Source organism: Lineus longissimus, chromosome 3 (assembly GCF_910592395.1).
Source record: "Lineus longissimus chromosome 3, tnLinLong1.2, whole genome shotgun sequence".
Taxonomy (NCBI): Eukaryota; Metazoa; Nemertea; class Pilidiophora; order Heteronemertea; family Lineidae; genus Lineus; species Lineus longissimus.
In genome coordinates, this window is record NC_088310.1 from 25,779,635 (window position 1) to 25,887,869 (window position 108,235).

General features: G+C 42.0%; 14 protein-coding genes across 21 annotated transcripts; 9 read left to right on the top strand and 5 right to left on the bottom strand.

Annotated features, from left to right (window-relative positions):
• The first annotated feature begins 7,539 nt into the window (after positions 1–7,539).
• Positions 7,540–11,927, top strand: LOC135484383 (tubulin beta-4B chain-like). The gene is made up of 3 exons (XM_064765784.1): positions 7,540–7,687; positions 9,504–9,968; positions 10,299–11,927. The coding sequence occupies exons 1-3, from the start codon at positions 7,631–7,633 to the stop codon at positions 11,115–11,117; spliced, it is 1,341 nt and encodes a 446-aa protein (XP_064621854.1). The 5' UTR covers positions 7,540–7,630; the 3' UTR covers positions 11,118–11,927.
• Positions 11,928–13,115: 1,188 nt separating this feature from the next.
• Positions 13,116–15,845, top strand: LOC135484384 (tubulin beta-4B chain-like). Its single transcript, XM_064765786.1, has 3 exons — positions 13,116–13,275; positions 13,867–14,331; positions 14,595–15,845. Exons 1-3 carry the CDS (start codon positions 13,219–13,221, stop codon positions 15,417–15,419), a joined length of 1,347 nt encoding a protein of 448 aa, XP_064621856.1. The 5' UTR covers positions 13,116–13,218; the 3' UTR covers positions 15,420–15,845.
• A 2,071-nt stretch (positions 15,846–17,916) lies between these two features.
• Positions 17,917–20,796, top strand: LOC135484385 (tubulin beta-4B chain-like). Its single transcript, XM_064765787.1, has 3 exons — positions 17,917–18,074; positions 18,776–19,240; positions 19,518–20,796. The coding sequence occupies exons 1-3, from the start codon at positions 18,018–18,020 to the stop codon at positions 20,343–20,345; spliced, it is 1,350 nt and encodes a 449-aa protein (XP_064621857.1). The 5' UTR covers positions 17,917–18,017; the 3' UTR covers positions 20,346–20,796.
• Positions 20,797–22,487: 1,691 nt separating this feature from the next.
• On the top strand, positions 22,488–25,105 carry LOC135484387 (tubulin beta-4B chain-like). Its single transcript, XM_064765791.1, has 3 exons — positions 22,488–22,648; positions 23,027–23,491; positions 23,789–25,105. Exons 1-3 carry the CDS (start codon positions 22,592–22,594, stop codon positions 24,611–24,613), a joined length of 1,347 nt encoding a protein of 448 aa, XP_064621861.1. The 5' UTR covers positions 22,488–22,591; the 3' UTR covers positions 24,614–25,105.
• Positions 25,106–25,239: 134 nt separating this feature from the next.
• On the top strand, positions 25,240–34,848 carry LOC135484386 (L-2-hydroxyglutarate dehydrogenase, mitochondrial-like). 3 transcript variants are annotated; one of them, XM_064765789.1, is made up of 10 exons: positions 30,739–31,058; positions 31,389–31,466; positions 31,844–31,974; positions 32,259–32,410; positions 32,594–32,725; positions 32,935–33,111; positions 33,325–33,492; positions 33,643–33,800; positions 33,922–34,053; positions 34,290–34,848. In XM_064765789.1, the coding sequence occupies exons 2-10, from the start codon at positions 31,414–31,416 to the stop codon at positions 34,483–34,485; spliced, it is 1,299 nt and encodes a 432-aa protein (XP_064621859.1). In that variant the 5' UTR covers positions 30,739–31,058; positions 31,389–31,413; the 3' UTR covers positions 34,486–34,848. The 3 variants fall into 3 exon arrangements, with proteins under 3 accessions (XP_064621860.1, XP_064621859.1, XP_064621858.1); XM_064765790.1 differs by lacking the exons at positions 30,739–31,058; positions 31,389–31,466 and adding an exon at positions 25,240–25,383; XM_064765788.1 differs by having other exon boundaries at positions 31,038–31,466.
• LOC135484388 (uncharacterized) lies at positions 28,129–30,720 on the bottom strand. The gene is made up of 3 exons (XM_064765792.1): positions 30,416–30,720; positions 29,333–29,561; positions 28,129–28,819 (listed from the first exon to the last, which is right to left on the bottom strand). Exons 1-3 carry the CDS (start codon positions 30,526–30,528, stop codon positions 28,652–28,654), a joined length of 510 nt encoding a protein of 169 aa, XP_064621862.1. The 5' UTR covers positions 30,529–30,720; the 3' UTR covers positions 28,129–28,651.
• A 1,823-nt stretch (positions 34,849–36,671) lies between the features above and the next one.
• LOC135485196 (eukaryotic initiation factor 4A-III) lies at positions 36,672–41,090 on the bottom strand. The gene is made up of 11 exons (XM_064767006.1): positions 40,920–41,090; positions 40,538–40,610; positions 40,276–40,405; positions 39,807–39,939; positions 39,491–39,571; positions 39,087–39,228; positions 38,828–38,966; positions 38,455–38,570; positions 38,118–38,225; positions 37,728–37,855; positions 36,672–37,450 (listed from the first exon to the last, which is right to left on the bottom strand). Exons 1-11 carry the CDS (start codon positions 41,053–41,055, stop codon positions 37,434–37,436), a joined length of 1,203 nt encoding a protein of 400 aa, XP_064623076.1. The 5' UTR covers positions 41,056–41,090; the 3' UTR covers positions 36,672–37,433.
• A 196-nt stretch (positions 41,091–41,286) lies between these two features.
• LOC135485197 (26S proteasome regulatory subunit 4) lies at positions 41,287–46,039 on the top strand. Its single transcript, XM_064767007.1, has 10 exons — positions 41,287–41,311; positions 42,338–42,488; positions 42,806–42,930; positions 43,207–43,392; positions 43,574–43,702; positions 43,917–44,013; positions 44,227–44,416; positions 44,734–44,830; positions 45,054–45,263; positions 45,504–46,039. Exons 1-10 carry the CDS (start codon positions 41,309–41,311, stop codon positions 45,636–45,638), a joined length of 1,323 nt encoding a protein of 440 aa, XP_064623077.1. The 5' UTR covers positions 41,287–41,308; the 3' UTR covers positions 45,639–46,039.
• A 2,025-nt stretch (positions 46,040–48,064) lies between these two features.
• On the bottom strand, positions 48,065–66,690 carry LOC135484876 (melanoma inhibitory activity protein 2-like). Its single transcript, XM_064766571.1, has 25 exons — positions 66,579–66,690; positions 65,768–65,907; positions 65,283–65,454; positions 64,768–64,916; positions 63,643–64,645; positions 63,086–63,220; positions 61,464–61,633; positions 60,940–61,134; positions 60,347–60,758; positions 60,044–60,181; positions 57,297–57,373; positions 56,986–57,108; positions 56,658–56,691; positions 56,378–56,544; positions 55,992–56,102; positions 55,670–55,741; positions 54,808–54,944; positions 54,490–54,580; positions 53,954–54,170; positions 53,583–53,721; positions 53,201–53,399; positions 52,958–53,025; positions 52,595–52,783; positions 51,927–52,375; positions 48,065–49,913 (listed from the first exon to the last, which is right to left on the bottom strand). The coding sequence occupies exons 1-25, from the start codon at positions 66,688–66,690 to the stop codon at positions 49,798–49,800; spliced, it is 4,815 nt and encodes a 1,604-aa protein (XP_064622641.1). The 3' UTR covers positions 48,065–49,797.
• A 74-nt stretch (positions 66,691–66,764) lies between these two features.
• Positions 66,765–71,398, top strand: LOC135485198 (E3 ubiquitin-protein ligase RNF8-like). Of its 2 annotated transcripts, none has more exons than XM_064767009.1 (7): positions 66,765–66,860; positions 67,502–67,624; positions 67,905–68,630; positions 68,818–69,234; positions 69,467–69,671; positions 70,232–70,705; positions 70,913–71,398. In XM_064767009.1, exons 1-7 carry the CDS (start codon positions 66,765–66,767, stop codon positions 70,951–70,953), a joined length of 2,082 nt encoding a protein of 693 aa, XP_064623079.1. In that variant the 3' UTR covers positions 70,954–71,398. The 2 variants fall into 2 exon arrangements, with proteins under 2 accessions (XP_064623079.1, XP_064623080.1); XM_064767010.1 differs by having other exon boundaries at positions 70,232–70,276.
• A 1,658-nt stretch (positions 71,399–73,056) lies between these two features.
• Positions 73,057–77,294, bottom strand: LOC135484391 (G patch domain-containing protein 2-like). The gene is made up of 6 exons (XM_064765793.1): positions 77,154–77,294; positions 76,220–76,973; positions 75,899–75,969; positions 75,464–75,672; positions 74,950–75,124; positions 73,057–74,709 (listed from the first exon to the last, which is right to left on the bottom strand). Exons 2-6 carry the CDS (start codon positions 76,969–76,971, stop codon positions 74,528–74,530), a joined length of 1,389 nt encoding a protein of 462 aa, XP_064621863.1. The 5' UTR covers positions 76,972–76,973; positions 77,154–77,294; the 3' UTR covers positions 73,057–74,527.
• A 240-nt stretch (positions 77,295–77,534) lies between these two features.
• Positions 77,535–79,430, top strand: LOC135484393 (testis-expressed protein 30-like). The gene is made up of 4 exons (XM_064765799.1): positions 77,535–77,595; positions 77,820–78,047; positions 78,327–78,372; positions 78,753–79,430. Exons 1-4 carry the CDS (start codon positions 77,581–77,583, stop codon positions 79,247–79,249), a joined length of 786 nt encoding a protein of 261 aa, XP_064621869.1. The 5' UTR covers positions 77,535–77,580; the 3' UTR covers positions 79,250–79,430.
• A 71-nt stretch (positions 79,431–79,501) lies between these two features.
• On the bottom strand, positions 79,502–90,498 carry LOC135484392 (presenilin-2-like). 4 transcript variants are annotated; one of them, XM_064765795.1, is made up of 12 exons: positions 90,469–90,498; positions 88,275–88,718; positions 87,966–88,019; positions 84,009–84,226; positions 83,643–83,784; positions 83,386–83,453; positions 82,913–83,133; positions 82,511–82,609; positions 82,156–82,260; positions 81,545–81,820; positions 81,144–81,256; positions 79,502–80,773 (listed from the first exon to the last, which is right to left on the bottom strand). In XM_064765795.1, exons 2-12 carry the CDS (start codon positions 88,527–88,529, stop codon positions 80,618–80,620), a joined length of 1,707 nt encoding a protein of 568 aa, XP_064621865.1. In that variant the 5' UTR covers positions 88,530–88,718; positions 90,469–90,498; the 3' UTR covers positions 79,502–80,617. The 4 variants fall into 4 exon arrangements, with proteins under 4 accessions (XP_064621865.1, XP_064621864.1, XP_064621866.1 ...); XM_064765794.1 differs by having other exon boundaries at positions 81,545–81,838; XM_064765796.1 differs by lacking the exon at positions 87,966–88,019 and having other exon boundaries at positions 81,545–81,838.
• A 229-nt stretch (positions 90,499–90,727) lies between these two features.
• LOC135485199 (nuclear pore complex protein Nup133-like) lies at positions 90,728–99,638 on the top strand. 2 transcript variants are annotated; one of them, XM_064767011.1, is made up of 25 exons: positions 90,728–90,875; positions 91,173–91,297; positions 91,529–91,632; positions 91,861–92,151; positions 92,393–92,503; positions 92,751–93,054; positions 93,334–93,413; positions 93,540–93,642; positions 93,728–93,872; positions 94,197–94,242; positions 94,541–94,645; positions 94,746–94,899; positions 95,137–95,246; positions 95,423–95,529; positions 95,783–96,005; positions 96,333–96,479; positions 96,565–96,775; positions 97,038–97,336; positions 97,563–97,622; positions 97,888–97,960; positions 98,265–98,326; positions 98,492–98,548; positions 98,747–98,889; positions 99,082–99,167; positions 99,331–99,638. In XM_064767011.1, the coding sequence occupies exons 1-25, from the start codon at positions 90,745–90,747 to the stop codon at positions 99,465–99,467; spliced, it is 3,414 nt and encodes a 1,137-aa protein (XP_064623081.1). In that variant the 5' UTR covers positions 90,728–90,744; the 3' UTR covers positions 99,468–99,638. The 2 variants fall into 2 exon arrangements, 1 of the variants encoding a protein (XP_064623081.1); XR_010446533.1 differs by lacking the exons at positions 98,747–98,889; positions 99,082–99,167; positions 99,331–99,638 and having other exon boundaries at positions 97,563–97,621; positions 97,886–97,960; positions 98,492–98,532.
• The last annotated feature ends 8,597 nt before the right edge of the window (positions 99,639–108,235 follow it).

The following is a 108,235-nucleotide window of genomic DNA, read 5'->3' on the forward strand; positions in this document are numbered from 1 at the left end:
GATCATATTGAAAAGTGTTGAGCGGATTCTACCGAAAAGCTCAGCATTGAGGTAATTGGGAGGTAACCGAGTCTGTCCCTGAATCTTTCAATTCTTGGCTCGGCCTCGACCACGGCGGTATTGGAAGTGCTTTTAATGAGATTAGACCTTGTTATAGGCCAGAGCAATATTTGTGAATTATGAAGTCAAAAGCCATGTCAGATAGGTAATATTTTCCTCAACAACTGCGCATAAGATGACGTCAGTGATTTTCTGGCCCTTAACTTTTGAAAACTAAATCCTGCTACTCATGGCAATGGTATAATCATTCAAACAAACACAGACACAATCATCATCGTTCATTTGCGGTCATTTGATCCGAGTAGCGGAACATGCCTTCCATCATTTGGCCGGGTGAGACGACTCATTAACCAATATATAATATACAGTTCCGTCTGTGTCTTGGAGCTATTTTGATCAACAGACAGGCGCTAACCAACCACTCAGAAAAACGGTGGCATCATGATGAAACACATTTATTTATTTGAAAGACTCTGCTATTACTGACCCTCAAACAAGATGGTCGACCTCTCATTGAGCTAGGGTCAGAATTGATGACCAATCCAGGGACTTGAAATAAAATCGCTCAGAAGTTCCATATATATATAGTGGTGTCCCTTGACCTGGGTGTACAGGGTTCGCATATCTTATTGACAGCTGCACAATCTATCGGAGGAATCGGAAGTAAAGATGATGGTATGATTCCAAGCATCCTTCGTGATTGCTTTTGTATGCCAAGGACCGAACTGTTTATCAGCTTTGATTCCTTGACAACTTAATGCAAATGAGGGAAGATAACAGTGATGACCTTCCATTAAGGTGACATGCAACCAAGATAGCCAGTTAGAAACACATACAAACTATATTCTCGTGACTTTCAAAATCTCTGCATGTCTGCCATGGTCCCTTCAATGCCAGAAACTTAGCAAGATAGGAAAACATGCTATGTCTATTCAACACAGGAAATGAGGTCGTGGAGAGGTGGTTTCATGGTTGGTGAACGATTATCAAAGCAATATTCTAGAAATTGCAGGGGCAAAGAAGGGAAACGTAGTCTATGGCATTCGGAGTTTAAATTGTTTTGCTATACTTCTTCAAGAAAACTGCTATCTTTTTAAGACAAGGTCGTAGATGGGGGTAGGGAACCATCCAGTAGGCCTCCATTGAAATCTGATCTTACCTAAAGCGAAAATCGATTGATTCGATACAGTTGTGAAAATATCTCTCCCAATCTACAACTGGTGACATGAAATGGTCACTGTACTTTGGCCGTGTGTCCAAAAACACCGGCGCTAAAGATCCCAGTGGAGGTATTAATGGCAGTCAACCTTTAATAATCAACACCAACGTCTTGCCTCGTGATTGCATTTCCTTTGTCCTCGTACCTGGGAGACACATCCATCACTACCTTAGGACAGGGGGACAGACCCTGGATTCGGCATGTTAAGACTGCGAGGGACGGTAAACGAGGAAATAAATGTGACGGGTTGTATTGACCTCTACGCATGGGAGTAAGACTGTGGTCATATGTGATAATTTATAACAATTGCCGAGTCAATATATGCCTGTCGGGTGCCGTGTCTAAAACGCATGAGAACATTGTTACTGACGGGTCTGGCAGGCGGGTACGTGACAAATACACCCAAGGGAATGATATTTGACAGGTCTGTACTTTTATTAACCTATAGCTATCAGAAATACGATCGTATACTAGATGAGACTACTAATGATGGAGGCATATACCCAGGCATGCCACTCCCCAAGAAATCAGAGTTCAATTATCGCTATACGATGTGGAAGGTATCGAAAAGGCATCGTGGTCGCGGCATCTCGAAAATAGGCATCTACAATCACTTCGTTTTGCTGTTCCGAGTGCAAGGCTTTTCAAACCAAGATAGTCAGCCCTTTTTAGTGTTGGTATACATGCTTTAAGGTAATCCATCTTTTAAAGAACGTTGCACTGTACGATTGATTTCTTTTAAATACGAAATCGAAAATGACTATTAATCTGACGAAACCGCAGGGACCAGATTTCGACATTGGTGCACCTCCTTGATATGTGTTACGAACTGATACCAATGAAAATCAATCAGCAAGTTAAATCTTAGATAAGGACCATTCATCAACCACTCCACAAAGGAGTGAGGAATTTCTTGGCTGAAATATTGCGATGAACAAGAGTAAATGTAATTTATTATTCTCTGGTCCATCCACCCGCCTGATGCCCCTGATAGACATGGCGAGAAAAATTGTATTGTGACAGCCGAACGTCACCTATGTACTGCCTGCTACCAGAAACACGATAGCGAGCGAGCCGAGACATCGCTGCAATGTCTTTTCAGCGTGCCATCTGCTTCTTTCAAAGCTTTAGCCGTTGGTCTCACCAGAGGACTCTGGTCTCACCAGGCATCAACAATCAGGCGAACAGACCATTACGAAACCAATTAACAATAGCATGTATCGAATCATCATTAGCAACACCTCATGCCATTTACGACATTTTACGTCATCACAAAGGCAAGTGAGAAATATGATTACCATAAATATTACCTAACGAGTAGTCAGTTACATGTAGCTACCGCATTAGTTTCAGAACGACCATGTGATCGCATTCTCCAAAGTACGCCAGCTTCAACATCGATTCAATCCTTCCCACATAACAATCCGCCATCAGATGATTCTTTCGCAAATCTTCCCAAGACAGAATGATGAGTTCGGTTCTTACAATACAACATAAGGCACATAAGAATGAAAGGCAAGAAGGAAATGACATGTGGCTCATACGCAGTTTCATTTTTTTAGCATCTTTGTTCGTTTATTTCTGTTTGATGGTAAACCAAATGAGTGTGACTGCAACCTCTGCTAGCAAAGAAGAGCAACAACATCAAGGTGCATATGGATTTATCATACCCTTAGAGAGGGAATGGAACCATTATGAACCAAGATGGAACAACTGTTTTTTATGAGCTGTTTCATTATATATATCGGTAGAACGGTATCCTCTGAATCTGCAGACGTAAGGACATCAAAGAGGGCATTGTACAGGTAACATCCAAGCCTGTTCGACAATGGTTTTCTCGCACAATGCGCTGTCTATTTCCGTAAAACCTCTTTGAACTAACTTGTTGACGCTGAAGACAAAGGTATTGGCCAATTGAGATTCATCGCACGTTTGATACAGAATCATGACATTTTGGCGTGTAAACCACATCTTAACATACAGCGATAACGAACACAGAGGAAAAGTGCAATGAAATGGGTTTGACTTCGATGGCTTAAAAATGGATGATTTCAAGCATCTGGCCTCGTCCTCTTGCCAATCACGCGGCTTAAAGTAAACGTCAAAATCAATGTTAGATGGCGACATGATCGAGGGTGGCAGTCTCTTGGCTGACGAGATATAAGATTACCCTTTGCAATGCTATTCGACACGCCATCGCACGGCTAGAAGGGTAGACATATTTGTTATGATGTCATGGTGATATCGCAACATAGTTTCCACAGAGGTTGTTCACCAGACCGTGAGGTTTGACGCCATTCCTATAATAAGAGAGTTAATATGATAATATGACCATGATAGTTTGCGTACTGATTTTGTATCATACTGAAGCAGCAGCCAGCTTGGTTTAATGGTTAGAATATGTTACACAAAGTTGTCGACAGGGTCATCTCCTATCTTACAGTACATCGAAAGTTTCTACGCTTGTATACGAGAAAGATATTTACCACTGAATCAACAAAGTCCCCTAATTATGCATATTAGTCACCTGTTTTACTTAACAACAACAACAACAATTGCTAAGAGGATCGGCCCAAATGATATAAAAAAAGGTCATAAGCTCGGCTACTTAATTGGTCTAATTGCTCTAGGTTCTTTTAAACTGATTTTCTCCGCCTAATGATATTTCATTTATCTTCTTGTGCGGGGCAGAGGTTACATGTACGTGCATTGGTTTCTTACTCGGGATGCCTAAAGAATGCCAAGTCTATATTAGGGCGTATACCCAGTAAACCAAGATCGGAATGTATAAATAGCAGAGATGTCCTGTTCTTTTCAAGTTTTATTGACAAGCTAACTTATCGCATTAATGGGCTAAATATCACAAAGGATGGTACGTGTATAGACCCGGCATTTCCTTCAAATTAAGCGATACACTTGAATGAATATCAAGTTTGCAGTCCGGTCGAAAAGGTATATATGATAGACCTTAACCAAAATGACATCATGCCTATCGTGACGAAGAAGTTCTTCTCTATTCATGTTTGTTTTCGGTTGCTAAGGTACTATTTTTCCGGCCACGCATGCAGCTGTCAAGTTATGCCATTCGTTGGGTCAGGAAAATCGAAAATGCAGTTTTACACAATGTCGTAGTGTAGTTATAATGCATGTGAGTTGCTAAACCTTGGTATATATAGTATTTGTATATCTATCAACACAACGGTAGTGTTGAAATTTATATTCAATAAGTATCTGCGCTATTGGAAATTTTCAAATTCAATTACAGTAGAACCCCGGTCGGCGACCACCCCGCTATGACGACCAAGAATCGCCAGTCCCGAATGGTTTCAACCCGGTCCATGAGTGGTCGTGTTACCGGGGTTCCACTGTATAAATTTCAAGTTTTTAACGGACGACGTCAGCATTTTGACACGACGCTGGAGATCAATTAAATCTGGTTTAAAACCGACAAAATCAATTCGCCACATGGAATCTACTCACCAAGCTTTGTGGAAGCAATACTGGTCGTGGAAATAGTCATGGACTGAGCCCTGCGCGTTGGTATTGTACATTGTGCAGCTGTGCTTTGGTAATGACAAGAAATTTTGGATTATTAACGCTGCATCTCTTTAAATATTGATGACCAATGTGATTAAAACGAAAGATAAATATTGACATTCGGTAGCCTGGTAACAATAGCTGTACGAATAAAATGAATTCTTGCCAGTGGACAGGGCCTTATCTATAACTTTTCTATCGAAGAGGAGGAGGCCAATAGAATCGTCTCGATGCCTTGCCTCCTTTTCTAGTTAGATATCCCCTGACGAAGATGACAAAACCTTCAAATATGGCTTATATCTTAACATGACCATCACCAAGCCGAAAATGACACCACTGGTGCTGATACTGAAAAACGTTTCTGTTGAGTCTATATGACCAGCTGCGATGGCCAGCGAGCATGAATATATCTTTACGAAGATTCACCTTCGGATATTTGAACGGGAGAGAAATCGTTAATCCTAAGCTGGATTGGGAACAAGAGAAAACAGAACAATGCATTGGTACACCTGATTACAATCATTAAACTGTGGGAATTCAATACGCTGCCCCGGGGAAGGCTGTAGAAGGAGTGCTCGTTGGCTGTCCTTCGGAGATAATGCCCGGGTGGTTTAAATTCGGAGACGACACAAAGACAGTCCATATCTCCCCTTCACACGCACACTGACACACACACTTGCGTAATGCTTTCACTGGTGTACATTTTACTAAGTTTAACGAAAAAAGCGTATTACATAATGTGTTGAATCTGAAAATAGCGGCAACACGAGTGTGACAAGTTGATTCAATTTGCATTTGCGTTACAGAGATTTTTAAATCGACCAATCAAAACCCAAGGTGGAGCAATAACCTGTTATTAATATCGCTGCACGGAACGTTATTTCATTCTTACTTCGAAATGGAGCTCATCCATCAAGAAACACGAGTGTCCTTCAAGCGGGGTCCAATGTCAGAAAACCATAAGCAACGGCATAAACAATTAATACGTGTGCGTGCATGATCAGCAATATTGGGATTGCCAGACTAATTACCACGATTATTTGATCGTTTGCTTTATCAATTAGTTAATGATGTCGTGTCTTTACTAGTAATAGGAATATGGTAACGAAACAGTGGAGCTCTTCGATCACCATCCGCGCCGTATAGCTATGCAATTTCTTACTCCCTTATCCATAGCCTTTTTTATTGGAATACTGAACAACCATCGAGCCTAGCTTTTCCCGAATTTTGCACTTGAACCCATGCGCAAAGTGGAACATCTGTACACATAACGCACTACACATTTGATCTTTATTCCAACCTTGGCACGGCTAATATTTTCATTATACTTCTGTCCCATCGGGCATGTTTGATATTCAGATCAGGACAACACTAAGATAACTATGAAATACAATCTCTCTTTCAGTACAGGCAAACAAGTCCGCATACTAATTTTTCCTCATGCAGGAACCTGCCGTAGCTAAATTTGACCTTTTTCTTACTCTGATACGTAGAAGAAAAACATATGGTATGTTCCTTTTTCGCCAACAGAGATAACATCATCCTGTCTTATGACAGCAATGGCCTTCAATTAGTTCCAATTCAACTTTATGCTAAAGGTTGCCATTCACAGCTCTCATGAGACAATGATTCCCATTTTTGTGTTTTATTAATGATATGTAGTTACAGGGTTCTTGCTCATTAATCAAAAACTTGCATTAGATGGGATCTTACATTAAATATTTAGCTGATAACCCCATAAAAGTATGTATGTTTTCTAGCGAAGCATCTGATAAAAGTGATGTTTTACCGAACGTGCTCAGCAAAGAACAAAACCTGTGGTATCTATCGCAAGGTTAGATATATAATGCAATTGCAACTGCAGCGGGGGTGTAATGATAAGGTTCAGTACAGGCAAACTGGAGATTACTTCTTGCCTGAAACCACCACTGCCATTTTGACGCTGTCAACCTGTTGCGAAGTTGATTCTCTGGAACCAATGCTCCCAAGGCATTCTATCTCACCCGCAATCTGTGGAACCAAAATTGCATCTTATCAAGTGCACGCTGAGATAGGTCCCAAGCTAAAGCATCATTAAGAATTGGACGACATGACCCAGATGAATAGCACCTGCAGAAGACATGATAAATGCTGATGAGGTATAGGTTGCTGGAATTAAAAGATGGATCATGTCCCGAGTCAATTAAAGGGCTCGCATATCCAAAGCAATGCACCTGGACCCGTCATTAATGAGAGGAAAGGAATTTGATGGAGCAAGAAGAGAAGGTCACGGGATGGTGTGCAGAACACGATGATGCCAATAATATCGCCCCAAGGGAAGCTGCCTTAAGAATGGCCATGAGAATATCGAGAGAGAAAAAATAGTCCAGGCTTATTGTTAGGTTCTTACTGACAATTGGTTGGTAACCGTTGCCCCCAAAACACAACCGCTATTCAACAACGCTCTCAGCTGGTTTAATCTTGAATTAGAGACAGTTTGTTTTAGCCTTGTCACCCAAATATCGTTGATTAATTCCGCACGGAACATAGTCCTAAAACAAAAGTTATGGTTAATCGAGGTTTTAGCGTTAGAGTTGATAATCGAATTCATGTGTGGTGGATCAGTGTACATGGAAAGCTGCAGCTCTGTCGTCTCTAGTGTTGGTTTTATTGATCCAGAGGAAAAGGATGACGCTGCGCCCACGAATACATTAGGCCGATGAGTCATAGCGGGAAATGTATTCAACCACTTCGTATATAGCAACCGTTTATTACAAACGCGGCAGACAGACCCAACTCCTTTTTGCTTAGGAAACCTCCAGGAAATAAAACAAAATGCGAGAGATTGTGCACATACAGGCCGGCCAGTGTGGTAACCAGATCGGTGCTAAGGTAGGTCTTATTCCTGCCACTTTCCCTCTAGAATCTTGCCTTCATCTTCATCGCGTTGGCGATGTAATGATGCTTTAGCGCTGGATCAATATGGCGGGATACATAGTTGTCAGACTACGTAGCATATAGCAGTGCAGTACATGCTGTTGCTAGTAAGCTAGACAGGATGGGGCAGTGGTATGGTATGGGGAAGTCATCGGTGTTTGCCGAATCCCTGCTCCGTCAGCCAACACCCTTACATGACACTCACTCAGTAATCGCTTCTTTAGAACCACTGGATCCAGTGAGAAGATAATGTCCTGGATTCCATCTGTCTCTCAAGAATAGCATGTTCTTCGCTATCTTGGCTCCATCCTTTCATCTCGTCCGTGTTGGTTTTATAAATGGCCGACGACGAGAGATGAGGGTTGTGCGCCGTGTCATTTTGGTTGTAAGGGACATTGGTTCGGTATTTTCAAATTGTTATATATATATTTAAACCTCGGACATTATGGAAAGGATTGCATACAAACAATACCCGGCTATATTACTATTACGAATACCTCATAGACATAGGTTACTATGATGATGGCCTCTCCCCGATATGGACCAGTATTGATTTTTAGGTTGCACTCGGCTGCTGGTCAGGGATAGCAATAACTGACTATTGTTAAAGCAGTCCGTGAGGGTGGGGGTTGGCAGTGCATCTGCGTGCATTACATTCATGAATCTCTTACCAGTGGATTAGTCATAATCGATTTATCTGTGAAACATATTCATGTTGTGTCAATGTACAGTTGAAGCAAATAATATACACAAAGTCATATAGTGTCTACTGCACTTGATGGTGACTAGGTGATACATAGATTTGGTCTTTATATATTCCTGATTCAATGAATTACAGATGCACACGCGTCAGTTCTGTATGCCCACGTGAGACATATTGATCTCATCTCGTCTGCATAGCACCAATCAATAAATCAATTGAAAATTGAAATTAATCTTCCAGGAGTTTTCATAGTCTCTGAGACCTAAAAAGAACTGCACAAATATCGTAGATAATCACCATTTGCAATGAATCTGAAACAAATCCCCAGAAACTTCACAAAATGTGAAACTATCAATTGCACATCATTCGCCCTCGGCTGATTTTTAGTGCGTTTGTGTATATTGGCATGGCGGCGTGGTATTGCTCTCTCTTTGCTCATGGTCCTGCTGAATAGCACACATCATCAACAGCGCTTGACTGAATTATGTTGGGAGAGAACCTTGGGGACAGTTTAATCTTCATTCACGGTATGCACTATCTGCTTTTGTGATATACCCCAGGGCAGCTGGTCGAAATAAATATCGCGAACGCAGTGGTGCTACAATAGGCTGGTGGAACTTGACTTGTTCAAGGGCGGTCGACGTTTTCAGTATTGAGAACTGAGAACAACCAAATAAGCCATTTCTTTGTAGTGAGCAGAGCGTCGGAGTGGACATTATTATCTCTATAAACAATATTCCATTTGTACTGTAAAGTACATGTACGAGAAAGCAGGAGATCCCGAAGGAAATTTATGCTCGATGAGAGTCGTCTCCTCTATCACGTGAATATCCGGGGCCAGTCGAGAATCGAAAGCGGGACTTTAGAGATGACAGGCGCTAAGGTTTCCGCTGCGCCACTCCGACAGTTGGAGAGCGAGGTCTGGTTTGGCCATAGATCGGGTAGGAAAAATACCACCTCGCAATAAAACTACTTGTGCCACACGATTTTCAGAAGATGCTTATAAATGCTCAACGTCAGCTTGACCAGGCCATACTTATATCAAGAGCCGTTTCTTTTTCGTTACAGTTCTGGGAGGTGATCTCTGACGAGCACGGCATTGACCCTACCGGCACATACCACGGTGACAGCGATCTTCAGCTTGAGCGAATCAACGTCTACTACAATGAGGCCACAGGGGGCAAATACGTTCCACGTGCTTGCCTTGTCGATCTTGAGCCAGGTACCATGGACTCTGTCAGGTCTGGACCATTCGGTCAGATCTTCAGACCTGATAACTTTGTCTTTGGACAAAGTGGTGCTGGCAACAATTGGGCCAAGGGTCACTACACAGAAGGTGCTGAACTCGTCGATTCCGTCCTCGACGTTGTCCGAAAGGAGGCTGAGAGCTGCGATTGCCTGCAGGGATTCCAGCTGACGCACTCTCTTGGAGGTGGAACCGGCTCTGGTATGGGAACCCTCATGATCAGCAAGATCCGTGAAGAGTACCCAGACAGGATCATGAACACATTCTCCGTTGTACCATCACCAAAGGTAAGTATGCTCCAGGCCTCAAATACTCGAGGCAAAATAATGAAATTGAACAGAATATAATGAAAAATATCGAGGAGTTTTTGTCCTCGATCCTTTGACAAAAGTATCACGACCTGTTGGCTCACTACTCTGAGAAACCTTGCTTGTTGTTAATTTTTTCTTACATGTCGAAGGTAGCATAAAATAAAAAAAACTTGAAAATCTAGTATTTTTGTATGTAGTTTTAGCTCAACTACAGCCAGTTCTGCATGGTTCTTTTAGATCATATTATGCATCATAACCAACACCACACCCAATCATATCAGTAGCCATTCCTACTCCTTGTTCCAGGTATCCGACACCGTTGTTGAGCCCTACAACGCCACCCTCTCAGTACATCAGCTTGTTGAGAACACAGACGAGACCTACTGTATCGACAACGAGGCCCTCTACGACATCTGCTTCCGAACCCTCAAGCTCACCACTCCAACGTATGGTGATCTCAACCATCTTGTCTCTGCCACCATGTCTGGAGTCACCACCTGTCTCAGATTCCCCGGTCAGTTGAACGCTGATCTCCGTAAATTGGCTGTCAACATGGTGCCCTTCCCACGTCTTCACTTCTTCATGCCAGGTTTCGCCCCACTCACTTCTCGAGGAAGCCAGCAGTACCGAGCCCTGACCGTGCCAGAGCTTACCCAGCAGATGTTTGATGCCAAGAACATGATGGCTGCTTGCGACCCTCGCCACGGTCGGTACCTGACCGTTGCTGCCATGTTCCGTGGCCGTATGTCCATGAAGGAGGTCGACGAACAGATGTTGAACGTCCAGAACAAGAACAGCAGCTACTTCGTTGAATGGATCCCCAACAACGTCAAGACAGCCGTTTGTGACATTCCACCACGTGGTCTGAAGATGTCTGCCACCTTCATCGGCAACAGCACGGCCATCCAGGAGCTGTTCAAACGTGTCTCTGAGCAGTTCACAGCCATGTTCCGGCGCAAGGCTTTCTTGCATTGGTACACTGGTGAGGGTATGGATGAGATGGAGTTCACAGAAGCCGAGTCTAACATGAACGACTTGGTGTCTGAGTACCAGCAGTACCAGGATGCCACGGCCGAGGAGGAGGGAGAGTTTGACGAGGAGGAGGGGGAGGAGGAGGCAGCTTAGATATACTAGTAATTGAACTTCATAAATATTCCTTACTGTAATTATTTTTTTACTTACTGGCTTTTTTTATGGATTCGAAACTAATTGCAAAAGTTTAAAACATTAGTTGCACAATTTTCTGAATATTTGGACAGCAAAGATGTTGCACACTTCCTCCTCTTCAATAAGAAATGTTCAGTCATGCAGTCGATGAAAGTATTTAATTGGCAGAAATCACAAAATTAAGAAAGACACGATAATTTCGCGGTTTACAAGTGCTTCTATACAACAAATATACCTGCCCCTTGATGAAGCTTCTCTTTATAATCCAGTGGGGCATTGGCACCGGTTATCAACTCTTCCTTCCCTTGTACATGTAGGAAAGCTGCAAATACGTAGGCTACTTTTGTAACACTCCTATTATACATGACTGTTGGTTTGGTGAAGAGTTTCAAAAACGTTGACAATGACCACACATCTGTAGCGGAAATATGCCATGATATCATCCTTGTTGTCTGCGTGTATGGCGGCCGTATCTTTTTGTATGAACTTGCAATATCATCATCTCTTTTCTCTGGGTTTATATCCAGCAATGATTTTTTAACGGGTGAGCTTTTGTAAGGCAATCAGACGAGACAATAAAGCAGATTTTTTTCTGTCTTATGATAGACCTTTTTGTAACGGGTAGCACTTGTTAAGCAATCAAAACAATTACCGGGTTTATCTGTCTAAAGGTGTCGAGTATGTACATTTTTTGTATTACAGAAACCTTGTTTAGTCATTTTGTTACCTCATCATGTCATAAAGAAATAAATTATTCTAACGTAAGAAGACTGGTGTTTGTGTGCGTTTTACTGTGTGCTTTGATGATACTGCCATCATAGACTTTGTATCCCCTATTCAGCAGTATATATGCTCGGTCTCCGACACCAAACTGAATATGGAAGGACGTTTCAGATGTTTCGCCTGGACCTTTTTGGTTTTAAAAGCCCTATAGCCTTTCCGCCCTAGCTTGTGAAAAGCCGAATGATTAAAGCTCCATACGAAACCGAACGATATTCGAGACGTGCCAGATGGTGACCATCGATCACGTCACGAAACTCGGCCTTTTTCCCATCTCCATAGACGCTACCAGAGAACTATGCTCCAATGTACACAATGACTTTCAGCTGCAATCATATGCCATCATTTGGTTCATCTGAGACACCGGTGGTATGATGAACCGATGTACACCACCTTCACACACGTGTCCATGAAAACAACAAATATCAACTGGCTCCGTTTCACATCCATATGGGTACGTTTCATAAATGAAAGGACAGTGAAATAAGCAGGAAACATCTGCATGAAATCCCAGAAGTCACATTTAGCTTCTTTCCTACGGTAAGCCCACTAGAAAAAAGGGTAATCTTGTATCAAGGGGCTAACTTGGGATTTTGCACTATTGTCTTTCATCATATCGCTGTGTCCATTCCATGCAGAAACCTGCGCTTTGGCCCACTTGTCAGAAATGCCATGTACAGTCTTGTACATTGTAGATGGTGATCCATTCAAACTGATGTGACTATCTTAGAGCGCGATGCGGACTTTCATATCAATGTTGGAACCAATGAGAATTTAACGCGTGACTTCTTCGGGTTCACACGGCTATTGAAAGGGTGACCCACTTGACACACACTGCGTGGGGAAGCGACACAATAGCTGCCCTATTCGAATGCCTTAGAGACCATCGTCAGGTAAACACACCACATCAATACACGGCGGTGATATTTCACCATATATCATCTGCTATGATCTGGAAACGGCGGAGCACACAAAATGTTACACATGTATTCTGCAGCAGTAGTAATAATTCTAAAGAGAATGCCTTAAAAATTTATCAGGAGATCAGATAAAAAACAGAAGAACCAAACAAATTGATGCCGACGGGATACTTAGAATGATTAATATTTAGCATCAATAATAAAACGCCAATATGTATATACTTACAATAACCCCGGCGGACTTATACACAACAGAGTCGCCTATAAAGTGGCGGGTTCGTAGCAACGGTCAGTCCAAATACAAGGCAGACGATAGATCGTGGCGTTCTTCTCCTTTAAGTCAAATTTACACATCAAACATGCGTGAAATCGTACATCTTCAAGCTGGTCAGTGCGGCAATCAAATTGGTGCTAAGGTAAGCTGATTTCATCTTTAAGTAGCAAGTCGCAGATATCGAAGATCCATTTTATTACGGTTCCGCTGTCCAGCTTCATCATGAATGCAGATGGAACTGGAGCAGATTTCTGACTCAATAGCAGTGTAGTGTTCTAAACAGACAGGCCCATTATTCATCAGATGTCAAACAGAAATTATTAGTCAGAATATCGTTCCGGTACTGTTTGATCAGAGAAAGCGTTGTGTCTTGAATAAAACCGGGTGAGGGCGAGGGTGAGGCTTGATGAGTACTGGAGAGATACTAAGGCCAATATGCTGTCAGGGCCAGTAATAGGCAACAGGACAAACATTGACACAATATATATGACATAAACAATATATGAGGGAGGAATTCGAATGAAAATTATTCGGTTATCAGAAGCCCTCCACCAGTGAAGGGGTACTAGAAATTGAACAAGGGTAGAGGGGTTTTTTCCTGAAAAGTGTATTTTTGAAAAGAATAAAAACTGCCGGACAACCTTAGGAGCCGCTATTGTATCAACATGACCTGCGTATCTGAATAAATATGCTTCTGTCACGTTTTCTAAATGCTATGTTCTGTTTCTTACAGTTCTGGGAGGTGATCTCTGACGAGCACGGCATTGACCCTACCGGCACATACCACGGTGACAGCGATCTTCAGCTTGAGCGAATCAACGTCTACTACAATGAGGCCACAGGAGGCAAATACGTTCCACGTGCTTGCCTTGTCGATCTTGAGCCAGGTACCATGGACTCTGTCAGGTCTGGACCATTCGGTCAGATCTTCAGACCTGATAACTTTGTCTTTGGACAAAGCGGTGCTGGCAACAACTGGGCAAAGGGTCACTACACAGAAGGTGCTGAACTCGTCGATTCCGTCCTCGACGTTGTCCGAAAGGAGGCTGAGAGCTGCGATTGCCTGCAGGGATTCCAGCTGACACACTCTCTCGGTGGTGGAACCGGCTCTGGTATGGGAACGCTCCTCATCAGCAAGATCCGTGAAGAGTACCCAGACAGGATCATGAACACATTCTCCGTTGTACCATCACCAAAGGTGTGTAAATTGTTTGGGTTTTCTTGTGCTTTTTATCAACAAATGATGCTGTCAGTGATGGGACATGTCCGTACAGGGGGGATCGTGTTCCACAAAAAGCCATTTCTCTCTTCATCCTGGGTTAAGTTTACTCAGTGCTATATCCAAGTGTCGCCCTCTGTGCACGCTGTGTGCATCTGCCAAAATCAAATTCTCTCAGAGAGATTCCTCCTAGCTATTTTTCTTTCAAGGAATAAATAAAACATAACTTTGTGTTCTTCCAGGTATCTGACACCGTTGTGGAGCCCTACAACGCCACCCTCTCCGTCCACCAGCTTGTTGAGAACACAGACGAGACTTACTGTATCGACAACGAGGCCCTCTACGACATTTGCTTCCGAACCCTCAAGCTCACCACACCGACATATGGTGATCTCAACCATCTCGTCTCTGCCACCATGTCTGGAGTCACCACCTGTCTCCGATTCCCCGGTCAGTTGAATGCTGATCTCCGAAAATTGGCTGTCAACATGGTGCCCTTCCCACGTCTTCACTTCTTCATGCCAGGTTTCGCCCCACTCACCTCCCGAGGCAGCCAGCAGTACCGAGCCCTGACCGTGCCAGAGCTCACCCAGCAGATGTTTGATGCCAAGAACATGATGGCTGCTTGCGACCCTCGTCACGGTCGGTACCTGACTGTTGCTGCCATATTCCGTGGCCGTATGTCGATGAAGGAGGTCGACGAACAGATGTTGAATGTCCAGAACAAGAACAGCAGCTACTTCGTCGAATGGATCCCCAACAACGTCAAGACTGCCGTATGTGACATTCCACCACGTGGTCTTAAGATGTCATCCACTTTCATCGGCAACAGCACGGCAATCCAGGAGCTGTTCAAACGTGTCTCTGAGCAGTTCACAGCCATGTTCCGGCGCAAGGCTTTCTTGCATTGGTACACTGGTGAGGGTATGGATGAGATGGAGTTCACTGAAGCCGAGTCTAACATGAACGACTTGGTGTCTGAGTACCAGCAGTACCAGGATGCCACGGCCGAGGAGGAGGGAGAGTTTGACGAGGAGGAGGAGGATGAGCAGCAGGAAGCTCAGTAAACACAGCAAGTTTGACGAGGGGGAGGCGTAATAATAAAACTTACTTTTCGGGGGGAGTTGGGGATAAAAAAGATCATAAGCAGGAGAAAGAACAAAAACTTCATGAACAAAATGGTCGAGAAAAACTTCGCACAATGCTGATTGTGTGACGAACTGCGTTCTTGCCAGAATCCATCTGATAGTGTTCACATCTATGACATAAACTACAACAACAATATGAGTCACAGAGTCACGGCTATCACTCAAAACACCCCGGATGTCAATGCCAAGGTCATCATGTTCGTGATGTAAAAGAAAATCAAAATGTTCAGGGAAGCGCCTTCTGTAAAATGTTCCTCAGAGTCCTAATGTTTTTGCTACCAAAACATTGTTCTGCATTTGAGCTCAAGAATAAAATTCTCAGTGACTTCAAAGTTTTTTATCTTATTTTCCAGCGTCTTCTTTCTGTAGTTTGAGATGAATTTACAGGGTGTCTCAAAATATCTTCACAGTTGAAATATTTTGATGAGAGCAGAGTGATGTCTCATTTTAGACACCGTTTTTGTATTCAGTGACCATACACACTGAGTTTTAATTATCACAAAGTTCTTACGGCAGAGTACTGGTGGTGTGTATAGTAGCCCTTACTAAAATCATTATTCACACCTGAAAAATCGAAAAGAAACGGACAACTTGCCAGAAGGTTTTACAACTTTGCGGTGGTTAAAACCCACATAATGTACATGCCGACGGTGTGAACACGATGGTAGTCTCCCAATCTTAAAAGCCTTACTCAATTGTTCATGGATTGTTTGGCGGTTAACAGCTGGAGCCACGTCAACTACACCTCACTGCACTCCGGATGCATTGGTACAGATCTCGTCCCCCCCCCGCAGCCCTGAGGAGGAGAGGACTGGGATGAATGGTCCGCCTCGGGAGGCTACCCTTCACTAGCAGATGTTATGACTCACTGCCAATCTGCATGACCCCCCCCCCCCCCCCCCAATAACTACCACGACGCCACCTTTTGTGCACTAGTGAAGCTTTTTTGCCTACATGTAGGGGCAGCTTGAGCGTATTGACTACAGATAGACGCCCCTCATCGTAATGGTCGTGTCATCAAACCCATGAGGTTGGAGTTGATTGTCCATGTCGTCGGCCCGAAAGACTTCATATACTCCCGAATCCCCACATTGCGATTCCACTGGATTCGCCTCACTGATATTGGTCCCAGCGCTAAGATTTATCTAGGTCAACAAATCTACGGATGTGGTGATGCGCTGACAGAGCTTAAGTAACCATTGAGTCCTGATCCTCATAAATTATCTTATATTGTATCATCTGTTCACCCACCATTCAGAACTGATCATATCGATCATATGGTCATATAATAACATTCTCGCTTGAGTACTCGATGTGACAATCCGCTATATGACGAGTCGCAGGTCATTTGACTGATCATAATGCACATCCATTTATCATCCTCAGCAAATGGCAAACTTTGCTCCACCAGGTTGTCAAGATGTCATCTTTGGCAAGATTAAGTTACACGAAATCGCCAATAGAGTCTCTCCTATACCTGCCATACCAGTCGCTACAAAGATGGAGAATGGGGTGGATTTCGGTTGAGGCTGGAACTAACAATTCGAGTACGCATCCCCGCATATTGTTGAAAAAAAATCATGTGACGTCCTTTCCCAGCCACCGTATCCAGCAGATACCCTAATCACCCATATTAATGCATGAGAGAAGTTTTTAGTGAGTCTTCTATATTTTGACAAAAGGCTTAAGCAGGCTCGATGTCACTATAAACGCTGTTGAAATAGTATGTCTGGTGTATTGTATCAAAGTCACTGGTAGCCGATGAACCGTGCAAAGCTAGCGAGACACGGCGCATCGAAACTCTATCAATGGGTGATTGTTAAAAGTCAACAAGCTATGTTAAGCAAATCGTCAAGGAGTTTTTTTTGTAGCCGATTTACCGTTAATACTTAGATGTGCCCGTCTGCCTTTTCCTATGTCAAAATTGAAAAAACTTACAGATACAGACGACAGACCCCCTTACCAAAACAGATTTTAGTGTTGGCTAGAATGTTGGCTATGTGTCATGAATTAATGGTGCAGGAAGTAACCAATAAGGTCGACTTGGTATTAGCACGCAAATACCAATAGTCTCAAAAATCATTTCATGGTTACAATGCGAAAAGATGACGATGATGATGACACTGGACCGGCAGCATCATAAGCCGTACCTCCAGCATCTATAGGCCTACCTCAGCTACTGCACCTGCACCATTTTAGACTGCACCCGCAGCATCTTAGACTGCACCTGCAGCTTATGAATCTGAAGCATCAGTAGGTCATTTGAAAATCTGGAGTACACACGAGTGAGCCCAATGATGCATGCAGTATCGTCTGCACAAACAAGGGATCATACAAAAAGCGTGAAAAGAAAGTAGCCCCGTTAGCCGATGTACTGATACATCATGGCACAACAGCAAATCCTCTCACCGCCTATAAATGCTTGATTATTATGACAACAGACTCACATTCGGCGATAGACAGCACGAAGTAAAATCAGTTCTACCCTTTTAAAACCTTTAGAGGCCCATTTTCATCATGAGGGAGATCGTTCATCTTCAAGCCGGCCAGTGCGGTAACCAGATCGGTGCCAAGGTAAGATAATGATCTGTTCAGGGTTCTTCGCATAATTATTGTCATCATCTTTGTTTGACCGTGTCTGACCCTTAAGTGCACTGCGCAGGCAGGCAAGAGGGCATGCTCTACCACATTCTTAAAAATAAGGCTTTTTAAGCTTACTGGTTTGTTATCACAATGTGCATGAGGTTTTTTAGAGGAATGAAAACCTCTTGAGGCATATTGACATGGAGTGATGAGTCAAAAGCTCGAGGTACAACTCTCGTGTTCTGCAGTATTTCCTGGGCTTTCAATCCTCAAAGCTTCTTAGAAAAGACATAATCCATACATGTACTTTGAACTTGTACACGCTTTGACCGAATTTGCGCTTTAATTTGGAGGCAATTTCACTGCCCTACTGCAGATCGGAGATCGACGTTCAAAGGTTCTGTGAAAGATGGAGTGTATGTTCGCACTATCAATTGAAAGTAATAGACATTTACCAGTCACAGTCCAGTGTGCACAGCGTGTGAACTCGTATTCGTGTTGAAATGATCGAGCCTCATGATTTTAGAAGTACATAATCAAGAAGACAGTCACAGCCAATGGCAGTACTTTCAAAAATCAGATTAGAATCAAAAGAATTCAGAAGCAGACCTACGGTATCAACCCATAATACAGCATCACTGATCATCCGCCTCCATTTTTTCTTGTCAACGGTCATCTCCTTTTCTTTACAGTTCTGGGAGGTGATCTCTGACGAGCACGGCATTGACCCTACCGGCACATACCACGGTGACAGCGATCTTCAGCTTGAGCGAATCAACGTCTACTACAATGAGGCCACAGGAGGCAAATACGTTCCACGTGCTTGCCTTGTCGATCTTGAGCCAGGTACCATGGACTCTGTCAGGTCTGGACCATTCGGTCAGATCTTCAGACCTGATAACTTTGTCTTTGGACAAAGTGGTGCTGGAAACAATTGGGCCAAGGGTCACTACACAGAAGGTGCTGAACTCGTCGATTCCGTCCTCGACGTTGTCCGAAAGGAGGCTGAGAGCTGCGATTGCCTGCAAGGATTCCAGCTGACACACTCCCTCGGTGGTGGGACTGGAGCAGGCATGGGAACCCTCATGATCAGCAAGATCCGTGAAGAGTACCCAGACAGGATCATGAACACATTCTCAATCGTGCCCTCACCGAAGGTACGCATATACTTACATTGAGGGTGCAATTTAAAGAGTTTCTCGGTGCATTTTTAAAACTCTTCAAAAATGTGAAACGTATAGAATGAAGGCACTCGTCTTGAAGCAAAAACCATCTTCAAAATTAAAGAATTCCTTTGTAAATGCTGTTTGAGCTCGGGCTCTACTCCTCAAGTCTTTTTGATGAATATTCCCCAAGGTAGGAGTACATTTTTGTTTTACCATATTTTGCGCTTTTGACTTATATGCAACAAACTAAACTGACGTATCACTTCAGGTATCTGATACCGTTGTTGAGCCCTACAACGCCACCCTCTCCGTCCACCAGCTTGTTGAGAACACAGACGAGACCTTCTGTATTGACAACGAGGCTCTCTACGACATCTGCTTCCGAACTCTCAAGCTTACCACACCAACATATGGAGATCTCAACCATCTTGTCTCTGCCACCATGTCTGGAGTCACCACCTGTCTCCGATTCCCCGGTCAGTTGAATGCTGATCTCCGTAAATTGGCTGTCAACATGGTGCCCTTCCCACGTCTTCACTTCTTCATGCCAGGTTTCGCCCCACTCACCTCCCGAGGAAGCCAGCAGTACCGAGCCCTGACCGTGCCAGAGCTTACCCAGCAGATGTTTGATGCCAAGAACATGATGGCTGCTTGCGACCCTCGTCACGGTCGGTACCTGACTGTTGCTGCCATATTCCGTGGCCGTATGTCGATGAAGGAGGTCGACGAACAGATGTTGAACGTCCAGAACAAGAACAGCAGCTACTTCGTCGAATGGATCCCCAACAACGTCAAGACTGCCGTATGTGACATTCCACCACGTGGTCTTAAGATGTCATCCACTTTCATCGGCAACAGCACGGCCATCCAGGAGCTGTTCAAACGTGTCTCTGAGCAGTTCACAGCCATGTTCCGGCGCAAGGCTTTCTTGCATTGGTACACTGGTGAGGGTATGGATGAGATGGAGTTCACTGAAGCCGAGTCTAACATGAACGACTTGGTGTCCGAGTACCAGCAGTACCAGGATGCCACGGCCGAGGAGGAGGGAGAGTTTGACGAGGAGGAGGGGGAGGATGAGCAGCAGGAAGCTCAGTAAAAACAGCAAGTTTGACGAGGGGGAGGCGTAATAATAAAACTTACTTTTCGGGGGGGGGGCAGAGTGGGGAATCATAAGCTGGAGAAAGAACAAAAACTTCATGAACAAAATGGTCGAGAAAAAATATCGCACATGATTGTATGACGAACAGCGTCGTTGCCAGAATTCGTCTGATAGTGTTCTCAACTATGACATAAACTTCACCAACAATATGAGTCACAAAGTCACGGCTAACTTGAGCGACTTGGTGTCTGAGTACCAGCAGTACCAGGATGCCACGGCCGAGATATTGCTTAAAATCTTCCCTTGTCCAGTTTGAGTTTTGCTGCCATTCCACAAATGGCATACTATCCATCCAAAGAGGCTCGGCAAGTTCTAGTGTTGCTTTTACAAAGTAACCTTTGCCGAAAGTGATGTTCTTCTTCAGAGAATAAATAATTGTTCAACAAAACAGGTATTTAGTTAATTTGTTTTTTCGCAGCGAAATTGCAGTTGCAGTGAAGAGTGTTCACTCAAGGAATCGAAAATGCATAAGCCGGCTTTATACTGCCAGCACACTGCGTTGCTTTTTTGCCTGATGGAACTGTTTTGAAAATGTTTCATCATAGATTATGTTGATATTCAAGATAAATGTAGAGAAAAAAGCTTCAGGCATTCGATCGAAGTCAGCGGCCTAAACAGACAGGAAGAAATTGATGCCGGAGACGAAGCTTGTTCAAAGCAGAGTCTCTGTTGTCATTGCATGATGAAGTCTGATATAGAATGCTGTTGCCAAAAACTTTGTGGCCGAAAATAGTGACAAACACAGTCAGTAGATGGCGAAAGCTCGGCCCCTCCAGTCCCCTCAATGGCTCCCATATTTGATTTCAGCAGAGTAGATCTAGTCTTATATGTGGAAGGGATTCCCTTTAAACTTTCAAATCATATGGACTCCACAAAGACGTATCAAAGTATGTCGTATCCAAAACAAACACATGGTTGCCCTGGTGCCTTGTCCTGTAGTTCCTTCATTGGCGCAGTAATGCATTTGATTGCTGACTGAATGACTTGCCTATAAGATGAATAACGGGCGAACGATAACTTTGAAATAATCTTGATATCAATGGATACGATATGTCAAATAGAACAAAGGTCTGTGTGTTGAATACTGTAAAGGCTTTGTCGGGAGGAATCATTCGACTGCAATGAGTCCGGTTCACAGACAGTACAACGCGATCTCATCTCATGCCTGATCCATTGTTACCCCCATTGAAGCAGATCAACTGTCTGCTCATAAATGTATACATAAATGCATAGGTGTTCCTTAGACTTCAAGGGCTTCACTATATACTAACTTGAATGAAAAATGAGACATGTATATGTATATACTTTATGGGTTAATGTTGGGTTACCAGAGTACTTATTTATTTACTGTTGAGTCGCCGCTGAAGTCACAACCAGACCCAAGTAACATCATTCATGCTAAACAAAAACTTAATCTCAACCATCCCGGAGTATTTTGAGAGTCATTAGTTTTTCTTTTAATTTTATTCGTATTATAGTTGATAAGGTATGAATTATAACAAAATACAATATGGTAGCACAGTATAAAGAATCAGCATACATTGTATATCCATATTTTCTCTTGGGGTCAACAATCACCAAAGTATGATTTAAATGAAAAGACGTCATACATTCCATTTGTGTTTAATCAAGCTCTTTGATAACCATCCATGAAAAGAAATATTTCTATGTCAAATTCTATTCCCAAATGGCAGTTTTGTGACGAGTCGGTCGAATGGATTGCTATTCACGCTCATGCGATAGAAAAGGCAATTGTTAAGAAACAGCAGCAATCTCAACGCTGGTGTGAGAAGACACAATTATATATAGCACGATCACTGAACATCTATGGGTGGCTTTGACCGCACCACACCTCACCGGACAGCATCGTAAATCTCTGTCGCGAAACTAGTTCTCTGAGAATCGCTCTTAAAATAAGAAATTTTGGATAAAGCGTGTTGGAGTTCTTTGAAAATGTAAACAATACTTGCTGGATCCTCAAAATATCAATCTTACTCCAAATCTGTAATGGCAGTTCCGCAACTAAACGTTGCATAACTCAGCGTAGGAATTTCCCACCATTCCTAGGCCTATCAACAGGTATAAATGTGTCTGGCTATTTTGACAACCGCTCATTTTCAAACACAGGCTGCACAAGGCAACAGTATCCTCACTCCAACTACACTAAGTCACCAACTGTCATCATGAGGGAAATCGTCCATCTCCAAGCCGGCCAGTGCGGGAACCAGATTGGTGCCAAGGTAAGGAAAAGACATATTTTTCATCATCATCATTTTATTGATCCATGGTGATTTCTCCCGGCGTTGGAAATACTTGTGTCAATTTGGAGAAAATGTCCTCAAAAGAAATTGGGTTTCCGCAGCTCGACGCCAAAATTCTAGCTCGAAAACTCATTGGACGTTTTCAGCTAATTGGTATCGAAAAGATAATGTCTAAAACAACAAGAACAAAACCTCTTCGATGTGTTCCTGATCTACGCCCGGGTCAATTTTATATGTCGATACATCCGCTAATGGGATTTGCGGATGACTGTCTTGAAATGACAGCCCCTGTGTTGGTCCTAAAGAACCAACATATTCTGTGATACTCTAACTAAAACAATCGAACCTTCGTTATAGTTCTGGGAGGTGATCTCTGACGAGCACGGCATTGACCCTACCGGCACATACCACGGTGACAGCGATCTTCAGCTTGAGCGAATCAACGTCTACTACAATGAGGCCACAGGAGGCAAATACGTTCCACGTGCTTGCCTTGTCGATCTTGAGCCAGGTACCATGGACTCTGTCAGGTCTGGACCATTCGGTCAGATCTTCAGACCTGACAACTTTGTCTTTGGACAAAGTGGTGCTGGCAACAACTGGGCCAAGGGTCACTACACAGAAGGTGCTGAACTCGTCGATTCCGTCCTCGACGTCGTCCGTAAGGAGGCTGAGAGCTGCGATTGCCTGCAGGGATTCCAGCTGACCCACTCCCTCGGTGGTGGAACCGGCTCTGGTATGGGAACACTCCTGATCAGCAAGATCCGTGAAGAGTACCCAGACAGGATCATGAACACATTCTCCGTTGTACCATCACCAAAGGTTAGAAGCGCTCCACCTCACATTCTTAGATCTCATGTGGATTTTCAAAATAAACCAAACACACCCCATCCCCAGCCTTCTCAACCTAACACTTACTTGAGCAATTTGCACACATGATATAGTTGGCGAAGAAATATTGTGCAAATAAAATTCTGGTGCAGCAAGTAAATGTGCTTCTCTTAAACAAATCGATGAAGTAGCTGTCTGCTTCGGTGAGTGCAAAACACATAATTTCTTAGACGTAACGTTGCTCTAATGTAGGTCACTCTCTAAAATCTGAACTTTGTCTTCTTTCAGGTATCTGATACCGTTGTGGAGCCCTACAACGCCACCCTCTCAGTCCATCAGCTTGTTGAGAACACAGACGAGACCTACTGTATCGACAACGAGGCTCTCTACGACATCTGCTTCCGTACCCTCAAGCTCACCACTCCAACGTATGGTGATCTCAACCATCTTGTCTCTGCCACCATGTCTGGAGTCACCACCTGTCTCCGATTCCCTGGTCAGTTGAATGCTGATCTCCGTAAATTGGCTGTCAACATGGTGCCCTTCCCACGTCTTCACTTCTTCATGCCAGGTTTCGCCCCACTCACCTCCCGAGGAAGTCAGCAGTACCGAGCCCTGACCGTACCAGAGCTTACCCAGCAGATGTTTGATGCCAAGAACATGATGGCTGCTTGCGACCCTCGCCACGGTCGGTACCTGACTGTTGCTGCCATGTTCCGTGGCCGTATGTCGATGAAGGAGGTCGACGAACAGATGTTGAACGTCCAGAACAAGAACAGCAGCTACTTCGTCGAATGGATCCCCAACAACGTCAAGACTGCCGTCTGTGACATTCCACCACGTGGTCTTAAGATGTCGTCCACCTTCATTGGCAACAGCACGGCCATCCAGGAGCTGTTCAAACGTGTCTCTGAGCAGTTCACAGCCATGTTCCGGCGCAAGGCTTTCTTGCATTGGTACACAGGTGAGGGCATGGACGAGATGGAGTTCACTGAAGCCGAGTCTAACATGAACGACTTGGTGTCTGAGTACCAGCAGTACCAGGATGCCACGGCCGAGGAGGAGGGAGAGTTTGACGAGGAGGAGGAGGATGAGCAGCAGGAAGCTCAGTAAACACAGCAAGTCGCCAAAACAACCAAAAGTTACAAAGTCGTTTCAGAACTGAAATGTCCAAGCAAAAACAATTACGGAACCGTTGAGAACCAAGAGCTGAAGTCCCATTGAGATCATGTTCATATTTTTTTCAGATGGCTCGACAGTACATTGAAATTTAGTACTTGTCAAGAGTCAAATACAATGACATTAATCAACCATGTTATAATCAAATCGATGTTTTCACCATAAACCTCCAATCATCTATTTCACGCAAAGTTATATGAGATTCGTGATTAGGAAGCAAAATCCATGTTGTGATCATTCCAAACAATTTGACCAGGATGTTTGACTCTTCTGCAACTTTTTCGAGCTTTTTCCATGATTAAGCTAGAGAAGGGTTCAATACCATATAAACCTTTCCTTCACAGAGTAACCCAGGCTGTAACCTTTTTCAACATCCTCTGTTCTTGTTCGGACACCTTATGAATAAACGGTTCAGTTTGCAAGAAACACATCTTCTGTTCATTCTTTTTGATTCTGGACACGTGGAGGTCAGCAGGATGCGGAATACCTTAACACACAAGTGTCGAACTTGCCGTTATTTTGTGGCTGCGTTGCCCTCCCGATATATCCTGCATCAGCTTCAGTGTTCCCTTGACAGGCCAGTGGAGGTTTCTAGCTGGGCCTCAATCCAACCCGTGCCTTTAATGCTACTTAAGAGACCAATGACGCAACATTTTAGTGAATGATTGAATACCGAAGTTGGCAGATGTTGGGCGATTTCTCTGGTAGGTTGGTTAAATTATTAATTCTGAACAAATACATGTGGCGGCCGTTCGCGTGTATCTGTAGACAAATAGTTCTAAACACATATTGGTAATAAATCTGAACAATGCAATGTTTTGCCTTTTAACATCAAAATACGCCGTCTCCTGGCACATCGTTTCATGGATGTGATTCTGACATGGCTTTTTGTTATTGGCTTATAGAAGAATAATTTTCTCCATTTTCTCTGTTTACTCCTGGTACTCCAACTCTTGCCCTTGGTTTCCATTGGGAAAGCAATAACCGTAACAGGGTGGGAGCAGGTGTGGGGGGCAACCCTGGTGTATATTCGAGGATCTTGGCTCGGTCGCAGCACCCGGTTTCTTCTGGTCGAGTATGGATTTATTTATACTTGACATTAGCAAACTAAACTAACGCCATCTGTGTACAACAGGGCTTTACCGCTTACATGGCGAGGTCAGCCACTGTCTGCCCACCAGTATTAACCGCCAAAAGCACCATGAAATCCTTGCTTCATGGTACAAGAATGCTTTTTATAGGAGGTCATGAGAGACAAATGATGGCGGTATGATCGTTTCTCATCCTGGCACGGTCAGACAGCGGGGAAATTGGTTACGGTGCACGAGTGTTCAATGCGACGCCGAACCCGCCGCACCGGCAATTGCCTCATCAGCTCCTCAGCGCTATTTCCCGCTCCTCTCTATAGTAACCAATTATTGCACGGCCTTCCATGGAGAGGAAATCATTCAGAAAGCTTCCGTTCTCATTCTCGTGCAAATTACTATCATTTTCAAACTATGACAAGAATGACTATCGTGTTTGTTTTATTTCTAACCCAACCACCTCTTAAAAATGTTGGAAACGGAAGGCCGCTTCTACCAAGAAATGACTAAATAAAACTCCCCGACATATATTGCACTAATTGACATTGGTTTAACATCTTCCAAGAAAGTGCTATATCTTCCACCCACACAAGCCATTTGTATCGCGCAACATCGGATGCAGCACAGGCCCAAATTGGCCTGGAATTTTTTGAAGTTATTGGAAGGGCAAAAATGTGACTATAGACAACGGTCCGATGCTTTCTGACATTTTATCGACGAATAGCCAGTAATCGCATCTCAGCGTATCAAAATTTAAAAATGTCCTATTTAGGGTACATATAGTCAATATACCAACAATATGTGTCCAGAATCGTCGGCGCGATCGCCATGATCGCCCTGTGTTGAATTCGACGTAACGGAGACACGGACGAAGAGAGTTTTGAGTGCACATGTTTTGTGCCGACAAGTGCGTCGATTGCGTTATGTTGACGAACAGGCTCCCCCTTTAATCTAATATCTCCAGTTAATGTTGCAGAATGCAATGTACGCACACGTATGTGTGTATAAGTTACAACCTTGCGTATAAGAGTAGTATATGCCTCTCTATCAATTTGAAAATGTTTTTAATAGACCTTCACTAAACATTTTGGCTTGTTATGTTGACTTATCTTGATTTCTCGAATTGCGGCATGTTCACCAGATGTGAGAATTGAAGAATACTTACCGAAGCCGTATGAATTCCGTCAGTTTCGGCTCTACTTTACAAAGCCAGTCCAAATAGGCTGTTCAACTCCTCAAAGAATTCATCTGGAAGCGGATCAAACAGCAAATGTTCCTGTTGAAGCGGATCACCATAAATCACCCACTGAATCATGCTAATCCAGCAATAATTCAGTCATCGCAGCAGATACTCATTTCTGATATGAATCAATGTACCACACAACAGAGACCTCATTGATTTCTCAAGCTAAGTTTCCTAGCGGGCGGCGGTGTGTTGTCATTTTTCGATACATCAAGATACGCAGGTGGACTCCTGCTGTGTCACGCTTGTCCAATGTACAGACGATAGTGTATAGCTGTATGGTGACTTTTCATGATGTGCAATGTTCATCCCGTATTTACCTGTTCAGATCGTACTCCAAGAAAAGTTAGCTTGTGTAACCTAAGATCATATCGTACAAAGATTTTGGCAGATCCAATTAGGATGACGCAATGGACTGCCCCAGGGCCGAGTTGTTCAAAACCATGTTAGCTTTAACGGAGACGTTAAGTCTTAACGTTAACATTTTAATGGGTTTAACTGAAAGAGATAACGTCCTCAAGGATACGGTACTTAACGTAACCGTTAAGGATAACGTGACTTTTGTGCTTTTGAACAACCGGGCCCAGGAGTCTAATTCAACCCTAGACTGACCACAAATTGCGCGCCCTTCTCACAACCGCAACTACCTTTTTGTAAAATAATGACAACGCTGGCCTATTTCAGCACCGATGCCGAATCAAACGCTGCATCTCTGATTTCCTTTGTAATGAAGAATTGGAAAAAAAAATTAATGGACTTCGATACCCCAAATCCGTGGCATTTGCAAACTGGATGATTGGTGGAGATCACGTGGCAAACGAGTGCTACAAACCTGACGTCGTCTCATCCGAAGGCCGCCTTCGCACTGAGTTGTTGCTGGTCAACTCAAGTATTACATGTGTAAATCACTGGGAATAAAATAGTGACAGCTCGTAAATAGGATAGGACCAGTCCTTGCAAGACTGATCACGAATGCTTTCACTGCGGCACCAGTCCAGCGCACAGATGAATGGACAGACGAAATACTCCACAAGACAAGACAATACTAGTGCTAATATATGATGTACAATGTATTTCGTATTTTGTTGTCTACAAAGAATAAGGAGATGTAGCTCCTCATTTTCTAAACTTTTATAGTCGTTCTCGGACCTTCAGTAGTCCAGAACACACGGATTTGGAATGATTGCATTATTTATTAATACAGATACCCACGCCAGATACATACCTTAACTAATATTGTCCTAAGCGGATTAATATTGATAATAAACTGTCATTGGCGCGGTTCCGTGGTTGTATAAACCACGCCCAAAGCGTCCCACGATATAGGGCAGTTGGAAGTCTAGTCGTCACCGTACTGTGTACGCAGAAGGATACGGCATTGCGTAACGGCGAACTTCATACGGTGTGTGAAGAGGTTAAAAACCACAGTATCTATCATTACCTCTTCATCATGAAATGGCGTCATTTGGCAATTTAAAGTTACGCGTAGCGTGCTGTAAAATTAAACTATACCATCGAAGAAGTCATATCTATCCACCAATGATTACGCCCTCGGGTTAAGCGAAAAGTACAAAAGTAAAACTGGTCCAGTCAATCAGTTGGCAACGGTTACGAATGGCGAGACTTTGAGAGTCGTTTAATAGTTTATGCCGTGAAATTTTCATCGTCGATCTCTTCACCTTCCTTGACGTCAGTAGAGCCCATCATGGCGTCACAGATGCCTCGTATTAAGATTGCCCACGCCTCTTCCGTCAAACTGTCCATTTTTCCCAGCGACTCATTCCAACAGTCCACGATAACTGACTGGATGTTCTGGAAAGATCAAACGAATATTATTGATAAATGACAGCTTTTTATTTTCAGACGAAATAAAATAAAACATTCACCAAAAACCTACACAAGCCAATCCCCTGAGATACAGATTATTTATCTTTTGGAAACATTGGTAGGCTATAATTTGCTCAATTGCAAGCCCTCACCTCTGGGGTAACACTTCAACGGCGGAACCTGCTACATAATGTGGGTGTTTTCTGCATTGGAAACATTCGCGTAATTATCTCTCAGTTGTTGTATAAGATACCTGTCAACAATGATGTCTATACTCTGACCCTGAGATTCAGGTTTTTTTCACTCATTCGTCGTTACAAAATATCGAAGACGCGGAGTATATTGAAAACCACTGGTTATGCCAGGATGAAACCCTTGAAATTGGCATTCACTTTATTTTGAAGGAGTTCAACTTCTCGACACAATGGTGGTGCCTATGGTCAACCCAAAAGACGCAGGTCCAACTGACAAACAAATTACAGGGAAATCGACACCTACGCTGAATTCAATATCCATTGGCACAGCAGATGACGACCTTGCCAGGTCGGTGAAGTATTTTTTGAAGGCTGCTGGGTTATTCATATTCTTGACGGCAAAATTGAGGGCATTCATTGTGGGGAGGGTGTGGAGGAGGACATCTTGGTAGCAAGTTGTGATCAGCTCTTCTATGTTCTTGCCCTGGAACTCATCGAACAGATCTTGGTAGATGGGATTCCGCTGGAATGTTCTGAAAGTGAACAAAATAATGAATTGTTCATAACTGTATTTCAGAGTCGTCTTGCAACTGTGGGACAGTAGTGAACAATTATTACGAGATTCTACGAGACTGCCGTCGAACAGCGCAGTTTACCCGGGACACTGGCGAAACGTTGGCTTTGCCCTTATTGATTCATAACCTATTGAATCATATTATGTGCATTCACTTGAATTGATCAACAATTGAAACCATCGAAATCCCTCTGTCATTGTAGTTCACAATGGTAAAACAGCTTATCATTGTTAAGTTGTTTAGCGTTCAACTTAACTTATAAGATTAAACTTTACGGGCGTTAAAAAGAAATACATGGGGAGCAGCGCCATGGACACATTGAATTTTCCGAAGTTGATCCCCAAAGAATGTGTGAAGGCCTAAGGTCAAGCCATGTATATGCCTACATGAGGATTCCGGCCACAGAGGCCATTTGCTCAAACGGGTTTATACTGTCAACAATCGTACGAATGTTGAACAATTTCATTTTCATTTCATATTTACCTTCTGAGATTGATCAGGCTATCCCAAAGTAGGCCTGCATTTAACTTGTTAAAAATGGCATGTCAGGATACATTGCATTCAAACATACAAAGGGGCGGATCTGACCGTCTCATTGACCCGGGAAGCTCATCATTACCTTATCACACAACCCTTCTTGTGTTCTAAACCTTGTTTTCCCAATCTCTCCGATAACTCATTCTTTTGCTGAAGGAACACCTTACCATGTCACACTGTAATGACGGTTTACCCAAGGGTTGGTCGAGTTACCGCTGGTATCATCGGCTTATTATTCAACTCCACAACACGTTCCAATTCTCAGCCTCTCTTACCTTAACTTTAACAACATTCCATGCTTCTCGGCATCAAGCTTTCCCCAGCTCTTCCGTACGGCAGTCTTATGAGACGTGGTAAGATCGACCACGGCCATCGTGCAACAGTTCATTCAGAGGCGGTATGAGTTCGTGATACAATCCTCACTGAGAGTGACCTTTCACGCACCAGTATCCTGACAAAGGCTCATCTTTCTAAGCCATTGGTCTTCAGAGGTGTAAGATGTTCCTTGTTGCTAACATTAGTAATGACGAGTACATGTACATGTAATGGCCCTGGTAGGCTACGTATTGAAAATAAGTTTCCTTAACCATCCAAGCAAGACAGTTCCTCAGATGAAAGCACTTTTATATTGACGACCTATAATTATCTCGCCAAAAGATATGAATACAACTTCCATGACTATGAACCGTTAAGGCCATTGTCCACTGCTAAGCTATATTGGTAGCAATGCTATAGCTTTGCCGATCTTTTAGCCCTTGTGAATGCCAAGTTGGTCTTGGCACAACCTTGTGGGTCGTCCCATTTATGAATTTCACTTACATGTAGGACTATTTTACCGTTCAGTGCATGGTTTTGTCATGATATCTTGGGCAAATATTGACAGGAGGACTACAGGAATGCCAAATAGTAATTCTAAAGGTGCCCCGGATTTCCTTAATATCACTACCACTACCAGCCAATGAAATATCACATTTTGAATTAGATGTAGAACCATTATTGCATTAAACAATCCGTCAGCAGAATGAAACAAAAGCCGGACAGTTTTTCCAGGGAATATTTTCTCCTTCTACAACTGGTCCTTGATTGCTTGATTGATTGTTTATAGTCTGCAACAAAAACAACGAATGGAACATATTAGCAGACGAATTTAAGCCCAGTGGTGCAACCTGGTCTGCAAGTAAAAACTAACAATATGGTGGCAAAGGTCTCCTTGGGGAAAATGTCTCCAGTTTTTGCAAATTTTCGTAGGTTTGATCGAGTGATACCATGTGCCATGTCATCACGATGGAAGCTTGGAACAGTTCAATGTCGATATCAGTCTTCGAGGTTCGTTTATGTGTTAAAAGGCAATGTCGATTGATGTTTGTGACCCTTTATTCTGCCAAATGACAAATGTGAAATGACGTCCGCAGACCATTAATGTTGGTTGGATGATTCCTCTAGGCTACCAATGGCTTACTCTCGAGCTAGAGTGGAGGTACTATAGTTTACCAGTTGATATGAGAAGGCAGGTTCTAGCATAGGTTCAAGACATCAAATGAAACCATTCCTAGAGACAACCATCTCCAAAAGCCGTGAGGATAGTCTCCTCCAAGTGGACACCATATAGTGACCATTCGTATAGAGACAACCACCTCCAAAAGCTGTGATGACAGTCTAATGGCTGCGTTTGTTTATTATTCGCATCAATATTTCAATTCCAGTGTTCAAGGCAACAAGACTTATGATATGGTCATAGTTGGTGGAGGCATTGTTGGTTTAGCAACTGCAAGGGAGCTCACCTTACGTCATCCAACTTTGAGATTAGCAGTGGTCGAGAAAGAAAATAAAGTTGGTAAGTTGATGACATATACTTATCATAGACATGAAGTTTGGACCTAGCATGTATCTTCCCTACCAGGTGCAACTAGTAGTGGCTCTACAAATCTGCTAGATAGTGCAGTCACTCATCTTTTCAGGGGGTTGGCTTTTACACCAGAAGTTGCATCATAATCAACGACAGACAGCACAATGGCATCTTGAAAACCTTTAGACACAAATTGCTGCACCATCTACAGGAATTTATTGATCTAATCTGAACGCCCAAACACACTTCTGTGACTTGTTTCCATATTTCAGCTGCCCACCAGAGTGGTAAGAATAGTGGTGTGATACATGCTGGTATCTACTATACTCCAGGCTCCCTCAAGGCTAAACTCTGTGTTGAAGGTCTAGAGCTTGCATACAAATACTGTGATGAGAACAAAGTGCCATATAAAAAGTGTGGAAAGGTAAATAAACTGTGTGCTATTTTCAATTTTATCATAGTTGGTAAAGAAGAATATATCAAAAGCATTGCACAAGACTTAGAAAATAACCAATACATAACATATTGAACTTAATGTCATCACCATTACTATGAATATACATGTAATAATGAGTATGGTAACTTATTTTGTCATGGATTCTTTCAGCTCATTGTTGCAGTTGACCATGAAGAAGTTCCAAGATTAGACGTGTTATATGACAGAGGACTAAAGAACAATGTGAGAGACCTGCGGGTGGTCGGACCGGATGAGATCAGGGAAATTGAACCCAACTGTAGGGTGAGTCTGTGTCTGTGTCAGCTTTTGAAACATTTTGTGTATGACGTACAAAGCGTCTTGTATTTGAAGTAACTGTTGTGTTAGTTGATTGACTGAAATCAACTGAAAATGTTTATCATAAATGTATTTAAATTTTTAGTTTTTGTGGTGATAACTGAAATTGTGCTGGTCACACTCTCACCAACAACCTATTACATGTACCATTGCAGGGTTTAAAGGCTTTACACTCACCGCACACTGGTATTGTAGACTGGGGAGAAGTGACCAAATCCTATGGCAGGAACTTCCAAGCAGCTGGTGGAGACATCCATCTCAATTACAATGTGAAAGAATTCAGAACAACAAGTGATCCAGATTACCCAGTTGATATCATTAGTAATAAGCCGGTAAGCGTAAAGTGCCACCCCAATGAGGGATTTGAATCAAAAGGATCTCTCATCTACAGAGAAAACCGGTAAATGTCGGGTTTTGTATTGATTGCTGGTTGCTGCGATTCGTGTACGGACGTCCAACTGCCTTGAGTACACAAGATACGTGTAAGATTGGGGGTTGGGCAACTGATTCTCCAAGGTGTGTATTGTCCTTTGTTTTGATTTCAGGACCAGACAATCAGATGTAAGCATGTGTTGACATGTGGTGGCTTGTATGCTGACAGACTGGCCGAGAAGTCTGGGTGCAATCCAGAGCCAAGGATTGTGCCATTCAGGGGAGAATATCTACTGCTCAAACCAGAGAAGTGTAATCTAGTCAATGGAAATATATACCCCGTAAGTAAAAAGTCTTAAGATTGCTCTCTTGATCATTTAAGGGCTTATGTCTCATTCAGCTATCAGAATCAGCGGAAAGTTTACAGGACCTGTGGAGGAATTCAGTACTAGCTCACTCGTTATGTCCATCTTCCTTTACTTCTTCCCTAGGTTCCAGATCCTCAATTTCCCTTCCTCGGAGTGCACTTTACTCCCAGGATGGATGGAAATGTATGGCTTGGTCCCAATGCCGTCCTGGCCTTCAGAAGAGAAGGCTACCACATGACAGACTTTAAATTAGGAGAATTTATAGATGCAATAAGTTTTAGGTAAGTGTCTTGTAACAGAAATGAAAAGGAACGGGAGCCTCTCACTTTGCACTTCCGCACAGTACTTTCAACTTATTGGTATATCTCACTTTGTAACTTCTTGCATGCGTGTATCTTTCAGAGGTCTTCGAAAGCTGGCATTCAAGCATCTTGCCTTTGGTATGAGTGAGATGTACAGGAGTTTAGCTATGTCAGCTCAAGTCAAATTACTTCAGAGATTTGTTCCTTCCCTGAGTCCAGCAGATGTGACAAGGTAAATAATGTTCCTACGTTTTGTTTGGATTTAACCTAATAAGCAACTGGCATCGCTCGCCTAATACAAGTTGGTTTTCCACTCGTTTGGACACCAAGTAAACCTGTGCACCTTTTGCGCCTCATAGTAGATCTCAGAGACACAAGGTCCTGCTTTTCTTAAGCATTCATATCTGTCAGCTTCAGCATCTCTTGTATGTTCAATTTGTAATCTAATTTTGTTGGCGCCCATTTCAGAGGACCTGCTGGTGTCCGAGCCCAGGCATTAGACAGAGAGGGAAACCTTGTGGATGACTTTATCTTCGACGGAGGAGTTGGGAGTCTTGGAAGCCGGATGCTGCACGTCAGGAATGCCCCATCACCTGCTGCTACGTCATCACTAGCTATAGCGAAGATGGTGGCAGATGAGGCCAAGAAACGATTTGACTTATGAGCATGTTTTCCATTTTTGATTTGCTTTCTTGTCAGTAGTGGAAAATATGTAGCCTTATCTCTGGAAACATTAATGCCTGTCACCTTTGAGGTCCTGGTTTCAATTCATGGCAGGTCCTTGAACACTCATGTGATAGAGAGGACAACTCTCTTCAACAGTGTAGGTTCCCTTCAGGGTTTCTGGTGTCATGCTACTTAACATTACAACTGCCCAATATTGTTTAAAGGGCTAACTATGTCCCAGTTGAGGACGAGCTCTCACTTTTTAAAGAGTTCTCTAAAGTGTTGAATATGATTTCACATTTCATGGTGCTTCACTTTCTTGGTGTATTATGATGTGCAAATAAATTTACAATTATTAGGATATCAAGTGTATTTTTGTTCTTAGTCCCAGACACAAACACATAAATCATCGATACAATCTCCGTGCTGAAGTCATTTTCTGGCAAAGACCTTACATCTCCTCGCTGGCTGTGGCAGATTAAGGAGCCTTAAAGCATTGTGGTTAACACTGTTGCCCTTCACTACGTAATAGGGCCAGGTTTGACTCCGGGGACAACACAGGACTGTGTGTCTCTAGATGAACTGGCTTTCAAGCTCTTTCAATTATCTATACCACAGTGCCTATGCCGCAAAGGGGATATGTGTATCCTGATGAGGACTAAATCCTCCAAATATGGCAAAGATCCGAAATTGGACTATGAAGCCAGTATGATGATCAGTAAATTGTGTGTCCAAGGCACCCTACCCTGGCCACCAGCCTATTGATCACAACCTGGTTGGAAGGATATTGTTCTCGAACAGCTGGTTGTGACAGATCACCACTGCCTGGCGCGCAAAGACCTAGCATTCTGCAATGTGACCAGTTTTGACAAGTTGTCCCTATCAGGCACAGACAGCGTTCGGTCATAGCTAACAGCTTATCCCTGGCTGGAAAGACAGTGTCCTCAAATGGCTGGTTGTGACAGATTACCTCTGCCTGGCAATGAACATATCCTGCCATGACTAATTCTAAAAAATTGTCACTGGCTGGCAATGATCTTGTCAAGTCCTGACTAGTTGTGACAGACTGCAAACAGGTGAGCGCTGAACTGACAGCACCCAGTTGCTACCTCAGAGTGTCTCTGTGGAGACCTATGACAGTGACAGGTATTGTGAAGCCGTTTGATACAGACCCTGGTCAGTGGAAGTCCAATGTAAAGACTTAGTGTCCTAAAACAGCTGGTCGATGACATCTCACCCTGCCATGACTGGTTATGACAAACTGTCCCTTGCTGGTACAGACAATGTCAATCCAGTCAAGGTTGGTAGAGAGAGATACCTGGTTAGAAAGATATAGCGTCCTTAAAAGGATGATTGTGACAGATTATCGCTGTCTGACAAAGATCTTGCGACCTAACCTGCCCTGCCTGGTTATAGTTGTCCCTGGCTGGCAAAGACCTTGTCTCAGTCATAACTGTCTGTGGCAGACTGCGACTTGCTGGAAAATGGAGTGCCATGTCCTATTCTAAATCCAAGGGGCTTTGCTGGTTGCTGCTATGTCCTTCACAGGTTGAGCTCAGGTGAGCACGGACATGATGGCTGCTGTTTTATACCTTGGAATGCCTCTCTGGAGACCTCTAATAGTGACAAGTGTTGTGAAGCACTTTGATACAGACCCTAGTCAGTGGAAGCCCCCATGTAAAGACCACCATTATGAAGACATAACATCCTAAAACGGCTGGTTTTGAGAGATCATCACTGCCTGCCATATGACTCACACTGGCAAAGACTGTGCTCAGTCACTGCTGGTATGAACAGATTGCCCCTGCCTGACAAGACAAAGCTGGCTGTGACCGATTGGCTGTAGCTGAAATATCAGGTGGGTAAAGACAACAAGTCTCCTGCACATTTCATTGGTTGGTTGATCTGCAATCATTGGCTGGTTGATATGCAATCAAGTTTTTGGCATAGCCCGATCCTTGCAATGGCTTGTTGCAACAGACTTCCCCAGGCTGGTAGACACTACATCTTGCACATGTCCATGATAATCTACTGGTTATGACGAAAGTATGTATTCAGTAGTGTGACCCATCACCCCTGTCCCTAGAAGTGGAACATTTCTGTCAAAGGAAAATATGGTGATGATCATTGATTATCGCACCTACAATTACTGCAACATTGGAAAAAACAACAAGACTGTTTATAATAAAAGTTGTCTTTATTACCATTTTTTGAAACATGTACATGTACATAGTGATGCTATGAAAAGTTTTCAAAAAAAGTTACTGAGGTACATTGAAAAAATAAATATTGTCAGGCCAAAGATTCCTTGAAATGTTCAAAGATGCTTCAAAATTTTGAAAAAACAAACTGCCCTCAAATTACTAGTTTTACTATGCACATGTGCCTATATGTTCCAACTCCTACTGTTTATACTCAAGTGAAATGCAAAGAATGTACATGTGCGTGCATACACAGTAGGTACATGTACATGTTGAACACTGTTAGATGCCGGTACACGTCATTGCGTTACATGAAATAGTCTGAAGAACCACAAACGTTAGATCAATGAAACAGCACAGATAGTACACATGTTGGACACCACGATGCAAGGGTGAAACAGACCTGCCATCACTGTATTGATATTTTTCATGTGAAACATAAAAATGAGGAGTAATGGAAAATGTTTGACGATAACCTAGGTCTGAAAAGCAGATATTGAACCAATCTTCTCATAGCTCTGGGTACAAGACCAAACCAGGCTATAAGTCCTGGACGAAGATTCAAGCAGTGCCCCTCGTAGCAGCAAGCACATTCTCAAGCTACTGCAACAGGGATGAAAGCAACACAAATATCCACTTGGAGCGGCAGTCAACAAAATAGTTCATGATTTAAACACCGATCAGTATCCTGAAGCCTTATTTGACTTCCGTCAAGGGTTGATTTTTCTTTCTCCATTCTTCAAATTTAGATGAGATCAGCAACTGAAACGAAATAGCAACAAATGTTTTAAAGTTTGTTGTTCACTGCTGGTGCAGAAATGCAAGGTAATATGAGCATCTTCCATTCTTCATACATTGTCAAAGAGACCAATTTAGAGAGGCCATAGAAAATGATTTTTACGAAAGTGACCAACCAACAGGGGACGAGCTGGCACCTCAACTCCCATTTCCATCCTTCACATATCGAGTCAACACCTCAAAACCTTCATGCCCTGATATCTTCATTGATATCACTTTCAAGACCTGCAACTAAACTTACCATTCATTGGCATTTCATCAATCTGCGTGGAGTAGTACTGCTCAATATCTCGTAAAATTCTGATGTCATCGCTCTTTACAAAGTTGATGGCGACACCCTTGCGACCAAATCGACCTGATCGACCAATTCTGTTAATAATAAACAAAGCGTCGTGAAAACTGGCACCATGACTGACTAACCTCAACATCACATTTGAACACGGCACACGCCAAAACATATAAGCCTTCTAGAAACCTGCTCCGACACTTACATGGACGTAAAATGTACGCTGTGTCCTTGGGAATGTGATGCCACAGGGTGCAGTGCTGTCAACGCTTTGCCATCAAGACATCTGCAAGTTGATATCACGGAGGATTGGGATACCATTTCAAAAGAAACAGTTCTGCTTACCTGTGTATGTACAACTCACGATTGTTGGGCAGATCATAGTTGATTACTAGCGATACTTGTTGCACATCAATACCTCGTGCCCACACATCAGTTGTAATCAAGACTCGACTAAAAAGCAAAAAATCATCCTGTAGATCAAATTACACAAGAAGTAATGGACAGACAGACTCTCTCATTGCAATGAAATTGCTGAGCTTAAAAGTTAAATATGCCAAAATACTCCAAAGATATCCTTAGCTAATATTTTTCCAGCTCATCACCTGATTAAAATTCAGACTTTTCAATTATGCAGGACAATCTAATAAATTCAGACCAAACCATCTCTAGAACCACTCACCTTGCGCCCGATCTGAAATCTTTCATAATAGCATCTCTTTCCTTCTGTGGCATGTCACCATGCATTGACGACACCGTGAAGTTGGCCTCTCTCATTTTGTCTGTCAACCAGTCAACCTAAAGTCAGAAATGAAGAGATTTAATAGGACAATTTTCATTTACATCTCATCCAAACAACAATGGAGCAGTTTGAACTTTTCTAATTTGTAAAATGCGAACGCAAGGCAGAAATCTTGTGCAGTCTCTTCATCAATCAGGATGATCCAACAACTGATAAGTGATCAGGTGGATTGTTTCTTCAGAGTGATATAACCCTCTTGCATCACTGCAGTCTTAACAAGGATGAATCAATTGGACAAAACCACAACACTCACCTTTCTCTTTGTGTTACAGAAGATGACTGCCTGTGTAATGGTCAGCGTGTCATATAAGTCGCACAGCGTGTCAAACTTCCATTCCTCTCTCTCTACGGCAACGAAGAATTGCTTCAGACCCTCAAGTGTCAACTCATCACTGGAAGGAAAACATAAAAATGTGCAGGTTGGGTCTCACAGTCACCAAGAAAAAATTATGCGCTTGATACTGGTGTTATGATGTGGATAAGCTAACTATCCTTAATGAACTCTAACTCACCGTTTTACCAATATTCTGATTGGGTCTGTCATAAACTTGCTGGTCATCTCTAAGATTTCATGGGGCAATGTGGCAGAGATGAGGCACACCTGTGTTGCTGGGGGAAGGTATCGGTACACATCATAAATCTGTTCCTTGAAACCTGCAAGTAAATGTTCAAACTGAGAACGATACGGAAACACAACTAAGTGACTTGCTGGCGTTGACTAAAGAATAATCCACCTGAACTTTCCAATAAAGTCCTTCATCCAGAAGGTATGCAAAGTGAAGCAGACAAATCCAATAGTGATGATGAATTTGGGAAGCCCATTTGCCTTTCTTTAAAGGACCAATGAGACTTGTAAAGGCATTATTACCAAGGTGTTGGCTCGGGGCCCAACAAGTGGTTCAATTGGGTTCCTTACCTTTATTCATCATTTCATCTGCCTCGTCAAGGATCAGCATCTTTATTGATCTCGTCCGCAAGTTTCTTCTTCTGATCATGTCTGAAGATGGGAAAATAAGATGACGATTACTATGACAATGTTAATGCTGACATTTGTTGCACCTAAATGTATAAGGAAATCAGCCCATTTTTTATTGCAATTATAGTCCTTTAACAATAATACCAGTTACACTAGGAATCTGGTCTGAAAAGGAGAGGCATTCTGTGTGAAGTCGCCAAAATTCAAGTGCGCTTTTTGGACAATATCTTGTTCTGTAATCAAAGAAGACACTTACCAAACACTCGCCCAGGTGTACCAGATACTACGTGTTGCCCATAATCTAACTTTCTGATATCTTCTCCAACGTTGGTCCCTCCAATACATGCATGGCACTGGACACTCATGTAGTCTCCAAGTGCAAGCAGTACCTAGTAAAGGAAAAATACTTTTATACTTGTCACCTCGTAGACAATATGCATCAAGTGGCTTCCTACTAAATCAACCCAGTGTTGTCCAGATCATGCCACAAACAGCTACCTTGCCGACAAGGTCAAGGAAGGACTAGGCCATCCAAAAACAATGAAAATATTTTATTTCAGCAGAAATCTGACAGATTCAGAGAGTTTTAGATACTCTGCTCCACATGTCTTGATTCTGATGATTGTTCTTTTCTCAGGATGAATTGATTCTGATGATGAAGATCTTGATAGAAAGAAATTAAAACAACCAGCTGTGAGCCAAAAGCCAACTGATATAGTACAAACCTTCTGGATCTGCACAGCCAGTTCCCTTGTGGGTGAGAGCACCAAGGCTTGTGTTTCTCGGATCTGTGTATCTAGACACTGTAGGATCGAAATAGAGAATGTGGCTGTTTTACCAGTTCCTGACTGGGCCCTGCAAAGAAGAGGTTGCAAAGTCAATAAAAAAAGATGATTATATATTTATAATATCAATAAATATCTTGACTTATCAAATAGAACTTTTATAACCTATGAAATTTCTGATAGCAACTAAATCATTACTTACTGCGCAATAACATCCCTTCCTTTTACTATAGGTCTGATGGCTCTCTGTTGGATTGCAGAAGGTTTCTCAAAACCTGGAATTGGGAACAAAATTGCTTAGAAGATAATGAGCAAATTGATTACGTGCAAAATCTGACATAAACTGAAGGGAACGTCAGGCTTTCACATTTAAAAGTTGCAGGAGACAGTTATTCACACTCCTGAGAGACTGCAGGCAGTGCAGCATGTACACTTGTAGTTGTACACGTAGAGTGCACACCGCTGTGTAGGCCTACATGCAATCATTGTGTAAGTGCCAGTGCATTGTTTTGCCATTTTTCCTGCGCAAATTTTCGACCCGAAAAAGTGAGAAATTCGAACAGATCACGGTTCACAACACATACCATACGCGTAGATCCCCCTCAGAAGATCTTCACGGATCCCCATATTATCGAAAGTTGGGACAACTTCAACATCTTCACTGGTTTCGAACTCGATATTTTTCAAATCATCGGGCATCACACGCCGCGAGGAAGCCATTTTTGCGTCGTACTGGAAGATACACTGAAGGTGTAACCTTTTATAAAAAAATCATCTCATCGTGTCGTAAAGTCATCAATTTTTAGTAAATACTTTCAAAATTAATTCATTTTTGCGATTCCATTTGAAAACAAAAGGCTATAAGTATTTTTGACTAATTTGCCAATACCAGAACATCGGGTGGTCTCAAATAGTGAACATAGGCCAGTTTACATCAGTGTCGCGCCTGCGCAAAGAGAAACCGGCTTCCGTCATGGTAACTTTTACCCGATTTTGGGCTTTTTAGATCGTCAAATTTACCATTAAAAATTTAATAAATTGTAAATTTGGTTGTACTGTTTTGTATGTTAGTAATATCCCGACGCCTGAGTGACCATTTTATAATATTTAACCGCCACATATATGTTTTATTTGCCAAAAGAAATTGTCCAAAATTGAAAAAAGCAGCACCTCCAGTCCAAAATAGCTGAATCACTCTGCAGCAGTATGTAGAAATGTACATGAAATTAGAAGAAATTTGGACTGTTATGATTATTGATACAGTTGGTTCTAAAAAGACATGACTGAATGATATCAGGAGGCATTCACAAAAACCAAACCACTCAATACGACAATCAAGATGTACAGACCGGGGGAGCTGGCTGTACGTACCCATAAGTCTTTGCGGTAGTCTCGCGCGTACCGGATATAACCTTTCAAGCTTTTCTCCTTCAGAGAAATACTGCGTTGCGCTCAACTGCCAATTATGCATTAGTCTGGTGGACACGAGGTTGGCCTTAAACTTGCTTGAAATCGAAAATTTGGACAACACACGTGTACTACAGCGCAAACGGCAGCATTCTGACATATAGAAACATGTGGTCTGATTCTATTTTTACTTGTCATTTAGTGATCACGCGTCCAACCTCGTATGCAGGGTAATGTGGCTTTCTCATTGGTCGAACGTTAATTTTGTTCACAGCCTTATAAGGCACTTGAGCGCAACGCAGTATTTCTCTGAAGGAGAAAAGCTTGATGGGTTATATCCGGTACGCGCGAGACTACCGCAAAGACTTATGGGTACGTACAGCCAGCTCCCCCGGTCTGTACATCTTGATTGTAGTATGAATGAAGACAAGAGAGATTTACAAAGCAAGGCAACCAGATCCAGTCTCTCAAGTCTCCAGAACCAGAGAGGCAGAGCACAAAAAACTCTGTAAGTGTCATACATGTCGGATGGCATAAGCCAACTTTGAACAGAGCCATGATAAGTCGGTTTACATTTATACCTTTTATACTCCAGGGGCAAAATCAATCTGGTTCTGGTGGAGGTCAGGGAGACAAGAAAGATGATAAAGATAAGAAGAGAAAATATGAACCACCAGTACCCACCCGGGTAGGCAAGAAAAAGAGGAAGTCCAAGGGACCAGATGCTGCTAATAAATTACCACAAGGTAAGAAAAATATTGGTTCCTGGACCTTTGCATAACAGTTTAATGAAATGAAATGAAATGGGCATGATGATGAATGCACCAAGATTTGTGCCCTATCGGATTGATAGTTTTGTCTTAGTGAGTAAATGATGAATGTCAGATTCTCTGCCCTTGCTGACCCTTGAATTGAAGCAAGCCATCAAGGCACTAAATTAGTACGACAACCTAACTGACATGACTGAGACATTTGTACTGTCAAACAAAGCCTAGAGATACAGTGATGTGTCCTGTTAAACATTGATTTTCTTTTGGTGACCTTTGTCTTTGCTTATTTTCAGTCACACCACACACAAGATGTCGGTTAAAGTTACTGAAGATGGAGAGGATCAAAGATTTCTTGTTGATGGAAGAAGAGTTTATCAAAAATCAGGAAAGGCTGAAGCCACAAGAGGAGAAAAATGAGGTGAGGCCAATGACTGAATTTAAATTTGTATGAGACTTGAGGAGATCTCTTGGGGTTGCTTGTATCCCCACTAAGTGAAAATGCAAAGAATGCCTCTTAGTTGAACATTCCATCTTGTGTCACTGGAGAGAATGTATGGGTGATCTAGTGTGATGTCACTGGTTGTGGCAGCAAAGTTAAATTTAATTACCTTTCTATGTTTTCATCACCATTTAAGTTAGGTTCTCAATCCTGTTTTAAGCAAATGTCATGTGTCAATATTCATTGTGATTTTAGGAAGAAAGGTCAAAGGTTGATGATCTGCGAGGAACACCGATGTCTGTTGGTAATCTGGAGGAGATCATTGATGATAACCATGCTATTGTGTCAACATCTGTTGGCAGTGAACACTATGTTAGCATCCTGTCCTTTGTAGACAAGGATGCCCTGGAACCGGGATGTTCAGTTCTCCTCAATCACAAGGTGAGTCGTTGAGACACTGCCCTCATGTCAATTTGATTCATAATGATTTGGATGTGTAAGTGTCAACTAAGGACGTCATTTTCTCAAAACCCAATGGGTTTCTGCTAGGGTGGATCATTTGCATGAAATTTTCTGGTGTGTTTTGAAACTTATGAGATATAAGATCCATCTTCCTTCCCAGGTCCATGCAGTTGTTGGTGTGTTAGGTGATGACACAGACCCCATGGTGACTGTGATGAAGTTAGACAAGGCTCCACAAGAAACTTATGCTGATATCGGTGGTTTAGACACACAGATTCAAGAAATTAAGGTTTGTATTTTCCTCTGGCCTTGCTATCTTGCGGGTGGCACTGACTGTTTTCTCTCAGTCTCACTCTTGCTCTCTTGGAAATATTGAATGCTTTTGGTAGAGTTTTGTTAATATTACCATTCTATTGTCCGAACAGTAGGAGCAAACTTGGTATTGTACACCATTTCCTTAAGTTTTTAACACTGACATCTGATCTTTCCCATGTGACTTTCAGGAATCTGTGGAGCTTCCTTTGACTCATCCAGAATATTATGAAGAAATGGGTATCAAGCCACCAAAAGGAGTCATTTTATATGGCCCACCGGGGACAGGTAAGAACTGTCTTGACAGAAGTGAATGGAAACTTTCCTGAACCTATTTAGTCCTGGACTGGGAATTCTTGAGACTGTGAGACAAGTGTTCAAATTGAATTTTCTGGGAATTTCATGTTGAGTTTCATTTTCTCATATGCAATCTATGGTGGTGTGTTCGGACAAACAAAGTGTTTTTCTAACTTATGATGAAAATGTCTCTCTTTTTTCTAGGTAAAACTTTACTAGCCAAGGCTGTGGCCAATCAGACATCGGCAACATTCTTGAGGGTCGTCGGCTCAGAACTCATTCAAAAATACCTTGGAGACGGTCCAAAACTGGTCAGAGAGTTGTTCAGAGTAGCTGAGGAACATGCTCCTTCGATTGTATTTATTGATGAAATTGATGCCATTGGTACAAAAAGGTGGGTCATATTCATCATCATCATTCTTGATTTTTTTTTTCTTCAAATTGTTGCTGATCATGTCCTTGGAGTACTTGGATGTTTTAGGTTCAAAGCAGAGAATTAGCAGGCTGGTACACTCTCATCAAAGAGTCCAAATGGGATGCTGTACCAAGATCCAGACAGTGATTTTAAGAGCAAGCCCAATGAGTCTTGATTGGTGGTAGCGCTAGCAGGTGTTATAGCAGCTTGTGATTTGTAAGGATGTATGGGGTGTTATAACTACAGGTATTGAATCCTGTGTCTGATGACCTGCTGACTGTATATATGTTCTTCAGATATGAATCTAATTCTGGTGGTGAGAGAGAGATCCAGAGGACCATGTTGGAGTTACTCAACCAGTTGGATGGCTTTGATTCAAGAGGAGATGTCAAGGTAGGCAGATTCAGCCTGTTAATGAACTTAGTTGAATTTAGTTGCCCTAGTGATAACCCTGGTAGCTTGAAATATTGCTTGGATGGTTCCTGATTGCTCTGCATGCTCAACACTTGTGATCACCAGGCCTCATCAGATGATATATTTGCAGCTTAAATGAGATGACACTGGTACACAAATATGCAGCAGAATATATTTATGACACACAACTTATTTCTTTTAGGTTGTAATGGCCACCAACCGAATCGAAACATTAGACCCAGCTCTCATTCGGCCCGGTCGTATTGATAGGAAAATAGAGTTCCCTCTCCCAGATGAGAAGACCAAGAGACGAATCTTTAACATCCACACAAATAGGATGACCCTGGCTGAGGATGTCAACATTGATGATTATGTCATGGCAAAGGATGATCTGTCGGGAGCTGATATCAAGGTGAGAGAATGTTTCATTAACCTCAAGACCAGATGATGGAGACAAATCTTGTCCCATCAATAGACTTCATGAATTTAAGAAGAATTTACATCACAGTATTGCAGCAACCCTACAGTTGTTTTGTGTAAGGGCGTGTTCATTTTGTGCCACCTGTTGCCAACACTGGCTCTAGTAATGTTGGTTACTCATGGTAGCATCATGCAGTGCATTCTTAATACTGATTATCATCTCAATTTTCAGGCTATCTGTACAGAATCAGGTCTTCTTGCTCTGAGGGAACGAAGAATGAAGGTTACCAGCGAGGATTTCAAGAAAGCAAAGGAGACTGTGTTGTATAGAAAGAGTGAAGGGACACCAGAAGGACTCTATCTTTAAGAAAGGGACTGTTCGAAGTGGTGATGACAGTATTGTTATCAAATGATATTCTGTTGTGTGAATAATTCAGGCAGTCTTGTCACATTTGGGGATTCAGTAAGATCTTGATTCTCATGAAATGCACAGAGTTAAAGGCAACCTTGAATGGAGACAGGATGTGCTCATTCATGTCAGCCTCGGGGCAGGACAACTTGTAAGATAAGCTATTGAAGGCAATAGGTGGAATCCTCTGTCAAATAACAGGATTTATCATCGGATGACTTGACTAAGTCTACATGCAGTGATGAGGTTCAAGATTCAGATTTAATTGAATGAGGTTTCCTTCAAGTTTCTCATGAAAATGTAATCCTGGTTCCTTCTGCAGTTAGATTGTACCTTGAATAAAAGCTTATTGGTGTAAACCACCTTTGTAGTTAACTCTTTCTCCTGAGTCTATGGAGTATGTGTATCTGGCAACGATCCTTAGTGCTGGTGAACAGATGTATTCACAGGAACCTCAGTAGCTCTGACTCTCAAGACTTTTGATCTGAGCAAAGCTGGTCTTATCAGAAGATATAAATGCCCAAGTTCACATCTACTCTTAACAGATACTCTATCCTGCAGAGACATACATAATGATGTCTCAAATACCTCCCAGAGCAGGTTAGTGATCCTCTCACAGCACATTCAGATAGAGACTTGGATGTGGCTGTCTCAAATACCTCCCAGAGTTGGTTGGTGGTCCTCCCCCAGCACATTCAGATAGAGACTTGGATGTGGCTGTCTCAAGTACCTTCAGATAGAGACTTGGATGTGACTGTCTCAAATACCTCCCAGAGCTGGTTGGTGATCCGCCCCAGTACATTCAGATGGAGACTTGGATGTGGCTGTCTCAAGTACCTCCCAGAGGAGGTTGGTGATCCTCCCCAAGCACATTCAGATAGAGACTTGGATGTGGCTGTCTCAAATACCTCCCAGAGCAGGTTGGTGATCCTCCCCAAGCACATTCAGATAGAGACTTGGATGTGGCTGTCTCAAATACCTCCCAGAGCAGGTTGGTGATCCGCCCCAGTACATTCAGATGGAGACTTGGATGTGGCTGTCTCAAGTACCTCCCAGAGCAGGTTGGTGATCCTCCCCAAGCACATTCAGATAGAGACTTGGATGTGGCTGTCTCAAATACCTCCCAGAGCAGGTTGGTGATCCTCCCCAAGCACATTCAGATAGAGACTTGGATGTGGCTGTCTCAAATACCTCCCAGAGCAGGTTGGTGATCCGCCCCAGTACATTCAGATGGAGACTTGGATGTGGCTGTCTCAAATACCTCCCAGAGCAGGTTGGTGATCCGCCCCAGTACATTCAGATAGAGACTTGGATGTGGCTGTCTCAAATACCTCCCAGAGCTGGTTGGTGATCCTCCCCAGCACATTCAGATAGAGACTTGGATGTGGCTGTCTCAAGTACCTCCCAGAGCTGGTTGGTGATCCTCCCCAGTACCTTCAGATAGAGACTTGGATGTGGCTGTCTCAAATACCTCCCAGAGCTGGTTGGTGATCCTCCCCAGCACATTCAGAGAGAGACTTGGATGTGGCTGTCTCAAATACCTCCCAGAGCTGGTTGGTGATCCTCCCCAGTACATTCAGATAGAGACTTGGATGTGGCTGTCTCAAGTACCTGCCAGAGCTGGTAGGTGATCTTCCCCAAGCACATTCAGATAGAGACTTGGATGTGGCTGTCTCAAGTACCTCCCACAGCTGGTTATTGATCCCAGAACATTAGATGGGGACATGGATGTGACAGTCTCAAACCCTCACAGGTCTGATTCCTGACTTACCAACCACATTCAACTACAAATTGACTCTCTCACATGATAGTGTCTTCAGTGTAGCTTCATCTTGTCAGTGCTTGTAACATTCGTTTCTGATTCTGCAGCTTGGCAGAGCCAGCGTCCTTAGTGCAGGGATTCTGGTTCCGGTGAGGTTCTGGGGAGGCTGTGATTGTGCTGTGAAATTTCACACATCACGGGATTTGACAGTGTAGGCTGCCACCACAAGGTGTGGTTTGACAGTTTCATGTGTCTCTGCATCAGAGCCGACATTGTGCCTTCCAACCATGGAGACATTTGTGTGTCTGATGAACCAGTTGTTAGCCATCACAGGACCAGGGGAAATGGCGATCTGTTGGTTAGGTGTTTCAGAACCACCCAGAGGACCAATGTCCTTTGCCACTGTTAATCTGGTACCTGAGTAGTTGAGATCTCAGTGTGTCTTCCAACCCCCTGGTCAAGTTAGTCGGTATTTTCAAATTACCATGACAGAAACACGAGAGGGTTACACTGCTCCACCACCACCCGTTTTGAGTATGACAATGCCACACATTCCATTCACAGGTGATGAAATGAACTGAACTGCCATGAGCAGAACGAAAGTAGCCAGTAACATCTGCAGTTCTAAAGTCATAATTTTCATTGTTTATTATCATACATGTACATCCCTATTCGCCAATACCATTTGTCAGATTAGATATTTACAAAGAAATAAATATTTTTACACTTCCTTATCACGATTGTGGAAATTGCACATGGCCGCTCATTAAAGCACCATATGAACAATAATTTTCAGCCATATCTTTGATGGATGCAGGATACATATACTTTGTATGTGTGACTGAACGGACCCCACAGCACTGCCTTCAAAAGCAGGAATTTTATGAATTCTATTGGCTTGACTGTCACAACCACCATACCATGAATAGATTAATCTATCTTTGACCATTCCCCCCCGAGTGCCTTTGTGGCTACCTTTCTGAACATGAGCCATCAGTTCCGTTTGGCTCACATATATGATGCATCTACCAAAGATACAGCTTCTAGCTTGAACCTGCATTACATTACAACATGGAACAAACAATATCTACACTTAAATCATGCAATGCATGTGAACAAACCTCAGCCCCAGGATAATACCGCTGCAGCAATGTGCAGAAATCCAGCTAATATTCCTGGGATAAGAACAACATTTTCAAAACTTGTTAGAAGTCAAATACTGAAAGCATGAAGCGTGAAATCCACCATTGACATTTTCTTACGATGCAAATATCACAATAGTGGCACTCACTGCTTTAGTCACTGATCTGTGTCACATAAATGACCCTATAAAATGGACACTGCTTCACTACCTTCTCATTAATACTCAAGAAAAAAATTCCCCTCCCATGCCTTTCATTCAGTGTAAATTGTATGAAACCTTGTTAAAAGTAACAGTTCTCGCTACACCTTCGTACATTCATTCATGGTGCCTTCATGTTTTTAGAAATACTCTGGAAAGATATTAACCATTTCACCATTTTGGCAGTTAAATGCAGTTCAGGTTACATGTAAGCACCAGTTTCTATTAGGAGATGAGCAGTTGGCAACCGCTGGTTAGGTCTCGTACCTGGGCTTTTTAGATCAGGCACAAATATCATGTATAAATTCACTTTAGTTGCTCAGAACACCAAGAACTTAAACAAAGTGTTGGATCAGATCTGATAGTCAGAACTATACACTGACCAATGCCCACCAGCCCAAAGCGTCACCACTGGAAGCAGGGATCAGGAAATGTAATACTATACCCATGTACCCATGCCTTGCAAAGAAACTTCCTCGATTCCCTAGGTCAGTAGAACACCACGAGAAAGGAAATATGCAGTGCTTTCTATTTTTGATTGAAATGATGACCAAGAATCTTTGCAAGATATCAGCACATCCATGTTCCAAGTGGAGATAAATTCGAACACATGATGAAAACTTTCTAGGACTAGAAATAAAGTCTACTAAACAATCAAACTAGTGGAGCGAACCAAATGAATATCTCATTCAGAAGCACAACAAGAACATAACTTTTAAAACGTTTTCCATGACCATACAAGTCCATCTGTGTCATAACAACAAGAAGAAAATAGATCTTTGTGCTTATATGTACAGTGTGATAAAGCCTAATGCCCCAGGGCTTACAGTAATTATGATAACTTCAGTGAATCCCCGATCGCCCTTGTTCGTGCACTGTCCCCTTCTCTCTTTTACTTGCTACTTAAAGTTCAATTTCCCTTGAGAACTCGGCACCTAGCATTTCGATGTCTGCTGAAGGTCTAGAAGCACGTGAGCATAGCTAGTTGTGAGTGACTGATGACAGGTGAACGACTAGACAAAGCTCTGCTGGCGTTCCCGAGGTGGTGGAGGTGCGTAGTGGTCCCGATCTTGTGGGGGAAGTGAAGGCGGGCGCTCATGGGGTGGAATGGATGAAGGTCGACCTGGTCCTGAAATAACATACATAAACTAATCAGAAATCATTCACTGACAGTGGGGAAATATAGGCTCTTTTCTGACCCTTGGATCTTTCCTGGCATCGGTCTCCCACTGTGGCATGAACAAAATCTACAGATCCTTCCTTCCTCAAGCTCAAGCGTCAAAATAGCCTTTTCCCTTGATATGGTTGATGTTGTATCTATAGTCAAGCAAGTCATTGGACAAAACTTAAAGTCATTGAGTTACAAATCAAAGGGGAGACTTCATTCAGTACCAATAACTAAATGCATAAATCAAATCAAGAACGTTATAGCAAGATTACGTTAGCAGACAGAAACCTTTTTGTGGCAGAGCATAATCAAGACCAAACAAATTTCATGCTGTTTTTTTTCTTAACCAAATAAAAACCAAAAGTTGGATTCAACTTGGTAGAAATCACTGGCATAAGGAATTAGTGAAAAACATGCACTGCTGGTAAATAGATTTTTTGTAATATTCAAGCCACGACAGCAACCAAAGACATCACATTCCAGGGTCAATATATCTTTCAATGTCTGACCAAACAGCAAGCAAAAAGTACCTTTTGTTATCATAATGCAGTTAATATGCCAATTACCACCACTCCACCACAAACAGAATAACCCAGATCCACTAATTGAAAGTTGTGTGCATCCTGTTACAAAAAATCTACCCAACTGCTCCCTTAAAACTTTTAAAGTACAATAACTTCCAGGGCCCATTGCTGAAAAGCATAAAGTTAAGTTTAAAATGTTATGTATCTTTTCAGTTAATCCCATCATCATTTCTATGTTAAAAGCTAAGACTCTTTAAGTTAAAGCTAATGTACTTTTGAACAAGCCAGCCCTGGTCACCAAATAGTCGACAAGAGTGACAGTGAGAGAGCTACTCCTGTAGCTGCAGTGAAGGTCAACTAATGGGTGACAATAGCTACAGTGAAGGTCAACTAATGGGTGACAATAGCTACAGTGAAGGTCAACTAATGGGTGACAAAGGTTTCCTGGTCCCCATTTTATGAACGTATCAATATCCTATTGAACATGTTCACCTAAACAACAAGTTTATACGTGCAATAGGTTTTAACATCAAAAGCCAGGGTGAAGACTACACATGTGTTTGTGTCTTCTAAATATGAAACAGGATGCACAGAGAAACTGGTAGCCAATAGCCTCATAGCCATGACAATTGGGTTTGACTACGAACTAACATAGGAATTTCCCAGCAAAATATCAATACCTAATTCTCAAGGATAAAGAGACCAATCATTGTGAATGCATAGAAGACTAGAGCATATCAAGGCAGTGATTATAACAAGCGGTTAGGGATCCACACTACTTTTACCTGACTAGACTCATCGCTTAGGAGTTGACGAGGCGGACTTTGGTCCTGACGTTGTAAAAAGATGCAGAGTTAAAAGATGGAAGAGACTCGAACCCTTCGAAGAGAGAGATTACCTTGACCATATACATGTACATCCAACAGACAGTGAAGAGTTGACGTGTTATTCTTTATTGCAGGGTTTAATGTTTCAAGATAGAAGAATGATCAAATCTTTACCCACAGAGGGAAGCTCATTGTGCTTTCGAAATGATATTACTTTAAGACCAGGTTACCATAGATATTGATTGTGCATTCCGCCAGTTAGTATGTTCAGATTTTGTGATTAAGGATTGAAACACACTGTTATTTTGAGTGTAAAGTTGATTATCTTTAGGACAGTCTGGTTTCCGAGATCAAAACATACCAGCTATAAATTGCACAGGGGAAGAAGTAAGCACTGAAATAAAGAGGTTTTTCTTAAACTGACTCCAATTAATTGTATTTCTAAGATGACAAAAACTCGACCTCCCAGGCTCATCGGTTTAACAAATTGGTCAATGATGATTAAGAAACGTTTACCGAAGGCACATGAAGAAAGAGAACAAAAAAATCACAAGAATACAAAACACATAGAAAATTTAGCCTTGAAACCTTGACCTGCCAGCTTGACCTTTGGGTTTACTGACCTTGTCTTTCCATATATGGCTCTGGAGGAAATGGCTCTCGTCTAGGTGGCGGGGGTCCTCTCATACCTGGACCAGGATAAGGTGGTGGACCACCAGGCCCCATTCGTGGTGGAGGCATCATATCAGGTCTAAAGGGGGGAGGCGATCGCCTATCTGGGGGGAACCTCTCTGGAGGAGGCGGGTAGCGCCGATCAGGATCTCTGTCAAATGGCGGCGATGGATCCATTGGTGGCCTACGATCAGGAGGAGGAGGCGACCTCATGTCCATCATTGGAGGAGGCATACGACGATCTAATGGCGGGGGTAGCGGTCTATCCATTGGTAGCCGTCCTGGAGGCAGCATAGGCCTGTCCATTAGCGGGAATGGCCGATCTGGTGGCGGGAATGGGCGCCTGTCTAATGGTGGCGGGGGTAACCGATCAAAATTAGGAGAACCCAATTCACCATCCCTGCAAGATGAAAATCATATTGGATTACTTCCTACTTTTGATATGACATTATCAAGTTTGTGTGCCAATGCGGCAAGGTGATAATGCTGATCCAATACAATAGCTAGCCTCCCACATTAGAAGTTGGAACCAAAAGAGTATCCATTGTGTTCCAAAGGCTTCATACTCGCCCTAATCCTGGCTTGGCCTATGATTAGGCTTAGGTTGTCTCTTGCTTACCTTAGATGATGTGGTGAAGGTGATGGCTGTATTCCAGATGATCTGGATAGTGGCCTACCATCCGGGGCACCAGGTGGTGGGGGTGGAGGGCCGTTCATCATCATAGGAAGTGGCATGCCCCGTGTTGGCAATGGCCTGATTAACCCTTCAGGACCCGTGAACTCTCGCCGCCGTTCAATATCTGTCAGCCTGAAAAGGTAAAACATGGACATGAAAAGGAAAGTTATTGAAGTTGTCTATCACAGGGAGGATTTGAACTTTTGATAATAACCCAGTTCGTTCAGAACAGTGCTTCATAATTTGGGAGCCCAGCTAACTAAAGATTGTGGTAACAGCTGATACTGTTTTGTACATGTGACTTACTTTTGTCGAAGGATGGCCGACTCAGCCTTAGCTTCCTTTAAGTCTCTCTCGGCCGCTCTCGCCAACAACTGGAATACAATGGAGAGATATTGAGAAAAGGTACTCGATGAAGGAAAAATCAAATCTAAATCAATGATTACGTGTAGTTGTAGTTACTCATTGCTCTTTTTCTCAAAACCAGAAAAATGTGACTTCTCCTTTTTGTGGCTCTATGACCTACAGTTTCTCTAGAAATCTACTCACCCAGTTTTCATGAGCCTTCTTTTCATTAGTTGCTATCTGAGTTCTAAAGTCTCGTTCGATATTTGCAATTTCCTTCTTCAAATCATCAACTTGTGACCTATACATTGACATGTCCTTCTCAATTACATGGGTCTTTTCCCCATACTCCTCTAGCTGGCCTTCCTTTGCCTTCTTCTGAGTGAGCTGCTCGCCTAATTCCCTAGAAGTAGAAACATTAACATGGCATGAATGAAAATGGGTGAAAACCTCAACATTTTAGGGTCACAGTCTGATACCTAGCAGGATGTAAACAACAGCCGGGCAGTTGGCAAATCAAGAAGTTGGAAAAGCGCTGGTTGTAGCCGGCACAAAAGGCCAGGTTGTCACTACTTCTTGGACATACTTCTGCATCTGTATCTCCTTCTCCTTGAAGTAGGACGAGAGGACTGAGAGCTTGGTCATTGCCTCGGTGCTTTCTTTTTCAGCCTTAGAGTGGTTCATTTTGAGTTCCTCCATCTCTTGTTTGATCTGCTTGACTTGCTCTGGAAGTGAAGGACAGAAATTTAAGGGTTGAAGATGGAGTTTCAAGTGAATGCAGACAAGTGGAGCCTTATCTAGCCCTAGTAAAAGGCTCATCGGGAGGATCAATGATGGCATCTATCAGGCCCAAATTGTGCTGTATACATGTTTTTCAGGCTGGCCCGCCATCATTTGTTGCCAAGATAGTTTGATTGCTTTGACATAAGTTCTCCCCACCACATCCCTGCTACATACCTTCCATTTCTTGCCTCGACTCCATTTCTATGACGACTTTCTGTTGCAGAGCAGCTTTGTCTTCCTCCACCTGCTGCAGTATGGCGTTCATCCTCGACACATTAATCATAGCAGCCACTTTCTCTTGAAGCTTAGAATTACCAGGTTCACCACCCGATTCGTCATTCTCATTCTCTGTCTCTAACACTTTCAGCTGCATGAAGCAATCTTTTAGCACCTAAGGAAATGGGAAACAAACGATCAGAAAATTCAATCAATTCAAATTTGAGCAGTCTAGCCTCCTGTAATGAGGAACCCTTTCCCTCACCTTGCTGCTTCTGCTAGTTCTGTCCCAGGGAAGAGACACTGATGAGTTATGTACAGTAATGGAAAATTCATTCAAGAATAAATCTGAGCAATGTCAATCTCGGTCTAAGCCCACTGCAAGAGGTACACATTTCCTAGACCTGGACCTAATACGTGGACACGCTCCTTGCAACAACACATCCATTCCATCCAGTCAGTATGACCAAATACCCGAAATTTATTGAATTTACCTCTATTTCATTTTCCTTGAACGATACAGCATCCTGTAATTCTCTCGTTTGAGACTCGAGACAACTGACAGTACCATCTAACTCTTTAACTCTGAAACATGACAAGAGGTTTTTAGACGACACTTAATACCCTTAGACACTTACACTTCAGGACAAATTCATTATCTCCCGTGCTTGGTTGTTCATGATAGTGACACAATACTACTGTGAAATTGCTGTTGTTGTTGACCCAAACATGTGACTTTGTCAAATTAGTACTCAATGGAAGCAGTGCATAAAATGCGTCTGCTTTTCAGGAAATGAATTGTTGGTACTCACTTTTCATTCCAATCGTCTGCCTCTACTAACAACTGTTGTTTACTTTGCTGAAGAACAGTGATTTCTTCATTCAATGCCGCATTACTACCTTCCATCTCTTCAGCTATTCTTTGCTTTTCTAATAGTAATGCTTGAGCCTGAAAAGTCAACATCGTAAATAGGCAAGATTGCTCGAGTAGGGACGAGTGTCAGCTGGGACATTCTTAGCTGAGACAAGACCACTAATGAATATTCATAGGTTGGAGGGTCGACGCCTATCAATTAGACGAGTGCATGTTTTTAACTCTCAAGTATTGAAAAAATATTTGCTGTGGCAAGTCTACAGATATAAAGAAATTATTTGATGAAAAAATTAGTTTCGAATTTTGCTAATTTGGTAATAGGGGGCGTGTTTTGAGTTTTTTTTGCCAGTTGGCTGAAAAGAGTGGAAATATCAAAGTCTGTCTAATTTGTCGATTATCGAAAAATTTCCGTGGTCAATCACCAGTTTATTTTTCACCATTTACTTTCCCGCCTGTCCGGAATAACATAATCTAAATTTCAGATTCACAACCGCACGCATTCTTTGATGCGTCGCGGTCAAACATTGACAAGTTAACTGCTAAAAGGCTTAAAAAATCAATTGTGGTCTTGTCTCTAGCTATGTAAACAATATTGGGTGATTGTAATGAAAAGTTGGAGGAAACCTACGTTGATAAAGAGAGTCACCCTCTCTATCACCTGTGTGTACCAAGACCGACCAGCAATCGTACCCGGGACCTCAGAGGTGACAGGGCAGTTTGCGCTGGGCTACTCCAACAGTTCAAAACAGTAGGAGCCCCTTGAAACTCAGAGTGCCTCAGCAAAGTCCTGTAAGACTTACCTCTTGAACTTTATGTTCTAGCTGTGTTGTATGCCCTTCTAATTCATATGCTTGGTTTTGATATACAATGGACTGAAAGACAAAGAAACCTCATCAGTTATTCGTGTTATCAATTTCACTGCCTTACACCTGTGACATGAGAGACCGGGTTAAAGAACAGAGCACTTTGCAACCAAACACGTACAGGGACTTTCCTCCCAACTTCTACAACAATCTGATTGCTGTCCAGTCGAGAGTTCTTCGGAAGATGTTTTCAATTGCTTTCAACTTGGTAGCTAGTTGCCAACAAACGCACAAAAAGGGCTCAAAGTGAAGTGCTTACCTCTTGTTCTTTCAGTGCAAATGATGTTTGCACAGATTCTAAATTTTGCGAAAGTGTCGACACCTCATCTTCTAATTTTTGGACGGACTGTTTCAATGCACTTTTATGAAGCTGAAAATGAGAAGGAGCAACTGAGCCCATTATTTCTGCACTCAAAATTTACAATAATGCACCAAGCCCACTATGCACTAATGCACAATGAATTTGGCTAGTTACAGTAGAATCATCTATTCAAGTATTAAAGCCTAAAATGCAGGAACGGAAATGTTCAACTCAGCGATTTCACCCTCGAGACGTGCACCGATCCATTATTCCGAGATAAAAGTGTTCAAATGAACTTTTCTATTGACTTAAGATAAAACAGAATGAAATATGTTAGTTCTTACTTGTAAATTTGATACATCTACTTGTAATCTTTTATTCGTTTCTTCATAAGTGGACAATGATGATGTTGAATTAGAAGCTTTATCCTCGACGTCTTGGATGGACTGTGCCAGACTATCTTTTTCTTTATTAGCAACAAACAGCTCATGTTCTACTTTCTGAAGCCGCTCTGAAAGACAGATTGACATCCGGGTACAGAAGATCTTTATCAAATAGAATCTAGTATCTAGATCAAAGTTTTACCAAGAAAATTCGAAAATTCATCAGGACACAACAACTTACGTTTTAATTTCACCATAGCTTTGTCTCCTCCACCCTGTAATCAGATGTAAAGAAAGGTCAGCCAAGGGAAAAATCTTCATATCATTTTCAAGAAAATTTACAGCACTGAGTCCAGATTTGACACTTTTGGCTTAGGGTAGCAAAAGTTCCACATTTTCAGTTCTTTTCAAGCTATTATAACTTCAAGCATGAAAGAAATGTTGGGAACTGTAATTTTAAATGATATATGCGTGCTGAGTGATTAGGGATGGCGTGGTTGACTGTTGGCGTGTTGCTTAGTGGCCGGTAAAGGTCAACATGAAGCTGGAAAAACTGATAACATACTTACACACATGCATCTTATTGAAACAATGATTGAGAATATCAAACAGATGAGGAGGAACAATACGGTGTGGGTCGGCGGCAGGCCGATTGGCTCCTTCTCGAGGATCAATTGCCATTCTTCGGGCAGCTGGAAATGAGACAAGAGGATAAGTGAGAAACAGAACAAAGGCTTACAATTATGTAGATCATTTTACATGAACATTTGTTGCTAAAATAAGCGTGGTTTCACTTCAACAGAAGAAAGCTGGTCCACCTCAAGGTGAGACCGCGACTGATAATAAAGTTACCAACATTGCAATTTTATCTAAAGCTTACCGAGCCAATGATTGCACCAACTAATGGTTCAGCTGTTTTGGTCAGAGTGGACATCGTGCTAGACTCTGGACCAGTCTCTGTAACGATACAAAAAGAACAATCTTTTAACGAATTATCAAAAGTACTTGAGTACAGCGTTAAAGATACTATTCTTCAACAGTCAAGTTCCAGCAAAGCGTCTGTCCACTTCATTGTCCTGGTCACCAAAATTTAGAAGAAGTCGATTTGAATTACTGTACAGAAGAACCTCTCTATTAAGGACACCCTAAGGACAGGCACGAGAGGTGTCCGGAGCAGGGAGGTCAAATTGAATGGAAAAGCCCAACTCCAACCGAAATAAGTGTCCTTTAAATAGAGAGAGTGTCCAATAAACAGAAGTGTCCGCTAAGGGAGGTTCTATTCTATTGGTACTTCTGAAGAACTGAACAGAGTTATATTTCAGATGCCAAATCCTGCATCAAAGAGCAAGGTAAGGATTACTAATACCGTAACTCCTGATACTCTTATAGAATGTTGAATGTAAGACAAATCCTGCACAAACCACCTTGCAATGTAGAAGTTACTGCTGGCTACCTCTCGTTACCATGGCTACTGAACTGCTCTGTGAGCCAATGAATTGAATTCCCTATTTAACACCACCAACCAGTAGAGAAAATGAGTATTGTTAAAGTGTCACACATGACATATAATGTGTCAAAATGATGAATTCACAACATCAAAGGGAACTGTTTCATGGTATTCACTTCTGATCCGACTTGAAGACAATACAATATTACAACGCACTGCAAATCTAATTGAGCCATAATTGTCTAACAAACTTTCATTAGCTTGCCGTCTGTCATTACCTCTCAAAGGGACTCAAGTTGATGGTGTAATTAGTGCTACATCCAACTTCACTGCAGTTTCATCACTCACAGCACTTCACATTATTACTCTAATACTGGCTTTTACATTTCAGAATCAGATGAAATATCCACTCTAGAAGTATTGCGTGTCAGAGAGACTGACATACAATATTTCACCATCTCTGCCAGCTAGTTTTGCTAACCATTTCCTCCTGGGTGGAGAGAAGCAAGTTGGGTAAGTACCTTGCTTAAGGACACAATGATGAAACAGCAGTGACCCTCCCGAGAGTTAAACCGATTACGAGCCCAGTGCTCCAACCTTTTGTGCTTACTGCCACTATCTTGTTTACCGCTCAGGATACCTGATCAAAGGTGAATGCCAACAAGATAACCTAGTATCAGCCAACTGAAATATGATCAAGTACCAGGGCTACAATAGCAACAATAGCAGTAACCTAGTGATATCAGGACAAGACAACAATTGTTTCTCATGAACAGATCAGAGATGCTTGGCAGTGACAATAGGAGTTGTTGATAGAGATGGACTTGGATGAATTGACCATTGCCAGACACTGCGTGTTCCAAAATAAACTAATGCAGTCATTTTTTTGTAGTGCACCATTTTTTTTGATACACTATGTAGAAAGGTTCATTTTGATGAAGATCTGGAACTATGAAGACACAACTATGGCCTCAATCATAGAGAAGGAGCATTATCTGGAATACTGATCGACTCCCTTGGAATGGATTGACAGAAAAGGCTAAATTGATCAGATTGTGAAGGCATAACTTTAGCTCCTGTCATAGAGAGGCTGAGTGATAATGGAGAATCATCACTCCACAACATTAGCCCCAACCACTTTCACAGCTGTCACAACTGGCTAGAAACTGAGAATATTGAGGTATTCTGAATAGCAATGGCGAATACTCCAATACTTACATTTCTAAGCAGAAAATATTCCACGTCTAAGAAACCAGGATCATAACACTACACAGGAGAGTACTCCACCACTCATTGCTTACACCATACTGTACACGTTGTACAATGATTTCCAGGTTAAGGTCAATATATCAGGCCAGGAAACCAGTGATGTCATAAAAGGGGATTTAACTATGATTAGTACAGGAACCTCTCTTTGTGGACAGCACTATTAACAAGAAATCTTCTCTATGATTAGACGGAATCTGCTTCTGGTCCCGAATTGAGCATTCTCATTGAATTTGACCTGTGTAATCAGGACACCTCTCAATTAGTATTAAGGACAGCACTTGTCAGTTCCAAGGTGTCCTTTTTGCAGAGGTTTTACTGGAATGCGATAATGTCAACTATGGGTGAGGCCTAGTGAATGATGTAAGGCATGTACAATTACAGAAATAGGCCATATAAATAAGTAACCCAATTACAAATCAAATTTAAAGGTATCACATACGTGTACATTAAGTTTTAAAGGGAGACTACCACTACCAGCAGTAACCTGGGTTTCACAAACTATTTTTACTTAACCAAAGGATCAGCATTACCGGAATAGAGAGGCCCAAAACAAGCATGATACAAGAGCAGGGAACGCAATTGTAATACAGAGGCCTAAAAACCAACAAAATGCTGCCTAAATTGCAGTGGACCTTCTCTTCTCTCTTGTAGCGAACCCCTCTTTTGCTAGCAGGACACCGTCTCTAATTGGTTCTTTGCATTTAAACAGACCTTTAGGAGTATGAAATCAGGACACTTTGTAAGGAGTACCATGCTGAATGTGCACATTATTACTATGATCTACACTGTGAAATCATATCTTAGACTATACCAACAACTTTCATCATTCCAAATCTCCAGAGCTTTCAGAACAACACATTTCTGCCACATCAAGAAACACATAACCATGTTTGAAAAGAATATCTCCCTACCTGACTGTGTTGTTGGTTCTGTCACCGGAGGTGTTAGCTGTTCCACAGTAGGAGATTCCACCTGGGGTGGTGTAGTAGCTGGGTCACTCTCATCTCTCTGTTCTTTATCTTCCACATGTGGGGCTTCTGGCTTTTTTTCTGGAACAAGGAGAATTGTGTCATTAGATTACAGACCATAGCCATTGTGTAATTCATACTTGCTGGGTTTGAGCACAGGTTGCTATGATCACTGGTTCATGTTCCTTGAAACTGAGCTTTAAATCAATGAATCAATAACCAAAAACAGACCAGCACATGACTTACCTGAGGCTGCAGTCTCCTTAGGCTGGGTATCAGTGGGTGTTGGCTGAGTAGACTCCTCAGTCATTGCTGGCTTCTCTACAACAGTCCCAATGGGGGTCTCATCCGAGGCCGGCACTTTCAACCTTTTATCCTCACGTGGGATGACCGTCCTCTGGCCAGGCAGAACAATACGAGGAGTAGGCTTGAGACGTTTCGACTTGACCGGCACTTCATGAGGGAGGCTTGGCTCGATAGATTTCGTCATGGATTCTTGCTGTGGCGTTGTCTCGATTTGTGAGCTTGGTTGAAGTGATTCTGTCGGCCCCCTCTCCAATTCCTCTAATAGCTTCTGTGATCTCAACTCATCCTCGCTAAGGACTGTTGATTCTGTTTCGACTGGTTGGCTTGGCTGAAGACTAGGAGTGGCAGCAACCTGTAAACAAATAGGGCAAGGTGAGGGCTGGTTTGGACTTGATTATGATTGTCTAGAACTAAGAAGACCTATTTCTTATACTACATGCAGCTGCCCAGGTATCAAGCCCTTAACCAACCCTTTCTTTGAGTACTCTTTGCTCTACTGATAAGGAATCTAAAATACGAATTATACTACTTGCCTTAGGCTCTTCCTTTACAATTTCCTCTTTACCAGGCACTGATGGCTGTTGTGGATCCTTTGGTGGCTGGTCTTTATTAGCATCAGGAAGATCAGTTGCTGCCGGATGAGGGGACTCGGTCACATCAGACTTGATATAATGGAAATGTTTGCTTGAAGCTTCGGCACTTTCAAGACTCGTTGGAGTAGGTTCAATCTGAAGAAGAGCAGACAAGAAATTAAGAATTTTGAAGGAATTCTCATGAGTGAGTCATTGACATCGTTTCCATGGCAAATGCTCTGTTGGTCTCAGCATCACAACATCATTCATGATGCAAAAAGGCCATTAATTGCCATTTTTGGTATATAATATAGCATTATCACAGTCTCGTGGGTTTTCTGGCCAAAAGCCATTCACTTGTGTGATCTGCTCATTCGGATATCCTACCCAGGTGGATTTACTAGTTACTGGACTCATTTTGTAGTGTACTGTGCACCGAACTAATCCTATATTTATAAATTTGATGTTAAATGTTTCATGTGTACCTTGGATTCAGTCTCGACTGGTGTAGGGGTGGCACCATTACTTGGTTGAGCAACTGGTGTCTGCGAGTCCTGTCCCGCAGGCAGATCCACTGGTGTCGGAGTTACAACCGCAGTTGGTTGGTTAGCCTCAGACTCCTTCGGTTGGTCTGTGTTGAGCAAGATACTTTCGTCTGAAAATGAGGAATAATTGTTGTATTAGATGACCGACTAATCAAAGTAAACGAGAGAGCACTGAAGAAACATGGAGTGTGAGAAATATGTTTGTAACTTCAAAAATGCTGGTCTTTTTGTGAGCTATCAACATACGGGTAAGGAATAACTACAAATGTACCGACTGTACTGCATAATGTACATCAGAAAGCTGTACTGTAATGAACACCAGAATACTTTGCTTGTTAAGTGATATCCTCGGAATGTGACTGCAGTTTTTAAGAACCTTCAGTTCTTGGATGTTGTACCCAGAGGACAATTCAATACAGATATTGTACTCAAAATAATTTGAGCTTGGAATGCAGTTCACTATACAACATAAAGAACCAACAGAGATGAATACATACATAACAGCTATAGAAACAATCATGTGAACATTTCCACAGAAATGTTTTTACAATCAGAATAGATATAATTACGAATCACTCATACATTATCATAGCTAAACATACGAAATAAAATATCACATTCAAAATGATCAAAAGAAAATTGAAGCTGATCACCAAACATTCATTGGAAGACCAAAACAAAGGGGCAAAGGAGTACAGTACAGTGCATTAAGCTCTTTATTTTTTTTAAATTGCAATTTAGCAGAGGGAAAATGAACTGAAAAACCAAAACTTAAGCAAAATAAGTTGTCGAGAAACCAAAACTTAAGCAAAAGAAAAACTAAACTAAAGAAATAAGCATCTTCTGAATAGCATGCATTCCAGTGAGTGTTGCATCAAATTTCAAAACGAAAATTCACGGTATTTTGTGAGAAAGAAAGTGTGACATCGTACAGAGAAGGCTACAAGTACAACATAATCCTTATAAAAAGCAAAACAAAGGAGAGATTTTTAGTACAATGTGATATTCTGCCGATTGAGAATGAAATTGTTTTAAAATGGACATCAGAACATGCTATTATGATTAACAACTCTCTGGAACAATGTTACAATGCTGTGATGAAACCTTGTTCTTTCAATTCTAATGCAAGGTTCCTTCGTCAGAGTGCACCACTTGACAGGGTAAGAAGACATTATGACATGTACCCAAAATTCACTGGAAAGTGCAGACGTCAGTGCGTATAAACCATGTAAACTGAATTATTGGGAAGGTCAAAGGAGTGCATGACACCATGAAACTAATGTGTCATGTGCAGGAAGCAATCAGAATTTGCTATTTTCACTTTCAGACAATGGATGCATGACTTCAAGTGTGTCACTTATTTCGACCCTGTGAGGTGCTGGACTCTCATTGAGGAATATTGCACAGACACTAGCCCCAGCTCTGTACCGGTATTTTGCAATGTAATGCCTGTGTGAGGAGCTGTTTTATAAACACACAACCCATGCTCTGAAATCAAGGCTTCACCACATCTTGATTGCAATACTTAGTCATGCAATGTCAGTAATTCTTATCAAACCTACGGCCGACATGTTGAACCTGCGGCTGACCCAACGATGCCAGTCGGCGCTTTACATATTTTGCTCGCAGTTCTTTCAAGTCAACATCTGACAGCCTCATCCTTCCAAGCTTGGGCAAACCTTTCATGACCCCTGGGTCTAAAAAGAATCAAACGGTCTAAGACTAAAAGGCTGAGTGATATGACCTACATGCTGTACTACATTAGTCAGCTAAAGAGGGGCTGCATCCACTATGATCATTACAGTCCTACACTACAGTATGTGTGTATACTCACTTCAGCATAGTACAGCTGGAAATAACTACAGGACACCACCCCAAGAACTACTGTAAAACCAAATTTTCAATGGAAACTTGCTTTTGACCAAAATGAAACAATGTGATTTCCATGCAAAAACTACCAATTTATCACCTCCAGCTATAAACAGTGTCGATGGGTTTAAGCTGGTTAAGAGTCGTCCTGTTTACATATGCCCAAAATAAACCGTGTTAAAAGTGGTCAATTATGATGAGTCCACAATGCACACAATGCTACAGAAGGCTATAAAATCATCAAAAATACCTTTAGATTTAGCGACCTCAGGGACACCTGTTGGAACATCACTTGGTATTTCTGTCGGTATTTCTGTCGGCATTTCATGCCTTTTCTCTATTTCTTGATTCTTCTGTGGAACACTGCCAATCTCCATATGAATACCATTCCCCTCCTCTTTCAAATCTAACTGATCCTCTGGGACTTCCTCGACCGGTTGACGAACAGCATCAGGTTCCTGGACAGTCACTTTGATCTCCGCTACCTTCAAACCTGGCGGTTCAGGTGGCGTCTGCTCATCATCAGCGACAGGGAGTTTCACATCATTCGGTTTCTCAGCATCAGTGGCTTTCCCATCCGGAACATTGTCCTCTACAGGTTGCTCAATCGGTTCACCGTGTTGATCACCAGGAAGTCCTGCTAATATTTTATCATCGTCTGCCGTGACATTAGGATGATCAGCCTCTTCAATCTGATTAACCGGCTGCTCAACCTCGGGCTGATCTCCAGGAGGTCCAGCTTGTCTTTCATCATCATCTGCCTTGACGATATGTTGATCAGCGACATCGCTTGGTTGCCCACCAGGTGGTGGTGAAATGGCATCATTAGTTTTTCCTGATGAGTCAGCAGTTTCAGGCTCTATTTTTGTCTCTCCTGCTGGTTTATCTGAAAGTTTCTCTTTAAGTGTTTCGACAGGTTTATCTGAAGGTTTCTCTGTAGTAAGTGATTCAACCGGTTTATCTGAAGGTTTCTCAGAAAGGGTATCAATAGGCTTTTCTGATACTTTCTCTGTTACTGTTTCAACAGGTTTATCTTTAGATTCCTGTATTTCAGGAGACAGTTCAACAGGCTCACCTGTTTGCTTTGCAGCTGGCTCTGTGTGTTCAACTGCATGTTCACCTGGTTTGGCACTAGTCACTTTTTCTTGCGTCCCTGCAGCTGGCTCAGAAGACTTTTCCTCTTTTTTATCTTGGACAGGCACTTCTGTTGGATCAGAATCTTCAGTATCATCTATTTCAGTCTCATCAGTCTCCTGAAGAAAACAGGCAAAAGGGTTATAGGAGCCAACCTGTAACTGAGAATGCATATCGTCATTCGGAACGACCGGAAAAACCTGATTCAAGCGCTTTAGAGCATTATCATTATGATGCATACCTTCTTGGCCTCTTTCGACTTATCATCATCCTGCTGATCCTCAGCGGGCTTCTCTTCCTTGGTTTCAGCTTCTTTAGGTTTTTCATCCTTTTTCTCTACTTCTTTTTGTGGAGCTTCATTTGCTTTCAGTCCTTCATCGACTTTGGTGGCTGTTAGAACGAATTGATGAAAGGGATGGAGAGGATGCAGATTAAAGGCACACCGGGTATACATGCACAGAATTCAGCACTCAACATTTTATATAATTAGTCAGGTCCAGATAAACAGCAGGAAAAGTACATGATTATTATCAACAGCCACATTTGTAGGGAAATATTTGCAGCCATCTCATATTTCGGTTTTGTGAAAGTGCAACCTAAGCGTACTTTCGATTCAGCTTTTTGACAACCTTACAACAGTAATTTGAACGAGATTTTTCTTTTTTGCGTCGATTCATTTTCCTGATTATCTGTAAACACACAACCAAAACAAACTTTTACGGAAGAATATTGTCTATTTAAAGAAGACAGTCTGACCTGGTTTGATGATATCCTGTGCATCCATATCAGTATCATCATCCAAGTCTGTATCATCATCATCATCTTTTTTATCCTTTGCTTCGATGTTTACAACATGGGTTGGATTATGGATTAATACGTTGAACTCCTTCACCATAGATTTTGGGAAAAATCCCTCAATACCTGACACCTAAAAATACAATTTTTGTAACATCATGACAGATATCAGTCCAGCAAGGATGCATATAAGATGGCATATAGCAGGGAGCCAGCTTCAAACAACCTAATCCAGGGATTTCAGAAAGCCGACTTAGTGGTAGTTCAGTTAGAATCTCCAATCCCTAGTGCTGAATATGTGAATATGTGTCATCCCCATTGGTGGCTGTTAGGGATTTAGTTTGCTTTTCTTTTTGAATTTAGTTATTTGATATTGCTTTTGAAAATAGATGCAGAATAAACTGCAACCATCCAGGTCAACTTTATAACATTGTACATATACATACCTCTCCACCCCACAAGTCTTTCCTGCTTCCAGCTGATTTGCTGGTTATTTTCACAACATCATTTGCCTTAAATGTTAGAAGCTTTGGGTTCTCTGATGAACCGTCATAATCTGAAACTGCCCTGGCTAAAGATAGGGTCACTGAAAATTGAAAAGAAGAAGCAAACTGTTCAAGTTTGATAGGTGAACATTCACGGGGGCCGGCGGCGGGGTTAATCAGCATCAATATATGCATTATGACAATTATGTCCATGTCAAGTGCAGACAACAAAGACTCAGACATGTCATATCATGACTTTGAATCACTACAGTCTACACTATGACTAGATCCACAGGGCACTCGACAGTCCTCGACCACCCTAGTCGATAGTCTCAGCTTTATCCATACCTCCTACCACCCTACTACCGTAAATAATCATGAAAGTCACCGACAGTGACAATCAATCACTCACAAGTCACAGACACAGTCTTCATTTGTCTTAGACTACGTAACAGTGTAACACTGACTGTACTGTCAAGTGTCATCTAGCTAAAGGTAGGTCAACAAAGGTGGTTGTTTTGTGTTGTTATTTTATGTAGGAACAACACAATACTATACATAAATGGTGTGAATAGCAAAGTATGTAAGTTATGAACACAAAAAACATATTCTGCCCTCTCTCTTGATAACCTGCAGAAGCTGTAGGCCCATAGTGTAAATGTACAAGACTCATACATGCATAACCGGTTTATAAGACCATCATTAAAGTTGCCAGAAGACATAGAATTGTATCCTTAAATTCCGTGAAACTTGGTACTTGAATAAAACATACCAGCACAAAACTTATTGCCGCATAATTTTTGATCAGAAATATGGCTTTGAGTCGATATTTGCACCAAAATATACAGCAATATCGCGAACAACCCGATACTGTGGGCTGCCATATTGGAAAATAACACGTCAGCTTCAACCTCGTCTGCAGGGGTTTCCCCACCCTGCAGTCGAGGTAGAAATCGAAATGATGGCGGCAGAAAAAGTTTGCGGACTCGCAAAACTCCGTGCGAGTGATTCGGAAGATTTAGACAAATTCGTATCTTTAGATGATCGAAATAACGTGAGCACGTTTCCTGATTATTTTGTGCATTTGTGACAACTGATGATATGACTTTTGCAATCGCGAATTTTCTTGCAATAGCCTTCAAAGAGGCATCTTCATTCGTACGCACAAACGTCAACCCCGGCCTGGTACATTATTACACATGATGTTATACACGCACTGACGTTGCAGTTGCACACGCAGACATGACTGAAGCACTGTACAATGACATTGTGTTCTTTCATGCTGTATATGTGTGTGTATATCCAATGTGACCTGGTCACGGAGACACTGACAGCGACTGAATTCATGCACTGTGACTATGCAGTGTCGGGTGGTGCTGGTGCCGTGGTGGATGAATGGAATTGGAATTCTGTCTCTAGCCTCTCCATTACCATTGCCTGGCCTGGCATGCTTGCTAGGCATTGACAAATTTGAAGAAGTTTGTTTTTTGGCACTGCGCGCTGACCAGTCGCAGTCATGCATTTCACCTTGAACCAAGGATCGCCATGTCTGGTCTACTCTAGGCATTTTCTGAAGTCAGCTTAGGCCTTCTGACGTGTTCTGAATCTGAGTGTGCGCATTTGATTTGTTTCAATGACGTTCTTCGAATTCGTCTATTCTGCGACCGTGACATATGATGTCCTTGTCCATTTCAGCTGACGGTTGGTAGATCAGTGCATTCTGATCTGAAGTTGGTCACCAAAAACTGTGTAATATCCCGTAATCATGCTGTACTGCGGAAGAGACCAGATGATGAATGGGTCGTCACAGATAACAAGGTAATGGCTGTCCCCGTGCTTGGAAACATTAGAACTGAGAAGTTGAAAAATGTTGTTGGCAGATGAAATCTTTCAAGTGTAAAAACATAAATAATGCACTTATTTCGCAAGAGCAGAAGTCATCAAACTCCTTATCTGCATCCCAATTCTTGTCCTCCAACAGAGATGTCCTTGAAATTCCAATCATATTGGAATAGGAACAGTTTTGATACATCATCTTGACCACATGACATATTTGAATCGAATAAGATCTAGCTGCGAACTTTCTTTGTTTTTTCAGAGTCTGAATGGTGTAACTGTGAATGGAGAGAGGTTAGTTCCCTTCAAGGAACATGTCCTAAATGATTGTGACATTGTGCAATTCGGGGTTAAAACCGATGAAAATACTCCTGCTGAGTTTGTGTATCGATTTCATAAAAAGTACCTAAACTTGACAAACCATGCAAGGAGAGACTCCAGTGGTTCTACAGATGCTAACAGTAATATCAAAAAGCGAAAACATTCAAACCCAGGTGAAGAAAATTCTCCTGATAAAAAAGCTAAAACTGAAAGTGCTTGTACATCGCCATCTAAACTCCTGCGAGAGAAACTTGCAGCACAGGAACTGTTGGCAAAGGCAAGAATCGAAGAAGGTGAGCGCAAGCTTCTTGAGATACAAAAGAAGGCCGAGCAGGATCGCTTATCACAGGAGGCAAGCCTAGAAGAGGAACGACAAGCTGCCAAAGAAAGACTAGCTGAAGCCGAAAAGAAGGTGGCAGATATGCAACGGTTGGCTGACCTGGAACTAGAGGCACAGAATAGGTTAAAAGAGCAAGAGAAACGATTAGCAGACTTGGAAGAAGTGCGGGAAAGGGAGAAATGTGCACAGGAAAGAGTACTCCTGGCCGAGCAGCAGTTGGCTGAGATGCAGCAAAAGCTTCAGGAGAAGGAGGTGGCAGAGGCAAAGGCCAGGAGAGAAATAGTGGAGAAGGAAGAGAAACTCAAGGAGGAATTACAGCTCAGTCGGGTAAGTCATTGATGGAGAGGGACGAACCGATGCTTCGTTATTCGTGGTACTTCTCACAAGATAGCTGTACATGTACTTGTCGAACAATGGAGGATGTTCAGGGTTGCCCTTTGATACTTGCCTGTAGTGGAAGAGATGTTTGAATACTTGGAAATTTTTCTCTTTCTATATTATTGACTATTTTCAGGCGCGACTTGAAGAAGAAAAGTTACAACTCGAAGAGGATATGAAACGGAAACTTGAGGAAGAACTAAAGAAAAAGGAGGACCAAATGAAAGAACGATTAACTCGTGAGAAAGACGAGTTAATGGAAGCAAGGAGAAAGATCGAGCGGGATCTCCAAAACGAGATGGAGAGAAAGTTGGAGGAAAAAGACAAGAACTTACATGAGGAATTACTGCAACAAAAACAGAAACTAGACAAAGTGATTCAGAAAAAGGAACTTGAGCAGAAGATGTTAGAGTGTCAGTTGAGTGAGACAAAGGCAGAGAACTTGAAGGAGAAGGAGAATGCTTTACGGGTGAAAGATGATGTGCTGTCTAACTTTGCTGATCTCATGGAGACAGAGTTGCAGTGTAGCATATGCAATGAGTTGTTTATTCAGGTAAATTGTACATGTAATACTTTAGTGACACGATGTATAGATGCATCGCATAACTGGTTGGTCCATCTCAACTGATAAAATGGTCTTGTTCACTGCATTTACTGTTGGAAAGAAAATGTAAAATATCTCTGCATGTGATCGTTGCCTCTAATCTTGAGTCTAACTTACTTGCATCAGTTGTTAGCAGATAATGCTTCCATTTTCAAATTCTCAGTGCTTTCTTCAATTTCAGGCCACATCTTTGAATTGCACGCACTCCTTCTGTTCATTCTGCATTGAACAATGGATGAAGAAGAAGAAGGAATGTCCTCTCTGCCGCATCAAAATCACATCTCATATCAGTTCCATTGTGTTGGATTCGTACATCGATACCATGCTTGAACATCTGAGTGAGGATTTGAAGCAACATCGGGAAGAAGAAATAAACTTTCGTAAAAGTAAAAGATGATGATGATTTTTATGTATTTAATGGTGCTAACCCTTAGAATACTGGGATTTGAGGTTAGCAAGGTGAGAAGGCTTGAATCTATTCATTTCTGGGACTAGTGGGAGTGGTATTGAAATTCTTACATGCCTCCTGAATGTAGTTTTATAGTCCTGGAATTAATTCACTATATATACAACTTATATATTAGAAAATGTTAATTGTGATGCTGTCTTGCCAAACACTTTGTCATCTGTTGCTTTACATGCTTGTATGGGTTTCCTCACTGCCCAGTGTCTAAGGGTTAGCAATAACATTATATTCACAACTTACTAAAGAATACAGCATACTCTCTGTTAGCTGTACCATAAAGGCAACCATTACTAACTTGATGGGAAGTATCCTATTTGGTTGCCCTACTGGTATCCTAACTATGCTCGCACGATGCCTGTATGTCAATGAGAGTTGTAGTTGGCCAAGTGAATAAGAGCTAGCTTAAATCAACCTCTTAAACTTTCTATCCTGGTCACAGTCTGGTTCATGTAGCTTCAAATCTGGGCATTTGTCTTACAGGTCAAACACAACCGAAGAAGAGTCTCAGGAAAAAGACTGCAAAAGGTGATGCATCAGCTGGTCCAAGCACGACATCAAATACCTCTGTTGCCACAACATCAAGAGAGGCTATGACTACCAGAGCTCGCACACAACAAGTAGCCATTCCCCTTACTACCCCCAGCTCAACCGCTGTACCTGAAGTGATTGATTTAGACGATATTCCTGATGCAGAATTCGGGGTTGTGGTTGATTTAGACGATATTCCTGATGCAGAATTCGAGGTTGTGGTGGATGGGTCAGTTAGAGACCCAATCTCAATATCTGACTATGACGGAGGTTCTTTAGCAGGATCTGATAATGATGAGGACAATCCGTTTGAATCAGAGGAGGAGGAGGACTACTATAACAGTCGGTCGCGGTACAGTGACAGCGAGTCTTCAGTTGAGGGAGATCCTGATGTCTACTATGGGGGTGGAACTTGTAACAGTTGTGGTACGGAATTCTTTTAAAAACTAGTTCACTTTGAGCGAGGCTCGGGGTATATTTTTCTAAATATCCCCTGTGGTGCCAAAATTTTACCACTTATCACCACTTGCTAAAAAAACATACAGGATGATTGCCTGAAGTAATTTTCATCAGATTCCCCAAGAACCCACATTTCCATTTAATGATAGTCTGACTGAGTTTTCTGTCTTTCAGGAAGAAGAGGTCACTGGTATCGAGGTTGTCCAGACTATTAGCAAAGTATGTGACGTTGTCGGTCATTTTGGATGGAGTGGACTGTCGGAACTCAAATTGTTACTTGGCCAATGTCAACTTTTCTCCATATCCATTTCTCATTTCCTGGAGGTCATCTATGTCAACTTTTAGGATTGTCTCTGATAAAAAGTTAGCGGAATGTCCAGAATTTTGGCTTCAGTGTTACAACAGTCCTTGTTGCTGGGATTAACATGTGAATGGTAGCAGTTTACTGATAAGAGTAGGAAAAAGTGTGTTTGATTTGTTGAAGGTACATGTAGTCATCTTGGTCCATTGCCAATTGCATGGATATGATTAATTGCCGAGATCATATGATGGAATATTTTCATGGTTTCTTGATTTGTGTTTGAACTTGCCAAACCTGAAATATGAGTCAATTGTACATTGATGTATGTACATGGAATTCAAATATATATTTTACACTAATTATATGTTTTTGTTTTCCTTCTTTGTTGGGATGTTTCTGGCTACAGAAATTGGTTTCCCTTGCTGCTAACCACTTGCTGGTGTCCTGTGAAAATCAGTGGGTGCAGTTACCACCTTTGGAAACATTCTGGCCAGAGACAGTACTGAAGCTACCTGTTGACAAGTAGTAGTTCGTTCTTACTAAGGAAGCGTAACAAAAGAGAAGCCAAAAATGAAATGGTGAGACTCTGTAGAACCCCCTCCCCTCAAGAGACTAAATTTGATGGGCTTCACATTGCTAGATGTACTCCATTCTTGTGTCTTGATCTCTGGCAAGAATACCCCCAAAGAAAGGCTGTGCATCATATCCTCATCATATCCTATATAATACATATAGTCTGATGTCTGGGTCAAGCTATTAGCCAACAAGACATCCCCACAGTTAAGTCCAGTCCCCTCAGTCTCACATCTGAGTTGAGTGTCTCTAACCTGGTGATGACTTCATAAAGTCATTGCTAGGGTCCTTGTCTTCTGGATGAGGCCTTCCTTAGGAAGTCCAGTTGTGAGAGAGATGTCCGGGTCTTCCTGGCAAGAACCAACAAGATATCCCCACAGTTAAGTCCAGTCCCTCAGTCTCACATCTGAGTCGAGTGTCTCTAACCTGGTGATGACTTCATAAAGTCAATGCTAGGGTCCTTGTCTTCTGGATGAGGCCTTCCTTATGAAGTCCAGTTGTGAGAGAGATGTCTGGGTCTTCCTGGCAAGAACCAACAAGACATCCCCACCGTTAAGTCCAGTCCCCTCAGTCTCACATCTGAGTCGAGTGTCTCTAACCTGGTGATGATTTCATAAAGTCATTGCTAGGGTCCATGTCTTCTGGATGAGGCCTTCCTTAGGAAGTCCAGTTGTGAGAGAGATGTCTGGGTCTTCCTGGCAAGAACCAACAAGACATCCCCACAGAGAAGTCGTCATATTTCACATCCTTCAGCGTAGTCAAATGTCTTTGTCTACCAGGTGAAGACTTTCCAAGGAATTTCCAGTTGTGACATGTCTGGTAGCTCCCTAGAAAGACTCAGTAAGATCGCGAGGTCCAGTCATACATTACGTCTTCTACCATTGCCTGATGTCTGGGTCTACCAGGAAACAATCCCCCCACAGAAGTTCAGAAGTAATGTATGTTATATCATCCATCACATTTGTTCTACAGGGTGAGAAAACCGTCCTGTCATCAGTCACATGTAGGCTTGAGTCCAAGATAAGACACTGTCACTTACAGTTCCAGATGAGACAATGTCACCCACAGTACTAGATTAGCTCCAATCGAAGATAAGACAATGTCACCTCCAGTTGCAGATAAGACAATGTCACCTCCAGTTCCAGCTAAGACACTGTCAGACCCAGTTTTAAATAAGACACTATCAGCTACAGTACCAATTAAGCGATGCCAGCTACAGTCCCAGATAAGGCAATGTATCATCGAGTACCAAGACACTGTCAGCTTCAGTCAAAGATAAGACAATGCCACTGCCAGTACCAACATCCCAAGATGACTGGGTCTTCAGGTGCAAGGCATGAACCGTCAAAGGTTGAAGTGACGAGTAATAGTGGTAGCAGCCACTCTCATGAGGAGAATAGAGACAAAACATGACAAAGACTTATATCATTCACTAGAACCATTTTATTATCAATCGCTCTTAGTTGCTACGATAACGAACGTGTAGTTACATGTACATGATTACGCAATACCAGAATATCTATGTACAGTGTATAAGACAGTGCAATCAGCTTTATCCATAATCAAAAATCTTGAGTATGACATACTCAACAACACCAAGAGGAAATAACGTTATTTTCTCTTGACAACACTGAATAAGTTCTACAGAAAAACCTGTCTTATAGAAGCCATGCAGATGACATCACTACAGCAAGGACACCTTTTGGATGTCAAATTTACATCACTCACCCACTTGGCTAACTTTGTGTGATGTCCTATATAGCCATCCTAATGACGTAATTGCATGACCTCTATTCCGAAGGTCAGGAAACCTTTATCGTGGCATCAAGTGACTGGTGACGGTACTTGCAAGAACAATTCTTTTCTTAAACTTGCTCAGGATTTCACCACTGGTTGTGCTACATAGTTATACAAAGTTATTAGGACATTCAAAATCCACCTGTTTAGGAAATTATTTTATAGAAAAACAGAATTTAATGCCACATTTTCAGAACCAATGGATACCATCATAAAAGTATATATGTACATGTACAACGAATGTATATCTCAAAATCTTTCCTGACAGAATATGAAGGATAAAACGTTCCTAAAATCTGTGTTTTTGGGGAGATGGTAAAAAGGTGGATACCAAAGACGTGCCAATTTCAAACAAATATCACTCAGTGTTGTTAACTGAAAAACATCTATAACAAATTTTGAGAATTTTAACTTTCACGTTTACTTCTTTTAACCTATTCACAGTCCCCATTCAAACCTTAAAGGGGTTTCTTCATACAGGATAACCAGCATATGTGATTGTGAAAAGTGTTAGTTATTGCATGAACGATATTGTGAACAAATTAAATACTATGTAGATGGTATTTAGCCAGTTTTGCATCGCCTGTTTCACACAGGCCTATTACACATAATATAGGCCTTTCGTTCAAACGCCCTTTGACTAGCGTTGACACAGTTATTTTGTGTTTAAATGGGAACCGTGCTACCTTCTGAGGCTTGATGAAAATAAACATTGCACAACATGAATGTTCAATACACCCACTTCAAGACTGTCACTATTTCACAGAAATCATACATGCAGACCCCATGAGGGTGTAGTGTTACATTAGGCTCTCTCTCAGAATGTTAGCATAAGCTATCACCCTCCACTGAATTGTCAACAGAAAGTTTTCTGCAGAGCTTCTTGGACTGATTGTAAAGCACCCTATTAAGCCATTTACAACTAACTCGATCACATCTACATTCATAGATTGACTACGGCAGTAAAATGGCCAAAAATTGCCATGAAGTGGAGACAAGGTCATAACAATCCTGACCTATTCTAAAATGGCTTTGCAACATTTTCTCAGTGATGACTTAATTAGGAGCACCAGGCAGGTAACAGGTGTTAGTTGTAACCAACCAATGAACAGTGTCTTTCAGGAATTTGAACCATTGCATCCTAAACCCTGTCGCTTTGGTCTCTGGTAAGCCATGATTGGTACCTTGATGCCGCTGCTGTCTGGACCTAATCCATTACCAGGGTTCCATCCCATGTTCTGCAGCATCTTATTTCCAATGTTCGAATCTGGAATGGGATCCGCTCCGTCACCAACAAAGCCTGAAAGAGGAGAAGTCTGTTCGGTTAATCATGCCACTCTTCCCCAAGCATTCATCTAAGATTTTAGCTTGGCTAGGCCCATGTTATAGCAGAGGATATGATTTTGAAGATTAAACTGCGATATTGTACTCGCATCAGATTAGAACACTTTGTGACGGCACTTGTAGGCGTGGCACAAGTAGTTGACCATGCTACAAGATTCAGCAGAAACAAACAAGCTATCATCAAATACTCTCTCACCTTCAGCATATGGTGGTGTTTTTCGGAGACGTTTATACTCTGCAGAATGACACGAAGATGCATGTTTCTTGCTCGCATCCTTCCATTGTTCCTGCTCCTGGATGTAACGAGACACAGTATAACCTGGAGTCTTCCCAGTCAGTCGACGTCTCCCACAGCGAATCTCTCGCCCACGCTGGAACAAAAAGATATAGACTTCTAATAGAAAAAGACCAAGCTGGAGTTGGTTGGAATGTGTACTGTATGCCACCTGGGGCACTCCCAAGGACAGCTGACAGTTGAGCCAACCTGGTGGAGTACGATAGATAGAGATGAAGCAGCTTGGTCAAACCTGAGGAAAAATTACAGAGACTTTACAGGACTAGATTACTAACTTTCCCGAATCAGTACTGGCATTGGCTCCATCCAAACAGAAATGCATGGAAAGCCTCCATCTGTCAAATGAGGTATAAAGAGCCCAAAAATTAACTTCATGAATCAGTATTTAGCACAGAATAACTGAGGCGTTACTAACCATATCCATAAATCTACTCAGCCTTGCTTTGAAGTTTCTTTGTGATGATTTACTCATGTGTTCAAATGAACCTGACAGGATTCGATCAAAGTTGGGGTCCATTGGTTCATCCTGAGTATTAGTGTCACTCTGTTCCCACCAGGGGATGATACCCGGGATACCACACGCTGGACCACTTTCCAGGAAGAAATCACTTTGCTCATCATCGGCTGCAAGACCAAGATTTATGCATTCATTGGCGAGGAATTACAGAACAGTACATGTAATAGAGGACAATTCTATTTTGAAGTTCTTATTGCCTGTTAATACTTGTTAATATTTGCATGCATTAAGTGTCAAAGATAAAAACTTCTATGGCGGACACTGCCAAATTAGTTCACTAGAACTTAGATCAGACCTAACCAAATAAACACAAACAGTTTCATCTATGCCTACCTTCCCGTCCCACCTCATCGTTGGTAAAGATACCAGCATCACTTTCACTGCTACTCAATGAACTACTGCTCCTGAAAAAAAGAAATTTACACCAACCATCACATCCGTGCTACTGGAACACGGAACTTACATTGTAAATAAAACACAGTCAATGTGGCATCGGGCAATTAATTTGGCAGTAATGAGGTAAAGTATGAGACCATTTCTAAAAGACAAAGTATCAGCCCAACATGTTGTTCACTTTCAACTCAAGAGTAGACTTCAGAGGCCAACCAAAAAGGAGATTACAGAACGGACAAGGACAACAAAAGAACAACTTACGGCGAGCACATGGCAGCACAGGCATTCTCTTGGTCATTATCAAAGCTATTTCCACAGAGCTTCATTGTTCGTTTTCTTTTGCCAACAGGGCAACGAGCTACAGTCTCCTCCAAAGAATCATCCTCCATCTTTTCAACTGAGTCCACCTCACTATTGGTATTATTCTCATTGGTCAAGTTACACAACTGGCTCATTTCTCCTGTCTTTGACTTCCGTTGACGTCTCATAGACTTGAATGCCTCTGGTAGTTCCATTTCAACAGACCCAGATGGCTTTGGGTCAACAGCCATCCGTTTGAAGCGCCGTCTCCTCCTATGTGGGCGCAAAGGCGAGAAGTTCTCGGTCACGGAATCAGATTCAACCATGGCCATCATATTGGCAGTCTCTGAATCCTGTAGAGCTGTCATTCGATGCGTTCGAGTGAATTCATCTGAATCACTCTGATGAGCAACAACATTCTCTAAGTAATCTTTGAGCGCTTCATCTAAACTGCTCTCTGAAGCTTCGCTAATCATGCCATACTCCAAAACAGCGCTCTGCAGGGAACGTCTTTTCTTTCCACGTTTCTTCTTCTGCATTTTACGGGAGTTCATGTAAGCCGCGCACACACTTTCACTGCTCTTAGTCTTTTGTTGTTTCGAGCTTTCTTCCAACGCTGTACTCAAGTCATGTACAAGCTCGTCCATTTTGATAAAATCAAAAGGTGTAAAAACACGCAATTTCTTGAAATCATTCACAATGGTACCTTCCATGCCTGAAGAAAAAGAAGAAATTCAATAGCTTTCTCCCACTCCCACTTATGCATATCAACCGCAGAAAAACATTTTTTTGCAGTTAATATAACTTATACAGTTATTGAGTTTTATTGAGTTATTGATTGACTTTTTTTGTATTTCAACCCTGAAAGTGAAATAATGACTGATCTTATGTTTACCAAATTTTCCAGACAACACAGGATTTCATCCTGTATTACATCAATGTTCAGAAAGTTCTAATGATTGGAAAATCATGTTGAATTTGGGGTGATATTTTGAGAATTTCATGAAAATCTGACAAAATCGTGCAGCAAGTCCACCATTTTGTTTGTGTGGGATCACGTGTCGAATTTACCTGACGAGCAGATTTTCGACTACAGATAAATGCAACTAACTTGCAAATTATTGCTTGAAAACGATGAAGCTTGCGACTAAAATAATAAATTTTATTGTGCGATGAATCATAGTTGTCAACTTTGTCTAAATTAGCAAGAAACACGTTTTGTAAAATATAACAGGAGTGTCACTTTTGGCCGCTAGATGTCAGTATCGTAGGGTGGCAATTTTAGAAATTTTATATTTTGCCTGTCTCTTTAGTCTTTAACAATGACCTGTAAAACAGTAGGTTGAATGAATATTAAGCCTGGCTCTACAATGTCAATGACTTATTTCGATTTTACACCTGGTCCTATTTACTATTGACAGTTCTCTAGTTCATAGTGGAGACATAGTCACAACCAAGTCCTGACTTAGTCACAATCAAGTCCTGACTCAGTGGAGGAGACACAGCACAATGTGACAAGGGTCATAATTTTTGTTGATTAAAATTTGAATTCTTTTTTCAGCAACCTGTATCCATCCCATATGAAAAGAAAGAAATCCAGGGATATGTCACAACTGTTTCAAACCCGGTAACTGGTATCATTCTAACTCATGGAGCTGGAGGAGACGCCAATTCAGCTAACCTCGACATTCTGGCAGATCATCTTGCTGATAAGGGATTCCTGGTGCTGAGGTTCACTTGTAAAGGATTGAATATCAGATACCGGGTCAAAGTCTTCAAGGCTGTCTTGGTATGTAGAAATATCTGCTCCACAACTAGACATCTTGTCAAGGCTTTCTCGGCTCTGCTCATTCGGTATTCGAATTTCTACCTCTAGAACTCCAACCTCTATTAGCATTAATCCACTGGTGAGTGTGACAACATTAGAGACCTACCAACCATTAGTCTATAGGAAGAGGAGCTTGAAGCGATTGTCCAGAGAACACAATGGGAACACCCACATTGGTCCAAAAAGGTTCTTGCCATTATATGCATTTGGTTGAACAATAATTGTCTGGTTTCTTTACAGGAATGGTTTAGAAAAGCATATCCACTTACTAGCTGCTTTTTGGCAGGTAAGATCAGTCTTTTTTACAACCACCTTTTCCAATAGACTAATGGTTGGTAGACTGGGTCTGTTGTCACAAATAACCTGTGGACAGATGTCTGATGTCACAACCGCATGTGGTCTCTTGGTAGGTTAACTTAGACTTGTCACAACCATCTGTAGACGTCTGTCAGATTAGCTGTCTGATAGCACAACAATCACCTATGGACTTATGGTTGGATAACTCAGTCCATATTGTCACAACCACCTATGGCGGAAGGGTAGATTAGCTGTCAGTTGTCACAACCAGCTGCAGACCAGTGGCAGGTCACATAAAAGGTTACCTGTCTGATTTTACACACCACTTGTAAAAATACTTGCAATTTTCAAACAAATTTACATTTACAGGTCGCTCCATGGGATCCCGTGCTGCAGTGATAACAGCAAATGAAACAATTGGGGACACATTCATTCAAGGAGTCATCTGCTTGGCGTATCCTCTACAGAAATCACAGAATGATGTCAGCAAAGACCGAGAACAACCACTAAGGGATCTAGGCTGCCCAGCCTTATTAATAAGTGGTTCGCTAGATGACATGATGTCACAAACCAGAATCAAAGACATCAGCAGAGACAATGATAAATTGGAGATATTTTGGGTTGATGGAGCAGGTCACTCTTTGAAAAAGAGAAAAAACGATATGTCATCAGTGACTTTAGTGAACGAGACAATGTCAGCTTGGTGTAAGAAGATCACAGGGGCAAAACCAGAAAACAGCGTGTCAGTGGATAATGGAATTACCAAAGGCAAACTTAAAATTTCAGTCGAGGTTTTGCCTGGCAAACAGAAAAGGAAATTTGATTCTCTTGCAGACAGGAAAGTACAGAGGAAAAGAAAAAGATGATTCGAGTTTTCTAACACGTTTGGTGTCCAGGATACCATTGTGATGTACTTGGCTACAGCACCACAATGACTTGGTCATCAAATCTTGGACTTGGACCAAAACCCTATCAAACACTGCCAACAGCCTTCATTCACAAGGTTCAAAATTAGTTAATCAATAATGTATTTGTTCAATCTTGAAATGTCTTCCAGCATTATCTCCAGAAAATCCTGTACGTCCACAAAATGTTAAAGAATTAAGATGTCAAATATATTTGTTCATTTTTCTATAGAAATGCTTTATTATTTTGTTCAATATACCAGTACATGGATAACATGATTTTCATGTGTTACACTTTGACGTCTTTTACAACAGCTGGAATAATCGCATGAAATATCAATCTGGAATGCTGTATAAAGAGTTATTCAGATGCCAAGGTCGACGAATAAATTGTCCAAAAATTGTTACCAGGATACCCCCAGTCCCCTCTCTATGCTCAACATGGCAAGTTGAAAAACTAATACAATTTGATTTGTCGTTCATTTTCGACCAGATTAGAAACATATTCGATTATGCACACCATGCTTCCCCTGGCACTAATGTAACAGCAACAGGCCTAATGGAAACGCACAATAGACTTGCTGAAACCTTTGTGGCCAGTGAAATTGAGGGGCAAATGCAACCAAACGAAATGTCTTGAAACCCTCTAAGCCTGTCCTAATTTCTGGTGAGCCCGCAACAGGCATATTAATTCGAATCACAACACTGTTTACTTATACACAGGTGCACAAAGATAACTTCTCACTCCCAATGCCTGTGATAGACAACACAGGTGCATGAAGACGCACACTCAAATGCCTGTGAACAGAAATGGCATCTTATAATTCAATCACCATAGCATACAGATGTCCCTGAATGAATGTTACGTATATTGTTAGTACAGGTATAGAAAACATTGCATCAACATAACAAACCGAGGGGTCTGCTTACATGTTTTACATGTAAAATCCTCATTTTATTTAAATGTTTTGCTTAATTTCAGTACTTTTCACGGTCAAAACCAAATATCTTCATCAAACTTTTTTACAATCATGCACGATACAAGAAAATGGGCTTTGTGCTAAGAACTGTTTCAGAGGGTTACTGGATCCGCAACTATATTTTTTTCAGGCTTTTTACAGTTTATTACAATATGCAGGTATAAAAGATCGCTGATACAATTTAAATGGTCAGTGTTCCATACCACATTTTGAACCCTACTTTAAATGAAATCTTTCAGCACTCCCAGATGAAATTTTCAAAATATTTTGTTACAAAACTGCTCCAGGTCACACTGACCCCGATATCAACTTCCCTAAACATAGCTTTGTTGAGCAGATATCTCTTTCACTAAACATAGATCTGTTTAGCAGCAAGACTGTCAGCAAAGGGGGCTACTAATTGGCTGGTGGCAAAGTTGAATATGAGTCCAAACGTGATGGATATCGGCAGGGCTGGGAGCGCCTTCCTAAAAATTGCCAGCAGTAATAGCGTGAAACAAAGACCCTGCAAAGTAAAGGAAGATATAATTAACTTACTTAATTGCACTGGCGACTACATTGTGACTGGCATAACACCTTGGCCAATCTCCACTTAAGCATTTTACAATTTGAGGGATCATACAATAGTCCGAGTGTATAATTGTTGATATAAACACAAACGATGCCTGTGACCAGAGCTTGGCCTTAAAACAACTATTAGAAATATCACCAATTCAGACCTGATTTGCTTGCAATGAACTCGCCCACTCGATGATGATTCCTGACCAGCCAACCCAAAAATGGCAGCGGTCAACAGGCAACAGTCTGGGACTGAGTGACAAGGGGATCACCACAAAAATCAAATGCTAAAGAAGCCAGTGATACAAACTACTCACAATCAAAATGGCTACGAAGCAAGCTATTGTTGTATTCCAATCTCCATATGATGAGGCTTTGCCAACAAGAACACTGTAGAAAATGAAATCTCCCAGGCCAAGTTTTACACCCCCTGAAAACAAGTTAACAACATTGAGAAATTTGCGCAGCATGTGTAATGATAATTTCAATAATGCCATACTACTTTCTTCCCATGAAATGACATATTGTACAGCAGTTAAATTTAAATTGTGCCAGATTCAGATCACTCAAATAATACCATTGATAACAGAATCTCGTTGCATGGCATAAAGTACACTGACCAAATTCCAGAAAGTTTGCAAAATAAAGGGTGCCACAATTTTTAAATGGGCCTTGAGCAATCTTTTTTTGGAGCTAATTCTGTTGAGAGTGTACTTACTCTCTTCCTGCTCCTCAGGTGCACTCTGACTCGTCGTCTGACTTGACATCGTGTTTCCCACTTCAATCTCCTGATCATTGGATGACGACCGTGACGCTGTGCTCGTATCGCCAAGAGCCGCTATGGCCGACCTCCCTCGCACCGAGTCGATGCTGCGGGTAATATCGCGGCTGTTCGCGCCGTCTCCTCCCTGCCAATCATTGAAGCCACCATCATCCATCGAGTCGTTCTGCAGGTGATCAGGATTGACTGAGCCTTGTGCTTCATCTGGGGTATCTACAGGGGTCAGAGCATCTGTGGGTCAAAGAACTTCTGATATACTTCTGATATTGTGATGGGGCAGCACAAAGCTGAACAAACTCAGACTTCTAGTCTCTGAGAAACCGCACCCACTATCTTGCAGTTAAGGTGTACCTAATGTTCAGGTCAAGGGAGAGGCTACCTGGCCTAGTGGAGAAAAACTGACCTTTAGGCTATGGAGCGACAAGGGGATCTGATTAAGACAGTTTGTGACCATCACAGGGCTAAAGACGTGACTGAATAGCGATCAACTGGACATCAAATGAAGACGACTAGGAGAGCAGACTAAAGATGGATGTTACAACACCTACCATTACTTCCTTCTCCTTGCTTCTTATTCTTCTTTTTGTTCTTCTTCTTCTTCTTTTTCTTACTGTCATCGCTGTCAGCCATTGTTATGCTGTAGAGGACAGTGGCTGAAATATACAAATGTCTGAAGTTAGTCCAATGAAGTTAAAGGGAAACTACAGGCAGGAGCCTCCTGTCCTCCTGGTATTATTCAACAAGGAAATATCACAAATTTGTCTTTTATTCTTAAACAAACTGATGTAGAACAATGAAGTTTTCACTCAATAGTCTCATAAAACAGAAAGCCATTTTTGGACACAAGGTCATGGATTGCAGAGACAGCAGGTTAGATTCAGGAACACAATGCTAATAACTCACAAGAATAGATCAAAGCTGGAAAGATGGGTTCGTTCCTCTCCTGCGCTGTCTCGACCAGCATCCTCAATGGACCCTTGGGACAAAGAACAGCCACCAGATCTGAAACAGAGGCAGAAATTTTAGAATAAGGCTGAAATGATAACACATCCATATGCAGCCGAACCAATACCAAATTACCTGACATTCTCTTATGCTCTCTGAAGCTAGCTGGTTACATAATCACATCAACTGCAGGGGTACGAAAAAAGATGAATAAAGGCTTTTACTGAAAACTCCATGTACATACATTCATGTACATTCAAAGTAAAAGCATTTACCCTCTCTATTCATATATTTATCATAAGTTCATCGGACAGGCCTGATGGAGTGGTGCAGAGCCCGAGATCTGACAAACTAACTTACCCCAAATAGAGATAATGGCCAATACAACCCATGTGGTCCAGTCAGGGAGATACTTGATGAAGATAAGTGCCATAAGGGCGCTGACCATGATCAGATATGCTTGCTGCAGCATGAGGGGTCCCTTCCAGTGGATACAAATCATGCCGACAATTCCAAAGTTCCACATCAAGAGTGTCAGGGTGATGTAATCCATGGGTACGTTATACGCTCGAAGAACTTCCCTGAAAAAAGGATGAGTTTGATCATTTGTTCGAGCTTTGGTTGCGTCTGACATTGTCATCGACATTCGCTGAAGAGGTTTTCTGCTTTACAATTTGATTTATTGACTACAATGTTTCAGTTTCCACCTTTAGCAGAAGATAGCGTTCCGTTTAATGTTGAAGCCTTTAGATCAGGGATAACCTGCTGGAAGAGGGTGTTTGGCCCATGTCCACCGACGAGGTTCAGCTGAGAAGGTCATGATTGATACTCACCCCAGGTAGATATAAGAGAAGAGGAACAACAGCATCAGGGAGGAGACAATCAACCAACCGTGGATGAACTGAAAATAACGAAGATGTCGAAGTTGAATAATATGCTCTACTTCTCATTTTTGATATGTTTGTCCCAGTTAAACTGGGACACCAACTGGGACACCAGGTTCAAACAAAATTGTGTTCTACTCAGTCATGTCAGTATGGCCAAAAACAAGGGACGAAAGTATTTAGTTGTGACGGACTCTGAACCTTACCTTGTAGCACCTGTATTTGTACAAAAGGATGAGAAATATTGTCATGACGACAATAGCTCCCAATAAGATCATGGCATTTGCGATAGACATCCACGCTTTGGTACCAATGTCGTCCGTGTCTTCATGGAATGGTGTGTAAACGCTGAAAGTAAAACCAGCAAGGATTAGCAATCAACTTTAAAATAGCTTGAAAATATTGTTATTTTAGAGCTTCTGTGGTAGTGACGTTACGTGGCAAAACTGCCGACTCCATGTGTCTTTGAAGTTCAGTCAGGTCACCCATAGAGTCAATTATCTATAAATATGTGAATTTGCCTGGTCTGTCAGTTAAGAAAACAATCTAAGAATCTGCCTGAAGCTACTTACAGGTAGTAGCCGCCATTTGTAGTGTAGAATGTCACTGAGCTTATCGTTGTCACGACAACCAGCATACACAATGTGACGGGGACGAAGAGCATGATGACATGTTTTGCACCGTATAACAGCGTGTCCTCAGACTCATCATCTGACTCACTCCCGCCCGTACTCGCCCGCTCACCGGTGGCGTTAGCGTTAGCATTGTTGCCTCGTGTTGATCGATCATTCTGGAAATAAATCAGACTTCAGTTATAACACTTTCATTATTTTCATCAAAAGTGGGAAATAACATTCTATTCTACTGACTGTTTGTGCATCTATAGGTACTACATTGCCCTCTCTAAGTGAAAACTATAGTTATCATAAGTGCTGGCTTGACATCACGACACTCTCCTTGAACATAAGTGCTGTGAAGAAACAAATCATTGAATTCAACCAAATTCTGAGGATGAGAATCCAACACGTTCCTCTCAAATTGAGTTCCCTTTGCACAAAAGGACACTTACATGCCAACGCTGTATCAAAATGTATTGTTACGGCAATTTCATTGCAGATTCAACATTCATTACCATTATACAGAGGATTAATATCATACTCTTACTTCCACAAGATTTGTGTACTTCTAAACCTAGTGAATTAAATGGACTAGAAAGTGTGGCAATCACAAAATAGGATTGAAAGTGTAAAGATTATTATCAAAAATACATGTATACAAGGCAAGACTATTAAACTATCTTTTTGCTATTGACACAATGAAAGACTGTTTCTCAGACCTTCAACATCAGTTTTGCACCAATTTCACACAGAATATTTAGAAATACCAGTATGCAGTAAAAGGGACAAAGAAGACCAAATTCGTACCAGCTCCAGAATAAGGACTCCATATTGGTCTCCCCTCGCACTTCGGAAGCGTTTATGTTCAGCAAAGTTAGTGTCGCTTAGAAGGGTCGTGTATTCCTCAATCGGGGTCAGAAGCCCCTCCGTACTGGCAGTCTCGTCAACTGTGCAGTTCATTTTGACAGTCAAGGTATCTTTTTATTGATCTACTCTACAGTGTTGTCGGCGAAAATCACTACCCCATTGTTACTTCATCGAGCATTATTATAGCCCTCCAAGGTTGTTTTTCAAAGGAGTATGTGCATCTGAGTTGAAGTATGACCCCCAAGTTTCATCGCACAACAGGCATGTGACCTAAGTTCCACTGTAAACCCTCTTGAAAACAAATCAGATGTGTTATCATTGTTCAACATAAAACCACAAGACAATATCTGATGGCTGTTGATACAGCATCAATCACAGATGGTAAACAATGGACCAGATATTGCATCTGACTCTGACCAAGATCAACAATTTGAATAAAACATTACTTTGAGGTCTCGGGCATTGGTGGTAGCTTATCTGAGAAGGAAATGGGATAGGCAGAAAACTGAGAGCAGGATTAAAGGATAACCACCACAACTTCAGGAAAATTTGGGACAAGCAGTGGATTGTGTCCGGAGCAGGAATAAGGGATAACCACCATGAGTTCAGCAGAATTTGTGACAAGCAGTGGATTGTGTCCGGATTTTGGCAAGAATTGCCTATTGTGAATCAGGACGACAGGACCAATACCGGATTACCCCCCTCTCTTGCTTTATCTCTGGTTGCAGCAGAATGTCCCAGAGATGTTGGGAGAATTAACTTTCGTGCCACTCCCTCCCTCTACAATACCACAGACAGATCATTCTCAACTATCCCAGGAACTCAAAGATGCAAGCTCTGTCATGCTCATCCCACAGAACGCATATATATGATCGCTGGTGATGTTCTTTTTTGATGATAAACCACGACAGGCTGATAAAGCACAATGCCGGCACTCTCCCCAGAGACTATCATTATTGATATTCTGGACAAGCAAACTGCTTTAGTGCTAATAAAGCCGCTAATAGCATCTTCACATGAATAACCGTAGCAGCTACATGTAAGTCTGGGGTCTGATACAGAATACAGAATAAAACACTGAATCTATTAACACCATGTTCACAAAGAATTGGTAAATTCAGGCAGCATTTCGTCATCAAAGATTTAGGGTGTTGCCAATAGGCCATACAGGCAGACTGGTCGACAGGTGGTAACTGGACATACCAGACAAACTAAGGGAAAGAGTGGATTGAAGACATCCCCTGACAGGATGAGGAAAATGAGAGGGGGCAGAGAAAACCGGACAGTGTCTCAACAACCGAGACCACACTTGAATCCTCATGCCATGAGGAATGTCTGGGATGATATCCAATTGCTAAGAATGTTATAGCCACACTATAAAGTATAATCCATTATCCGCTCAGTTGCCATATTACCAATGTGATAGAAGAAAGATTACTCGTTCCCACAGATCAATCAAGATGACCAAAATATTCAATAATCCACAGCCGCTCAGCAGTAACTAATGAGTTGACGAAGATGATCATTCTGAGCAACAGTCAGACACCAGCTCAATTATATGCCACAAATGTGTGACATACATGTATAAACACAGCCACATGTTACAGCTAGCGATACCAGCATCACGCTAGTAGCAAGCTCAATCACCATACTTGGGCTAGCAGTTGACTCCCACACACAGACATGAGTCACCAATTCAAATATTCGCCGACAGTGAATGTGATTATGAGCAATCAACCAATAGCAGCGTTGGGTTGGGTGTGTCAACATGATAAAAGACAAGGTCAAGGTGCACAAACTAACCAATTTGCAACTAACATTACTTTGTTCTTATTCTTCCCTTTTTCCCATACATGTATGATGTACATACTTAGATGCAGAATGAATGAAAAAGTACAGGTCTCATTCAGGTGCTGAACAATCACAGTTCATTTTTAAAAAACTGTAAAATTAGAAGCTAGCATAGGTTCATACTGCTGGAAAACCCATTGGCTGAGTATATGTAACTCTGGAGTTGTGGTGAAACTTCCACAAGCACAGCCAAGTGAGAAGCAGTTAAGCCAAGCAACCAAAATGCATGGTCTCCATGAGCGGCATGCACCAGATGTCCGAGATCTAGCTTTACCTATGGATTTGCTTAAAATGTGACATCATCACCTGCCATGCTGGACAGACAGATAAAAGAAAGCAAGCCCAATGCATGAAATGACAATGACAGCATTTGATACGACAAATCATTGTTCTGCACTCCTACATGGCTGACCATGAAAACGCTCGGGTTTCAATTCAAAGTATCTAAAGGTGCTCAAGGTTTCAATTCAAAGTACATGTATTTGTATACTGCCTGAAAGTGAAACAGTGTCGTGAAAGCTCTCTCTGTCTCAGAGCTTTACAGTGTGGCACCACAACCCAATGGCAATGGAAGTACATGTGTAGATGACAATGGATGAAGCAATGATTCAGTGTTTCTTCTAGACATGCTAGATGAAGATAGAAGGGCCCGGTACCTTGCTCCTCTAATGGTGCTCCCTGCCTTTTTTCCGAACAGCTAATGCATGTTCTATTATACAATGTAAGAGGGGTGGTAGCCCTGCCTTTTTTCTCAGTTATTCCTGCTCTTTTCTTTACTTATTTCCAAAATCCCTTCTCTTCAAATTTCTGGAAGAAACACTATAATGACTGATTTTTATGACAGGACCTTGGACTGAGGAGGCATATTCACCTTTACATGTGCACAAACCAAATCTGATCACCTAGCCACAAGACATGGTGCAAAAAAACCAAGGCAGGCACCCTTGTTTACATCAGAATTGTACGCATTACAACAAGAGAGAAGAGCTGGGCTGACATGCATCACAACAAGATAGTCAAGATAAATTCTTTAAAAATTCCAACTTGGTGGCAAGATTGACAAATTGTCACTTGATTTAAGTATAATCCTGATTATTTTTGAAATACCAAGAACTCCGTCATGAAAACGTACATGTAACCTTCGGATGTAAACTGAGGGTGGCTAAACTTAAAAACACCTTCAAGTACTTATACCTCCGGAACAAAGTCAATATCAACATGTTCAAGATTTTGCATGGAAGAAGATATCTGGAACAGGGGAAGTTAACAAAGACTTGAATCACATGTGATCTGCAGCATAAATTGTAGGTTTTACCCCAGTCAAGTTAAAAGTTACCTGTACACTGCACTTTATTATTTCAGAAACTTTGTCAGTCCATAATATTCATGCTTTTTACTTTAAAGATCTGTTTCAGAAATTGCTCCAGTCATGCCAGTCCTCAATGAAGGTTAGGATTCACAAGACTGAGAGGAAAATATTTAGACAAGGGAAGGACAACTCACCCTGTTACTCCTGCGATTGGAACTATTCTGATTGTTGGCATTAGCTGTAGCTGAACCATCTGCTGTTCCCCTCTGGGTTTCCTCTCGGTGTCGAGGGTGTGAGGAATCGGCCTGATTTGGCCTGGAGGTCATATCACCAGCTGCGGCGCTCTGCATAATGAGTGGAGTTGTAACACCAGGATCGTCGGGTTCACTCCCACTACTGCTCTCCACCACAACTTGGTTGGGATCTATGTCACTATCCAAAGAGGTCATGAAGCCAGGATACTCTCTACAGAAAGTTCATCACAAAACAAGGAGAACGACTGCAATTGTCACAAGTTACTGTACGATGATTGCAGAAAATGTGTACACATCCCAAAATCTTATTATCCGCAAGGACTTTTTGTGAACAGAGCCAGTTCAATGCTTTCTCGGTCCAAGGCAAAGGGATTGGGTCTAGTCCTGAAACAAAACCAAGAATGTTTCTACTGGTAAGTCTGACAATTCTACATGTTGTTGATTGAGTTGACTGCCAAACTCGTCTAACCCTCTACTCAATCATTATACAATGCCTTATGTACGGAACAAACTTGATGACTGCTTGCAAATTTGCTGCTAGAGAAATGTGGCAAATGAGTGGAATTGGGAATTTTCGAGAGGCGATATCTTTTAAACTGGATCGGAGGTGGCAGTTCAAAGGCACAACGAACAAATGGAAGTATTCGACTACAGTCTGAGTCTTTTGAATGTTGCTGGCTTGGAGTGGCCTTCAACAGCTTCCTCCATCTGGTGGGAGGATACGTATGACTAGCTGACAGAACTCATCAAGACTTCAGGACAGTCACTGACATTGTCATTGGTGACATATTGTCTATTGATCTACTACGATACTTTACTAGTAAATGAAATGGCCAGGGCCATTGTGCTCACCTCATGTGGAGGAAAGATGGATAAAGAGCATGGTATTGTGTCATGTAGTGTTAGGTTTGATGTAGGTCCAAGCAATTACAATTTCCCCAAAATGGCCAATTTACAGTACATTCGACCTCTGTGACCTTGAAAAGTAGGTCAAATCAAAGAAGACCCGGGTGACACATTGAATGGTTGTTAGAATTAGATGTTAAAATTGGTGCCAATCGGGCAAGTCATTACTAGGAATAATGGCATTTTGAAGAATTTAGGATTTGGCCCCCTCCCTGGAGGCCAAACGGCAAATCAGATCACACCAAACTTCAGTACCTGAGATCACCTGACCAAGGGGTACATGTGTACTTAATTTGTGATTAATAGTCATTGCAGTTAAGAAACGTGCCATAGTTACGGCCTGACGGCGAATTTACGCCATTTGACCTCTGTGACCTTGACAAGAAGGTCAAATTAAAAACTTGTGTGACATATACTGTATGGTGGTTAGATGTACCCATGATATCAAATTGGTGGCAATCGGGCAAGAAGTTAAGGAATAATCACATTTTTAAGGTTTTTGGATTTTGCCCCCTGGTGGTCAAGTGGTGAATCATATTGGACCAAACTTTGGTCCCTGAGATCACCTGACTAAGGGGTAAATGTGTACCAAATTTGGTATCAATAGTCATTGTAGTTTAGAAACGTGCCATCGTTATCCTAACGGCTAATTTACACCATTTGACCTCTGTGACCTTGAAAAGGAGGTCAAATCAAAAACCCGGAGGATATATGATGCACCTTTGCTAGAAGTACCTACCATATTTTTTTCAAAATTTCCCGACTACTATTTTAAAGGGAGATATTGCATATTTTCACTTTTAACGTTTGGCCCCCTGGTGGCCAAACCATGAAACGAATCGGACCGAAACTTGGTCTCCCAGGTGTCATTACATAAGGGTACATGTGTACCAAGTTTCAACTCAATAGCTATAACAGTTACGAAACGTGCCCTGCTAACGGACGACGGACGACGACGACGACGACGACGACGACGACGACGACGACGGACGACGGACGCCACGGTATGGGATAAGCTCACCTCTGCTAAGACTAAGAGGTGAGCTAAAAAATGAGCCCCAAAGATTTTTCAGATTTTTCTTTCAGCTCGATTTTAGATAGAAGTAAGAGGTAGTATTTAATAGAGAACTCGTTCTTGATATGACAGGGTACAGTCGGGATGAGTATAAAATGAAAAATGTGCAGTTCAAAATCGGATTTTAATGAAATTTCCTTAAGAAATTCTTACTTTTTGATAAGATTGCCTCTTATGTCGCTTATAGAATAGACAACAACTCCGTACCCGGAAGAGTAATAATTCTGAAAAAGTATGGCATAATTTGCCCATAAACAGAGAGAACCTATATTTAAGATGTATGTGAATATAATATATTTAGATAGAAATGGAGATAATTTGATTTATATTGAATTTTATAAATTTTCCCGCTAGGCGGCGCTACTTTTTATATTTGCTCTAAGCGACACAAAGTTGGCTCGTGCTTCAAAATTTTCAAAAATCTTTAAAATGGAAGGAAATGTATTCAAAAGCGGCACTAAGAGAGCCAAATTTTCCTCATTTACCAGCCCTGCTAATACCAGCAGAAGGTCTGGTGTGAACTTGTTTGGTTCAAAGAGTAGATCGTCTCTTGCAAACAGGTAAATTTTTCTCCTGGCCTGGCCTTTTGAAGGCTTGTAATTGTATGATCATGAATGACAATGATGGCATTTGATATGCAGCTCAATTAGACAAAAGTGAAACTGCAGTGAAACAATGAATGTGAAAGACGAGAAGTCAATGAAAAACGTCGAGTGAATGACATAATCCTGATCATTAAAAACTGGAGTGTCACAATAGGCAGAGGAGAGGAAGACAACTAAATAACTTTATCCAGCTTTGGTTAGGTTCAATGTCCCAACAAATGCTTTGTTTCTATTTTGTCAAATTCATTTCAGGAGTGTTTCCTTCAACAGATCTGCACAATCATCCTTCATTCTAGAAGAGACAGCACAACACTGTGTGGAGAGTTTTGGAACTTCCCTACCAGTTCTAATCAGAGAAGCCCTTACACTTGCTGATAGTAGGTATTCCAAGTGCAACTGATTCCAGTGTTCTAGGCTTTGATCACAGCTGTGGTCTCCTATTGCGTGAGCTTGGTCTCCTATTGCGTGAGCTAGACCATCTAATCTACAGGCGGACAACTTCTTTGACTGGTGAGGTTGTCCTACTTGCAATAAGATGTCATCTTTTCCCCAAAAAATATTTTGTCTGCTCTTGGCAGTATCTGACTCTTCTTACCTTTTAATTGCAGGAAATGCCCAGATTAGTGTCTCTATTGACTCGGCAGAGTGGGCTTGGTTGGTATGTGGAAGACGCCTGTTTGTCTGGAGGTACAGGTCTAATCAGTATGGAAAGGTAAGTCAAGTGGCTTTCCAAAAGTTGTTTCAAATGCAAGATTTTGAAATGAGAAATTGGCAGATTTTGATATCATCTGAAGAAAAGATTTACAAGAATGAAAATAGTGTGATTAATTGTGGTTCTTACAAACATTAATCAGTTTTGCATTCAGCTATACATTTAGCTGAGCATTGTACCAAAAGTTCTGGTATTCATTTTCAACACTTATTGAGCTCTTTCTTGCAGGCTACCCAGTGCAAGGAACTCACACTGCCAGCAAGTGACTTGAATCACACAGCTAAGCTTGTGACTGTACTACAAAGTCCTTATGACCAGCATGTCACAGCCTGTGTTGCAGTTTCACCCGAGGGCATCATCCGTTACTGGCCAAGCATCTCACATGAGGGTTCATTCGTTGAGATCAGTGCTGATTTGAAGGGCGAGGAATGTGCTAGCCTGATCAACCTCCAGCCATGTGGTTGTATCGCTGCCACGACAACAAGCACACTCATTCATCTTAGTCCAGCTACAAGCCAGGTAGGTGACATAAGAGAATATAATCGAGACCTTAGTTGATGGTACCTCCCAACTACATAAAGTCTTAGGGATGTGACAGTTCTAATTTTTGAAGGATTAACATTTTTCTCCTCCTGAAGCAGGATTGATTTGTCAGCAGAAATGGAGTGATCTTTGTCTTAGCACGGGGAAACATGTTCGAAATCATCTATAATTCTTTCAAGTTTTCTGACTGATATCTCACATGGTTCCTTTTTTTCAGAGCTCAATAACTTGTCGTGTTCTCACACCTGGACAAAGTACCCTGGCTGGTTTTGGAAGAAGGATGTCTTCATTCATTTTTGGAACAGCGTCAGCTCAGGCAATTGGAGCAGTAAGTATCAGAAACAGTGAATGCGAAATGTATTTTGCAGGGCTGGAGGAGTTGCGCAATGGAAACATTGGCCCCTGTCACCTCTATGGTCCTGCGTTTGATCCCGGTTGAAAGGATAGAGAGAGAGGGCGAGTCTCTTCAAAAGCATAGCCTTTCTCCGGGCTCCCTGTTTCCCCCTATGGGTTAGATATGGCAATTAATTCTCTGACAACGATTACGATGATTAACACCTTCTCCATAATTTCAGCCATTGCATCAGCTCCTCCCTGGAGAGACTATCGATGGAGTCAGACGCACTTTCTATGTCCTGTCGGGCAACTTCCTTCAGAAGTGGCTCATTGATGACAGACTCCATGAAAAGATGCTCTACCAGTGCGAAGTTGAGAAGCATATGAGAGATTCCATCGCGACCAGTCTCTGGATGACAGATGCAGCACACCTGCCTGATCTGCGGTTCTGGGTGATGGACATGCAGCCCATCAATGGTGGTCTTGCAGTGCTAGGAGCAGTCATGAATAGGGCAGCCTCTAATGAATTACACTATGTTATAGGTATGTACCCGGTATCATTCATTTTCAGGACGTAATGATGTGAGGAAAGATGTCACAAACCGAACTGGTGCCAGGTGGATGGCCAATTCCACGGTGTAGATAGCGGAGAAACCACGTTAAAGTTAGCCACCCATGTCAAATCAGCAAGAATCCTGTTTGGACACAAAGCAAGGATCAATTAAAGCCAAAGTTCAAAGAAATCTAGCCAGTAGTTTCTATCCAGAGCTGCAATCATTGCAGTCAAAGCATTTACACATGGTCTTTATTTCTCCGTTCCAGCCTCCATCCTGACTGAGGGAGATGAAATGCCTGAGGAAGTTCAAAACTGTGTGGACATTGGATACTCGGCAACATATCACGTAAGATCATATTTTTGTCGTCTGCTTAACTTATCTTGTTCATGTACAAGGATACATACAAAACCTTTATTTTGTAACCATGGTTACTGAAATGTGAAAATCTGTAGAAATAATCGTATTTTTCAGGAGGAGCAGGAACAGGAGTTATTAGGCTACCAGCTGTTAGTACCTGAACTGGACAGCACCGTAGCTTTCTTCTACAATGCAACACATACAGTGGCAGTTTCAGGTAAGCCCTCGCACAGCATATGATCAGTGTGTTTGGCTAGTTGCGCTATGACAATGACCTGTAAAACACCTGGTTTATTTTTCAGTGTATTCCTCTACTCGACCAGCCGACAAGGTGGACTTTCTGTCAGCTGATGATCGTCTCCTTGGGGCGGGCAGCTTCAATGGCCAGGTCGTCTTTTTCTCCAGCAAGCATGGACTTGTGGCGGTCAAACTGCAGCAAGATGTCAGGTAATGAAGGAACATGAGGGAGAAAAGTTAGTCCTTCTTTAGCGTTTGCTCTGTACTTGGAAGGTTTATTGGCCTAGTGACTCCGGCCAGAGACGAGTATATCTCAAGCTTGCCCTCTTGTAGAGACCAGGTACAAGGAACCTTGATTTCATAAAAAGAACTAAACAAAGAGGCAATGCAGGTGATCCTCCCGAGTGTCGAACCCATAACCTCCTGATTATGATTCCGGTGCTCTGACCACTATGCCACTGTTCTCCCTGAAACCATTGATTCCTTTGCTGTAACCATATTTATGAAATGCCATCATTTTCAATCCTATTTCAGTATGATGGAAGAAAGTACTGTTGCCCCTGAACCATCAAGAGCAGAGGTGCGTTCTTATCAGTCATCCTAAAACAAGGTCCTCAAGCATCGAGCTAGGTCTAAAGTTTAGAATGATCTTACATGGGTTTTGGCCAAGACAGGAAATGAAAGGTTTCATGTACAGGAGCTATCAACGATGATGCTTTCAAGGATGTGCTCACAGTTTTGTGAGAAACTGATAAGTTGTCTTCATATCTAAAATTGGAGTGATATCAGATCAAAGACAAGAAGTAAAACATGTTGTGTTCTATCAATAAACCAAGAAACTGACATACTTCATATTTGTGATCTAATTTCCCTTGCAGACGTCAGCCATTGGTAACTTGATGAAAGTGGATGAGTTGAGTCAAAGTGAAGACTCTGTGTCGAGACTGAAGGCAGCCATCGTCCTGTCATTTCAAAACAAAAAGGTAGGCCAAGGCTATATCTGTGCTTTAAAACATTTCCGGATATCAAATCCTGATGGCTTGATGTGATTCAAATTAAGTCCATTTCATCTTCGTATTTCAGCAAGAAGCTCTCAATATCCTCCAAGAGACATTCCCAATATCCATCCCTGCCGGCCACAACTCCATTGTTGACATCTCGATTGTCCAGATGAGCCAGGATATGATTGATGATTTCCCTGTTGCTGATCCACGATGGGCCGAGGCCATTCCAGATGGTAAGTTTTCAGGAAATTTCCTAGTTTTAGGGTCTCGGCTTCTCATTGTGTGGTCGTGATTGTGAATCATGAACTAATGTATTCTTTTAGTCATGTTTTTGACACTTCATTGTCACAGGCGTAAGATTTAGAAAAAAATCTGGTTCAAAAACTTCCCTTAAAGAGTTGAAAAGAGAAAATTGAACATCAATCGTTTGTATCTTCAGTATAGAAAACTTTATCGTCTTGTTCTTTCAGATTCGACGTCCAGCACCAACTCACTGATTATCCAGCACCAACTTCAAGACAAACTCAAAGCACATGAGTGTCTTCTCACATTCCTGAAGGACACAGGATTGTGGAATAGGGTGAGTGTGAGAGAAGCTCTGATTGGCCATGTGTTTTTTATTTCTTGGTTTATGGGTTGGTCAACCTTGAATTTTTGGTCATCAAAATGTGTGATGTGAAAAATCGGTGTGACATTTTCTCGTGAAAAGGACTGTATGTGACAGTATGATTAATTTTATTTTGATGTCTTTGACAGATGAGTTCAGTGACTGTGAGAGAGAAGCCCATGAGCACTGAGAAACTCCTCTGTGAGCACGCTGAGAAGATAGTCGCCTCGGTTGCTCTCAGGAACATGCACAACACGTAAGTCAGAGCGAAGTCAGAGTGAGGCCTATTGATTTCTTTTTTTGGCTACCAGAGTCACCATCTTTTCTTGTCCTGTCTCCACAGATCTTCATTTGTGATTCTATCTTCCCTCATGATTTTGAGTACCTTTATGGATGCCTCAGGCTTGTAGTTGGGCGCAATGGTGCACCTGGGTGTTCCCTTGTGAACTTCAATATTTTCTTGATGATCCTGGGGTTTCATGTTCATAACGATTATCATCTGTTTTCAGGCATTCTCATGTTGTTGATGCCGTCATACGAAGAGTTTTACACACAAGAGCTGCCGGGGCTGCTTCATCAGATCTGACGCCACAAGACCTCTTCTACAGACTGGTGTCACATATTGATGAGTTCCTGCAGTGTTTGATTGATTATGAAGAAGAAATGCTGGCAAGTGAGATCTCATTGAAGGAACTTGTGCACCTAATCAACTCATGCAACACACTACTCATTGTAAGTATTCGTTTTTGTTTTCAAACAGACAATTTATTGAATGACACATTTTTCTGTTTTCCCCCAGCCTACAGCAGTGATTACCATGCTGGTTACCGCTAGGGCTTGGGTTCAATCCCGGGTAGAAGCCAGGATTGTATTTCTGGATGTACTGGTGTGGCTTTCAAGGGACTAAATTCCTGGCCCTTCACAGTCCTTCGAAAAAGACTTAAGGTTCCTTGTATGCCAGAGCAAGCAGATGACCCCTCCGTAACTGGCCAAAGACGGATTCACTAGACCAGTCAACCCAATCGGGACCAAACCATGTCTCATCTTTCTGTGTTCCAGACATTGCTGCAAGATGCCCTCGATTACAGAAAGAATCGATCCTACTCGTATGCTGCCTTAGAGAGTCCATTGAAGCAGTACCCAGATTTCCTCCCCTGGACATCATCATTGGGGACAAGGGGCATGAGAAGCATCATCAAGAAACAGGTACCGCTATTTTCTAGGTTCAAATTCCTCAATGTCTGTTTGTGGTTCTCCTTTGTCATTTGTTAACTTGACATTTTCCTTTCAGTTCAACATGACCACTGATAAAGGCTTACTCGAGGAGCAGGACCCTCAGGTGAGGAGTACATTCTTCCAACAACAGATGCAGCTGGCTGACCTTCAACTGGCCGGCTATCTTCAGCAGCTGGATTCGATCAGGAATCAGGATGGACTACCACATTATGGCGAGCTGGAGAGGAAGTTAGAACAGGAGACACAGAATATGATCATGCCATTTAGTGAGTTGAACTTAACCTTTGAATGAGATATAAAATGGAGGTTCCCTGTACCTAGTGCTTTGCCAGGGCAGGCACAATGACTTGCTTGGGATGGACTCACTGACTGACTCACTCATTCACAGCTGAGTTTCACTGATTATGATACTGTTCTGTTCTGCATCTCCAGGGTGCTCATTTCTTACAAGTTTTTGGTCAGTAGGATCCTGAGGTTGCCTATTCTTTCACTAACCTGTGCATTTATTAGTCATTGTATCCTTTCCAGTGCATCTGGAGCAGTATGAGCGCGCCGCCTCGTTAGCCGAGAAATACCACGAGTTTGGTATCTTGATGCGGATCTGTGAGGACACAGATAACGATGATCGCCTCAAGAGATACATGACCCAGTTTGCGGAGGAGGGGTTCACAGAGTTTGCCCTCCGCTGGTACATGGAGGAAGGAAAGAGAGGCAAGGTCCTTAAGTTACCCCTGTCGGAGCACGCCAACCTTGGACTGTTCTTCAGCTTGGAGGAGAACAAGTACATGAGTTGGATCTATGATGTACAGTTTGGTAATCTCGCCAAGGTAGGAAATACGGACCCAGTTAGTCAAGGGCCTAATGAAACCACTTGGGACGTTGTCTCTTATGTATCTTGTCAGTTGCCTTTAGCTCATCCCATTGTCATTGTCATAGCAGTCTTCCCAAGGGCGCTATCTGCTGGGATTTATCAAAAGTCTGCTTCTTCTTTGCTGCCTGTGTAATGGAATGGTTCTCAGCTCTTCTCCTCATTTCCTGCTTACCATTTTTCAGGCACATGAAACACTCAAAGAACTAGCTTTGGTGGAACAGAAGTCACTTGGCAAAAAAAAGGTCAGTTGTATATCCGTGTTGATTCTTCCTTAATTACCTTCTTCGCATCCAGGTGGATAGTCAGTAGTAGACTTAAACTTTCATGACCAAACATCTCATCAATCCAGGAATCTGAAAATCTGAAAAGTGATGATATGGATCACACACTCACTCACAGAGAATTAACTTTTTGTATTCAAGACGTAATCAGTTGAATGCTTATTTTATTCAAGACCATATCAAATATTCATCAATGCCATCATATTTTCATTCTTATTCGTGACAGACCTTATTGAGTTTGAGCAAGCTAGCAGCCCTTGGGTCTCACGACAGTCATGCACTTGAACCTAGTGTTGAGGGTAAGAAACATTTACACTTTGCTTTGTCATTGCGATCGCTACCACATTGAATGGCAAAATGATGAGGAGTGTCACTGTCACTGTGCTCTGTGACGTTTTTTGCTCCAATACTACTTGTCACATATGAAGAAAACTTACACAGTTATCATCAGAACTTTATGGCGTGATATTAATCTCTGTCAAAGGTGATCATAAAATTCTGTTTCATTTGAGCTTTAAAGGAAAACAATACAAATCATTTCTGTTGAATTATTTGTTGTTTTCTTGTGTTCAATTTCTCAAATAGCTTCAATTATTCTTTCAGAAATTAACGACCAGCAGTATTTGGTCCTGAATCAAGAGACACTGCCTGATGGAGTTCTTGATGTAAGTTTTATAATTTTACTTTACAAGAATCGTCCGCTGGATACTTATTGACCCTTTGTTGCCAGTCCCACACCATGTTTTGTGAACCATAGCCTCATTAGTTGTTAGCCTTATTATAGGAGTGACCTTCCAAGATCCTCATGTCATGCAACTTTCTGCTTTCAGGCCATTGGAATGGACCCTACGAATATGAATGTCATGACAGCACAAGAGATTATTGCTGTGAGTATCTCACTCATTGCTGTTTGAGATTTTCCTGCAATCACCAATTCTTATCACAGGCACCAGCGATGACCACTGCCAAGCAATGACAGGTGCTTTTTTGTCACATCCTGTCAAAATAACAATCACGATCATGATTTGAATCACTCGTTTGCTTGGCAGTTAAAGTGACCAATATTATAACCATGTCTGTTTCAGTTCTACTGCAGTGAGTACAACGACACAGCCACAGAACATGACTTCAAGAAGGCTCTCGACCTCCTGCCTCTGGTCGATCAGGAGGAACACGAAGTGGAAGAACTGAAGATTCAGATCTGGTGCCAGGCAATCAAGAGAGATGAGTGAGTATTGCTTGAAGTTCTTGGTCATCTTGGTTCCTTTAGTAAGTTCTCTTGTCAAATTGTAGTCTACTTTTTAATAATTTAGTACTCCTCAGCAGCTCGACTAGACAGAACTTTTAAAGATTTCAATTAAACAGATTTTCATAATCACAGATTCAAATATATGTACCATTTATGTTTTAAATTTGACAGCTGGTCATCCATAGGAACTGATGATCCGTTGGAAACGAACAGAGACACAGTTTTCTTCAAAACAGTAGAGTTGGTTTACACTGAAGGTAAGTAACACGAAAGTATTTTACCCTTTCAAATCCATGAAGTCTAATCCCATTATTGGTTTTGAAATGATGTAAAAGAACGAAACATGAAAAATGTGTAAACAGTCCATGAGTCGATCACATGGTGAATGGTGATCTTATTGCAATAAACTTGTATTTCCAGGGCTTGATCTTCACCAGTTTCTGCCAAACGTGGACCGGTTGTTAGAATCGGAGGAGCTTGGAGACTTACGGCACAACAAGACATTCCAGTTCTTGGTGCGAGCGGGCTATGAACATATTATGAGAATTGTGGGATGATTGCCTTAGTGAGAGCTCTTGGATTCATTGAGCAGATGTGACGCTGTCTTGGGTCAACCGGGTATCAAACTGACCGAGACAGTGAGATTTTGCTTTAATTCAGGATGCTTCATCCTGTTCACTGCCCATATTTGTACTTTTGATAATGTATCTTTGTGAAGAATGTAAATAAACAAGTGTACATAAAAGTTGTTTTATTTTTTACTGTCAATTTGACACCAGGGCCCCATTGCAACTGATGTGTCTTAGAATTCCTTATAGTCAATTTTACTGTATCCAAGATTTACATGTCTCAAAGTCCACTTGATACCCGTTTGGTAAATGAGATACTGATAACTGAAGACCAGCATGGCTACTACAGCGATGATTGATGCAGCACATAATATCCAGACGATGATCTGAGACCCTTCATTGCTGAGGCAGTGAGTTCCTTGACAGCTGTTCCCAAGGAAATGGCGACCCGGTTCTGAAATGAACAGAAGAAGTCCTGTCAGGTTGTGACTTTGTCTTCTGTTATCATTGACTAAACCTCCGGTCCTCCTCACTCAAACTGGGCCATATCTTACTAAACATATCATTGGCCATTTATAGAATGGGAATTGGGATGCGAGAAGTACCGTTGCTCTTACCTTTTCTCCTGGTCAGTTTTGCCCTTGGTGTCTTATGCCCAATTCTCGGTCTTTCGAGCCTGAGGACCATTTTCCATTCCACTCCAACTCCTGGCTGGTGGACTATTATAGGTCCAGTCTCAACTGTCACCATGGTGGAATTTTTCAATTCTTGGCTAAGACTGCCAGGATCCTTCAGATTCCCATCAGCGTCACACCTTACCTTAAATGAATAATGGGATTAACAGCAAGAGCACTGAGACATGTTGCAGTCGATGTGACAGGTCATTCATCTGGGTGTGACATTGGCCCTTTCTCTGGCTGTCACAGTATTTGTGGCAGGCGTGATATCGTAGTGACTGTCTCAGCGGCTGTGAGGACGAATAGGACCCGATTTCTTAGTGGTTTTGAGGACCTATAGGACTTGATGTCTTCGTGGTTGTGGAGACGAGATAATTTACTCACGTCGAAGCAGTCTTGAACATATCTGCAGACCTTGACTTTGCATTGGAAGTTGAGTGAAGACGAGTTCTCCAACAGAAAAGTCTTCACTGGCCCAGTACGGACAATCTTTGCATCAGTGGGATCCAGTTGAAACGTGTTGCCTGGATGGAGGAAATCTGACTGGTGGTTGCACCTTCAGCCAGATTTGGGTTAAAAAGAAGGCCTGGTTTAATTGCTGCCTATGAGATTAATGACGTGCAGACAAATTTGTTGTTCGATTCATTCGATCGGGAATGGTTGCCTTTCACAAAATTCCTGGATGCCCCAAGTGCCACCATGTGTCTCAACCCCATTCTGGTTTTCATTCTGATGAAGGATCCCATCTTCCCGGTCAAATGTATTCGTCCCGTATGCGAACACGATGAGTGAGAACAAACAAAAAGAGAGGAAATTGACAAACATATACTTAGAAATCGTACAACCATCTTCAAATTTATTTGATTACACCGTTGAAAAAGTAGCTTGGTCGTCATAATCAAGATTCTAAAAAAACGGATCAGGATAACTTTTTAGTAATTTTGTGTGATGGTAATCAACACATTGCTTCATAGTTACTTTGAAGTAATGTGTTTTTGGTGATAGGCTTTGGAATTGGAGGTCCCGGTGATCTTCCTCAGACAACCCCAAAGAAACGAAGTACCACTGTTCTGTTCGTCAGAGTCTGATACATGTAGTTCGATGTCAGTGTTGCCGGAATGGTGTTCCTTTGTCTTCTTGACATCTACCGAGATGTATTCAATGCTGTCGTCCAGTCGCGCTGATGTCGAGACAACAGGTGTTGATTTTCGTCTCCTCTCAATCTCACGTGCCTGTTCCTTCCTCTCAGTCTCTGAGATGACTGGTTGTGACTGTCTTCGAGCACCACGCTTCAAGGTCCTGTTCGTTGCATCCTCAGACAAAGGCACACTGTCGAAGATGTGTGTTGCAATTGGCCCGTCTCGTAACTTCATGGCTTCAGGAATGGAATCAATGATGATGAGGTTTGGTGGTACATCGTCTGCTTGAACCGGCGTCAAGATTTTCACAAAGAAGTCCCTTGGACAAATGACGGGCATGGCCGACGTTCTATCCTTTGGGAGCCTGAGGACAGCATGATTCCTGCTCCCCCAGTTGCTCACTTGGACATGAGGTTCCCTCGTGACGTAAGATTCCCTGATTTTGTCCCCTAAACTATTGTCACTCCCAGCGACTTCCCAGTGGTATTTGCAACGGGTTCCACCTGGGAGGTATTGTTGTATAGTAATTGTAAAACCTTTCTTATGAGTAGCACTGTAATGTGTAATTCTTGGAATTAAGTGTGCGAGATTATTGGAATTGGGTATCAGATAAGATACCTGTGAAAATTCCCACGGTCTACTTTTAATCCTCCATTCTCCCCAGCGTGATCAATTACGTCAGCATTGATGCGGCTCCTCATTGGATGGAGACGCATCAACGTTGCCCCCTGATTGGTGCAGACAAAGCTGCGCGTGAATAAAAAACAGCTGTCCGCACGCTCTCGGCAGAGAGAGAGAGAGAGAGAGAGAGAGAGAGAGAAGAGAGCGATAGAGAGTTATTCCAGTCTCCCGAGTATTTTATAATCACGTGCACGAATCGTCATCCCGACGAACTATTTTATCAATTATGACTTTGGTGTGTATAATTTTGTGAAGCAGTGTTAGAATAAAGGATCCGGACGTTAGAAGGCAAATTCAGGACTTATTACGTTTGTAACCTGTGCAAATACAACATGGCGACCTTCCCAGGACCTTCAATTCGTGACAGTGAGTCCGGATGCGTTTCAGTCTTGGAGCAGATTCTATTAACCGAGGACTCCGTTTTTCACGCCACGTGCTAGTGCTACTGCAGTCCATTATGTACATTACGTGTACACCTACGTGATTTCTAACTCGCTCATTTCATCGGGAGGCAGAATAGTGACGTTCGTTTGTCAATATAATATTTATAAAATCGTAAATTTTTTCTAAACTGTTCGTGACGTAAGTGCGAATTTCATTATATTTATATATCGTCACTTTCGTTATAAATCACTGTGATCGCCATGAATCACTGTGAGTGTGAGCGCAGCATTTTTTAATCGATTGACGGACACCGTCTTCGTCAGTACGCATAGTACACGTCTATCTCTGTGTGTACCGAACTATTCAACTTCTACATCATGACATGTGCTATAACGTTCACGGATGATGTGCCCAGCAGCCAGAATACTCTTCAATTCGCCCTGATGTCTACTCGAGATCCGATACCGTTCCAGGCTCCAGCTGATCCAGCGTTGCAGTTTTAAAAGAGACATTTTATCAACTTTTTGAAAGACATTTTATAAACTTTTGAGAGACATTTGTAAACTTTTTGATAGTCATTTATATTAACTGTTTTGAAAGACATTTTATAAACTAATTAGTAATAGGACAATATTTTTGTGCATCATTTCAATTTTGGCAGAGTATAGTACAATACTTTGCAATATCAGTCGATTCATAGCATTTAATGCATTTCATCTTAAATTTTCACTCGTTATTCACTTATTGCAAACTGACTGGAACCGGACCCCGAGGATTTTGACAACTGTATATCTATAATATGAACTTTGTTTAGCTTTGCCCTGTTACAGCAAGATAGACAACGGACCAACCCAACCTTTAATGTTGCATTTCCTTTTCAGAAGAAATTAACTTTTGCTTCCCAAATACCTGACTTTTTATTCCTTCATAACTAACTTTTACCCCTTTACAGTAATAATGGAAGGGCCAGCAGATCCAGCACCACCTGCTTTCAGGGGCACCGATTTTCTACCTCCTTTGTTTGATGGTGAAGTGATCGACCATGACATTTGTCATGCACATATCTTATCGTTTATGGACTACCTTCACTTCCACAATCTCCACGAGCCAGCAAATGCTGCAGAGATGATTCATATCATAACATTGTTCAAGGCTAGACTTCGTGGCAAAGCACGTCTGTGGGCAGAGGGAAAAGTTTTCCCCACTATCGCTAATCTCAGAGCACAGTTTATGCAGCGGTTCAGTCCAACCCATTCAAATTTTGCCAATGTCAAGCATTTTCATTCTCTTTCCCATACCCCAGGCGATTCAGCCGAAATGACTCTCAATAAGATACGCTTAGCAGCCCAGCGTATTCATTATAATGAGGTCCAGGTTCGAGACAAATTCTTACAGGTTTTGCCTACCAATTGTCAGGCAGCAGTCATCATGGCTGCCCCTGCAGATGCAGACGTGGCAGTTCTCGTTGAACGTGCTCAACAATATTTAGATTTTTCTGAGCCAGACAGGCCAACTACTGCTAATAAGCAGGTATCATTTATCACTGATCAGGTCCATGTGACCACTGCTAGTGCATCCACTAACAGTAGTGCTTGCGCAGTTGACAGGCTCACTGAGCAACTTGCTGCTCTTCGCACAGAAGTGCAAGATTTGTCTATAGAGGTCAGGACTCAACCTCAGGTTCATTTTAGTCAACCACAGTCCAACTCTGATACTGGTGCTCGTACATATAGCTCGAACTACCGTTCAAGTTCGCCATCTCCTGTGAGTCATCAGTCTAGACGTCCTAGTCGTAGTCCGGCTAGAGACCGTTATCGTTATAGTCATCGTGTATCCAGTAGATCCCCATGTAGGGACAGTCGTCGTTCTCAGGGTTCCTATGGTATTTCTCGTTCTGGTAACTCTCCCCGTCGTGCCACCTCCAACATTGTCTGTTATTTCTGCCACAAACCCAATCATGTGTGGAGAAACTGTTATACTTACCAGAACATGGTCAGTCGTGGGATGAACCCTACTTTCATGCCCGTAAGGCCTCCAGCGCCACCCTTTTCTCCGTCCCATTATCAGCCATCAGATAATGGTCAACTGTTTCGTCAGGACACTCGATGTCCTCAACCCTACCCGTTCCAATCCTATAAGCCAGATAACAGGTCTAGGTTTGATCAGTACTCTGGACCACAACAGCAAAATTTTTAGATAGGAGAAGCACTAACTGCCACTTAGATGCCTCTCCGACTCTATTTTCTGCTCAGCATTCTGGTGATCAACATTCTAGTGATCATTTGTCTTCATCGTATAATCCACATTCTGAATATCTTGGTGAATCCTCTGCTGACATTCAGCTCACTTCTAGGAATTATGCCAAAGGTTATTTACCCACAGGCCAAGGTTTGGTCATTTTATTTGATTCAGGAGCCACTGAGACTCTGATTGGTTTGGAAACTGTAAGGGACTCCCCCTATTTGTCCAAATTGCCCAAGGTTGATATTAAACCAATCAAATTTCGTATTGGTAATGGAGAATTTTTGTTTGCAAAACAGGCCATTAAGCCTAAACTTACTATTCAAGGGAACCATTTCAATGTATACTGTGTCATAGCTGAAAATTTCATTGGTCCTGATATTCTTTTGGGTACATCTACCATGAAACAACTCAAAGGTTCTTTGGATTTCATTACAAATTCGTTCAAGGTCAGGTCAAAGAAGGCTTGGTTACGTCCTACTGTCAATACTGTCATTAGACCAGGTCAGGTTAGGGTCATTCATGTTAAAGGCAAATTGCCCCATCACATGAAAAACTCGGCACTCATATTGAATTCATCGTCTCATTTGTCTAGGTTTTGTCCTTCAACCATGATGGTCAAATTGAAACACGGTTTAGCTCCTATTCGTATTTATAACCATTCTCGTAAACCCGTCAATATTCGGTCTGATAAGCCTATTGTCTTCACCAACTTGGATGATTTTATTCATGTAACTCAAAGTTTGTCTCCAAGCTGCCTCAAGCAAAATCAACCCTGTGCTCCGTCACAACCACCTGTTGATGATCAAGACTCGCATTTGTCAGCTAGGGACATTTTAAGGCGAGATGTTAAATTAGACCATAGTATTCTGTCTACGCCAGAACAGGCCAGTGTGTATGATATTTTGGAAAACCATGCTCCAGCATTTAGTCTTCGAGGTGAGGTTGGGACTTGTCCCAATTTTGAGGTGGACATCCATCTCAAGGATGAAACCCCTTTCTATATCCGACCATATCCGGTCGCTGAGGAAAACAAACCTCTCATTGATAAGGAACTTGATAAATTAGTCAAGTTGGGCATTTTGCATCAAGGACATACATCATATTCCAGTCCAATTTTGCTTGTCAAGAAGAAGGATTCTACTGAGAAGCGCGTTGTAACAGATTTTCGGTTTTTAAATAGTCGAGTTCATTGTGCAAATCAAGATTTCACTCCTTTGAAAACCATCTTAGCTAGAATCGGTCAGTCAAATTGTAAAGTCTTGAGTGTCATAGATTTGAAAAGTGCTTTTCATTGTCTACCTTTGTCTCGTAGGGCACAGGCCTACACCGGCATATCTGCCTACAACGGTGGTCGAACTTTTTACTATCGTAGACTTCCAATGGGTTTGTCCATTTCTCCGTCCATTTTCTCTCAGAAAATCAATGATATCCTTTCTAATATTCCCAACTCTAATCTCTTTTGCTGTGCAGTACATGATGACATTCTCATCTTCAGTAAAGATAAGAAAGAGCATACTGTACATCTGCAACAAATTTTCCAGGCTTTGATTGCCAATGGCTTGAAGATTTCTCCTAAGAAATGTCGCTTGTTTCAGACTAGAGTTGTTTACTTGGGTCATGTTCTGTCCATTTCTCCTGATGGTTTTGTTCAAATTTCGGCTATGAATGACAAGTGTTTGTCTATTAGGAATATGAAGACCCCTACATGTCAGAAAGCGGTCCGAAGGTTTGTCGGTGCTGTGTCATATTTGAGTCAATATTTACCTAGATTGCAGGAATTGCTTACACCTTTACATGAGCTGACACGCAAATCTAAGCATTTCCATTGGCAACCCCATCATGAGATAGCTTTTCATACTATCAAAGACTTGCTCATCAAGCCACCTGTCTTGAATGCACCCACTACTAGAGGTGAATTCAGATTGTATAGTGATACTTCACGTATTGCTACAGGTTCATATCTTGCTCAATACTCTGATGGGCAAGAACGCATCATCGCATACTATTCCAAGCGCTTGCCAAAGGCGGCAAAGAACTATTCTGTTAGTGAGCTTGAATTACTTGGACTCCTCATCAATGTAACAGCTTTTCAGTATTTGTTACAAGACAGGACTTTCCAGGCTTTTGTTGATCATTCTTCTTTGGTTCAGATTGTAAAGTCAAAGAAGCAGCCACCGACCACTAGGTTGCAAAAGCTGCTTGAGCGACTGTCTCCCTATAGTTTTCAGTTGTCGTACATGCCAGGCAAAGAGCTTGTGTTAGCTGATTTCTTGTCACGTGCTCCTCTAGATGATGATACTGAGTTAGATAGGATTATGCCAATCGCATTCCAGGCACAATCACCTGTTATTTATGAATTAGAGTCTCTTTCAACCCCTGTTCAGGAGCATGCATTTTATACACTGCCACTTCCTGAAAAGATTGTTACCAGGTCATATGCAAAGAAAATGAACATTCCTGTGCCTCTTCTGCATAGGCCAAAACCAATTCCCAAACCACGAACACATGTTCCTTGTCAGCAGACAGTGTCTGTTGCACCTACACACACTCCTCTTGTTAATGGCATTCAAAACAATGTGCCACCAGTATCTATACTTCCAAAAGCTCCACGTGTGCCCATTGTTACATCAACAGTGGCACCACCAGTGTCAGTGATTCCATTTGTTCTCCAACAGAATGACACATCTCAATCATCAACCAAGGTTGCTGATGAACCTAGGCTCATTGATTCCGCTCTTCCTCCATCTTCTGTCGTTGAAGAGTATTCAGATGATATTTTAGATCTCCTGGTTAGACCCACACCATTGGTTCCAAGGATTGATAGCATGCATACCAAGCATGTCCCTGATCAGGCATCTCTGAATAAGGTATTGAAGATCATCAGACGCAAGGTGATTCGGGATTACAATCTCCCTATTGAGGCACAACAGCTTAGTACCGCACAACAGACATCTCCGTATTTTAAACCCATCTATGATTACTTAGTCCATGATATCTTGCCAGCAGATAAGAAAGCTGCTAGGGTCGTTAGCATCAAATCTGAGCAGTATCTGACTTTCAATGGCATTCTGTTCAGGATTTTTTTTCCCACCAATTCTGAGAATTTCTGTTTTCAATTAGCAGTTCCGGAAAAGTATATAGATACCATCATAGGCCAACATCATGGCTCAGGTTTGCTTCTGGGACACGGAGGATGTACCAGAACTTATCTCACCATTAGGAAAAATTTCTATTTTCCATCTATGTTCCAACGCATTGTCTCGTATATTCAATCATGTGATAGGTGTCAACAACTTAAGGGAAAGTCTGATACTATGCGGACATTTCATGAACGCATTCCAGCCAGTTTTGAACCATTCCAGACCATTAGTATGGATTTCAAATCCATGCCCACATCTCCATCAGGTTACCGTCATATGCTAGTCGTGACATGTGCCATGACCAGGTTTGTTGTGGCCGTCCCGCTAAAGACAATTGACGCCCCCACTGTTTGTGAAGCCCTTCTCCAGAAGGTGATTACTCTGTTTGGCGTCCCATCTGTAATTGTGTCAGATGCAGCAGCATCTCTCACCGGTCATCTTGTTGAATTCCTGTGTGCGACACTTGGCATTCAACAGAAGCTTGTCTCTGT

Excerpts from the sequence above, each read along its gene's own strand:
- LOC135484383 (XM_064765784.1), top strand. The coding sequence starts at position 7,631 with ATGCGAGAGATTGTGCACATACAGGCCGGCCAGTGTGGTAACCAGATC. Across the intron at positions 7,688-9,503 it reads GTAACCAGATCGGTGCTAAG|TTCTGGGAGGTGATCTCTGA; the intron begins GTAGGTCTTATT and ends TTTTCGTTACAG. Across the intron at positions 9,969-10,298 it reads CCGTTGTACCATCACCAAAG|GTATCCGACACCGTTGTTGA; the intron begins GTAAGTATGCTC and ends TCCTTGTTCCAG.
- LOC135484384 (XM_064765786.1), top strand. The coding sequence starts at position 13,219 with ATGCGTGAAATCGTACATCTTCAAGCTGGTCAGTGCGGCAATCAAATT. Across the intron at positions 13,276-13,866 it reads GCAATCAAATTGGTGCTAAG|TTCTGGGAGGTGATCTCTGA; the intron begins GTAAGCTGATTT and ends TGTTTCTTACAG. Across the intron at positions 14,332-14,594 it reads CCGTTGTACCATCACCAAAG|GTATCTGACACCGTTGTGGA; the intron begins GTGTGTAAATTG and ends GTGTTCTTCCAG.
- LOC135484385 (XM_064765787.1), top strand. The coding sequence starts at position 18,018 with ATGAGGGAGATCGTTCATCTTCAAGCCGGCCAGTGCGGTAACCAGATC. Across the intron at positions 18,075-18,775 it reads GTAACCAGATCGGTGCCAAG|TTCTGGGAGGTGATCTCTGA; the intron begins GTAAGATAATGA and ends TTTTCTTTACAG. Across the intron at positions 19,241-19,517 it reads CAATCGTGCCCTCACCGAAG|GTATCTGATACCGTTGTTGA; the intron begins GTACGCATATAC and ends GTATCACTTCAG.
- LOC135484387 (XM_064765791.1), top strand. The coding sequence starts at position 22,592 with ATGAGGGAAATCGTCCATCTCCAAGCCGGCCAGTGCGGGAACCAGATT. Across the intron at positions 22,649-23,026 it reads GGAACCAGATTGGTGCCAAG|TTCTGGGAGGTGATCTCTGA; the intron begins GTAAGGAAAAGA and ends CCTTCGTTATAG. Across the intron at positions 23,492-23,788 it reads CCGTTGTACCATCACCAAAG|GTATCTGATACCGTTGTGGA; the intron begins GTTAGAAGCGCT and ends GTCTTCTTTCAG.
- LOC135484388 (XM_064765792.1), bottom strand. The coding sequence starts at position 30,528 with ATGAACTGTTGCACGATGGCCGTGGTCGATCTTACCACGTCTCATAAG. Across the intron at positions 29,562-30,415 it reads GGAATGTTGTTAAAGTTAAG|AACATTCCAGCGGAATCCCA; the intron begins GTAAGAGAGGCT and ends GTTCACTTTCAG. Across the intron at positions 28,820-29,332 it reads CAATGGATATTGAATTCAGC|AACATCCAGTCAGTTATCGT; the intron begins GTAGGTGTCGAT and ends TGATCTTTCCAG.
- LOC135484386 (XM_064765788.1), top strand. The coding sequence starts at position 31,333 with ATGGTGGCAAAGGTCTCCTTGGGGAAAATGTCTCCAGTTTTTGCAAAT. Across the intron at positions 32,726-32,934 it reads AAATTGAACCCAACTGTAGG|GGTTTAAAGGCTTTACACTC; the intron begins GTGAGTCTGTGT and ends GTACCATTGCAG. Across the intron at positions 34,054-34,289 it reads AGTCCAGCAGATGTGACAAG|AGGACCTGCTGGTGTCCGAG; the intron begins GTAAATAATGTT and ends CGCCCATTTCAG.
- LOC135485196 (XM_064767006.1), bottom strand. The coding sequence starts at position 41,055 with ATGGCTTCCTCGCGGCGTGTGATGCCCGATGATTTGAAAAATATCGAG. Across the intron at positions 39,940-40,275 it reads TGGCTGTGCAGATCCAGAAG|GTACTGCTTGCACTTGGAGA; the intron begins GTTTGTACTATA and ends TTCCTTTACTAG. Across the intron at positions 39,229-39,490 it reads AGATGAAATGATGAATAAAG|GTTTCAAGGAACAGATTTAT; the intron begins GTAAGGAACCCA and ends ATTTACTTGCAG.
- LOC135485197 (XM_064767007.1), top strand. Across the intron at positions 43,393-43,573 it reads CAGTTCTCCTCAATCACAAG|GTCCATGCAGTTGTTGGTGT; the intron begins GTGAGTCGTTGA and ends CTTCCTTCCCAG. Across the intron at positions 44,831-45,053 it reads ATTCAAGAGGAGATGTCAAG|GTTGTAATGGCCACCAACCG; the intron begins GTAGGCAGATTC and ends TATTTCTTTTAG.
- LOC135484876 (XM_064766571.1), bottom strand. The coding sequence starts at position 66,690 with ATGGCAGCCCACAGTATCGGGTTGTTCGCGATATTGCTGTATATTTTG. Across the intron at positions 56,103-56,377 it reads TAGATGTATCAAATTTACAA|CTTCATAAAAGTGCATTGAA; the intron begins GTAAGAACTAAC and ends TCTCATTTTCAG. Across the intron at positions 53,722-53,953 it reads GTCGAGGCAAGAAATGGAAG|AGCAAGTCAAGCAGATCAAA; the intron begins GTATGTAGCAGG and ends CTTCACTTCCAG.
- LOC135485198 (XM_064767009.1), top strand. The coding sequence starts at position 66,765 with ATGATGGCGGCAGAAAAAGTTTGCGGACTCGCAAAACTCCGTGCGAGT. Across the intron at positions 69,235-69,466 it reads GCAATGAGTTGTTTATTCAG|GCCACATCTTTGAATTGCAC; the intron begins GTAAATTGTACA and ends CTTCAATTTCAG. Across the intron at positions 70,706-70,912 it reads TGGAACTTGTAACAGTTGTG|GAAGAAGAGGTCACTGGTAT; the intron begins GTACGGAATTCT and ends TCTGTCTTTCAG.
- LOC135484391 (XM_064765793.1), bottom strand. The coding sequence starts at position 76,971 with ATGGAAGGTACCATTGTGAATGATTTCAAGAAATTGCGTGTTTTTACA. Across the intron at positions 75,970-76,219 it reads TGTGCTGCCATGTGCTCGCC|GAGCAGTAGTTCATTGAGTA; the intron begins GTAAGTTGTTCT and ends TCTTTTTTTCAG. Across the intron at positions 74,710-74,949 it reads AACACCACCATATGCTGAAG|GCTTTGTTGGTGACGGAGCG; the intron begins GTGAGAGAGTAT and ends CTCCTCTTTCAG.
- LOC135484393 (XM_064765799.1), top strand. Across the intron at positions 78,048-78,326 it reads AAGTCTTCAAGGCTGTCTTG|GAATGGTTTAGAAAAGCATA; the intron begins GTATGTAGAAAT and ends GTTTCTTTACAG. Across the intron at positions 78,373-78,752 it reads TACTAGCTGCTTTTTGGCAG|GTCGCTCCATGGGATCCCGT; the intron begins GTAAGATCAGTC and ends TTACATTTACAG.
- LOC135484392 (XM_064765794.1), bottom strand. The coding sequence starts at position 88,529 with ATGACCTCTTTGGATAGTGACATAGATCCCAACCAAGTTGTGGTGGAG. Across the intron at positions 88,020-88,274 it reads CCAATCGCAGGAGTAACAGG|ATATCTTCTTCCATGCAAAA; the intron begins GTGAGTTGTCCT and ends CCCCTGTTCCAG. Across the intron at positions 80,774-81,143 it reads GCTTCGTAGCCATTTTGATT|GGTCTTTGTTTCACGCTATT; the intron begins GTGAGTAGTTTG and ends TTTACTTTGCAG.
- LOC135485199 (XM_064767011.1), top strand. The coding sequence starts at position 90,745 with ATGGAAGGAAATGTATTCAAAAGCGGCACTAAGAGAGCCAAATTTTCC. Across the intron at positions 93,873-94,196 it reads AAACTGCAGCAAGATGTCAG|TATGATGGAAGAAAGTACTG; the intron begins GTAATGAAGGAA and ends ATCCTATTTCAG. Across the intron at positions 96,776-97,037 it reads GAATATGATCATGCCATTTA|TGCATCTGGAGCAGTATGAG; the intron begins GTGAGTTGAACT and ends TATCCTTTCCAG.